This window comes from Gastrolobium bilobum, unplaced genomic scaffold (assembly GCF_033153095.1).
Source record: "Gastrolobium bilobum isolate Gb01-03AN ecotype WA unplaced genomic scaffold, APGP_CSIRO_Gbil_v1 utg41735, whole genome shotgun sequence".
NCBI classification, from domain to species: Eukaryota; Viridiplantae; Streptophyta; class Magnoliopsida; order Fabales; family Fabaceae; genus Gastrolobium; species Gastrolobium bilobum.
In genome coordinates this window covers 14,774-158,952 of record NW_026895730.1, presented here as the reverse complement: position 1 = coordinate 158,952, position 144,179 = coordinate 14,774, and the positions used below count along the sequence as shown (strand labels likewise).

The following is a 144,179-nucleotide window of genomic DNA, read 5'->3' as shown; positions in this document are numbered from 1 at the left end:
AGAACCTAAAGTTCATGATAAAATTTCGTTTGGAATTTTTGCAATTGATCTTGAAAATCTTGGGGTTTTTAGAATTTTCTAACCATATGAATCTGAAATTTTGGGTTTAATTACATGAAAGTTTAGAAAATTTCTCCAATTTTTTTCAATCGATACATTGAGACCTTAAATTATTTTGGGTCTTTTGAGAAACAAGCTTTTAGTTATCTATTGACACGAAAATTGTTTGAAATCGTTTCCTATAATGAAAGAGTTTCATTCATGAATGTATTGTTACGAAATATAGGGTTCATATTATGAAAGTTTCAATCTTTCTTTAAATTGATATTGTTTTATTGATGTAAAACGAAAATTGGTTTGAGGGTTTTAGTTCCCCTGTTAATTTTCCACTGTTTTATGTTGTTTTTAATACAATAATCACACGTCTTTGTGTCAAGAAAAACCGCGACCCATAGCTTGAAAAATCACTCTTTAAACTTCCAAAATTTCTCAAAAATGACTCAAAATATGTTATTTTTGAGATAGATTATATTAAAATCCCGTTGGTTTGTTGTTACTGGGTTGTTTTGTGATGAAAAGCGCTCAAAAGTATGTTTTTTTTTTGTTTTGACGAAGATCCCATGGCGAATCCCAATTTCGAGCAATCAACCTGCCAAAGGAAGAAGAAAACACTGCAATAGAAGAATCTCAAGAAATCCATACCAATAGAAAATCCATTAAAATCATCAGATTTTTGAATACCACGAGATTGTGATTCTATTGTTTAAAATCTTGATTGAATTCCAACGAATTTAGACGAATTATAAAATAATCCTTTAAAATCTTAATCGAATATCACATGACTTTTTTTCAATCCATTAAAATCCTAATCGAATACCAACAGATTTTTTTGTCAAAAAACAATCCATTAAAATCCTTTGAAATCTCAATCCAATACACCCCCTTAATATACTTAACAATTTTCCATGAGGAAAGTAGTGGAAAATATTGAATACTGATTTTCTCACTTATCAAGTTCAAAATTCAAATTTAAAAAATTCAAATTGTAAATATTAAATATTTTTTCATCCAATAAACATAATAATAAATATTATTAATATGTTTAACAATTTTACATAAAAGAAGTAGTGGAAAACATGCATAGAAGGCTGCGCACATTCTCCAAGTAATAGATTTGCACGTTCTCCATCTAATAGATTCGCACGTTCTCCGTGTACTAGATTGATAGGTTTGGCCATGCCAAACATATCATTGCTATTAAAATATAAAACTATAAAAACACAAATAATAGGTAAGACTATGTAGAAAAACAACTTGAGAAGATAAATAAGATAAAAAGATAATAAATATGGGTTCGCTTTTTTTGGCCATGCCAAACATATCATTGCTATTAAAATATAAAACTATAAAAACACAAATAATGGGTAAGACTATGTAGAAGAACAACTTGAGAAGATAAATAAGATAAAAACATAATAAATATGGGTTCGCTTTTTCTGCAGTTACTGCAGATAAGTTATCTGCGGTAAGCCCAATACAACGTCGTTTTGGGACGGAAATCATGGTGTATTTATAATTTTAATTTATTTCAGGGTTATAATAGTCTTTATATTTATAATTTTTTAAGATTTCAATATCAAAACGACGTCGTTTTGGGAATAATTGCAGATAACTTATCTGCATTATCTGCAGAAACATTTTTTCCAATAAATATATGCACAGAAGGTAGATTACCAATGAAAAATATGCAGTAATCCATATCCTATTTATACACAAACTAATGAGATTTTTTGAACTTATTTTTTATATTAAAATAATCCTTGGTTCATTTGTAGATCGAAAAAATTAATTATTCCTAATAGACACAATAATAAATACTATTAATAGGCTCAACAATTTTCGATGCTAAAATTAATGGTATTATTAATAGGCTTAATGATTACCAATGCAAAAAGTAGTGGAATATTAATATAGCTATTTGGCTATTTGCACAATGTTAAACTCTTTTCCCACCTATATCATATTTAAAATTCGAATTTTGAAAAGTAGTGAGATATTAATGCAGATGTTTACTATCAATTAATGTTGAACTCTTTTCCCATTTATATAAAGTTTATATTTCGAATTTTTAAAAAGTTAGTAAAAGAGTGATAAACTTATTTGTTGTTGGCTTGGCTTATAATATGTTGATATTCCTCTCAATACAATATTTTTTTAATTTTCCAGAACCTTTTAACGTAATTGTGGTCTAGTAATGAAACATGTACCACGTAGCATGGGATCGCGATCTTATTCATTCAAGTCACATGGTTTAAGTCGTTAGATTAGTTTTATTATTATATGACCAAGTTTGGTTATTTATATCGTTATACCTCAGTGTGGGTTTTTCTTTTTGGAGAGAAAGAGTCACAAATAAAAATGTACTTGGTGTTATCCCAAAGAAGAAGAAGAATGTAATTGGTTATCTACTAAATATTATTATATTAGAATTTATCCTAATTTAATCATTTATTAATGAATACTTAATTTTTTATTGAATACGTTCAATTATTTAAAAATAAAAATATTAAACGGTTTTTGAGTTCCAAATTTGATAAATATTTTTTTCTTCTAAATCTGTACTTTAAGAAATTTCGTTAATAATTTAATTAATCCAAAGTTTTATACTTTTCTATTTTAAGTTTGATAGTTTATGTGGCGTTGATGATATTTACTGTTGTTTTTAAAGCACTATTTTTTTAATGCTATAAGAATTTATTTATTTTTGGGGGGAAATCATACCCTTATAACTTCAGTTCATTTTAATGTAACCACATCAACAACACTTTAGATATATGAATTTGATATTGTTAATCAAGACAATTACAATGTGAAGTTGAAATAATTATTATTTACTGGGTACAGAAAATAAGAACACTAAAACACAACACAATGACGAAACACTGTTTAACAAAATGTCAAATTCATATATGAGATGCAATCGTGAAATTTCTCCATGAGTTACACATTCCCTTTCAGTAGCAAAGCGCATCCATATACAACACGAAGAGTTAAAGCTTCAAGAGCTCATGTATTTTTTGTAGTGGGGAAAAAAGAAGACATAAAACCATCTTCGTCAGCGTCATTGCAATTCACCGAAGGTTTTAACAAAGACAAAGAGATAAGCAACAATTGCGCATTCATTGCAGATTCAACTATAAACACACTGGATTTGATATTCAAAAGGTACGTGTTCTTCAAGATATTGCTCCAAAAGATAACCCTATAGAAAAATGTAATCAAAAATATGTCATCAGAAATGTAATAACACCACGAAACCTCAATGTAACATCACGAAAACTCAATAACGTAACACACAAACAATTTCACAAACCCTTTTGAATTGATGCAAGCATAAATAAATTGAACCCTTCATAGTAGAGCAACAGAATCTCCCTCGAACAGCATGAAAGACGCTGAATACGTAAATAACCATTCACAGTAGCATGAAACCTTCCACCTATAAAACGAATAAATGAGAATTAGTATAAAAAATGAAAACGAATTCACAACGTTTGTTAATAAAAAAACTGAAAATGATACCAATAGAACAACCCCTATATACACGAACGAAGAAAAAACGCAGGCAAACCAAAAAAAGAAGCAACACTTCCCTATTTATACAAAAACTCAATTTGTTATTTGAGAAGCACCATTCAATGGAATAAAAGTCTTTCTTGAACACAGGGAAATGAATAAGCCCAATATTTTCCAAGGCAGAAGGTAGTGATTTTGTTGTATTCAAAAATTGAACTGCAATAAAAGCTGCACTATTTTTGTAACGCTCATCCACTTCAAGAATCAATAACTATCCCCACATACTAACACAACAAGACTTTTCAGTGTGTTTTTTCCTTACTAGCAAACTTCTTGGGAAAACTTTCCAGGAGGTCACCCATTCCAGAATTGCTCCAAGTCAAGCACGCTTAATTGTGGAGTTCTTTCGTTTCGGGCTACCGAAAAGAAGATGCATATTGTTAATATAGGTAGTATCAATTAATTCTTATAAGCTATCCCAAACTGTGCAGTCTCAAACCTGCACAGTCTTTGGAATTCCTCTCTTTCGGGTGTCAATTTGATTCATTCGTGCATGTAACCTCCCGCTGGAGACCTGTCAGGAGCCGCTCCTTGTCCATGCCTTTTCGCTCAGGCGATCACTCTCTGCCCTCGTCAGCGCTCGGGATGTTACAATTTTCATGAAAATGAATTAATCACAATTTTAATTTAAAATAATTTAAAATGTTTCTAAAAGAGGAAAAAATTTAAGTTTAAGTAGTGTGAACACAAAGTGGAGAATGCATGAGAAAGTGACACGTCATCAAACTTGCCAACAAATAATTTTACTTTAGAATATATATAGATTGTACCATAAGAGAGTCAAATGAGACACGTTATTACGTTACATTATAAAATAAAAATAATTTAGGAAATATATTTTTGAATTTTTTATAATAAATTATGAAATGAACTTAAATTTTCAGAAATTTATATTTTCTAAATTCAAATTCTACCTAGCATTTTCACATTTGTTCTACGCATTATATGTTCTAATATATCTTATGCATCACAGGACGTGTGATACGCATGACTTGAAATGTATGCTGTAGTATTATCAGCAAGAAAAAAGGTAAAGAATAGCGTGAGATGTATCCAAGATTCATTGCAAAAATTATCATATTATTTGCTTAATTATTTTGTGACACGTTAACAAAAAAACATTATATCATTTGCTTTTTTGAGATAATGTGATGTTTTTTTGTCTAAATATCATAAAATGAATCGGCAGATGCATTGAATTTAGTATATCTGATTCACTAAAAATTAATTCCCAAATAAAAGATTAAAATTCTGTCACGTAACAGATGGGCATAAATTGAGGTATGTCTCTTGACACTATTTTAAGATGTAATCTTTTATTTTCTCACACATTCTCTCCATTTGCCACATAGTGCAATCTTGATTATTCGTTTTAAATTTTGTGTATTATCTAAATTCTTAACCTTATATTTTATACATAAATTACATTAATTTGATATTATTATTTTGTTATTAAATCGATTAAGCCAAATAATAATTAAAAAAATAATAAATCATATTTATGTAATAGTATTTTAAAATCTCTAAAATTTCAAAAATATCATAATTATTGTCAATAATGACAACAAGATTATTATTTTTTATTTATTTCCCTATTTAGCAAATACACGAATCCAAATTAATTGAATTTGTTTTGGATAAACGGGAAAACAATCAATGGTTAAATTATTATTAATAATAATAAATTTGATGTTATTTAATTTTTTGGGATTCCAAGATTGCATCAGATAATAAAAATTATGTATGGTTTTAAATATTATTTAAATTAATAATTCTAATATTAATTTTGAATTTAATATTAATTTTTAATTTAATGTCAATTTTATTAATTTAATATCATTTGCATGAAATTTACTCAAATAAATTAAATATTTATTCACCTAAATCATTTATTCTAAAAATGACCAAAGATGAATAAGGTAATATTACATTTAAAGTTGGAGTTTCTGACAAGATCTTACGGTCAAATTTGATTAATGTGTGCTAGATTGGTAATTAATTTTCAGAATGTATTAGATTGCTACTTTTTTAAAGATTAGGACACTTTGATTAATCAACCCAAATTGAAATTATGAATTACAGAAAAAGGGAGAAAAAAATTTAAAAACTATAGGTTCATTGTTTTGGGATGAGGGATAAGGATCCATTATCTTTGGGCTCTGCCTTTTAGTAACGAGCAACTACTGAAACCATTTGGTCGTAGCCCATCAATTTCCATTACAATTTATTTTCTATTACCGTTATAACCGTCCATGCCCAAGGGCCCACAATAAATCAAACGGCCTAAGGGGGCATTTGATATGACAGATCTTTTTTTTACCGGGAAGAAAAGATTTCTGAAAATATGAAGGGGGAATTTTTTTGTCCGACAAGTTACAAAAAGATGTTTGGTAAGATAAAATTTTGTCAGAAATATTAAGTTAATTTTACAAATGTTATGTTTGGTTATTTATAAAATATTGATGGGAATCTTGACTAAATGACAAAAGTACCCTTATTTTTGAATTTTGAAATGACAAAATTGACATAAAAAAATTTGACACTGTTGTCCCTTATCTCAAGTAAGTTGTTCTTATTATTATTATTAGGAAAAATTTTACTTTCACCCACTGTGATTTGGATGTGTATCATTTAGCAGCCTGTGGTTGCACTATGTATCATCTAACCCCTTGAATGACTAAAATATCCTCATAATATAAAATATCAAAAATACCCTTAATAAACAAAATATTAAATTATAAATAAAATACTAAAATTATCCCTAATTAAAATTAAAACCCTAATACCCTTTCTTTATTCTTATTTTGCAGAGGAGGCGTATACGTAACGAGTAGAATAAACGAGCATGCTTTCTCCTTTTGATACACTTTGAGGTGCTTGGATTCTCTATTCTAATATAGTCTCTCACAGAAGAAGTCGTGCTTTCTACTTTTGTCGTACACTTTTTGGTATGCAAGCCCATATTCGGTTTTCTTTTTGTTTATTATATTTATTTTGTCACTTTTGTTTTGTTTCTCATTGTAAAGTGTTAATCTTCTATCTGATGTCATGTTTGCCTCTTATTTGTTTTATCATTTTTCTGTATTCGTCTCTCATTATCACTTTAAGCGAAATATAGTATACTATAAATAATTGTCTACAGCATAAGAATTTGAGACTTTGTTCTTGATTTTTTTCATTTTTTTCTTCCTGGAAGTAGTGCTCGGAGTCACTTATTAGGCCATTTGAGATGAATAGATGACTTTGCGAATTTTTCTTCATTTTATTTTTTATTTTTAAGCTGTTAAGTCTTTTGATGCTTATTTTCTTATTTTGTTAATGGTGAGATGTCAGAAGAGAGAGAGAGGCATTAAGCGAAATGGATATACGGGAATTAAGCGAAATGAATACGGAGGAATTTATGGAATTTGATCCTAATGTTGATGAATTGCAATCACTAGATGGAAGTGATTTTGATGAACAACTAAATGGGTCTGGATACCTTGATTTCACGACAAATACTAATATCAGCGATTCTAAAATAGAACTTGGGATGAAATTTGAAAATGCTGATGAATTTAGGAAAGCCTTGAGGGAATGAGCTATTTCAAAAGGATATGACTATGAGTTTGAGCATAATGAAAGAAAAAGAGTCACGGTTAAATGTAAGGAGCAACCTAGTCGGTGTCCATTTAGAGTGCATACATCATTAATTTCAGGGGAGCAGACATTTCAGATTAAAACTTTCAAGCCCGAGCACTCATGTCTTAGAAATTCTAAGAATTCTAAAATGAATTCAACATATCTTGCAGAGAAGCTTTTAGAAGATTTCAGAGCTAACCCAAAAGAGAGCATAAAAGGAATCCAAAGCAGAATTTTGAGGACCACGGGTTTTGAAGTTAGTACACAAAAAATTTGTAGGGCCAGAAAAGTTGCAATGAAAAAATACTTGGAGACCATTCGAATTAATTTTCCTTAATTCGAGCATATTGCGAGCTTATCTTACAAACAAATCCTGGCAATACAACTGTGCTTAAGTGTGAGCCCCAACCACTAATAATGAACAATGGTATAATAAAGGAGCTTCCTCCTAGGTTCCGACGCATATATGTTAGCTTCCATGCATGTAAAGTTGGGTTTATCGCAAGTTGTCGGCCTATCATTGTTCTTGATAGATGCTTCTTGAAATCTCACTTTGGAGGCCATTTACTAAGTGCAATTGGAAGGGACGGAGATGATGGCATGTTTCCTATTGCAATGGCTATTGTTGAGGCAGAAAACAGAGAAAGTTGGACATGGTTTATGTTCCAGCTTCTTAATGACATGTGTGGGGTAGATCCTACCAACATAGTATTTATTTCAGACATGCAAAAGGTAAGTCCACTTTTATTTTAATTAATATCACATATAATGCATTGCAATTTTATGCTTTATTTATAATTAATGCAGGGATTGGTCCAAACCTTTGAAGATTTATTACCATACACAGAACATAGATTTTGTTTGAAGCATTTGAATGAAAATTTCAAGAAGCATTGGAAAGGGAAGCATTACCAGGATATGCTTTGGCAAGCAGCACATGCAACTACCGTTTGTCAATTTGAAAAGGTTATGAAAAAGTTAGAAAAAACTGAAGATGGAAAAGCTTATCAATATTTAAAACGCCTCAAGCCTAGTTCTTGGACTAAATCGCATTTTAGTTTCAAAGCTAAGACTGATGTGTTAGTGAACAATATCAGTGAATGCTTCAATGCCTATATACTACAAGAGAGGGAGCTTCCAATAATCTCATTGATTGAAGGCATACAGACAAAATTGATGAAGCGATTATATATGAAGAAAACTGGTATGGAAGCATATGCTGATAAAATAACTCCAAACATAAAAAAACGCTTAGAGAGGATAAAGGCCAATTCAAGAGACTGTGTCCCAACACCAGCAGGTAGCAAAAAGTTTGAAGTAAAGTGTAAGGGGAAGAATGTCACGGTTGAGTTGGAGGCGAGGAGTTTCTCATGCAGATTATGGGGTTAACTGGTATTCCTTGTGTGCACGCAATATCAACAATTAGATATTGTAGAGAAGATCCAAAGGATTATGTTGATCAATTCTTCTCTAAGAATATGTACTTAAAGGCATATTCAGAAATGATAAACCCTATGCCTGACATTGAAGAAAGGCTAGGAAGCACAGATGCCAAAGCCGAATTCAATATGATCACAATGGGCTTTAGTGTGACCCTGGTTTTCCATGATGGGTGGACACAGACTCTTCTCTGGGTTATTAGCTAGATCCCCTCTCTAGTTTATTTATATTGGAGTTAAACTCCAAAAGCCATTATTCTCCCATCGCTGAGGCTGCCTTTATCGAAATAGGTGATAGAGAGGAAGATCTGGCATGTATTCCCTTCTTTCTTTTGACTTTGTGATGATTCAACAAGGTACGTACAATCCTAACTTTAATTTTATATTGTTTGGTATTTTATAATTATATACATAATTCAGGGTTAAAATATTTCTAACAATGATTTGTTTCATATTTAAAGAATATAAGAAATCTCACACAAAAAAACTCACTTTTAAATTTTTTTCATTGGAAATTTAAAAAGATAAATCATAAAAGTTATGAAACTAATTTTTTTTATATGAATCTCAAACAACTAAAAAAGAGATCAAAAGAATTATGGTGATCCTCAAGCCACATTTGCTCTCCATTTAAAGAAACATTGATGGCTAGAGAGTCTCCCATCGAATCGAACCACTCCAGATTTATCTTTTTTTACTCTCTCTTTTGTCTTTAGATTGAGAAATTTTACTAGTGCATAATAAATTTGGAATTTTGAAATAGTTTTCTGAAAAGGAATTTCATATTTTTTGCTAATATAGCATGAAGAGGTTGTTACTTGTTAGGCTTTTATTCAATAATTTTATTTTTGGAGCAGTCGATGTAAATTTTTACTGATTAAGGCTAGCAAATCTATACAAAATTTACTTTGCATAACCTCATGAGTTTTAATTAATTTAAATTTGAAATTACAAAATCTAGAGTAGAGTTTTTCCATATGAATTAACACGATCCAAACTGAATGGTGAAGTTTTGCATTAATTAGAAATTAACTAATTAAAAATTATAGAAATAGAAACATTCATAAATTTAATGTCTTAAAATATGATATTATTGTGTATTCACACAAAAAAAAAATTCATTTATTGTGATGTATTGTGGCTTACTCAATTTGATAATAATTTTCTCGTACTATGGTTTCGCATGTTACTTGTCGGAGTTGTCAGTAGTTGATTACCCAACTTTTATTAGAATCGACTACAATGGTTGATTGCTCTTATCGACTCAATTCATATCCTAACAATTTTATTATTAATAAGATTGAATAGAGATATTACAATTATATAATTTTGAGAGGATCAAGAGATAAGATTCTTATCCCCATCAATCAAGGCAGATTTCATATTAATTAAGAGATCTAAAAGGTCCAAGCCTATGAAGGTAATCGTTATAAACAAGAGGCTAAAGATCTCAAAGTACACACTTTTAACTTATTCATTATTACTGTTAACCATGTACATACACCCACGTCTTGACTATAAACTTATTATTTGTGCAGAGTGATTGGAGTATTGGCTATAAGTCAATCAAGATATCTAACTCTAAGATATATCTGAGCGCATACCCTTAAAATAATAGGAACGAACAACTACAATAAATCTTTAGTACATAAATGTACTAAACTTAGTATATTTGCCTATTCATTTTGCGATATTATCTAAAAAGTAAATAATATGATTTTTTTTGTTCACATGTTATAAAATAAGTAAATAAATACACTGAATTTTCGATTCATCTTATGCATTAATGATTTATTCCCAAACTTCCATCGGTCAATTATTTCAATATAAATCAGCACATATGCGACAGGATGTACTAAAATATACAAAACCACATGCTACCATGTTAAATGCTGCTTAATATTTGTTTGGACAAGCAATCATACTCAAACCTGCCCCTAAGTCGGTGTCATTTTCTTGATATCCAATTTACTAATTCTATAAAAAAAAAAAAATTATAATTATAATTGTCGACCCCACAAAACACAGAAACAAAAAGAAAAATAAAGACATAAAGAGTGATTACAATGTGTAGGCAAGATGAAGGCACATTGAAATCAAAATACCTTACAGTCACATGGGTTGCCTAAGATAGGATCTGATGGATTCCCTTTTCATTCCCCAGACTTCCATTATTTCTAATTCTTTGATCTGATCGACTATTCTCAATCCCCACAAGGATATCCATCAAACCATGTAGATTTGGCATTTAACATTCACCAATGTCAAATAATTGAGGGGCGATTTCGTCTTTTGATCTTGAGATCTTGGACCCAACCCACCTTCTCAGTGGTCGGAAGATCTACACGAACATGATCAGATTAAAAGCCATGTGTACTTTGGGATGAGGGTACAACGAGGTCATATTGGTCATTTAACTGTGGTGAAACAAACCAACTGCGACGAGATCACTTAATCAAAGTTCGAAGGGACAAAAAATGTTGGTCCATGTATCAAATTAGCAGAAAAAGACAAAAAATGTGAGAATATTTTAGTTAGTCTATTAAAATTTATAATATATGAATAACATACTCATACATTAATTAAATTTAAAATATTATATAATAACATTTAAATCAAATATCTACCATTAAATTTATTAATTTGAAAATGTAGGAAATCTTAGATTTATGCGGAAGCGGTTTAGGACCTAGTACATTGGTATTCTTACCGAATCATCCTTGTTTCACAATTACCTCTCGGTGCGCAGGTCTCGTGTAGAATCTTCCCTTGTAGGATTCCTCTTCACGAACAGCTCACCTCAGTGCCGCAGCACGAACAACCTCCTTGAAGGAGGACTGTGGCAGATCTTCCAAACTATATCTCGAGGAAGAAGGGGAAGTGTGTGGGCACTGATTAGATTCTGAGTTTGCCTCTTTCTCACAAAAAGACCTTGGAGGCTGATGACTTAAGAGGTACTATTTATATGGGTTCCAAGAAATCCTAGCTCATTGGGCTCTAGGTTCCTTGGGCTCTTCTCATACTAATAACCCATTTGGGCTTTAGTAAAAGAGCAAACCCAACAATCTCCCACTTGCTCTTTTGGATACAAACTTGAGTCGTAAAACCCAAGATCATGTAACCCATAAGTCATCATCTATCCGAAAAATACCCCATCCCTTGTCTCAAGCTAGCTTGGGGATCTACCATCTGTTATTAATCAAGGCTCCTGATAATCAACGAATGATTATCTAATTCGGTGCTACTCCACTAAAAGCCCGAACTTGAACTCCAAGATTAACAACACTTATAACATGAATATGCATCGCCCCTTTGTAGAATGTCTATAATTGATTGACAAGTTTTCTGTAACTCAATCAATTATTTATTCCCTTGACTATGATAGTTTCTCTGATGGATTACATGCACTGGCCAGTGTCTTTAATATCCAAGTACCGAAACATATCAAGGGGACATATCCTACAAATTCCATGTTGTTTATCTCATAAATACCGATAATCAAATAATCTCACTCCCAAAATACCGAGTTATTTGCCGTCAATAGATCGAACCTCACCCGTTGGTAAATCAAAGAATGAAAACTATTTGATTACCTATTTATAATAAACTCAGGATTAAGAGAAATCACATAACTATAGTTAACTGGAGATTTGATACCTTATGACAGAAAAAACAACCTTAATCAAATCTCTCCTTGATCCTTTCAATGTGAATGTTAATTCACACCAATATTTTACAATGATTCGAACAAAATCATTTCATAAAATATTGCAGCCTGAATAAAGTGTCCAACTTTATTTAACGGCTGTGACTCCATTCATCAATTGTGAGATCCTATGATCATGTCCCTCCATGAACGTATCCATATGATCATATACTCCACAATTTGATCCAGACCTTTATGTTTGTAAATAGTGCGCAAAATAAATAAATAAAACCTTATTTATGAGATTCAGAAAATGATTTTATTGTTTCATCGTCTTATTCCAAGAGCACAATAAAACCAATAACTCTCACTTGCTTAATGCAAGTCTGGGATCCTCCTAAGACCCAAATAAGTAACATGCCTCTCGAACACAAATTCAGGCAAACTCTTAGTAACTGGGTCTGCAAGATCCACCTCTAATGCTATCTGAGTTTAGTGAAAAACTCAGCTCGAGGTTGATTTTCTTGAGTCAATATCCACTTGAAATAACTGAATTTTTGAAAACTCAGCTTTTCAAGACTCCCACTAGAATATACCAGCATATAATCTCTCGTTCTCCAAAGATACTTGAGTACATGCTTAACAATAATCTAGTATTCCTCTAGGTTCAAAATGGTATTATCTCACTACTCCCACTGCGTGACAGATGTTTGGTTTAACGCCGAACATGATATGCGTGAGTCTACCTTTGCCAAAGCATAAGATATCTTGCTCATGCATTCTTCCTTCTTAGAAGTCTTTGGTCACTCCTTAGGAAGATGAATTCCATATCTGAGAATTATAATTCTTCTCTTAGAATTCTCATGTTGAATTTTGGCACGAGTTTTATCAATGTAAGTAGCCTGAGGTGATGCCAACAACTTATTCTTCCGGCCTCATAAGAGTTTTATACCAAGAATATAATTGGTTTCCCCAGTACTTCCATACCAAAACACTAACTTAGCCAACTCTTTATGCTTGATATTACCTCCACATTGTTTCTAATAAGGAGCATATCATCTACATAAAGTACCAGAAAAGCTACTGTCTTCCGTTGTATCCTTTACATACAAATACACATCATTCATCAAGGTTCTCTCAAAATCAAAATTTTGATAACCTGATCAAAACTGATGTTTCAAGACCTGGATGCTTGCTTAAGTCTATGAAATAGACTTTCACAACTTGCATACCGTGTGTTCCTACTCATTTGCTATAAACCCTTTTGGTTGTTGTATGTAGATATCCTGACATCCAACTCCCAAAATGAAATCTCATAATTGAGACTTATAGCAACTAAGAGAATCTGGATAGACTCAAGCATGGCGTCTGGCAAAAATTACCTCCAAGCTAGCTTTGAAGGTTTTCACCTTTCTGTACATCCTCTCTTTGCCTTTTATGTCCACATGCACCTTGTGGGTTTTACCCCTCTTGGTGTCTTTACTAGGACCGAACAGAGTTGAAATACAAGTATTTCATCTCATTGTTCATAGCCTGAGCAACACTTGATCAACAACATCTAGTGCATTATCGTAACTAGTAGGATCAATGTCACTCAACAAGAAACAACTTGAGAGTTAACAAGGTTCTCTCCCACTACGAATGTACTGCACTTGACCTTGTGTATTTATAGGTAAAACAAAGAGTGGGTCAAATGATGGATCTTCAATTTCTTGAGGATCCGCTTATCCTTGATATTGTTCCTTTACATGTGATACTAATATTTCTACTAGTTTTACTTATATATTATCATGTTGAATTTCCAATCATGGTTCTCTTGTTTGTTCACTTAGAGATATATCTATCCCCTCTTGAACAATCAAGGGAACAGTGGATGAAGCTTCTAGAGATTCTGGAAATTCTTGATCTGAGATAAATCTCATCAAGAATAACCTAACTTAAGAGCTTATAATTTCTTATCTAGTCCTCCTTTAAGAAAATCATGTGAGTGCTCACTTAGATTATCTTGTCCTTAAGACTAAATAAGAAATCATCCCTAGTTCTCTTAGGGTAGCCAAAAGATATGCACTCTTCCACACAAGATTCCATCTCATTTGACTGTTGTTGTAGGACGTGTGTCGTAGCACCCTAAATCCGAATATGGTTTGATCTGGGCTTGCACCCTTTCCATAATTCTTTAGGTGTCTTTACAACAAACTTTGATGGAATCAAGTTAAGAAGGTACATTTCCTTCTCTTAGGCATCTCCCTTGAACAACATTGACAAAGATGAATAACTGAACATGATCTTCACCAAGTCTAGAAATGTTTGATTTTTGCATACTGCAACTTCATTCAACTACTGCGTTCTTAGAGTTGACAGTTACAAAAACTATCCCCTCTTAAATCAGGTAAGACTTGAACTTACCAGACAGGTAGCCAACACTTTAGTCAGACCAAAGTGTTTTTGATTTGAACACCTACATGCTTTTCTGCCTCAGACTTAAACCTCTTGGAAATTTCCAGAAGCTTTAGACTTATAGCGCACTTGGTTCATCTGTCCCAATCCAGAGTAAACATTCATATAATGAAGTACTCATCACCTCTTATGGTCTGAACGCTAAGTGGTCCACATACTTTAGTATGTACCAGTTCTAGTTGAATAGTTACGCAAACCTTTTTGGCCCTTGTAGGATTGCTTGGCCACTTTACCTTCCAAATAGGACTAACATGTAGCTGTTAGTTAAAAGATTATTGAACTTTCAGTCCCTCTTTTAACTAAAATATGTTTCCTACTTGAGATAATATGACTCAATCACAAAGGCCAAAGTTATGTTTCATTTGAAACTTTTATTTCTTTGGTGAACGTTCTTGTTCATCATCCTTTCCATTCAACATAACAAATTTAAAAATGGTATAGGATATAGGTAATAAAGACTATTTAAACAATGTACCATAACAAAACAAGACGAAGATGAACTTCGAAATGTAACTGAGGAATCAATTGCATTGTCAAACCATGTTTTAACCAAAACAACTAACAAAAATTGAATTCCTCTTGAAATCCGGAACAAATAAACCGTCACTCAAAACCATAGTCGTATAAATAACTTGTCCTACTGCAAATGCAGACACAAGTGTCCATTTTCAAGCTTAAAATATCTATGTCCATTGCTGACAGGTATGCTATGTTTGAACTACTACAAAGAGTAACAAACATAATCAGTGATTCCTGAATCAATAATTCATTCACTGATCAGGCTTGATATGCCCATGTCAGGTTCTTTTCATCACCTCTGGACAATTTTTCTTTCAGTATCCCTTCAGTCTGCACTTGAAGAACTTGCCTTGCGGCTTCTTCATAGCAACTGGTCTGACAACTGATAACCAAGTCATTTTGTTCTTGTTACCACCCTTGGGTTTCCCTTTGGATTTAACAAGACTCTTAGCAAAACCTGCACCGACTGCATTCTGTCTAGCAGAGCTGCTAGACGCAGCAAACATGTCATTAAGAGTCTGAAGCATTTCTACTCCACTCTTAATCATGTACACTTGCTTCTGCAAGTATTTGAAAAGACTGACAATAATATAGCAGCGAACTACCATATCTGCCCTTTCCTAATCTGAGAAATGCATCTTAGTTTCCTAAGACGCATCCTCTGCAGGTTGCTATGGCCCTCGCATTGTCAGAACAAATTTTAGCTTCCATGTTTTAGAACAATATCAAAAAATTTGCTTTTCACTTATTCATAGTTGGTACCATCTAGAGGTTTTCGACTCAAAATCATTTCTAAGATATTTTCTGAAAAACATATTAAGCACACAATTACAAACAAATAATGCAATAAACAAACGAAGTGCAAGTAGATTCTCATAACTACTCTTGTTTATTGTTAACAATCCTTCAGTTTATCTTTACAAGGCTTACGATGGGCAAGTCACTTGTAAAAACCAAAATTGTTAATTGGGCCTTCAGTGCCATTGCCAGAGCCTCGATGGGAGGGTTAACAATTTTACCAAAGTTGAATGTAATTAACTATTGTTTAATTTCAAAATTATTCTTAGTGTCTAAGCATTGCCGACGATGGGCCGTACAATACTTTACTAAAATTTTGAAATTATTAAGATTTAATCTAGTGAAATCTGATTATCCTTATCCGATGGGGCTTCAGCGATAACCATTTCACTAATAAACATTTTTGTTTGAGAATTTTCATAAGCCCTGTCGAATTCATTGTTTAATTTCAGAATTATCTTTAATAACTTAGTATTATCGACGATGGGCCGTACAATACTTTATTAAAATTTTGAAATTATTAAGGCCCAATAAAATCCAATCATGCTTATCCGTTGGGGCCTCACATGATTATTTTATTTATAGGCCCACAATGCGCCTGGAGGTTAAATTAATTTCTTAATTTAAATCTCCTCCCATAGATATTTAAGTCCAATCTAATAAAATCCAATCATGCTTATTCGATGGGACTTCACATGATTATTTTATTAATGGCCCTATAATGCGCTTGAAGGTTAAATTAATCTCTTAATTTAAATCTCCTTCCATTCAACATAAGCAACATTTTCTAATTTCCAAGAATTATTTAATTTAGAGTATCCTTTGTTTGATTTCAAAAACTATATAAGTAAGAGCACCGAGAAACGTGCACTAAGCTTAACATAATTTTGAAAGCATTAAGGTCCTGAAATTCGGTCACTTTACGTCAGCGTGTGCTCCAAACAATCATGATACATGAATGTTGTATGCAGCGTGTGTTATTCCATGACAATTTCAGAAAACCCACAAATTACTCGCAAAATAAAAGAATTCTCTTACGAAATTTTCTCTAATTATTTTTCTAGATTTAAATCATCCAAATAGCTGACTTAATTATTAATCTAGATTGCAACAATCATAATAATTATCATTTATGAGGATAATTTGAAATCAAAATAATTTCCATAACGATTATTTGTCTTGATGTTAATTATCCAAAATTAATTAATTCAATTATTAATCTAGATTTTTAATAAAAATCATAATAATTATTAATTAATTTCTTAGGATAATTTAAAATCAAAATAATCCCATAATAACTATCATACTAGTCGCTGAAGACATAATAGCTATTATGCTCATGCAATCATACAAGTTATGCAACAATATGGCACCACATATTCTATATGGCATATTATCGCAATAAAGCATGTTATCAATCATATAATTTATACCAATCAATAAAAGCATTAAATAATAAATCATAATTACTTTAATCCATGGCCTTCCTATTTTAAAGAAAATAAAATAAAATAAAATAAAATAATACAACTTTGGAATTCGACTTTCGCCTAGCCCATAGTATCTGTCTCAAGCCCCTTTAGGGTTTCATGGGCCAAAAGCCCAAAGACCCAATCCTTTGGCGAGAAACCCTAGGACGCGAAAGAGGAACCCTAGCCGTCAGGTCTGCCACGCCGTCACCCGAAGTCAAATCAGGCTGAAACTCCAGGTTAAGGACCGCCACGTAGAGACGAGTGCACCGCCGCCTGAACCACCCAAAAAGGTGGCCGGACGCTCCCTCACTCTCCCATTCTTTTCCGGAGAGTGGCGGCCACTCTCATCCACTTGTGAAGGCGCGTGGAACCTCCGATGGCGGTGATCCACCGACCGTTGCGTTCGTCTTTCCGTCCTCTTTCCAACAATATATAGATCGCCCCATTCCGAGATCGGTAAGTCCTTGAAAAGTCTCCGACAGTGCTGACTGCGCATCTTCCTCGCGATTTCTCGATCTTGAACTTTTACAAAATATTGAAAAAATACACCGAAATTCCAAAAATAAACAAAAACAGCAAGGAGGAAACCTAATCATATGGGATTAGCCTCCTTGTTACAAATCGAGAAATACACGAGAGACCCTAACCATGGATTAAAGCATTTTTACCGATTAAAATTTAAACTTTTATGAAAATGAATTATAAAATACACATGCTAGATTCATACCATAATCCTAGAACCCTAGGTGCCACATTTCAAGAAGCAAAACTAATTACATGAATAGTGAAACTAGATTCACATACCAATGTACAGCCAAGGCTCTGATACCAATTGTAGGAAATCTTAGATTTATGCGGAAGCGGTTTAGGACCTAGTACATTGGTATGCTTACCGAATCATCCTTGTTTCACAATTACCTCTCGGTGCGCAGGTCTCGTGTAGAATCTTCCCTTGTTGAATTCCTCTTCACGAACAGCTCACCTCAGCGCCGCAGCACGAACAACCTCCTTGAAGGAGGACTGTGGCAGATCTTCCAAACTATATCTCGAGGAGGAAGGGGAAGTGTGTGGGCACTGATTAGATTCTGAGTTTGCATCTTTCTCACAAAAAGACCTTGGAGGCTGATGACTTAAGAGGTACTATTTATATGGGTTCCAAGAAATCCTAGCTCATTGGGCTCTAGGTTCCTTGGGCTCTTCTCATACTAATAACCCATTTGGGCTTTAGTAAAAGAGCAAACCCAACAGAAAATACCTAAGTGATCTCATCACTAGGGGTGAAACTGAGCCGGGCCGACCTACAGGGGCTTACGGCTCGGCCTATGTCAGGCTAAACCTGACCTAGTATATTTCGTAAAATAGGTCAGGTTTGGGCTATGAAAAAGTTTGTTTAATAAATAGGCTGTAGGACGACTTTCACAAAGCCTGGCTTATAAGCCTACATGCCGACCTATATTGTACTATTTGTTTTAAATAAAATAAAATAGAATAAGTATGCCTTAAAAAAATAAGATATATAAATTTAATCAATTGCAATTATTTATAACTCAATTATATTCGATTATATTTTAATAGAAATCTGACTTTATTTCTTGTGTAGGAGGAAACAATATCTCAACATGTTAGATTGCGTATATGAATATATTAAAAAGGTTTTTGGGAGAGCTTATACTTACTACAAGCATCATGATGTGTTTGTTGGATTCATGTAGTTATTTTAATTTACATAGTATGGATTTGTTCGTTGGAGCTGATGAAATAAATGTTATTTAGCTTGAGCATTTTGCTTTTGAAAGTAACTTAAATGCAGATTATAATGAATTTTGTTGTGATTCATGATTCTGTTTGGACGTTGAAATTGTGATTCTTGGTTTAGCAACAAAATTTGAATATTTTGTGAAGTTGATTTATGATTCTGGTTGGAAGTTAAAAATTAACCGACTAATGGGCTAAGACAGACCATTTGTTCTTTTATAAACGGATCAAGTCAGACTAACCGTTAGATATTAGGCTTGAGCCAAGCTAAATTGAATTTTTTTGACATAGGCTTGAACTTTTCAGAGCAAAGCTTGGCCCAGCCTAACCCAATTTCACCCCTCCTCATCACCGACAGTGTAAGTTCTGGATGGAAAGAGCATGTGGGTTTTAATTGCTTTGTCTCACCTTCCGCACAAAATCATCACCTGAAATTTGAAGCAACCGAATATTGCGTTCTCTCTTCTTTCTTTCTTTTTAATAAACCGGTGCAAATGCAAAACCAAGGTCTTGATAAATAACACGTGTCCATATATTTACCAGACCCAAAAAGATTCCTTTATTTCGACTATGGAAATTTTGCGGCTCAATTAATTACTTGCTTCGTCAAACCATTTTCCTCAATCTAATGCTATATATATTACTGCATTAATTTGGCAGCTAAATTATGTGTTGAATTTGAATTATTTTTAAGTAAATTACAGTAAAATTCTGAATATTATTTAATAATATGCGAATAACGTGTATGTATAACTATAATTATTTTTAATTTATGAAACATGTATATTATTATATTCTTCTATTTTCATTTTATTTATTATGTAAAAGTATATGATTCTAATAAAAATTAAAAACAGCCGCGAAGAGAAATTAGAAAAACAAAATCTGGTGTTACTAATGGACAAGCATTTAATGAGGCTTCATTATATAATATAAATGAACTACTTCTAAATATTAACGCTTGTCAGTTTGTTAGATTTGTTTGGCAATGTTAACATAATGTCTTCGGGACAAAGCTATTATCTCTTGCTGGAAAATGGAATCTTGATCCAATAGTTTAGGAATAATATAGTTAGGGATAGGATAGTACCAGTGGCATTAATGTAGTTTTAAGCCAAATTCAGTGGCCTTTTCGAGTAATGATTGGAATAAAACCGAGAGCTCGCACTGGGATCTCAACCATAAGTCACATAAATCTCTTTCCCTCTGTTTTGTGATTCACCAAAATGCAGAAGCTCAAACTGCTACTAGTGCTATTCCTCTCAACTTGCCACGCTGCTATGTCCTTCACAGATGGTAAGTTCTTATTAACTTCACTTTTATTATGCATGTCAATGCACGGATGTTTCGCTTTGAATCACTTTTCTTTATTCTTCTTCATCAACGTTAGAAGTTACCATCATATATATACTAATTATGTACTAGGATAAGGTCCAACTATTGAATGCATGTTTTTTAATCATCTTCAATGGTCACTAACAGAAACCGCGCGCTGGGACTGGCCTTTATTTTTTTTTGGTTAATAAAGTTTAAATTATATTAGACATTGGTGTTTCAATTTCAATTTTTTTGAATTTTTTTGAAAGGAATTACATGTCAACGAGATTTGAACTCACGCCTTTGTAGGATATGGACCAAACCTTTTGTACTTCAATAGCCAAAATTATGCAGGAGTTGCTCCAATTTTAAACTAAACCGTTTTAACAAGTTTGTTAATTATACATAATTCAGCACTGTTCCACTAAATAGTGACTTGCTTACGTTATGTATGCTTAATTTTGTTTACATATTTGTTTGTGATTATCGTTATCTTCCTCATAATATACTACGATGTTTTGCCTAAAATTCATAAATGAATTAATTACAGTAATATGTTATTCGGATTTTGAACTTTGCATATGACTCAACTTCAACCATGTGACATGGTAGTCGGTTTGTTCTGCATAGTCTGAATCCGCAACATTCCCCTTCTTCAGATCTCGAGGCATGCTATTATTGTTTTAACTCTAATATATATATAATATTTTTAACATGGCAGAATTTTCCTTCAAAATTACATTTTTTTAAATATGGGGACGGGGGCCTTATGGTCATTATGCTGGAAACTAAAACAATTGCCCGTAGTTAATAAATTCTTAGTTCAATCATACTCTTTATTAATCGTAAAAAAAAAACTACGTTGTGTCATGAATTAGATCAAGTCTCATATTTTCATATGGTACTCTAAACGTTGTTGTTTCGAAATTCAGAAAAAGGAAATCATTTCTGACTTACGTCGCATTTTTGTATTAAAATTTTTTATAGGGATAAATTATTGCACAGGATTAAAAAATGTCTCATTTTTATTTTTATTTTTATAATACTATAGTTAAAGTAATGCTGAGAGAGACAAACAAGAAATATAATGTGCCAATATTAAGATCCATTAAAAAAATATACCGTCAACTCCAAGGGATCTACAAGAACAACTTGGAAATCTCTTCACATGGCTTATACTGCATTTCATGTGCTCACAGCTTGCACACTAACATGTTCCTTATCATATTTAACAAAGAACAAAAAGTTATCTTAAAATTAAGAGAAAAAGAAGTATTATTTTAAAGGACACAAGCTTGTGTCGTTTTAGGTGATTTACATGAAGTATGACATTTGTGTAAATCTGAAAAGATACCTTTTTTTTTTTTTCTCTCCAGCCTCATCGCTGACGTGTAAAGTTAAAAAAAATATAATTTTTTAGATTTACACAAAATATGACCGGTTGTACTTTGTATAAGTCATTAAAAATTTATGTCATTTTAAATGACACACACTAAATCATAAAATTAAAAGAAATTAGTTGATTTATTTTTCTAGGGGTCATAGTTGATACAGAATCGACCCACCAAGTGTTTGTAAACTTTTCAGGTTTATTGCCCAATGGCGACTTCGAGCAAGGCCCAAAACCATCCCAATTGAAGGGCTCCGTGGTGACTGGCAATGATGCCATTCCCAATTGGACAATTTCGGGCTTCGTTGAATATATAAGATCAGGCCAGAAACAGGGTGACATGTTGTTGATTGTGCCTGAGGGTGCACATGCTATTAGGCTTGGTAATGAAGCTTCCATTAAGCAAAAGGTCAAGTTCATTAAGGGGTTGTTCTATTCCATCACGTTCAGTGCAGCTCGCACATGTGCACAAGAGGAGAAGCTCAACGTGTCTGTGGTGCCAACCACTGAGAAGAGTGATTGGGGAATCATACCCATTCAGACAATGTATGGTAGCAATGGTTTTGATTCTTTTGCTTGTGGGTTTCGAGCAGATTACCCAGAAGGAGAAATTGTGATCCATAACCCGGGTATGGAAGAGGATCCAGCTTGTGGCCCACTTATTGATTCTGTTGCCTTGAAGGTTTTGAACCCACCTAGAAGAACCAGAGGTGAACCCTTTTTTCCCTCCCTATGTGCACCTTTAGCTATGCTATATATATCATATATATAATATTATCAAGTAATGAATATTCTGCGTGCTTCACACCCATTTTTAAAATAAAATTAAAATTAAAAATAGTAATTTTTTTTTTTTTATAAAACTGAAAATAAGGATATGTAAGTTAGACTAAAAATAAGTTTAAATTTATTTATATTTAGGGATTAGTGTTTGTCCTTTTAAAAGACATAGAATTGTACCATTTTAAGTGACAGAATTGGATACACAATGAAAATCATGAGGACAGAAAATGAGATATTTTTTTAATTTAAAATTTAAAGAAAAAATACTAATTTTAACTAAAAAAACATCTTTTAAAAGGATAAATATTTTTCCCATATTTTTAAGTAAGAATAACACTGCCACTCTTAATTGTATGTTTGGTAATGAATTTTTTTTTATTATTAAAAAAGATTTCTCAAATTTTTTATCATGTCAACAAATGCACTAGTGAGAAATTAAATGAAAAAATATATATATATGTCATTCTTAAAAAATAATTAAAGGAAATACTAAGTTACTTTAAAGTAAATATAATTTAATTGAATTTACTTAGCGGGCATATAGTTCTAATTTCAATTCAAGTTTGATATTTTTCGTTCAGCTATTAAATTTGTGTATTTTATAATGTCGGTGCAGCGAATTTGTTGAAAAATGGAAACTTTGAAGAAGGTCCATATGTGTTCCCGAACGCTTCTTGGGGAGTTCTGATCCCATCCCATATTGAGGATGCCCATGGTCCTTTACCAGGATGGATAGTTGAGTCTTTAAAGGCTGTAAAGTACATTGATTCTGACCACTTCGCCGTGCCTGAGGGAAAAAGAGCTATAGAACTTGTTGCAGGTAAAGAGAGTGCCCTTGCACAAGTAGTCATCACTACAATTGGCAAAATTTATGACCTCACTTTCACTGTGGGTGATGCCAACAATGCATGTGAAGGTTCCATGGTAGTAGAAGCATTTGCTGGCATAGAAACTGTCCAAGTTCCATACCAATCCAAGGGCAAAGGAGGGTTTATTAGAGGCAAACTTCAGTTCAAGGCTATGTCAACACGTACTCGTATAAGGTTCCTGAGCACATTTTACACCATGAAGAATGATAACTCTGGCTCGCTTTGTGGACCCGTTATAGATGATGTAAAATTACTTAGCGTTCGTTATCCCAGACACATTTGATGATAGGATTGCATATCAAGTGCAATCAAAATGCATGTGGTTGATCTATTAGGTCGAGCATATATACCATAGGATTCTTGTAATAATATTAAGTTTAGTTGAGTGAGTTTGCCAAGTCTCATGTTTGTGTATCTATTTCTCCGTCAAATCAAAAGCAATGAGGATTGATAGTTCCTCTAATTAATACTATTTTAGCACTTATATAATGCATATGCACGAGATACCATTTGAGTTTCATATTTATGTAACTATCTTTCACATCTCATACCTTTATCATTTACAACACTAACAACATGTATAGATTTTCGAAATTTTAAGCAGCAACAAAACTAGATTAAAGTTTATAAGTTATATGATGAAATAGGCTAAGAAAATGGAGATAGAGATATTAACAGAATGTTGCAAATTTATAAATAAAACTTAGCCAGTACCAATCATACTTTCTCGAAGATAATTAAATAAGCGGATGCATATTGACAAAGATTAAAGGAGTCAAAATTTGTCCATATATTTGTAGAGTGCTTATCCATTATTACATTTTTTTTTCATAATTAGCAACTCATATGGATAAAGTTAATTCAATTATGACGACGAACCCAATTAATAGTATAGTTATTCATTAAATGATTATCTTTCTTATATAAACCTCCTGCTTTATTTTTATGAGGCACTAACAAAGATTGAATTATCATATACGTTAAACAATGGATTCTTCTTCTTGGATAAGGATTCTTTTATTGAGCATAACTCTTTTGGGTTCATGCTTTTCCATAGAGGTTAGTTATAAAGCAAATGCCCTCATTATTAACGAAGAAATACATCTTATATTTTCTAGTGCAATCCATTATCCAAGCATTATGGAGATGTGGCCTGACAGGATTCAAAAAGCTAAGGATGGAGGCCTTGATGCCATTAAGACTTACATATTTTGGAACTATCATGAACTTATTTGTCGTCGACATGATTTCTTAGGAAGTTTGGATTTTCTCATTTTTGTTTAAGCTAATCCAAGAGGCTTATTTTATGCTATTCTACGGATGAGTCCTTACGTTTGTGCCAAATGGAACTATGAAGGCTTCCCATTGTGACTGTACAATATGCCAGGGATTAAGTTGGGAACTGATTATCTAGTTTACAAGAATGAAATGCAAATTTTCACTACAAAGATTGTGAACATGACCAAACAAATGAAGTTATTTGCATCACAACTATAATAACCCTCACATATAGTTCTGGATTTAATCATTAATTAATGATTTTAATCATAATATTGAAGAATAATTATAAGAAAAGTAGAAGAAATAAAATAAAGTTACCTTCGATGAAAAAAGAGTTAAGATTACAGTTAAGGGAAAAATTGTGGGTAAAAAAATTACCCAAAAAGTGAAAGTAAAAATAGAAACATGACTAGAAAAATATTCTAGTACATTGGGTAAAGTTTAGTAACAAATAAAAGTGTGTAGATAGATAAGTTTATACCCGCTGGTATAGTAAACTCACTTAAATGACTCAAGTGAGTCACTATTCCTTTTTCTTCTCCGTTTTCCAGCGACGTCAACAGAGAAGGGGAGTGATAAAAGTGAGTTTTCGCTACCTAAATGTATCACATGTAGGAAGGCTCATACAAGCATGTGTTGGTACGAGCAAGGTGTATGTTTTAAATGTGACAAACCAAGTCACTACTAATGAGTGTTTAAAAAGGATCGAACAAGTTGCAAGTATGCAAGTTGTACCAATGCCTTAGGTTCGGGGTCGAGTGCACACAATAGAATCACTCAATACAGAGGATAATGTCAATCCAGTCAAGGGTATGAGTTTTAGAGACACTCATTTAATGTTGTTCACCAATAATGGTGATTACCTTGTGATTCCACTTTGTGGTGAAGTGTGAAATTGTTATTGCCTTTGTTGCTAAGGATGTTAAATGAAATAATATTCCTTCGTGGAAGGTTAATAGAAAAATAAGATGATAGGTTAATAGACCTAAGGGCAAACCTTCTAGGTTAGCTTGTCAACATGAGGTTAAGGTATTAAGATGTATGAATACTTAAGCACCACATGGATTGACCCTTGAAAAGGTTGTATTAAACATATATATGTATGTGTGTAGAGAAAGTACTAAGTTAAGATGTTAAATCGATAAACTTGATTATAGTTTTATCAATATAAGATTATGCTCTACGAAGATAAAAAGACGAATAGAGCAAAGTAATATAATGAAAGAACATGCTTTAGTCATGCACAAGGATGTGCGAGCCTTTAGAGACAATGGTATAAAACTATATACTGGTATAATAGGAATGAATAATTCACCTGCGTTAAGTTTATATAAAGTTCTATCTACGAGATGGATGTATTTGCTAGTGAGTGAGAAACTCTTTAGCCAGATTAATATGAAAATATGGGGTTTTCCTTTGGGGAAATAGTTTCTAAGAATAATGACTCTTGGAAGTACCCGAATAGACCCTACTTAAAAGAATTGATTTCTTTGAGTAAAACTAATGGATGTGCCAAAATAGAGAAAGAGAAATCCTGAGTAAGAAAGATGTGAACTTGGTATTATTAGTAAAAGAGCTAATATACCATGAAGTGTGGGTATAAAAATAAAGAGTTGTATACTTAGTGGAAGAGCTAAGGTACAATTAAAGTATAAAGTTGTATACTTAGTGGAAGAGCTAATATGCAATCATATATAAATAAGTGGCATAATTAGTGGAAGAGCTAATGTGCTATTGAATATGAAAATTGTATAATAATGAATAATCTAATTTATAATAGAACGAGAAAAATGTATACTTAGTGAAAGAGCTATGGTATCATTGAATTAGAAAAGTGTATACTTAGTGGAAGAGCTAATGTACAGTTAAGAATTGTAATTATGTTATTAGCGAAATAGCTAATATGCAATTGAAAATGAGCATATAGATTGTATGATTAGTAGAAAAACTAATGTAAACTTGAGAAATTATGTGATGTTTTTTATGAATATCCTTAGATCGATGTCAATAAAAGGCAAGGTGTTCTTTGGGTATCCATATGAAATATGAATTTAGGTGAAAAACCTAGATAGCCTATAGCTAATAGGTGTTAGATAGGGTGCCAATATCGAAAGAGAATTGGTAGTATATATATGAATTAAGATAGAAACGATGATTACAGTCACATATGTATATTTTGCATGCGAATTATATGAGACATGTAAACAAGGATTTCAGGTATGAAGAATGACATTGCTAAGTTTCGTGTGGGGTTTGCTGTAGAGAGAGTTATTCCTCCCCTAAGATTTTGAGTTTCATGGAAAATAGGGGTTTTGATGGAGCTTGAGGCCATATAAGCTTGAAGTAAGCTTTCCCCTTCATTCTTGGGTACATTGTGGTAAGAAATTACCTCTCTTTTCTTGTTTTCATGAAATTTTAAGAAAGTCAGATTTTGTGTTGAATCGTGCATAAAAATGTGAGGATTTTATGGATTGTGATGGTTGTTTATGGTATATTCATGTTGTAGAATTGATCCCAACGTGGTTTTGAGCGAATTTCACGGATTGGAATCCACATTGGCTTGAGTTGAAGATTTGTGGATTTTTTACATTGAGGTAAGTCATGGTATGGATAGTTAAAAAGTGATTTGGATATAGCTTCCTTTGTTAAATATGCTTAGGATTACTTTTTGATGAAAGACAAAAAAAGAAATCACTGTTTCGCTCACTATACAAAATCATGGTTTTTGACTATATGCCAATTTCAAAAATTAAATGGCATGAGTAGTTGGAGGGTGATTTGTAGGTGAGTCCCTTTGTTAAACATGCTTGGGATTGGTTCCCGTAAAACGAAAAATTATGAAATCGCCATTTAGAACACTTTGATAATTGGACTCAAAATCAAGTGTAGGGTCTTGTATGTGTAGTTTTAAAATTTAAATGTTGTAGACTAGTATATATATACTGATTGTCTTCACATATTTGGAATAGGCTATGATATTATGAGAGATTGTGGTTGTGACCCCTTGGATATAGGGAGTGCATTGGAGAACAGTGCTTGACAGGTAAGCCTTCGGTCCTTGGGGTTAATCCCCCGTTTGTTCCACCAAACTCCGAGGGAGGGTGGTAAATTGATATGGTATGTTGAAAATAAATTGTTATATGTTGCATGTATATGTATGTATGTTTGTGTGCCACACAAGACGATGTTTCCTTGTGTAAGGCATAAGACAGTATTTCCTTATGCATAATATGAGACGGTGTTTCCTCATACGGTATGTTGCAAGACGATGTTTCCTTGCGTAATGCATACTTGTTATATTCTCTGGCCAGTATGATTATATTATTGCACACTACATTGTCATACATTTTTTAATGCATGCATGGATTTTTATACTGTGTTTATACCTGAAGTGAGCTTAGGGGTGAATGAGCCCTCTAAGGGTCCCTAGTTTACTAAGGTAATTATATTATCTCACCCCGCATTATGGAGATTACTATTTCAAATACAGTAGCTGATGGTGTTGAGGCATCGCGCGACAAGAGGCCATAGGAGATATACTACCTGACATGATAGTATGATTTGATTGATATGCTGATATGTATTTGACGTGGTCCTATTTTGGATATGTACATATACCATGTTATTCTTCTGAGAGCATAGGAGATGTCTGTACGATGTTGATAGTTTTTCTATTTTGTTAGTTATGTCTGTACATGTATAGGTTACTTATTAATTATATCTCTTTTGGTTGGTTGATGTAATCATACAAGTAACTCTATGGATATTATTTTGAGACCTCTTATGTATGGGATAGCCTATGCCATGTATGGCTGAGTAATATGGTTTATGCCTGGATTATATTAAATTGTCAATCAGATTGAAATTATCATGGTGGAAAATCTCTGTAGTGGTCCAAAATATAGACGAAATTCTATCCGTTTTATTTTGGCCATGGAAGTGAAAAAGTTTGCAATATATAAGGAAAAAAGAAAATTTATTCAGTTAGCTTCAGCATTAATTAAGTTAAGCATGCTGCATTTATTATCATATGTATGTTAATACACCGGGTGCACACAAGGTGTTACAACAACGAGAACCCATTATTCTTGCTCAAATTAAGAACAAATATGGAAACAACATGTGGGGTTATAAACTATGTAGCACCGATACTGACACAGGACATGTGACACGATACGACACGACACTTCGACACGTTAATTCTAAAAAATGTTAGATTTCGACACGTTAGGACACGTTCCGATATTAAATAATATTTTTATTTTATGTAGTGTATATTATATTGAATATTCAATAATTTAACAAAAAATGAAACTAAACTTATAATATTCATAAATTTTGCAAAGAAACATAAGATATCCCAAATATTTATATTAAACTCAATAAAATGGTAATCGTAATCCAACGAATCTAATTGTTGGAACTAAAAACTCAACACAACGAAACCTTTGAACCTTTTTTTGAATTTCTATAACGCGTGTTGAAGTGTCGGGGAGTGTCGGACACGACACATCAGGATTTTTGAAGTGTCGGTGGTTCATAGGTTATAAATATGCATGGAAGGCATATATCAAATTGTGTGGACAAATGACTTTAGCTCAAAATATTTGTGTCTCATGGTTTATGTGTCAACAAAGTGATGCTCCCCAACCCATCATCAATACTTGCAATGGCTACAACTATGATTGGTTTTATAATAACCCAAACCTGTAAAATGTGAATTTAGAGAATGATTACAAGTTTAATTATGAATAAAACAAATTAATTAGATAAAAAGTCTAACTAAATGAAATAAAGTCACTTTTGGGCAAAAGTGCAATTAGTATAAGTTTTGGGATGAAAATAGTTCAATTAAGCAAACGTTACTCGAAACTTTTAAATAATGTAGTGAGATATCATAAGATGACTTTGGTGAAAGTTAAAATACTTTGAAAGGGATTAGATCATGAATTACATTCTAATTATCATGTGTTTTATTAAAACACTAGAATCTGCTACAACATTTTCACCTTAGAACAAAACCGCTACAGTAGTTCTGCATTTACCAAGGGTAAAACTCACTTAAGTGAAATTTTCCTCATTTTTCATTCATTTTTTGGTCATCCTCGTGGAACGGCAGTAACCCTCACCCGAAACAAGACCGCCTAACCGTCAGATGAGTTGATGAAGCACAATCTGAACCAATTAAATCACGAGTTGTGGATTGCAACTTATTGGCCGTTATATTTTAAGGAGATGACGAACTATGTAAAGCTCGTTGCAATCTTCAGTTAGATTAGAGTTGGCTGTTGGAAACCCCTCTACTACACAAAGCTAAGTCCAAGATCTCATTAGAACACATATTTAGGACTTAGGACAGTTATATAAAGGTGTATAGTTGATAACATTGCATGAGCTCAAGTCATTCATATCATTGCATAATCATAAAATCTTAAAAACATTGGTTTAATAAGTCAAAATTGCATCAAAAGGTTTTTAGCATGATTTGAGCGCATAAGCAGCCTTGCACAACCTAAATATACTTGTTCACACTCTTGAAAATCTATTTGAACTTGAAAGAATGCATCTTTAACACTAAAGGTTGAAATAGGACAATTTGAATGGTTTAATATGTCAAAATTTGTGTGGAATGGTATTTTCATTATTTGAATACTTAGAAACATTATCCATACTCAGTTACATGTGTTCAATGCATTAGAAGTCATTTTGTATGAGAAGAAATCAAGATTTCGTGCAAAAGAGTTGTTGCCATGAAATATTCGGATATGTCCTCGACAAATATCTGGATATGTACAGTGTCCAACGACTATAAATGGCTAGTTTTTGTTGGAGATGCCTTTACATATACTTGTAGCTACAATAATCAATGTTGGAAAAAAATATATCAATTGTTGAACCATTATTACTCATTCTAACTCATTATTGCTCATCAATTACATACTTTGACCATTACCATATACTTAAGCTCATCTTTGATTTAAAGCTATACACTTATTAGTTCTTCAATTTGTATGATATGTACTTTGAGAATACTTGGCCATTGTTAAACACCTCTATTTGATTTCCTGAATTGAGAGGGGAGTGAACCCTTTGAAATTGAGAGGTTAACAAATACCTTAGGAAATTTGGAGTGAAGTGTACAAGCATCCAAGAGCTCGAAGTCTTGGAAGATTGTAGTGGTTTGTCAAGCACACCCAAGCTTGATAATTAGTGAAAAAGATTGATCGAGCGACTTCGCTCTGAATGTAGGTCAAGATGGTGGTGACCAAACCAGAATACATCTTGTTTGTAATTTCTCTAACATTTAACTCTTTACATTTATCTTGAAATTGCATTATTAGATTGTGTTGACTTATTCATTAGCTTATATTTATTGATCACGCACTAGCACCTACACTTAGAATTTTCCTTGTTAAATAATTTAATTGAAGAAATATTCTTTAAAATATCAAAGGAGGCATTTTACGAAAAGATTTTATAAAACTCAATTCAACCCCTCTTGAGTATTGAAGCCATTTGTCTAACACAAAAGTCCTAAAATGTTCACGAAAAATTGAATTAGATGGTTCAAGAAAATGGGTGAAAGAGTTCCTTATACAAGTGCAAAAGATTTATCTTTTCAATTGCATGCTTTTGTTAGAGAGCAGTGGAGTACTCAATAAGTACTACATGTACCATGACAGAATCAACTTGGTCGAACATCATGAGGCCCATATATCATAACTTCTTATAATTATGATGCACCACTTGATGAGTAACAGAATTTGAATCAACTTGAATGGGGACATCTTAAGTAACTTCATGCAATGATAATATTAAGGGAAAAAATCCTCACTAATGGAACAAGGACTGAGGCAAGCTTTTGTTTCCTAAGCAATACAAACGCTAACAAAGATGCAAGTGTTAACTTATAACAAAATTGTAAATACTTTGTACTCGCTTGGTCCATGAGCATTCTTGATGGTTGCAACAAAGAAGTTTTCTATACCGTAAAAGTCAATAGTCAGACTTTAGTGATGGTGAAGAGGAGTCATGACACTTCTACTAAGCTCACTTGGGCTTGGACATTGAAGGCAAAAAAAGATACCATGTAAGGAAAACACAATCTCAAAGCACACCAACTTCTCGTGTAGAAGGAGCTAAGTTTAGATGCTTGTGACTACCTGTGGTACATGACTAGTGTTGATATCAATGACACTTCCAGTTGGAGGAATGCAACTCTTCGTGCGGACACCATGAGTCATACTCTTTATGGTTATAATGATAGGAAGTGAACTAGTCAAAAATGTAGATTTGGGGATGTTTTCTGGATAAGGTAAAGTATATCAATATAACAGTCACTAAAGAGAGAATAATACAAACTACAGTTCATGTATTTTATCGTTTAGGCCTGAGACAAGATGAGAATTTAGGAGTGAGATGGGCTCAATTTTGACTAATGAGAGGTGAATTTGGTAGAATTTTAATAAGGTGAGCAATTACTTCATTTTTGGATATGAAATAAATATGTGTATATGTATGTATAGCTATTACTTTGTTTTGGAATGACATTCCACATTATTTCGCAATTAATTGGGTTATCCTCATATAGATACGTTATTTGTTAAACAAAAGTTAAAGTTGAAGCACGTTGTGTAGATCATGATAAATCAATTTTACATAAAAGCTTGTAAAAAAGCTATAGTGTTTGAAAGTACTATAGCTAAATTGGTAATGAAATGTTGAAACAATTAACAATGTTGCCCATGGCGACTGTGGACAATGAAAATGAAGAATGGTCACATGTGGGTCATCATTAAATGTTAAATGGGTAGGAGACCATAGTTGTGTGAATCCATATTTTTCCCAAGACCACTAAATTCCGTATGTTTGTAATTTGTGAGACTTAAAGAGTTTTATATGTTTGTTATTGGAGACTTCCATACCACAACTAAATTCTGCAGTGTTGATGTGCAGGATAAGTCTCGCATAGTAAACATGTGTAATTGACTGCATTAATTTAGATAATTATTTCAAAAATAAATTAAATAATAAGATAGTAAAAAATTCAATGAAATGTATTGAAAAAAGTATTTAGAATGTGATATCATAATTTATTATGTAAAAAAAATACAAATATAATTTTGTTAAACCTTACATAAATATACTAATAAGTTGTATTATAAATATTTTTATAATTTTTTGATATATATTATTTTTATGAGATATGTTATTATGTCTATTTTTTTTATGCTTAGGTTGTCTAGTCATCTTCAATATTATTTGATCAGAATCTCAAGAGAATAAAGAAAGAGTGAAAGTTAATTGAAATTCTGATATAATAATATTAAAGATAAATAAATAAAAAGGTTTACCAAAAAAAATAAAAAAATAAAAAGCAAATAGAATACCGTATGCTTATTTTTATATCTCCGTTCCTAAGAATGTAAGATAGATAGTCATAGTAATTACTAAATATAGGTGATTAGTAATTTAGATGATTTGCACGTGCCACGGTCTTCCTCACGTGTTCATCGCCAGCCACACTACTCTTTAGTCTTTATTTCTGAACTTTGAAGAAAACTAAGAAGCTTTTCATTTCTCAATCTAAACGACGGTGTAAACGGCTGAGATCTAAAGCCCTAATCATAACCTAAAGAAAGAAAGCAATAACCATGTGGAGGAGACTCTTCTCTTCTTCTCACCTCAAATCCCTATCTTCAACGCTCTCTCATTCTCATCCCCGATCCGCCCTCCGATTCGCCCCCGCCGCCACCCCTTTCCTCGGCCGCCACGTCACCACTCAATCAGGTATCGTTTCCCCCTTTCCGATTTTTTCTTCTCCGATTCATAGGTCAATTCATTTTTCATTTTTGTTGTTGTTGTTGTTGTTACGACAGGTGCTTCGATCAAAAAGAGGGTTGAGGATGTTGTGCCAATTGCTACAGGGCACGAGCGTGAGGAGATTCAGGCTGAGCTTGAGGTTTCATCATCTCCACTCCTCATTGTTCTCGATCATTTTGTATTTTCCATTTTGCAATTTGAATGAAACAAATTCCAAATGCGAGTAATGCTATATATTATGAATCGAATTGATTTTTTTGTCATACTGGATGTACATGACAATAAAAAAAAATGAGATTGCCTTCTTCGTGACTGAAAGGTTTCGTGACTGAAAGGTTATGGGATCAAATCTGGGAAATAGTCTCTTTGCATAATTTGCAATTATGCAAGGGTAAGGCTGTGTACAAGTATTGTCTCCACCCCACACTCAATAGTCAGGTTTAACTAGAAGTGGTTTAAAGCGAATTGGAGCAGTGATAAAACTGTTCTTTTATGACTGAAAAGTCATGAGTTCGAATCTAGAAGACAACCTCTTTGCAATTATACAAGGGTAAGGCTGCCTAAAAGGATTTCCTCCATCCCACCCTCGCTAGTTGGGTTTAACCGGGAGTGGTTTTTATACATCCACTTTTTATAACTTATCGAAAGGGTGGATTGTGCATTTGAAGAAATTCCTTTGTGTTAAATAACACTACTCTTATGTATTGAGTAGGTACTAACATCTAATTTTTTTCGATGTTAGTCTGCTGATCATTTTTGCTGTATAGTAGGTACTTTTTGGCATTTAAAGGACGTTTCTAACATTATTTATTTATTTGTTTATTTTGGCTGATCTGTTTCATTTTGTTTAGGGAAAGGATATTCTTGAAATAGACCATCCCGAAGGTCCTTTCGGCACTAAGGTTAGTGTTGTTACTTATTTATAAAATGATATGCATGCAAAGATTTAGCTCATTTTATAGTTGAGCCATTTGTGTTGGAGCTCTTCCGTATTTGGGTGGGTTAGATTTTGCAAACTTGATTTTGAAGTGGGTTTGTAGTTGAATGATTTGTTTGGAAAAGTGATTTTGGCAAAACCAATGTTGTTTGGATTGTTGCTTGTTTCCAAGATGATGTGAAGGAAATGGTGAAAACAGATTTTTGTTAATTTCACATTTTCCTTCGCAAATTCTTGAAAATAGAAAACAAAGAGAAAATACAGTGGCAGTTTGTTAATTATTAGAGAAAACATGTTAACTGAAAATAAAAATAAAAATAAACTAAACACCACCTTAACTTTCTGTTTTTCACTTTTTATTTGACCAGCAGAGCTAGTTCATATTTCTTTCTTTCTTTATTCCCTTCTTCCTCTTTCTCTTTTTGTAAGTGGAAATATTAGTCTTAGTTTTATAATTTCTTTAGATTCACATTGCCCTAATATGTATAATGGTTTTGAAGTATGTTTGATGTTTCTGCTTTCATTGGTTTGTATTGGTTCATAGGAAGCACCAGCTGTTGTTAGGTCTTACTTTGACAGAAGGATAGTTGGATGCCCGGGAGATGAAGGCGGTAAGTGTTCCTTATCTTGCTTTATGAATCTGTGTGTTAAATACTAGAATTGATTATGTTATGACTTATGAGGTGAAAAACTTTTTTTTTTTCTGCAGAGGATGAGCATGATGTTGTCTGGTTTTGGCTGGAGAAAGGCAAGCCTTATGAATGTCCAGTGTGCTCACAGTATTTTGTGGTAAGTTGAGAATCACATTTAGATTTTTATTTTTACCATGATAGATTTGGAGTTAAATGTCAAGATATTTAAGTATGTACAAGTTTGCTTGCATTTGCCCTTAACTACTTACAAGGTATCAACTATCAAGGGCCACTGCTTGTTATGGACCGCACAGGGTTGATACTGCTCCTATAAAATCTGTGTTTGACATGCTTTGGGTTCCTTTCTAATATTTCCACAATCTAAATGCCTTGAATAGTTCAAAGTACAATTATCTGACCATGTATTGCAGTTATAACATGTTGCTGTTTCATGTGTTTATGTGATTCCTATTTTTGTAAGAATTGGCTTTCTAAATTACAGGAATTTGATTTGTTTGTCTTTTGCCAGTGTCACCACTCATCAATGCTTCAATGTATATCTGTGCTGGCATTATGTTTGATTTAGAGAAATCGTATAGTGTATGCCTACATCAAAAAGCATGCATAAAAAGTGCTTTAGAGAACCGTAATTCCTTGACAGGGTGGATATATAGCCCCTCCTTGTCGATATGGTTGCGAAGTTAGTGCAGTGCATAAATGTACTATAACTTGAAACTAATAGGAATGAGGAGAGTCGGAATAAACTTCGATGAAATTCATGTCACTATTTTAGAATTTTAGTTGAACAATAATTAAATTACTGTATTTGAACTAATTATATGGTTTTTCTTTACAGCTTGAAGTGGTGGGACCGGGCGGTGATCCTTATGGACATGGCGATCACGATCACCATTGATTGCATCCCGCAGCTTTCCTTTAGGAATAAAATTTGCGAAAGATGTAGAGACATTGTTTTACACTGGCGCCTTCCAAAATCCTGAGGCCTTGTTTTGTTTGTTTTTTATTGGGCTATATACCTTGAAAGTTTTGCCTTGCAACTTTAGAGATAGAAAGTTTCTGTGATTATTTAGACACATGCTGGTCATTTGCTCAGCTATCAAATCCTGTTAGGTTGTCATTTTTCACTGCCAAATAATTGATAGCAACACTAAGATTCTTTAACATTGCTTGAAGGTGTAGAATCTTCAGCTATTTTTTTTTTTTGGTAATCCATCTTCTTGATAGCAACACTAATCCACGGTCTTGCATTAGTTTGTTTTTGAAGGGAAAAAAAATAATTGTGTTGACAACTTCTTGATAATGTTCAAAAAAGAAAATTAAAAAAAAAAAAAAGGTTCAGACATACAGAAACACAATGTATAATCGAATTGAAATTTTTTTGGCAGATGAAGACAACGTAAACTGAGTTTATACGGGTTTTTGTACACATTAAATTATGAATTACGTCATTATATTTTCATTCTTTTTCAATTAAGATCATTTAAATTTTCTTTCCAGCATTTAACCTCCTAAATTTTTATGTGAATTGGAAATGTCAACTTTATGGATACAGTATATGATATAGATATTTATATATAGATATTTATTGTTTAATTTTCACTTGATTTTTTAATCACCAAATTCCTTTTGAAAAAATGTTTAGGAGAGTAAGTTTTAAAATGTTAAAATTAAGTGTTATGAAGAACAAATGGAAAAAATTCAATTTTAAAATATAGATTAGTAATGCAAGAAAAAGACCAACGTAGTAGGTTATATCTTTTTTTTAGGTACACAAGGCTATATCATTTTTTTTTTTTTTTTTGTAATAAAGAGGGGCAAAAGCCCCAAACAAAACAAAAATTACACGACGCGAGAACTTAAAAGATCTACAGAAGCATCCTGAAGAAGGAGCTCTAACAAAGGAGAAGGAGGAAAATGATAAACAATAAGATTATTATCATCCTCAAAATGCCTAGAAGCAAACCAGTGAGCACATCTGTTATTTTCTCGAAAGGTGTGGACCCAACGAACATCCCAATCTTCAGCAAGCCATTTGTGAATACGGGAAACAACCTGAGAGTTTCTGTGATTGTTGCTCCCTTCTTGGATAGTGCTAAGAGCAATTTCTGAGTCACATTCCAACTCCACTCTCCTAGCACCAGTACCCCAGGCCAACTCTAAACCTTTGAGGATACCCCAGAGTTCTGCATCAAGAGGATTACAGAAACCTAATCTGAAAGAGAAACCACCCAGAAAAGCACCATTGTGATCTCTAGCACCATCTGTGTTAATCTTCAACCGACCAGGTTCAGGACGACACCATTTAGTAGGTTGATGGACATTAGGGAAGCTGCCAAGAATGCTTCTATTCTTACCTCTAGCTTCAATTAAATGCGCAATAAAATCAGAAATGACACGCTTATCATTGCTTGGCCTTCGAAAACTATCATCATGAATATGATGATTACGCCAATTCCAAATATTCCAGCAAGTAGTATAGAAAACATCTCTCCAATCAACATGAATTTGATAATTCCAACCCTTACTCACATTTTTTATGAGCCAAGGCTGTAGGTCTAATGTGAAAAAATCGTTGGGGACCCTTCTACCAAACCAATCTATCCACAATCTTTTGGCTTGAGAACAATCTCTAAGGACATGAATAAGAGTTTCTTCACTGTTTGGACAGTTAATGCAAAAATTAGGACCCCCATTCCATTTGCATGTACGACTCCTAACTGGAAGCTTATTAAGAAAAGCCAGCCACATCATAGTCTTGATTCTTTCTGGACCCTTCCAGTCCCAAATCTTCTTCCAGGGAACATTCCTTTGAGCATGTTGAAAATTCATCAAGTTCAAGTAGGCAACCTTAACTAAGGAAGAGGACACATGATTCTGACTCCAAACTAACCTATCCTCAGTGTTATCTTCCAAAGCAACAGGAACGCAAAACACCTTAGAGATTAGCTCATCATTTAAGAATTGCTTCAAATATCGAACATCCCAGGTACCATGCTGAAAGATCTCAGCAATGGTTCTATGCAATTCCAGATCAGGAATATGATTAGGAGCTAAATTACAAAGATTATCATCCAGATTCAACCAATTATCCGCCCAGAATTTAATAGTCTCTCCATCACCCACCTCCCATCGAAGACCGGCTAAAAAACTGTTCCAACATTTAGAAAGGTCCCGCCAAAGTTTAGAATCATAAGGCTTAGAGCTTATCTCACGCCTCAAATCTTTACCTCTGCCATACTTGGCTCTCAAAATCTTAACCCAAAGTTCCTCCTTGTCAGTTAAGATTTTCCAGGCCAACTTATGAATATAAGCCTCATTTTGAGTACGCAATCTGATAATACCAAGACCTCCCATTTCCTTCGGCTTATACATTGTGTCCCAAGGCTATATCATTTTTACATAGGAGTGCATGTTGATAGTAAATCTGATTATATAGTCTCTAGCTGCTTAATTTTTTATGAATTTATAATATGTAATTAGCAATGTTTTGAAAATTAGATTTGTCATTGAACGTGATCGAATTGGTGATAAATAAATATATATTTTTAATAGTATATAATATATTAATTAATAAACTAACGAAAAATCATAAGAAACTAAGTTAAGCAAAATTTTAAATTACTTAAGAGTGCATGTTGATAGTAAATCCGGTTATATAGGGTGTGCATGACAACCTTCTCGGAATTATTTCTTTTTTAATTTCTGTTTCCGGGAACAGAAATGGATAGGAAATTCGTTTGATAAAATCGGTTTATTTTTTTGTTTTTGGGATAAACCGGTTTAATTTTTGGGCTGGGGAACAGAAAAAAGAATTAGAAAATTTCTGTTTTTTTGTTCCCAGACACAAAATGAGAAACGCTTATCTCTCTCAATCGCTCTCCACCTCTACCATCATCACCATAATATCGTACCACTAGTGTCGTCGTCACCACCCCTCACCACCACGATGTCACTGCAACCATTACCACCACCACCACTATCACTGTCACCGTCACCACCACCGTCACCACCACCATCACCAACATCGCAACCACTGCCGTCACCGTCACCATCGCCATCACACACCACTGCCACCACCACCACCACGACGCCATCACTACCATCACCACCACTGCCACCAACCACCACTACCATTGTCGCAGCCTCTACCGTCACCATCACCTCCCTCGTCGTCGTCGCCACTAACCACTACCACCATCGTCATCATTGCCTTCACCACCACTACCATCGTCACCATTACACCACCCCCGCCACTACCATCACCACGCCACCGCCACCACCGCCACCGCCACCATCACCACCATGATGCTTTCACAACCACCACCATCATGTCACTGCTACCATTGTTGCTGCCACCAACCACCATACCCACCACCATTGTCGCAGTCATTGTCGTCACCTCCACCACTACCATCGTCGTCGCCACCATTACCACCGCCATCGTCGCAGCCACTGCCGTCACAACCACCACCACTATCTTCATCATGTCACTGCCACCACCACTACCGTACCGCCGCCGCCACCACCACCACTACCGTACCACCGCCACCACCACCACCACCATGCCACCCGCCGCCACAACCACCACAACCACACCATATGGAAAGGAAAGTGATGATCTGAATTTTTTTATATTTAATAGGAATTATTTTTTATTACATTATTTGTTGTGTTATCAAAAACAATTCTCATTCTCGGAATAAAAATAAAACATGTTATCAAGCACATTTTTTTCTCAGAAATTGTTCCAAGGCACAGAAATAGAAAAGAAATAATTCTTTGCAGAAACAGTGCTAGGGAATAGAATGGTTGTCATGCACACCCATAGTCTCTAGCCGTTTAATTTTTGATGAATTGATAATAATATGTAAATTGTGATATTTCAAAAATTAGACCAGTCATTGAACCGTGGTTAAATTGGTCATACATAAATACATACTTTTAATATTATATAATATATTAATTAGTGATCAGGATAAACTGCAATACGCCCACCAAGGGTTAAAATTCAAAGATTACAGGCCCAAAACACATAAGGCCCAACAATGCGCGATATCCACATTACGCATAAAGAATCAGGGGGCGCGATGGCTTCATCGCGCTCAAACCGTCTTTAACATAACTTCAGAGTTAAGAAAGTGATCAATAACACAAATGAAGATTCACCGCGCCATAGAACCAATAAACAAAGGACAACTCCAGCTTGCCACCACTTTACCAAGATAGCTTGACATATTGAGATAAGGCCAGAAAGGCACCAGCTGAACCTGCAGCCCATAAACAGCCAATCAGAAGTTATACCGCCTACCAAAGGCGGCATCAGATTCACTATATAAACAAATGGTACACACCCAGGTATAACAATCTAATTCAGTAAGAATACAACATAAGCCTGACTGCGATACTGACTTGAGCGTTGGAGTGTCATTGTAGGTATCCTCCCCAGTCCGAGTCATTGCGCCAAAGGAGAATCATATCCATCCCACTACTATCAGCCATCAACAGTTCAAGAAGCAAACAATCCAACCCAAAAATCTTCTCTCATCAACCGTGTGTGATTATGCCCGATATATATTGGTCAGCCCACATAGTATTGATCTGATCAATTAATAAACTAACATGAAATAGAAATTTTTTAAATAATATTAAAGATTATATTATATGTCTTGTATAATAAAAAATCAATAATGAAAAGATAAATAATAATAGTCCACCGACAAATTTTTATTAAATAAGAAATAAACAAAATAAAAAGGGTACAAACTGATTTTCTGCAACGGATTTTCATATTAGTCTTGGATTAGTTTTTCACTAGACCTCTAATTATTCAAATTTGTAAGTTGTCGTAATCGATTCCGTTGTGATACTGGATCAATGGGTTTAATCAGTGAGTTATTGATTCAATCACATGAATTAAATAAAATACAATAAATATAAAATTAAAAGCATTTCAGCTAATAATTACAATTAGATTAGTAACAAGTACTATAAATTATAATTTACATAGTTTATGTTTGAATCTATTAAGAGTATTTTTCAAATATTTTGTCAAAAGATTTTCAAAACTAATTTTTAAAAAACTGATGCCGATATAATACCGGTTTGCCAGTTTCATACCCATTCAAATATATAATCGGTCTAATACGTAAACCAAATTGGTCAGGAATCCAGTTTATAAATCGGTGGAACTGATAGGGTCAATTTTTATAATACGGTTCCAAATAGAAAACCTAATCATTATTATTAAGCCGGCCGATCCATTTATTTTTTCTATCACTTTTTTTGGAGTTACCCAACCTTAATTATCTCTTTGAGACGAGTTGGCTCCCTCCGGTATCCCCATGTTCGACTCTTTGAGCCGGCTATGGGACTAATCTGGAGTGCGGGGAAACAGTGATGGCTAAAGGTTCAGCCCCCTCCCCAAGAATGCATTCAGCGGGAATCGAACACATATCCAACCCCACTAACTCAGAACACATACTAATTAATATGAAGAATGCCGCAAATAAAATGCAAATTTTACACGTACATTTTCTGGTGTTAATATTTCTTGAATTCATATTCTTAGCAAGGTTCATTCCTAATATATATGGAAAAATTGTGTATCATTTTAAATGATGTAAAGTTGTGTCATTTTAAGTAATAGAAAGAAATAGATAAAGGGGAGAGAGAGTGGACAAAAAAAAATAAAGGTGTGAATCTCACCCTTTGTGAGAGTGAAATGATACAAATTATATAATTTAAAATGAGAAACACTTTTCCCATTCACTTTTATGGGCTTTGACATCGATTATTATCCCAATTTCATGGGCCAAAAAATCCAAATGTTGGCCCAAATCTTTAACTGGATGGTCCAGATCCAAAAATGTTAATTTGAGTCTAGACAGTGACAAGGTGGCAAGCTAATTACACTGACCGTCCAATTAAGTAAAAATAAATAAATAAAAAAACTAGATTCTTGACCATGACATGGTTTTTTTTAAAAGTAAAAATAGAAAGGTTATTTTTTAAAAGGAAATACTACACTTATTTTACATAAGAGTAGTTCTTTTATGTTATAAAGAGAAGTCAGGTGAGACCTACTATTAAAGAAAAAAAAGGGATGAAATTTTTGAAATGAGAGAATATGAGATAACTATTTTACATAAAATAATTAAAGAAGTATTTTTTTTTTTAAAAAAAGTGGGACAAAGAAGAAACTGATGGATGGGGAGTGGACCGGAATTTAATTGATACCTAAACATAAATTGAGAAAATGCATATAACACATTTTCAATTTTTTTTTCCTTATCTTTTTACAGAAAAAGAAAAGAGATATTCGGGGTAAGGCCCACCAACTTCCCATCCGCCAAAGGAAGCTGAAAAAGCTTGCACTGAAAAATACTGAAATGACAAGTAAATATTCTTAGGAAGGTGTATCCCAAATGCTTTTGTCCTTTTGTGAGACCTTGAAATGGCATGTAAGCACACTGAAGTAATAAAATCTAAATCAAGACAATGGAATCAGAACATAATAGATTTAAAGCCTCACTCACGTCCCCATCTTACCAATAATGAAAAGGATATAGTTCTCACTTTCTTTTCAAATTGGAATTATGAGAACAAACAAATGAACATAATAAAGATGAAGGAAATTTTGGACGCGAAGCTTTACCAACCGTTATTCCTTTTGGATCATTTTTTTCTCTCGTAGATGTTTTACTTTACCTAGCATATTTTTTTCACAAAATGTTGAACTACTATCTTTTTGTTTATATTGAGTCTAAATCAATCTCACTTTGCACCCTTATGAAAGTGAATTCTCATTATGTTCCAGGAGCTACAATCAGGTTATGAAAGATGTTCAATTTCAAAGCCGTTGATGGATCCTTTATTATTCTCTTTAACAAAGAAGATGCTTATGTGGACATTGTAGGATTAATTGATCTGTTATTTCATTCATTCTTGTTGCTATTATTAACACTAACAGAGAGATCAGGGGATTTATCTATTGAAAAATTACCTTTTTAAAAAAATACATAAGAATTTCCTTTTTTAAAAAAAAAATTGAATTATGATTCTAAATAGTACCCAAAAGTATTATGGTTGATAATTTTTATAATTTAATAATGTAACATGTTAGAAATTTTCATTTATCTAGGCAATATTAATGAATTAGTTTTATGTTTTAAAATTAATCGGATTAATGAATATTCTAATTGTATTATGTTTCATCCGTCAAGAATCTATAAATACAACCTCCCTGGTGGTATTTTTGAATGACATTTTGGCATACAAATGGTTCACAAATCAAAATTCCAGAAAAATTAGATTCCCTGAAAAATTTTCTCAATCCCTCTACCAAACATGGATAAATAAGAATTCTAATATTAATTTCCTAAAATATAAAAAAAAAACCCTTTATCAAAAATGGATAAATAAGAATCCTAATAACAATTTTTCGAGAACCTCACAAAAATCCCTCTACCAAACGCTCCCTAATAAACTTAACTTCACAGGATGACATCATTTGAATCAAGGCTTACAAGAAATCTTCAAATGAACAAGGATGAGTTTTTATTTAAGAATTCTTTTATACAAATTATTTTTCATTTTATTTATGTATTTAGGTGTCCATTTTTTTAAAAAAAAAATGTAAGAAAAAGTCAAAATAAAACTTTTTTAAGCCAAATTTCTTTTAAAAAATAACTAAATGGCCAATTACTTTTTAAATTCAAATATGTCCTAATATCTAATTTTCTCTGACACCACCCTCGCCACCTCATCAGTTTTACCTCCACCATCATCACGGCCACTGTCATCTCACTATCACCGCAACCATTATGATTTCACATCACCACAACAAATATCCACCATAGTTCTACCATCACTACTTGTCATCACTGGTTCGTCAAACACCACCTTACCATCAAGATGAATTGCTCTTACATGTTTTTTATGATAATTTTATACATAAAATAAATTTTATTATTTTAACTTCTAAATAACTAATTTACTTAAAAGTACTTTTTATATATTATATATTTAAATGCAAAAATAATTTTGATTTCTGAAAAAAAAAAACTTTTAGAAAAATATTGCATAATTTTTTTTTTTATTGTCCATGCAAACGGACTCTGAACTACCGAGTTTAGCTAATACATTGTGAAAAGGAATTCTATTTACGTGACAGAAAAGTTCATTAACACGTTTTTCATTCTTGAATTGAAATAATTGACATTAATCTATATTTCCAAAAATAAAAATAAAAATTGACATAATCTAAATGGTTTTTGTTATCGCGTCTTCATAAACTCGAGAGAAAGAGTGCGACCACCAATAAATTTTAATTAAATTAGTATATACTCACGTAAGATAATCCAAATCATAACATTTAATGATTATCCGAGGACCAAGCATAAAGTGCAATATATCAAAGTGGCTTATCATTTGTATTTGACTTTTAATGATGAGCTCAAATTATTTTTCACTTTTTAAACAAGTTTTGTCTTGTAATTGTATTGGTCCCCCCAAACATCAAACAAAATTTTGAAATTTTCATAGCAATCAAAACCTCCTTTTGTATCTGAAGTAATAATTAGACAATATATACTTTTATTAAAAAACATCTTATTGATGAAGGAAGGTGCTAAAATGTCTTATTCCATCAATTGAGGATTTGAAAAAAAAAAAAAACAGTTTAAATGTTTTATATGTTTTCTTGAACCGATAAGTACTGCAAAACAAACAAGAAAACAAACAAAAACCTTCAGATCCTAAAATCCAAATGAAACATCTTATTCCTTCAAAAATTAATATATGATAGAACATGCATAAAGGCTCACTTAAGAGAATATTCCTTAATTAATATTATAGTAATGGATTAAGAACGGCTCCCCAATATTCTTAAGATGTCCAGAATTTCATTACTGTCTTATAATTTATTTATAAATAACGGGTTAAGTTAATAAGATATATATATATTCTAAATTTTCTCTCTTAATTGTTACTGTGCACACACCTTACCCTTTGATTATGTTGCTACTATAGTGTACAATGATCCGCTGATCTCTAAGGTATTTCTTCTATAAATGCCTGATAGAGGACCCACAGATCCAACAGTAACATAGTAGCCACCGGCTAGACATCTTTGTCACTACGACGAAACGATATATTATTTAAGAATTTAACTTTCTTAAAATAAGGAATTAATTTGAGAAAATGTGAAAGATTTCAAATTCTCAATTATTAAAGAGAGAATTAACAACATAGGTTCTAATAAATTCATACTTTATTACATATATGTTTATATTTAATTATATTAACATTTGTTAGTTTTTTATTTGATAGTTGAGATTCTTTACTTTTTTTCGTCAAGAGGGATAATTCACTCGCCTATCTTTATTTATTTATTTGGTAATCACTCGCTTATCTTTATTAATCTAATGTAGATTGGGTTTGTAAATAAAAAATATTAATGTATAAAAATAAATTAATATTATGCATACATCTTTTTTGATATTTACTCAATTTTTATTATTGAATAATAAATAATTTTGTTTTATTTTTGATATACTCGTACTATATATATTTCTTTCATCGAACCTTAGAATAGAATGATCCACACAATAGTACTATACCCAGCATTCGAAGTTGTGTCACATCAAAGAGAAATGCTAGACTTACAGGCATAATTAAACAAAATGTGGCCATATCAATATATTCAATATTTTGAGTTATTAAATCATCGGAAATATTATATTGACAAATTTTTTTTAATAAATTTATAAATTATATTAAATCTGACTGGTCATACACTCTTAATTAAAATTTGACCAGTTAGAATTAATGTAATTTGTAAATTTATAAAAAAAAAAAGTTTGTTAATATAATTCTTACCTTAAATCATATATAAATGTGAGCAAGTACATTTTAAATTAATTATATATTTTAAAAAGAATTTATTACTCTCATGTTGAGGGTATAGAAATTTTCTCCCGCAACAAGTAAATATAATATATATATATATATATATATATATATATATATATATATATAGATTTCCTTTCTTCTTTTATTTCATTAAAATATTAATTTTAGTTGTTGCAGGCAAGAATTCTCTTCCTACAATAAGAGTAATAAAACCCATTTAAAAATAAGGATATTTTTTTATCTATTGCAGGAGAAAAATATCTCCTCCTGTACACTCATAAAAAATCTCGCTAGTTATTATTATTTTTTTAACCGATGGGCCTCATATGTGTTTTTGTTTTTGTAGGAAAATTATAAATTTTTCGTGCAACAGGATAAATTCATAACCCTTAAAAACAAATTTGACAATGTAAAAAGAAATGGATTTCTATGAAAAGAAAACAAGTGTAGGAAAATTTAGCATCTTTTCGCACCAAGTTAAAGATGGTTTCAATACATAAATAAAACCCCTACTTGTTCTAGCATAGATTGAATTGTTTATTGTATGTATCCTCATCCGCAAATAAATCCTTACTTCCGAGTGAAGAAAGGGGAAGCTAGAAACAGACATGTTATGGTTCACAAATGTCTAGTCAATAGACGAGCACCTGCTTCTTTGCCCTGCATGATAGTAAAGCCTGGTACCACAAGCCTAATGTTTAAATTAAAAACTACTAATTAAGGAGGGGAAAGTTTTCAATTTGTGGAGGTATTAGTTAACTCTGGCAATAAAGTTTTTTATAGGTAATATAAGAACTTAGGATTAAATTCCACTTTCATTTGCTTGGAATCAAGTGATCCCTTCTCCTTTTTATGTATTGGGAGTGCGCATTGACTTGTGTTCTTAAACAAGTTTTATTATTATTATTATTATTATTATTAATGTGGGTAGTTATTGAAAAAAACTACTCTTGTGCTACATGTGATAACTTTTTCTCCTACACATCCTTCCATAACTGTGCCACCTTTTTCTTTTTCTTTTTCAGATGGTGGAGCCCACAAATTTATCTCTATGACATGAGATAATTTATCTCCTTAAATATGAGATTAATAAAACCCTAAGTTATTTATGAGTTCAAATTTGTATATTCTGTATAAACTACTTTTGGTCAGAGATGTTCATCAACCGATACAAACCGATTCAAATTGCAGTGATCGAACTGAAAAACTAATAACTGAATAAATTGAAAATCGAAAAATCAAAAAAACAAAAAAAACCCGCAAATTTTGATTAGATTGGATCGATTTTCGGTTTGGTTAATGAAAACCGATCAAATATATTAATTCTCATCTACCTACTTGGGCATTTCTCCAATCATAGCTTAAAAAATTTTAAACCCAAGACCCATTAACCCATAAACTAAACCCAAGAAAAAATCTAACCACATTCCATTGCTAAAATTTTATTTCTGCAGAGCTTCATATCTCATTGTCCAAAAAAAAAAACTATATTATCTTTTACTGATGCTTGTGTATTTAAAAAAAAAAACTTTACTACCAATATATACAAAAGATATATTATTTTTCCAATAATTATGAAACAAAATTTAGGCTTTTCAAAAAATCAAAAACCGATCCAAACTAAACCGAAAAAAATTAGATTGAATTGGATCGGATTTGAAAAAAAAAATCCAAACCGATTGGATGATTACATTATCAAACCAAAGGGATTAGATCAGATGTTTTTTGTTTCCAAAACTGATCCAATCCAGACCGCGAATATCCTTACTTTTGGTTAAAAAAAATAAATTCATTTTGAGTTCAGAAATTGTTAGCCTTTTTCTTCAAGCAAAGGAATATTTTGCTCAGTGTGCATGCCAGCTTACAGCAAAGGAGAGCTCTAAAATATTTGAAAATGGTCATACTCGAGTTGCACTATTTTGAAGTGTACACACTTTTTCAATTAGGTACTCAAATATGTTCCCTTTACTGTAAAGCTTTGTCTATTTGAGGCGCCTAATCTGCAAGATTACACCCACCACACAGTACTTTAATCTCCAATATGACAGGTAGTGCCAGTAGCATATCTTGTCTCCTCTTAAACAAACGCTCCTGCTTGTACTGATGTTATTTTATTTTTATTGTTTGGAAAAATTCTCTTCCTGTATTGAGTGTGGGGCTGGTAAGGTAAGGAGTTGACAAAAGAAAAAGTCGATCTAAGTTCTCCTTAGATGAGGGAAAATTCCACTGATTTTTGACTTTGGAGGGATATTAGATGCTCAACCATTAACTGGTCAACCAATTAGCATCTGCCATGTCAGCAACTTATTTGAAGTTTAAGTCAACCAGTTTAATATTGATAATACTTTCATTCTGAGCACTGTCTTATATGCAAGCTAACCCTAATATTTAACATCTTTTTATGCAATATATTTAGGGTAAACTTTTTCTTATGCTCCAGTAATTTTTTTTTCCTGCACTAACATAGTAAATTGTGCTTCTTTTTTTCTTTTTCTTTTTTATAAAATGATGGGCCATTTTTTTTAATTCAGCCGAAAGCTTAACATTTCTCTTACAAAGGAGAAAAGCAAATACTATATATTTATCCTAAGATATTCTTTACTGAACTCCCAAATTAATGCTACAATCAATTGTAACATTTCTTAATTTTGTTATCTAGATTTATGTAATAAAGAGGTTGAAAAGCAAAATACTTTTCGCTGATTTCCAAATAGAACCTCATCATTCATAAGGCTTATCTACTTTAAACAGACAATTTTTAAAGTATGGTATGTTTCCAGGGGAAAAATCTATTAGGAAAAAAAAAAATAGTGTCTTGAGTGAAAATTATAGGCATTCACCTTTTTTTCAAGTGGGGACTTGCTCATGTTATAGGGGATAAGTCACATGATAATTCTAACTTGAGAAGAAAGCACTGAACATGAAAGGTTTGATACATTAACAAGATGAAGAAGGAATCGCATATCATGAGAGTTTGACATTAGGCAAAAAAAAGATTGGTTCGTGAGTTCTTCAGGAGCTTTATTACATTCCAATATTGAGCATATTCAATTGGAATTGTTCACATTAGTCCAGACTCTCCATCAATGCAAGCATAGAACTTCAGAAAGAATGGTGCAAAACTATGAATCAGTTAGTGGGTATAAGGAAGGACAGATAGCATTTTAAGATTTTCCATGTAAGCTGCATGAAAGCTGCATATTATAGGGGAGCAAACATAGTGGTGCACAATGAATGTATTCATTGACCTATATACATAGTGGCTCTACCTCTCTCTATACCTCAAATTTTTATCTTGTTTAGCCTTGCATATATGCCAATGCCAGGTCCACTTTTCACTTTGCAATAAATTATATATTTGCTATATTACTGTGAGAATCAAAGGCTGCAAATATCTGCACAACTTGGAGACAGAGAAACAAGGAAAGCCATATAATCATAAACCTAATAAAAGAAGTTGACCGGTGGGATATATTCAAGTTGGAGTCCACTAAAGCCCTTTCTAACTGACAAAACAAAAGATATGCAGAAATCTGCTAATAATTTAGAAATGAGACAATCTCATTGAGATTTCATAAACAATGGCCTTGTGTCTGTTATGTTTCCTAAGATTCCTTTTGGTACAGGTCATGGCTTAAATTTTTTCTTTTTTTCTTCTAAAGAAATTACCTATGTTCTAAATACGTCAAGATTTTAGGATGTTATTTTTCTCCTAAATGTGTTAAAGAGAAGGTCTAGCTTTTGGACTGCTGTTTCTAATGTGTATAGACAACCACCAAAACTTTTGTTCAAGTGGGGTTTGAGCTACCAAGTTTAGTGGGAAGCAAGAAAGCAAAAGAGAGGAGGAAGGTTAGAATGAAAAGTTTAAATGCTTTTTCTTGTCAATTCTAACTTGAAATCCAGGTTAGTGAGTTTAATTGTTATCTGTTAAGAAACTATAAAAAGCAGGGGAAATTGGGAAAATACCAAGAAGCTAGGCTTCCTTTTCCAACTGGAATTCTTGGTTATTTCCATTTCGTCTTTGAGTAAGCAAAAATAGAAAAAACTTTAGTTTTGAGGTTAATGGGTATCCATCAATCATGCAGAAATTCATAAACAAATGATTGTGAAAAGATATTTTCATTTTACAAACTTAGGTTATTCTTTCTTGTTTTCAGTAATATTCCTCAGTGGTTGTTGTGGTTTGCTTTATTTTCTGGCCACTGTCCACAAGCATAGATTCTCTCTATGTGAGAGTCCAGAGCCCTCTCTCCTAGCTGTGCGGCTTAGGAATGGATGATTGTGCTCTTCTCTGCTTTGATTCTCTCTGCTCATAAAGGTTTTCTGCTTTTGTCTTTGTCTTTACCTCTCCTTTTCATGGATACCCCTTCTAGGCGGTAGAAGGCGCAGTCTATAGCTGGTGCACTCACTGTACAATACATACATGGCAATGCATATTCACACGTTTTATTCCAACTCCACCACACCCTTCTGGGTATAAAAGGGACATCACCATTCTGCATTTTTCTTCATTGCAGAACCTCTTCATAGTCATTGCAGTTGCAGTAGGTGGAGGGAGTGCTTTGAACATTTTTTTTCAAGCAGCAAAATGAGTCATGCACATTCTCACATGGGCTCTGGTTTGTTCTTTTGCTCCACTTGATAGTCCTTTATCCTTCCTTGCACCTTGCATGAATTTTTAGTCTTTAGATTGCTATCAATCAATTATAGGAACTTTTTCTTTCTATTTAATTGTTGTGTACGGCTACCGCATTTGAGAAGTCATGTGTGTTTTCCTCTAGCTTGTTGCATTGTTTAACTTCACTGCTGATTTTCTCGGTCCATTTGAAGGATTATCATTAGTTTTTCCTCATGTTTTGAAATCTGTCAGTTATCTTTAAACTTAAGATGTCATTAAGTAGTAGCTTTCTCACTCACAATTGCAGGTAGTAGAACTGCTCGAAGAACTTTTGAGTTTGGGAAGACACATGTAGTGAGGCCCAAGGGAAAACACCAAGCCACTATAGTTTGGCTGCATGGTCTTGGTGATAATGGTTTGAGGTATGGATGCCATCTCTTTAATATTGTTATATATATGCCATGCTAACATTGTCATAACTCATAACTATCAGTTATTCATTCTTCTACTGGTTCTGTATTGTACTTTTCCTTTGTGGATCCTTTCATTTCCTTCTTCCTTTCTACCTCGTATAACCTTTTGATGTTTTCTAAAAGTTACCTTTTTCTTTCCCCATTCTCTCTTTTTGCTTTTCATTTTTGCTCTGCCCTTTCTTGCTTTTGGATGGAGAAAGTTGAGGTAAGTGTAGACATTTTTGTTGACCAAAAAAAAAAAAAAAACTCTAAAACAGTTATGTTAACTTTTTGCAAACTCAATAATGTTTGGTTCTTTCCAAGCTCAAGCAGTTTATACCCTGGATCTAGGTTTCACTTCTTTCCAATCCAAAAATTTTGTCCTATTCTTGTTCTTTTTGTGTTTAGCCTCATTCTTTGCTTCAAGTACACAATCCGTACATGAAGGATGAAACTTTGGTGAGAAAGAATGAAGTGTATCGGAGGGATCCAAAATTGGGTTTTCCTGATGTTGAATTGTTTCCAGTATTGAACTTCTTTCTGTTTAGATTCTAAAGGGAATAAATTCTGTCGAAGAAAGTTTTAGTTTTAATTCTTGGAAGCCTGATTGAGAAGAGTATATACTAAATTCTCAACTGGGGGACCGCAAGCTCGCTTGTTTCACTACCCAAATGAACAACTAGACATGACTTTTGACAGAAGAATATATATTATATGAATAGAAGAAGCTGGTACAGTCTAGAAATATTCTTTATTATGTTTAGTGTGGTCACAGAAAATACCATTGAGTTTGAGCATTTCAGTGTATGGTTGAGTACTTTATGCTAGACAACTTTATCTAGGACACTGGTGGTTTCCTAAATTGATGTCAGATTTAGTGGCCAGAGAGATGTTTATCTGATTTTGAGTTTTGTTACGTTGCAGTTCATCTCAGCTCCTGGAATCCCTTCCGCTTCCAAATGTAAAAATATTTGTACCTTCAATCAGTTTAAGATTTTCTTAATTACTTCTCTAGATTAATATTATTCTCACTCCATAACTAAAATATTTTCTAACTTTTAAGATACTATAATATGATGTTTCTCGTGATGTTATATGATGCAGATAAAATGGATTTGCCCAACTGCTCCTACCCGTCCAGTGGCTATACTTGGTGGTTTTCCCTGCACTGCTTGTAATAATATCAAATCCTTCTTTGGTGCTACTCTTTTTAATTAAATCAGCACTATGTAAGCTGAAACTTTTACAGTCATACAAAATGAGTCTAACTTGCTAATTAAATATTAATCAGGGTTTGATGTGGGAGAACTTTCAGAAGATGGTCCAGATGATTGGGAGGGTTTAGATGCCTCAGCAGCACACATTGCTAACTTCTTGTCAACAGAGCCAGCTGATGGTACTTTTAAGGCTAAATAATAATAAATAATAAGACTTCAAAACTTTGCAACTCTACAAGGTCCCATGATATCATTTTATATATAGCGAAAAGTTCACCAATACCCCTGTGATTTGCTTCAGAATCACCTATGCCCCTGTGATTTTTTGTTTACCACATACGCTCCTGTAGTTTGTAAAAAGTAAAAAACCACAGGAGCATATATGATAAAAAACATACCCTTTTGCAAACTATAGGGACATATGTGATAAAAAAATACTATGATTCTGGGGCATTGTAAACTTTTCCTTTCTATATATTAGAACAATTTTTCTTCATCTATAACCCTCATTCAAGGGAGAAAAAAAGAAGAAGAAGATCAAACCCTTGGTTTAAACTATGTTACTTCATCTATTATTCTGGGCTTTGAAACGTATTCAATTGGGGTCTTTATGTAATTCATATCTTGAAGATTCATTGTATTGAAAAATTCATAATGTGACAGTGAAAGTTGGCATTGGAGGCTTCAGCATGGGTGCAGCAATAGCCCTGTACTCCGCAACTTGTTTTGCCATGGGAAGGTATGGAAATGGCATCCCATACCCTGTCAACTTAAGAGCAGTCGTTGGACTAAGTGGTTGGCTTCCAGGATCAAGGTATATTATAAGATTTTTTTTAGTCATTTTACTGAAAAACGAGGCTTTCTTGATATATTGTGAAAACAACATCCAGTGTTATTTTCCCAATAATCATTTGCCTTGCCAAAGTTTGTGGAGAAGTCTATATTATTGGTCTATGTAGTCTTGTACTAAAATGGTTGCCGCTGTGGTTTGAACCTGCTACTTGTAGGAGCTTAAGGAACAAGATAGAAGTGTCACATGAAGCAAGAAGGCGAGCTGCTTCATTACCTATTTTGCTGTGCCATGGAATCAGTACGTATCTATAAATCTTATATGCTGAAGTCATTACTTCTTTTATTTGAGAGGCATGTTTGTAAGTTAAAAACATTATTTTATTGCATAATATTCTAGCGTGCACTGAAGAAATTTCTAGCTGCTCTAAATATTTTCATTGGCACACATTTAAACTCAACTGTGTTATAACGCTACTTCAACAATCCAATGCACGTACATATTTTCCTGGAAATTTTTACCTCTACCTACAAGTAGATTTATGTTCCAAGGTTGCAAAATCCTTGGTACCACTTCAGGAGTATGTTGCCATATTGGAGTCCTTTGCTACTATCGCTATGCTTATACATGATTAAGCACCAAAGCATGGATATAATGCTATGGTTTACACTTCATATTAAATTTTCCAAAGAATTAGCTAAGCACACTTTCGGCATAGTGGTTAATTGAAGCCTACCTTTACCTCCAAAATTCATTTTGTAGGTGATGATGTAGTCCTCTGCAAATATGGAGAGAAATCTGCTCAATCTTTAAGTTCAGCAGGGTTTCGATATGTTGCATTCAAATCCTATGAGGGGTAACTTCTTTTCTAAACCAAAATAATCCCATTAATATCAATCACGTATCAGTTAAAACAATTGTCTCAATTTTCGGTTTGTCATGTGTGCAGGATTGGTCATTACACAGTTCCTAGAGAGATGTATGAGGTTTGCACCTGGCTTAGTTCAAGGCTGGGGCTAGAGGGATCCTCATAAATGTCATGACTATTATCAATCAGGCAATGCCTATAGAAGGTATGTGGAACAATAACAGCGAAGGAGAGGATGCACACGCACAAGTAGGTAGATCATGGAACAACGGTTCGTGGGGTATATATACATAAATAGGAAAATTAATTTTCTAGCTCCTTTTTGTCATGTTCCTGAGCAATAAAGATCTGGATGTGTTTTCTAAGTATTTCTCTCATTATATTATTGTAGAACCTAGTGACTGGGTCAGTTGTCCTATTGGAGAGATTTTTAGTTTTAAATATTGTAACAAAGCAGGGAACTTGACCTTGTTATTTATTTCTCAATTTCAATTTAAAAATTGTCAGAACCCAAAAATAATGTTTCTTATTTTAGTAAAAATATATCCAGGGCAATTATTAACCATATAGTATCACGTACAAAGGAAGAAGTCTTAAGATTACAATAATAGTTATACATAGTTTCGCTCAAGAGTAGAATTAAATTAGGTAACAAAATAAGCTCTGCCATTAATAAATTTAAGCAAATCACTTGAAACCACCATCAGTTCCAAATAGTTCAAACGAACCGGCATTTACACTTGGGCAAAACTGCTGTTGCGGCTACAAGCTGAGATAACTTTGTAGGAAGCGTTGGGCTTGGGACAGTCACTTAAAATGTCATTCACCAACTTGTGCAATCTAAACAGAGTTAGCACCCAAGTTATATGGACTCTTGGTTTTGCAATAAGTTAATCAACCCAACGGAATGATCTCATCCTCAAATAAACGTAGCAAACAAAAATTGCTTTTGAAAATTGGGGATTGATAATTTACAGATTGTCAAGTGTATTTGTATATATGTAACAAGAAGTGAATTTTGATAAAAATATTAGTTGGAATCCCGTTGCTACATCAGGAAGCATGATTCTATTCATCTGGATTTGTGGATTCAATTCATTAGCATGACTGAAATTGCAGAGTGAAATGACGTAGCGAAACAACACAAACTTGTCATTTTAAAAAATAAACAACAAACATAGGCCATTGAATTATTTTTCCTTGAGAAACATTTGTTTTGAAAAATTCCCATTTCCAAAGAAATACAGAGCCTAAAAATTGCAAGTTTTGTGAGTGAAATTATTATATTTTCTTTAAATAGTATCTGTAAATATGTAACCTAATAGTTATAAAAATATATACTACCATAAATGTTGTTTACAGAGCTGCAATCTCTTATTTAATCGACTAGTCAAAAATCTGATCGGCAATAATAACTACAAAAGTATGTATTTTTTTTTTTTTCTTTTTCAAAATTTATGTATCTCACTGGCATGCAAGTTTTAGTGAGTGTTGCTAATGAATAAACCGTGCTGGCTGGTTTTACCCATCTTTGCAATTTGCAAAGCCAAATAATAAAAAAGTTTTTTAACACAGAAAGCAGACACTATTGGGCAACATAGTTTGCTAGGTGGGAGGGAAATCAGGAAGGCTATCTGTTAGAAGTTTAGGAGGGCAGGTGGGGAATAAAAGATATAGAGAGAGAAAGGCACGAGTTAAGTAAGGTTTTAGGCCTTTGGCAGGAAGGTTTGCAGACCCTTAAGTTTTGCAGTATTCTATCATTTGTTTTCTGTTTTCTGTGTGAGTGTTTTGAACCTGTGGTTCTGATTACAGTAATTGAGGATTATCCCTATTTTCTGTAATAAAATAGCCAGGTTCCTATCACATTATTCCAAGTTCCAACTCCAGATGTATAAAAGTTCAGTCTCAACTCTTATTTCATGTACAACATATGAACATTAAAGCAAGGTACACGCACAAAAAAATCTTAATAGAAAGGAATACCTTAAAACATACAACTTTTTCTTTCTCAAATAACTTATTACTCTCCAGAAAAGCTTATACAAAGAAATCACATAATGTCATCTTTTAGCAAGAGAAATAGATTACATCGAATAAGGTTGTCTAAACTACCTTTTTCTCTTAAATATCATCACCTTAGTTGTGCATTTACTTCTTGGAGATAATATCTTTAAGCTTTTCCTTCAATTCACCAGTCTACAACAAAGTAAAATATTATTAAACAGGAGTACAAAATAATAAGTAAAAGTAAAAAAATATCAACTCTTGAAATGGAAATTAACCTGGTGCATATTAAGAATAATATCTGATCCACCAACAAAATCTCCCTTAATGAAAATTTGTGGAAATGTTGGCCAGTTACTGCAGATAAAAATCATGATAACATCACAAAAGTATACTTGCCTTATCTGTCTATTATTAATCTGTTTAAAGGAAAAAGTAATTAAACTTGGTAGTTGGCACCAATTACTAAGATCTCATAGTCATACCACTTTAAATGCAAAAGACAAGATGATATTTGAATCCTTTTTGCATAAGTTGCCATAACGAATGCACATATACCCACAACATGTGAAGGCATGTTTTGGCTGAATAATTTCCAGAGGATTTAACATGATTGTAGTTCAGATGCTTGGACAACAGAGGGTTTAAGTGAATAAATTCAACTGCAACAAGTTCACATAAAAAAAGGAAAAAAGAGGACAAATTTTGATCTTCAAATTCATGTTGATGATCTTCAGTTCATTGACAGTAACAATTAGAATTTTCAAATGGAATTTTGATTTCAATGTTTGGACAGCAGTAGAACAATAATTACTTTTAAGTTTAAATTTCTTGTCTTGCAATTCATAATATGGTTTCAACTACAATATTTGGATTCATACAATGCAATTTGAATTTTATTTATTTATTTTTGGTTTCATTTCATGTACGACTAATTTCAGTTATCATCGGCAATAAGCCTACATTTTATTTATTTCCATTCACTGAAAACTTTTCATTTATATTCATAAATGTCAATTTTGAAAATATTATTCTCCCAGTAAGCGCATTATTCTTATGAAGCAAGAGTAATAAAATCAGCAAGAAAAAACTAACCTGAAGGCTTTTACAGCACTTTTCAGCTCAGGATCCTCCAAAATGTTTCTAGCACTTAAGGGAACATCTGCAATAGCAACTTATAAAATTGTCATCCAGTAATGTAAATTCATATTTGTAATAAATTTCTGTAGACCATAGGTAAACTAAAAGAAAAAAAAAATCTTCAATTAGAAAAACTCTTGAAACTTAGAAGCATGATATGTAATCTGAGCAAATGTCATAATATAAGTCATCATAATTAAATTTCAGGCCAGCAGTCAAGGACAAACCAGTGTAATTAAAAATTATTATTGTCCCTTGGTGAAGATTAATCGAAATAGCAAGGCAAAGAATTCTAAAATAATTCCATCCAACATAATTAAACCAGAGAGCATGAGATTACAGAAACACAATAGCCACTATGATGCCAGCTGCCTTAAATGTAATTCTACATCCTTTCTGACTCTACACTTTTAAACTATAGGTACACAATTTTTGGAACATGGATAAAAGCAACACTTCTACAGTGAACAGACAAGTTCAGAAAATGCAATTTCTTGTATAGCTAAGGATGCAGCATAAAAAGCATTATTTACTTACCATATTGTGTTAAAACTCTAACTGCCAGAGAACTAAATCCACACTGTGGATAATCAGGCACACCTTTCATGTAAATCATAACAGGATTATCCTTGACATCCTGCACACATTTAAGCATAGTGAACCAAAGTTCAATTTCAAGTCACAGATTGCTTATGTCATTAAAACAAGAAATGATTGATATATTTTTTTAATGCACGAGATTCAATTAATATGCAATTTACCTTCCCAACAACATCTGACAAAGAAATGCCAGAACTCTCAAGTTTATTAGCTGGCTTGAAGTCATCATGTGTGTCGGGATCATTTGACACCGTGTTGAAGTATCTCATTCCATAATAACAGGAACCAGTTTGCTGCCAACACGTTAAAGGAAGACCAATACCATTACGATAGGAAAAGACAACTCACAGCTTGAAGAACATAAATTCAAGTCTTTTCAGTTATATAACTAATTCATAGAATAGGCAATGCAAATATGTAGTATGTACGGCCAACTTCTCCAAAATCAATGTGCCAATGTAGATATGCATATAACCAGTAATGCCAATCTAAACTCACTTAATAAGAAGATAAGACTAAAAGAGAAAAAGAGCAAGAACCGGAATTTTATTCAATTGAAAAAAAAATAAAGGAAAAAAAGAGAGGAAATAAAAAAGCCATATCTTACGAGAACATGAATGACACGAGAGTATGATTAAAACAAAATAAAAAGGGCGGTTTCACATATTCTCATTGTTCTATAGGACACAACAAGATCATAGCCGATTAATCTGAGAAGAAAGCAAAGCAATTTCTGCATTGTGACACAGCAACCCCCATGTTAACACTTAGCACTCACTTAATTCCAACTTCAATTATTCAACAAACCATAAGAAAAAAATAAAATAAAAAAATCCAACTTTACTCTAACACCCACCCCCAAAGGTTGAAAGGGGAAAAACGATAAAACAAAGGATGCCCATAAGTTAGTACAGAAAAAAGCATGCGACTTTATACAATTGAGATAAAGTGGTAACAGAAAAAAAACAAAACTTGCAGGAAATGAAGGGAAGGGTTTGTTTTGGGTTACATGTGTGGTGAGAGAACGAGCTGCGATTCCCTTGAAGAGTATTTTTGATAAGGATGTCGCCATGCCACTCAACTCTGCTTCAGCAATCAGCAGTTACCTGTGATTCTGTGAATGGGATTCCTGAGGAAGAAAAGGCAGCAAGCAATGTTGTTTGAGAACGCATACAACTATGAACACGTGCTTCAATTAGGGCGTTCGGTTTTTGATTGATGGATTCTGAGCGAGAAAGAGAGAGAAAACAAATTACCCCAACCGCAAATACATGTTTTATTTAAGGCAACGAGATATCGTGATTGCCAAATAATATTACGCCAGTTTATTTTTTTAATAGATTATTATTTATCGTGAATTAATAATTAATTAATAAATTTAATTTAAAATAATAATAATATTTGATTGATAAAAATTAACAATTAAAATATGATAATAAATTGATAGTAACATTATTTGATAATAACAATATCTTATCTCTTATTTAGTATCGCTTTGTCACGTGGAAGAATTCAGATTTGGAACTCTTATATAAAAAAGTGATCATGATCATATTTGATCACAATTATTTATTTAAAAATTATATATTTTTCTCTCTCTTATCTCATTATCAATAGTGATTGTGATTAAATAATATGATTATATGATCATTTTTTATGATTATATGATCATTTTTTTACATGAAAGAATCCAAATTCATAAGAATCTATAATTTATAAAAGTGAATTTTGTAATTATTTATTGGGATAGATCATTCTGTATACTTTTTTTTTTTATTTACTTTGCCTATTATTTTCTAACATTGTCATATTAGAATTTTAACTAATCTTTACTATTTTCTCTCTTTTACTTTTTATCATTTCTCTTTTCTCTTAATATTCTAATCTGATGATGTTAGAGAATAGTAGAAAAGTTGGCATAAAAAATATAGGTAAAATACTGTTCCGGATGGCTTAACCACATCCGAAGCCCAAAGGCCTTGTAACGTAGATGACCCAGTTTCACAGAGCCCCAAACAACCTGAGCCCAGTACCCCAAGTTATATACACGTCAGCCCTACCAGTTGGCCCTAGACGCATGCCCCAAGGCAGCTCGCCTCCCAAGGTAAGACACCAAAATGTCTTACCTTGGAACCTCATATGCTCTGCGGATCGCCCAGAGACCATAAGTGGAAACCGCCCTGCTGCCGCATGCTGACATCGCCCAAGAGCAGACCCTGCATCTCTGCAGCGCCAGGCGTGTCAGCTCCTCACAACGAATCCCAAGGAGCGTTGACCTCCAATACGTAAGCCCTAACGGATCAAACTCCTGGACTCCTATAAATACCACCCTTGGGCACAAGGGAAAGATCTACCTTTTATGTACTGTTATTATGCCCATTTACTTCTCAGTTATACACTTACTATCTGTCTGTCATTAATATCAGCTTGCTACCCCTTGAAATATTACCTCATAGCCTGGTCTTTACCTCAGCTAGAGGTATAATCCATATAGTGATATTACCCTCAAGGGTACATAGTGGGCTCGTTGTATCGAACGGTACATTGGCGCCGTCTGTGGGAAGCTATAAACTTCTATTCCTATTCTCCTACCACTAAATACGCCAAACACTTACCATTTGCAGACCAACATGGTAGTCACAACAAGACGAGCAGAACAAGTGCGAGCAGCCACTCCGGAAGGGCACGTGCGAACTATGCGCTCCAACTCCCCTCCTTCTATGCACTCAATCCCAGCTGGGCGAGAAGCGGCAGATGCTCTGCTTCCGGTGCTACAACCTGCAGACCCCCAGGCACCAGCGGAAGGTCTCAGAGCAACATTCCCGAATCATCAAGTTCCAATACAAGAAATGCAAGGAGAAAACTGGTTTGAAAACCAACCCCCACCCCCTGGTGTCCAATTTGGAATGCCTTTCCCAACCACCTGTCGTGTCCAACCGGCGCAAAGCCAACCCGTAGCACTATAGGGCATAACAAACCCCTGACAGATAGCCTACGCCTCACTCCTATTCCCCTTGGCTATAAGGGACCATCCAACATCGTCACGTACGTAGGTGACGCTGATCCGTTCGAATGGATACAAAAGTTTGAAGCGGCAATGACCCTTCATGGTGAAACAGACCTCCTGATGTGCAGAACCTTCCCAACGCTCTTGGGCGGAATAGCGTTAACTTGGTATACCACCTTACCAACGGGCAGTGTAGCATCCTGGGATGACCTGGCAAGGAAATTCCAGACCCATTTTGCCACTAGTCGCCCTGTGCCGAAGTCTGTCCATGCCTTGGAGAAAGTACGCCAGCAATCCGGGGAAACTCTTAGGTCATTTCTCGACCGTTTTGACAAAGAAGCCCTACAGGTACAAGGGCTAGACCCAAAGGTGCAGTTGCACATACTTTTATCTGGATTGCGTGAAGGAGCATTCGCCTACGAGCTTGCTCGTCGTGAGATTTTGGATCTTGAAGAAGTCAAGCGTAAAGCTCAAGAGTTTATGCGAATCGAAGAGTACAAAGGAAGTCGAACAAGCGACAGTCACCGCCAAGGAAACAGAGAGTTGAAGAATAGTGACCATGTTGAGGAACGTAGAAAGAGTCGCAAACCCGCCAAGTATGTCAGTCGCCAACAAGGGCGAGACATGGTTGGACGTCATACACATAGCGTCCTTCAGACCGAGTACAAGGAGGACCGCAAAGACAGCCCAAGGCGTCAGGGGAAATCGCGGGAAAATGTTGTATACTGCAAATTCCACCGCAGTAACGACCATAGTACTGAGGAGTGCAGACATCTGAAGGATGAAATCGATGAGATCATTAACAGAAGAGGTCAAAGAAACACCGGAAGCAGCTCCCGAATCCCAGGAAACAACAGGCGGTATCGAGAGCGTAGTTGGTCACCAGATCGAAGAAGGAGCACCCAGCCCAAGTATCAAACTCGTCGCGGGCGGGATCGCAGGGAGAGGTCTCCCCCAATCCGTAAGGCGCATGACAACCAGAGCAGTAGAGAAAGGCGTGACGGAGGAGACGAAGATTCAGCAGCCATAAAACATGGAGTGATAAATATGATCTCTGGAGGGCTGGGTGGCGGTGGAGTAACAGTTAATTCCAGAAAGAGACACTTGAAGTAGTGCCTAGCAGTGGCAGGAAAGACCATAAGCAAAACGAGCACAGATGCAGGTCAGGCCAAACCCAAAATCGTCTGGGACTTCAACGATTTGGGCGATATCCTACCTGGCCATGACGACCCATTGGTCATCCAAGCAATCATTGCCAACTGGAGCGTCAACCGCGTATTCGTGGATCATGGCAGTTCTGCTGACATTTTGTTTTTGCCTTGTCTTAAAGCTTTGGGTTTTACTGTCAATGACTTAACACCAGTGGCAGGTGAACTTGCAGGGTTTAACGGCACAACCACCAAACCTTTGGGATTGATAAACTTACGATTATCTATGGGAACGCCACCTACCTCAAAGTCAGCCGACATCCAATTCCTGGTGCTGGATACCCAATCAGCTTACAACGTAATTCTCGGCAGGCGAATGTTCGCCGCTTTCGAAGCAAATGTGTCGCACCCTCACTTGGCAATAAAGTTTGTGGCAAGAGACAATAAGGTGGCGACGGTAAGAGGCGATCAAACGGTAACAAGGAGCTGCTACAACATATCCATGAAACCAGCACCAAAAGTCACTTTGAAAGCCCAGCCAGCACCCCATATAGCGACAACCCAGGTAACAACTGATGCCCTCACTGGAAAGGGTAACGAACTTGACCAGTGTCTTCTTGTAGAGTTTGATGCACGGGACGACCCTCGGATGGAACATTCCAGGCCCATACCAGACGAACGGCGATAAGGACGGGACCTGCAGCCACCAGATGAACGATTGGAGGACCTCATAAACCTATCCTGGGAATGAGAGAAGGCTCGCGCCGATCCCCCTCAGAGGGGCAACCGCTAACCCTTCCGGCACGGTTACTAGTCCCAGAAGCTTCACCAGAATAGGGAACGACAGCCCCCAGGGCTCTTTCCGGCAGAAGGTCTAAAATCTCACTCTCACTGAAACCTAGCAACTCAGGTACCCTACCGTAGGGTAGAGAACTAACCCCAGGAACTAAAGGGGTAGGAGAGAGAATGCTACCGCCACTCCAAAGAAGGCGGTTGGCAAGATACCTACGCATAACAGGCCCTACCTCAATGCTGTCAAGTGAGTCAAACGCCTCATCAAACTCCTCCTCTTTAATAGTTCCTCTTAACCCAAGTAACTCCTCAGCCGACATCTCACTAAACTTAACCATAACTGAGGAAAGAAAGCAGAAGCAAGAAATAAAATACCACCCTTAAGAGAAAGGAGCGAAGAACAGCGTACTTGTAACTAAAGAGTTTCTGAAAGAAGGAAGAAAAAAAGGAGTCCTAACCACCAGAAGTCCTTACACAGAAACAACAGAACCAGAGAAGGTGCAGCAAGAAGTAAAACCTTAAAGCCCAATGGAAGTTGCGAAGATTAATGCAGGCGAAAAATGAGAAAGCTGAGTATGAACAACACCAGAGGTTGACGAAGGTTGCAGAGAAAGCTTATAAGATTTTGAAAGAAGTGAGTAAGAACAAGGTTAACGTTCTTATAAGAGAAGAAAGACTATTCATCAACGTACACGTGGAGGGTCAATCAAGGGTGACCGCCAGATCGTGACAACCGTCAAGCGACAAGTGGCCCTAATGGAGGACCCTAAGGTAATTTTGGGGAGACAAGACGAGGCTCACGTCGCAATTAATGCGCCGTACTGCGCAACGAAGGGTTTCGTGCAGTTATTACAACGGCGAAACTGCCATCATTACAACCCTTTGAAAATCGCAAAAGTTAACCGTCACTAACTGCCATCATTACAACCCTTTAAAAACTGTAAAAGTTAACCGTTACTTTTGAGTGTACAACCCATACCAAGTAACACGAACCAAGTATCCCATGGCACTCCCATGATTAAGGACGCCTCATCAACCGTGAGCTCATTCTGATAATTATCTGACGCCCAGAGAACAATCGTGACATCGAACCGGTCAGACAGCCTATTAACTGGCCATGACCTAGTTCAGCTGATGCCTCAAGGTTAGCCCTATAAACTGTCTCTCCTTGGTCAGGCGTTCATGACAACCTATCTTGGCACCAAGCAATGCTTGCTACCAAGCTGGGGGGCTCCTGTTCCGGATGGCTTAACCACATCCGAAGCCCAAGGGCCTTGTAACGTAGATGGCCCAGTTTCACAGAGCCCCAAACAGCCTGAGCCCAGTACCCCAAGTTATATACACGTCAGCCCTACCAGTTGGCCCTAGACGCATGCCCCAAGGCAGCTCGCCTCCCAAGGTAAGACACCAAAATGTCTTACCTTGGAACCCCATATGCTCTGCGGATCGCCCAGAGACCATAAGTGGAAACCGCCCTGCTACCGCATGCTGACATCGCCCAAGAGCAGACCCTGCATCGCTGCAGCGCCAGGCGTGTCAGCTCCTCACAACGAATCCCAAGGAGCGTTGACCTCCAATACGTAAGCCCTAACGGATCAAACTCCTGGACTCCTATAAATACCACCCTTGGGCACAAGGGAAAGATCTACCTTTTATGTACTGTTATTATGCCCATTTACTTCTCAGTTATACACTTACTATCTGTCTGTCATTAATATCAGCTTGCTACCCCTTAGAATATTACCTCCTAGCCTGGTCTTTACCTCAGCTAGAGGTATAATCCATATAGTAATATTACCCTCAAGGGTACATAGTGGGCTCGTTGTATCGAACGGTACAAATACCATATCTCTTATTTATTTTAATATTCTCTATTTCCTTATCATTATTGATGGTTAATTTTTTTTTTTTTGGTAAACATAGGTGTAAAATTTTAAATAAAACATGAAACGATCAATCTCAAATAAAATACTAAAATATATTTAAAAAATCTCAACTTATATAAAAAATAATTACAATTAATTTAAATATAATTTTAAAAGTATAAATTAAACATTATTTAAAGTATAACAAAGATATAAATAATTAATTTAGATTAATTAAATCTTAATTTAATTATTAGAGAGTTTATTATTTACTAAACTATCCTCGAACATATAAGAGACCTCTAGGGACAGAAAATGAAAAGAAACGTTGAAGGAAATATAAAAAAATATGAAATCTCATTCAAAAAATTATAAATAAATAATCAACTAAATTATGTTTACATGGCACATTAATTTTATTTAAAACAAAGTATATTTGATATGATAATTGATTTTTACGTAAATAATTTTTTTATTGACGTGTATATTAAGACGTGTAATAAACAATAAAATATAATTATAAATATTTAATGACATAAATTTAAAAATTATAATTTATAAGCAATTAAGATGAAATAATAAATATTATCTTTAATTTCTATTTTTTTTTTGCTTAGTGAACTTTAATTTCTAATTTGTATTTTTAAAACATGCGTGGATAAAAGTTATATTAATTTTAAGAATTTCCATCAATTTATAAATAAGTAAATTTATAAACCCTAAATTTAATAAATAAGTATAAATTTATAAATAAGTAAATAAAATTTCATAAATAAAACTGAAAATTATTTTTTTAATAAAATAAATGCAATAAAATGTATTTAATATTTTTAATTTTAATTTTTTAGTTTCTATGGTTTATCTAAAAAAAAAAATTTGAACCCTTAATCTAATTAGTGTTTGTCTTGTTATAAGAGATTTGTATCTACTTTTCCAATTTTATGGAGGCGAATATGATGTATAAGAGTGCTGGCATTTTTAGGTCCAATGGAGTACACCTCCCCCTAGCTGGATAAAGGTGAATATTGATGGATCGACTATACAGAATAGCCAGAGTGGTTGTGGTGGAGTGCTTAGAGATGAGACAGGTTGTTGGATAATGGGGTTTACAAGAAATTTGGGTGTGAGAAGTGTTGTTAAAGCTGAAGTACGAGGTATTCTTTTAGGCCTACAAATTGCCTGGGATAAGGGGTTTAGAAGAGTGATTCTTGAAGGTGATTCAAATGTGGCTATTCAACTTGTGAAGGAAGGATGCCTATCTAATCACCCTCTTGCTTTTCTGGCACAGAGAATTGATCAGTTTCTTGGCTACGAGTGGCAAAGTGAAGTTAGTCCATGTATATAGGAAGGGTAATGGAGTAGCTGACTATCTTGCAAGTTTAGCTCATAGCTTTGGGTGGAATACACATTTTTTTGATTGTCCTCTTGCTGGTTGTATATAATTACTTGGTAGAGACCACATGGGTATAACTTGGACTAGAATGGTCACAGATATGTAATTTCTCTTTATTTTCCTTGATATACAAAAAAAGAGATAATTTTATCTCTTATACACACAAAAATGTATGAGGCTCATTTTTTTTTTTTCTCTAAAAAAAAACTTCAATACACCTAAATCACCGAACTCAATAGTCCTTTTTACTAAAAAGGAAAATTATTTTTACCCATGCTTTTTTTATATTTTTTTAAGTCCTAAAGTTTTTGTCATTTTAGTAAAAGCATAACTGAGTTGCGTGTAATTTTTAATTTTTTTTTTATTTTTGTTAATAAATATGAGGCTCGTGACTAATTGAATCGCAATATAAAAATCAATCTTCTTGTCTTATGAAAAAAAAAAATCCTAAATTTTTATACGTGTATTTGATAAATTTAGCTCTAATAAAATGTTTACAGAGAATCGTTAATCCCATAAACCCTAAAACCCCAATTCTTCCGCACACTCTAATTTGTCTACTCTGCAAAAAGAAGAGATCAGAGAAGCAGTCTCCGTTGTCATCCTTTGTTTCTCTTTCAATGTAACAATCAACTTTCCTTATTTCTTTCCATTAATCTCGCGACTGCGATTCTGTTTATTTTTATTTTTTTGTAGTTCTTGCTTCTTACTCACTCCCTCACTCTGCTTTTGTACGAGTAATAATATTAGGCCACTATATTCAATTATTTCTAATTCCTTTTACATTCTCAAAATTTACCAAATCTCATACATGTTTTCCACTCCAACGGAGTTTCTTTGTTATGGATTTTCCATTGGAAGTAAAATACGTTAATTTTTTTTTTTTCTTGTCTTTTATAAGTAAAGTAATGTTTGTTCCTTACAAGTTCTTGAAATGTTTCATGCTCCTTCTGAATTGGAACTTGAAGCAGCTGCACCAATGGAACCCAAAAAAGCTAAGAAGAGACAAGCTACATCTGATCCTCATCTGCAAACCACAACAAACAAGCTGGATTTTGGTAAGAGTTATCCGATGCTGTGCCTTTCCATTTTCATTTTATTTTTTCTCTGTGTGCATATCAATTAGGTTTGCTACTACTTGAAAATTCGTTGAATGTTAAATCATGTGAAGATTTATTGATTGAGTAGATGAGTCCTATCACTATTTTGAGAAGTATTGGCTAAATGATGATTTTAATTCGCTATTTTAACAAATTTATTATATAACTGCAATATTCAAATATATTACCAATGTTATATTACCAATGTAGCGTGGAATTTCATAAGGGTGTGTTTGGTACAAGAGAAATTTTTTGATATCCGGTAATCATGATTAATGGGAATACAATAGAAATTAAGTTTACCCGGAATGTTACGAAAAAGGTGTTTGATTCGTCAAAATATTACCGGGAATATTGGGTAAAGATTACTGATTCCATGTTTGGTTTAGAACAAAATATGACTTGGAATATGAGGTTATTTTACAAAAATAACCCCAGACTATTTTTACTTTTGTAATTGATAGATTGAGTCTAGGTTTTGATGTGTTGGGGTATTTTTGTCTCAAAAATTATTGTTGTGCTTTCTCTTTACTTGGAATTCTGAATTACCATATTATTTTTAGTAATCTGAATAGTGACTTTTCTTTGTAAATCAAATTACTGGTAAACCTTAGATATCCGAGAACTGGGTTTTGTATCTTGTACCAAACATGGTAATATACCATTACCAAAGAAGATTTACCAGTAATCTCTCAAATACCCTTGTACCAAATACACCTAATAGTCTCGCATGGGAAGCATGCGGGACTAGCCTTACAAATGTTATCTGCGTGATTTTAAAAGAAAATAAGCACATTAAAATGGTTGTGAAGTATTGGTTGATGTTTTTTCGTATACTGGAATATTAGCTGTAGACCAAGGCGAGTTTGCAGATGGAACACTTCTCCATGATGATTTGAGTGAGCCAACAATGGGAGAGAAACTTGCTGGTCTCAGTTTGCTGGATGAGAAAAAATTCGGGAGTCATAAAGCGCAAGATTCTTCAGCTAAGCCTCCAAGTGCAGACTCAGTACATGTTTTGCTTGCGCAAGCATTACACGCTGATGATCGCGCCCTTCTACTAGATTGCTTGTATACGCAAGATGAGATGGTTCTTTTTCTACTGAACTATGTGTATGTTAGAATGGGAAGTTGCTTACTTTCCCAGTTTCTTGTATGATGTGCGTGATGGCTGATGTAGCTCCTTTAATCCTTTTGCAGGTTATTTCAAAGTCTATTGCACAGTTGAACCCATCAAACGTCCTCAAACTCCTACAATCTCTCATATACATTATTGAGTCTAGGTAACGCATTGAAATGATAATTGAAGCACTAATATTTAATAGGCCTAGTAGTGTTCTCATAGAACTTATAAATTATTTGTTTTAAGTAATTAAGTCTTAAATGGATTCAGTTCTGTTAATGCATGATTGGCCATTTCTTGATTTTAAATTCTAAGTTATTTGGAGAGGATTGTTTGAGACTATTCTCAGAATATTTACTGTATGGTATAATACACTTACTCCCAAAAATTGTGTGTGTTTCTTTTTTTTGTTTTTAATTTAACACGTTCATCCTGTTAGATATATATTGTTAACTTTTCCTCTTCTCCTCTCTGTGTGTGTGTTTTTTTATTTTTTATTTTTTATTCTTTTTGGGGTGGGGGGTGGAGGGTGGAGGGAGACACCATGTCAGATAAAAGATTAAAATGCACCAGCAGCACTCAAGTGATATTGAGAGTGAAAGAATAGGCAGAGAGATCTGGAATACAGCCAAAAGATGGTCTTCTGGTAACAACCAGAAAATTAGAAGAAAAAACTGGTCACTCCTTACTGCCTTAAAAAACCCCTTTATATAGGATATAGCCCCTAATTTTAAATAAATCCTAGTTATCTAAGATAAATTGAATACAGAGAGAGTGAGAGACAAAAAAGAAAAAATAAATAAGGCTGTTAAAGTAGCATCAACGATTCCCATCTACCGATTCTTGAACAGCCCAACATTTAATTATAATTGACATTGACCGTCTTTGTCCTGCATCGAATTTTTTGTTAACATTAAAATAACTTTTTAGTTGTCAGATTCTGCATCAATTCCTGATGGACTCTATATATACGGTATTCTCTCTTTCTATTTTAGGGGTGCAATTTTGACATGTGCTCTTCCATGGCTCAAGTGTCTACTTCTACAGCATGCAAGTGGGATAATGTCCCAGGAATCTTCATTACACGCTTTGAACTCTTTATACCAGGTGAGATCTGTTCTATCATCTTGATTTATGATGTAGTTTGACAAGCTCTCTGTATTTCAGTTGCTCAACCTGTGCCTTCTAATGTACCATAATATGTATTTCATATCTGTTGGATGTGCTTTAGAAAGGCATTTTAGCATCTCAATTTAGCTATAACAGAATCGAACTTATGCTTGGATATGGTACAATATGGCAAGGCATCTCCCATGCCATTTTAATGAATCAGTTGGAGTGTCAACACTAGATAAAAGCTGTATTGTTGGTAATCGATGAGAATATCACACAATAATTCTATATACTATCAGTATTTTGATGAGTACGAGTGCATCCTAGCTAGGCTTTGTCTCGTTGAGTAAATCATGAATTCTAACACACACTTTAAGCTTATTGCACCCATTACCATAGTGCTTTTCTTAATTGATTTTCTTGTTTTGTTTTGTGTAGCTCATTGAATCTAGAGTCTCCACTTTTAAATCTGCCGTTGTTCTGTCAAGCTGCTTAGACATTCTTTACACAAGGGTAAGGATTTTCCCCCCCGTTTAGATGTATTAGCAGAGTTTGGGATCAATTATTCATGGTTTCTTCTGAACAGGTTGTTGATGAAGAGGGAGACGAAAGTGAAACATTACCAGTTTCTTTTGAAATCTATGAGGATAAGGATGACAGTGGAGAAGAATCCGAGGCTTTGGAAACCGACCAAGATGGCACATATGAAGAACAATCTGATGAAGCATTTAATGGTGTTAGTGATATTGAAGAAATAGATGATATGATGAGCGATTGATCATGTGCACATGTTTTTTGTTCCTTCCATTACTGCCATAACAAGAAACCCCAGCTGGTTGGTTTAGCAGAGAATGGTGTCTGATGAAACCCAAAGTATCTTGAAGCACGAATGAAGAGGGCTGAGGATGCCATGGTAGTGAGGCTTTGAAAAAGTTTACACACAAACCATTACAATTTTGAGCAAGTTCAAGACCAGTGTATTGCACAGACTGCATAGTCATTCAGTTTTTGGAAATTTTAATCCTTTAACTACTGAAATGTATTAATCCTTATACTTATTACCATTTTAGCTTTATTATTACTGTTTGATTGGTTATTCTTTTGATCAATTTAAAATCAACGGCAGTTAATTTTTTTTTTTTTTTTTTTTTAGGCATTTTCAATTGATTCAATAGTGTAGCACCGATACCGACATGAGATACGGAATACGAGACATGATATGACACGATATGACACTTTGATATGTTAATTCTAAAAATTGTTAGATTTTGACATATTAGGACAAGTTTTGATATTAAATTATTTTTAATTTGTGTAATGTATATTATATTTAATACTCAATAATTTAAAAAAAAATAAAGTTAAACTTATAATATTCATTAATTTTGCAAAGAAAAATAAGATATCTCAAATTTTTATATTAAACTCAATAAAATGGTAATCGTAATCCAACGAATCTAATAGTTGAAAGTAAAAATGCAACACAATGCAATCTTTGAACTTTTTTTTGAGTCTCTACAACTCGTGTTGGAGTGTAGGAGAGTGTCGGACATGACATGTCAGGTTTTTGAAGTATTGGTGCTTCTTAGGCAAAAATAAATAATTAAGTATGTAAGAGTAATAAGCCTAAAATAATAGTAAGTATATTCATCTTTAATATTTTAATTTATTTTCAAATTATTTTATGTAGTAGTTCTAAATTATAGATGAGACAATATCATTGGAAATGTATTTGAGTATTGACTTCACTATTCGTGAGCCGCATAAAAGTAATGCACCTAAATAAAAAAACCAGTAAAGGGAAATTTTGGCACTAATTAAAGACTAAATCATAATTAGAACATAGTTGAAACTACAAAGTAGAAACAGTAGATAATAGTATATTCCCTCATTCAGAATGAAGCCCTGAGGTTGCATGCGAGACCTTTCCAAGTTTTATGTTGACCAAATTTGTTATTGGGAAAAGTGTTTTTTATTTTAAAAAAAAATAGACACAAAATAAATTTTTTGATTTAAATTTTAAATTAAAAAAAATCTATTTTTTCTCTCCTATCATTTTTTGTGTCTATCTCTCTTCTAAAATGACATAATTTATGTCATTAAAAATAATAAACACCGAACCCTTTATTTATAGTAATAAATGAATTTTGCAGTATTGGCACGTGTCCAACCACAGACACGTGTAAGGCAAGTGTCGGTCTAAAACTGGATTGTTATTTATAAGATTCAATGGAGGGAATGAGCCTGTGGAATTTGGCCACGTTATCTACTTTTCTTTTCCTAATTTTCTCATGTTTCCTCTTCCATTGTACAACTATACTAAAAGGGTTTTATATTTCTTATGTGATAGGAATAAAAAAAAAATTTATGCACACTCAATCAAAGTGAGACCCATTATGAGAGAGAAAAAAATAAACCAAAAAAGTAAAAACATGTGGATTGATGGGTGAGTAGGAATTTACCATCCTCTTATACAACATGAGAACTTCGTTACCCATAGTAAAATGATGATAAGACAATTGTTGCTATTTTTTTTACACCATTTTAGTTATATATTGATCATGTGCTTGCGAATGGACTACGTTGAAATCAAAAACTAAATATTATCTATGTTGTCTTGTGAAACAGTTATGAACTAGTGTACTCGGAAATAGTGACCTGGGAGTAATTCTAAAAGCTCTTAGATATCGAGTAAGTGGTGTAAAGCCAATGAACATGGTGAGGGTTTGAGAGTGGGTGCATGACTTTTTTTAGTTACGTTATAGGTTTACGAAGCACCGACATTTCAAGTGTTCTGTTCGATATTTTTTGACATTTTGACACTTTCTAACATTTCAACGCGCATTGCAAAAATTTAAAAAAGGTTCAAAGCTTGCGTTGCATTACGTTTTTAATTTTAAGTATTAGATTCGTTAGATTATTATTACCATTTTATTGAATTTAATATAAATATTTATGATATATTATGTTTCTTTGCAAAATTAATGAGTATTATAAGTTTAGCTTTATTTTTTATTAAATTATTAAATATTAAATATAATATATGCAATATAAATTAAAAATATTATTCAATATCAAAACGTGTCCTAACGTGTCAAAATCTAACATTTTTTAAAATTAATGTATTGAAGTATCGTGTCACGTGTCAGTATCGGCGCTACATAATTATAAGTAGTAAGAAATACTCTTTAATAAACCAGAAAAAAGAAGAAGAAAGATAATCCATTCAATAAAATAGTAAACATGGAAACCTAATTTGATGCATGACTTGACTTCAAGTGGTGCACCTTATATAAGCCAAGAATTTTTGCCACAGACAATCCATTAACCGAGACGTGAAGCAACTGCTGACGACATGAACCTTTGTGTAATATGCAAGCCCATATACTGTGGGAAGAATATTTGTCTTTTTAAATGATATAATTTGTGTTATTTCATCTTTATTTTTTTTTGTCCACTCTCTCTTCCGTGATTTATCTCTTTCTCTCACTTATAATGACACAATATTATATCCTTTAAAATAATATACATTTTTTTCTATATTTTATGTCAAAATTAAAAGCAAAAATCTGTCATTTGTGGAGTTGCATGCATGCTAATACATTGTTTAAAGCTAACTCATTCTGCTCCAGCTGTTTAGGTTGTGTGGAAGAAACATCAAAAACTGTCAAGCTTCGATGAAACGTCGCCAATTAACGGGGCCAGCGTCCAACGTTTCCTACACTAACACGGTATGCTTTCCTACATATTTTATAGGAAAAAGTATTTATTTTTTTAAATGATATAATTTATATTATTTCACTTTTATAAAAAACTAAGATCTACACCTTTATTTTTTTCAATGTTGAGAAAACCGGACTGGACTTGCCGGGTGACCCAAAATCTGGTGAACTAGTCATCTGACCGATCCGGTTAGCAATTTGGATCAGGCAAGTATCAGACCCGGTGCGCCCCAGCCGGTTTTGGTGAAAAACCGATGACCCGGCCTGGGTTTTTAAAAAAAATATTTAAAAAAAAAGTTTTCCAAAAAAAATCATAATTGACATATTTGAGTGATCTGTTACTTATTGACTTATATAAGTTATGTACCTGCAATACTAATATTATCCCAGTTATGTACTATGTAGGAAATTTTGATTTGATAGCTAGAGATGTCGTTTACCGAACCTGAAACACCAATATAATATACATTATGTGTTTGTTTGTTCCTTTATTGGACAATAATGTATAATTCATTATTTTTTATATGAAAAAAATTTATATTTATATTTATATTATATATTATTTTTTTCAGCTATTTGAATATATTTATAATTTTTTTAATATAAATTACAGATTTATATATAATCACCGGGTCATGCAATTCAACCAGTGACCCACTGGTTGAACCAATGACCCAGTGACTTGGTACCTTGACCGGGCCGGTTTTAATAACATTGATTTTTTTGTCAACTCTCTCTCCTCCTTTATCTATCTCTTTCTCTCTCTTAAAATAACACAATTTACATCCTTTAAGACGACACACATTTTTCCCTATATATATATATATATATATATATATATATATATAGGAGAATGATATTGTGACAACCAAGTTGTGTTACTACCAAGTGACTACCAATCAATCTCACCGTTAGATCGATTATGTTGATCCAACGGTTATATTTATTTCCATCTTTGTATGGTCATGATTCCCCATATTTAAAGTGAAAGAATTAAATATGGAAAATCATAACCATACAAAGGTGAAAATAAATATAAAGTATAATATATATGGTCAGGATCATTTTACACCAGTATAAGTTACACTCTCAATCTTGTCCATTGATCCTACTTATATCTTAGGGTTCAAATTTTTTAGTAATGTGAGTCATTAGATAGAAGTTGATCAATGATCAAGATTGAGTGTAAGATCTAACTCTTATACTGCTATAAGAATGTCATACCATATATATATAGGGTAAAGCTATCATCATGTAACATAATCTAAACAATTTTTCCTACTCAAACAAAAATGAATGTGAGTCCCATACATGTAATAAAAACAAAAAATGCTGGTGCAGAAACCAATGGGTCAGTAGGTAAAATTTTTTATATCATGTTACATAGTATTCATTTTCCCCATATATATATATATGAAAAATTAAAAATTCAGTCACTGGAAAGTCCAGTGCACTAAGTTCTCATGCAAGAACTTAGTGATATAAATATTATAATGGTATTCTTCAGGTGTTCTTCCGAGAGAACATAGTTATAAATTTTACTATAATTGTGTTCTCGCGGAAAAATTTAGTGCACTGGACCGAATTTTACATCCAGTCACTGTACACTCACTAAACCCAAATATATATATATATATATATATATATATATATATATATATATATATATCGGGAGAGATCTTTTGACTCCAGAGTAAGATTTACAAGTCTTACTCTTCATCTCAACCATTGATTTCCGTTCATCTAACAGTTATCTATAATAATTAATTAATTATTAATTTCAAATAAATAATAACCCTTAGATGGACGGAAATTAATGGTTGAAATGGAGAGTAAGACTTGTAAATCTTACTCTTGAGTCAAAAGATCTCTTCCCTATATATATATATATATATATATATATATATATATATATATATATATATATATATATATATATATTCAGACGTAGAGTAAAGTATATGCAAAATTTAGTTGTTTCTTATATGAAGTCATGTACTTACCTTAGTTATGTCTGTTACTTTTTCACTTAAGTTTCTTTGAGACTTCACTCGGAACATAAACATTACCATGCAATTTTCATAACCGCCCCATAGGGGAATATAATGTTTTTAGTTTTTTTTTTCATAGGTATTGTTAGAAAATAATATAAACAATTAAAAAGGTCCACATTCGATGACTTAAAATTTTGGGTTGAATTAATTCTTTAAAAGTGTTTTCACCTATTTAAATGAGGATAATTTTTTTGGTAAACACTCTGCTTACCAACTATATCATCACTTGTGGTTTTGTTTTTAGAGCTTTTTACAGCAACTTTAGTAATCTCCCAATAACCTTGTCAACAGAAATTTCTCGTAATCTTCCAGTTTATTTCATTTAATGACAGCATAAGTATTGTCTATGTAGGATAACCTTAATATTATCTAGTTGTAATGGCCTCAATACCTGTACCTCCAAAGAGGACGGTTGGCAAGATACCTACGCATAGCAGGCCCTACTTCAATGCTGTCAAGTGAGTCAAACGCCTCATCAAACTCCTCCTCTTTAATAGTTCCTCCTAACCCAAGTAACTCCTCAGCCGACATCTCACTAAACTTAACCATAACTGAGGAAAGGAAGCAGAAGCAAGAAATAAGATACCACCCTTAAGAGAAAGGAGCGAAGAACAGCGTACCTGTAACTAAAGAGTTTCTGAAAGAAGGAAGAAAAAAAGGAGTCCTAACCACCAGAAGTCCTTACACAGGAACAACAGAACCAGAGAAGGTGCAGCAAGAAGTAAAACCTTTAAGCCCAATGGAAGTTGCGAAGATTAACACAAGCGAAAAAGGAGGAAGTTGAGTATGAACAACACCAGAGGGTGACGAAGGTGGCAGAGAAAGTTTTTTAAATTTTGAAAGAAGTGAGTAAGAACAAGGATAACGTTCTTATAAGAGAAGAAAGACTATTCATCAACGTACACGTGGAGGGTCAATCAAGGGTGATCGCCAGATCGTGACAACCGTCAAGCGACAAGTGGCCCTAAAGGAGGACCCTAAGGTAATTTCGGGGAGACAAGACGAGGCTCACGTCGCAATTAATGCGCCGTACTGCGCAACGAAGGGTTTCGTGCAGTTATTGCAATGGCGAAACTGCCATCATTACAACCCTTCGAAAACCGCAAAAAAGTTAACCGTCACTAACTGCCATCATTACAACCCTTTGAAAACCGTAAAAGTTAACCGTTACTTTTGAGTGTACAACCCATACCAAGTGACACGAACCAGGCATCCCACGGCACTCCCACGAGTAAGAACGCCTCATTAACCGTGAGCTCATGCTGATAATTATATGACGCCCAGAGAACAATCGTGACATCAAACCGGTCAGACAACCTATTAACTGGCCATGACCTAGTTCAGCTGATGCCTCAAGGTTAGCCCTATAAACAGCCTCGCCTTGGTCAGGCGTTCATGACAACCTATCTTGGCACAAAGCAATGCTTGCTACCAAGCTGGGGGGCTCCTGTTCCGGATGGCTTAACCACACCTGAAGCCCAAGGGCCTTGTAACGCAGATGGCCCAGTTTCAGAGCCCCAAACAGCCCGAGCCCAGTACCCCAAGTTATATACACGTCAGCCCTACCAGTTGGCCCTAGATGCATGCCCCAAGGCAGCTCGCCTCCCAAGGTAAGACACCAAAATGTCTTACCTTGGAACCCCCATATGCTCTGTGGATCGCCCAGAGACCATAAGTGGAAACCGCCCTGCTGCCGCATGCTGACACCGCCCAAGAGCAGACCCTGCGTCGCGGCAGCGCCAGGCTTGTCAGCTCCTCACAACGAATCCCCAGGAGCGTTGACCTCCAATACGTAAGCCCTAACGGATTAAACTCCTGGACTCCTATAAATACCACCCTTGGGCACAAGGGAAAGATCCATCTTTTATGTACTGTTATTATGCCCATTTACTTCTCAGTTATACACTTACTATCTGTCTGTCATTAATATCATCTTGCTACCTCTTGAAATATTACCTCCTAGCCTGGTCTTTACCTCCGCTAAAGGTATCATCCATATAGCGACATTACCCCCAAAGGTACATAGTGGGCTTGTTGTATCGAACGAACGGTACAATACCATTATGAAATTTCCTTTTATAAGGCTTACTGTTGACAATAACAGTAATGTCAACCCATGTCCCCTTTTTTTTTTTTGGGTTCTTTCTAACATTCTCGGTGAGTGCTATCACGTACGTTAAGTTGCTATGCTGTGATATGTTGATATGTGCCAATTAAATGAAATTATTTTCTAATTCCAGTAGGATGAAAAAAATTATCTTATCCTATCAATGAAAACCAACAAAGTGAATGAATAGCTTATAGGTAGTTTTACATACATAAAATTATTTATAGGTAATAAATTTCATGATCTAAAATTTGCTTTTTTTGTAAATTGACTTTATTTTTTTAAGTAATAATTATTAATAAAAATAATTAATATATTATTATTAATAAAAAATTATTCATAATTTTTTAGTTATCCGTATAAGATATGATATATATTATCTGAAAAATATTTCTCTAATTAATGCAGATAAATTATCTGTATTTACTTCAAAAACGACGTCGTTTTGGGATTGAAAGATTATAAAATTATAATTATAAAGACTATAATAATCTTAAAATAAATTAAAATTATAAAAACATCATAATTTTTGTCCAAAACAATATCGTATTGGGCTTACTGCAGATAACCTATCTGCAGTAACTAACCGTGAGAAAAGCGAACCCATATATTATAGCTTAAGCCTTCACTAAAGGAAAGTTTTTTAAATACCAAACTTTTGTTTCGTCTTAAATTTAAATTCATTATATTTGTTAGTTGTCACTTTTGCAGCATCAAATTAAGACGAAGTGGACAACTCTACTAAAAACATAAAAACAAAATAAATACCATTTCCACAATATAAGATTAAAATATATAGCTGATCTAACGGTGATATATACAGCTGTTAGCTTGAGTAGAAGAAACAGCAAAATAAAAAAGATTGGATGAACACGCCTCTAAATAACAGGTCGATCGGTGGTATCTATCCTTCACGGTATGCTTTCCCATACCTATATTTTATCAATTTTATGCCTACATATTTTTTTATGTGTATTTTATCTATCACTCTTTATTATCATAAGATTAGAATCTTAAATTTGATTTAACGGTAGAGTGATAAATAAGATAAATATGAAAACAAAATAAGTAGAAAATTTATCCCATATATATATATATATTAACATTTCCCATTACGGATATAAAATTATTTTCAATAATCTCAAACAATATTATTTTAAATTTTGGAAAAAAATTAAGATATTTCAATAAAATAAAATTCATGATATAGGAGTAAAACAAATTTTTAAAATATCCTTATTTTTTTTTTCTAAACTCCGAGATAATATCATCTTGGATTTGCAATAAATAATTGTATCTTATATCACACAAGAAACATTTTTTCATATTATATATTATATATGTCTATAAATATGTATAACCCCAAATCCATCTATCTTCTTATAGCTTAATTCGTAAAAGCTCTTCTACTTCTGAATTTGCTTCCTTTTGGATTCAGCATTCTATCCACATGGCTTCTTCTCCACCCTCAGAAAGCAAAAAACTAGAGGGTATGCCATAATTATGTCTTATTTTCATTCCTTTTATTTTTGTTTCCTTTTTTTTATCCTTTGTAGCCATTATCTCTTCCATTTCCACTTTGATGTTCTTAAAATCAATGAACATGCAGTAGTAGTTGGTGATATTGGGGAGAAACCCATTCCACTTCATGAAAACGTTCTACAGAAGCATGCTGCATTCTTTGATTTGAATAAAGATGGTGTTATTTACCCATGGGAGACTTATAAAGGTTTTTCTATGTTTTTCCTTTCCTTTTTAATGTTATAAATTTTCCTTCATATATATACATGTATGCAGAAAAAAAAAAGCTGTTCTCTATTGTTAACAGTTTTTTAGTTTATCACATATATTGGTAACTTTTGATAAATTACAGGGCTGCGTGAAATCGGAAGTGGGGTCTTGTTGTCCACTGGTGTTGCTCTTTTCATCAATTTGGGTCTCAGTCAGAGCACTCGCCCTGTACCTCTCTTTCTCCTTTTATTCCTTTAAAACTTTTATTTTCTTACTTTTGTCTTTTGTAATTATTCAGTAAAATTTTATATAATTTAAGTTATTCATAAGATGTGGTAGCTCAGTTGGCGCATGGGAGCTGAGCAGGTGGGTAGAGAGCATGTGTTCGAATACTCCCAGTACCACATTTGGGAGGGGTTTAAAGCCTTAATCCTGGACTCGCCCCGAATCGAATTAGTTGCGAAGCGATGAACCGATTGAAATATTTCCAAAAAAATTATTCATAAGACCAAGTTACAATTTTACTTTAAGATAGAAAAAAAATATCAAAACAATATATTACTAGCTTCTCCGTCAAGCAAGATAATCTCTCGATTTTATTAGCATTTACATGACTTTCTTAAAGGTTGGTTTACCTATAGAAAATTACATTCGATGGTTACGTGACACATTTTAGGGTGATTGAAGTGAAAATGATGTTGCATAAATTATAAATTATTGCCGACCACTAAAATATCTTTCTTTTGTCCATATTGAAAAATCTTATCCACCGAAGGAAATTATGGAAATTAAATTGTTGACTTAAACAAATAACTAAAAACGAGAAGCACAAAAATTGTACACCTATGAAGCGCCCGACATTTTAAATAGAGTTCAAGGGTTACGTGGCTTGTATTTCGAGTTTCAACTAGTAGATTTATTAGATTACGATTACAATTTTATTGAGTTTAATATAAATATTTGAGATATCTTATGTTTCTTTGCAAAATTGATAAGTATTATAAGTTTAGCTTTATGTTTTTGTTAAATTATTGAATACTAAATATAATTGCTTATAAGTTTAATATACACCGTACACAAAATGAATAAGATCTGGCCATTGACTCATATACCGACTTATATATTGCTTTTAATTTCACCAAAAACCTCTAATGATATTCATATATGAGATCATAATTACGATAAATTTTCTTTACGAAATGAGTGGTGAAATTTTATCTTTTATAAAATGCAATTAACATGAACTTCTATAAAAAAAAAAAATGTATGTTTTCCCTGTTACCGCTAATTATCCTATTATTGTGGTGTAGGGAAAGTTTCCATCTCTACTTTTTCCAATTGAAGTTAAGAATATCCAACTCGCGAAACATGGCAGTGACACCGGAGTCTATGATACCGAAGGAAGGTAGTTGTTTACACATTCCATATAACTATATATTTATGTATTTCATTTAAGTACTTTAAAACTATTATTTGCTTTTCATTACCATTACCGTTACTTTACTAGCATACTTGTTCTAGGTTTGTTCCTTCAAAATTTGAAGAAATTTTCACCAAACATGCACATACACATCCAAATGCTTTAACATATGATGAGCTGAAGGAGATGTTAAAGGCAAACAGAGAGCCTAAAGATATAAAAGGAAGGTAGGTTTGTGATATCTATTATATGGAATCACATTCTTTACCACTATTAATTAATATTCTTTTCCCTGTGGAAAATTTATAACCATTAAAGTGTTGCAACCATTTGATGCACAGGATTGGTAGCATGGCTGAATGGAAACTCCTTTTCAAACTTGCCAAAGACAAGAGTGGCTTGCTGCAGAAAGAAACAATCCGAGGTGTTTATGATGGAAGCTTGTTTGAATTACTGAAAATACAACACTCCGCAGACAAAAAGAAGTAATTCAACCTTGATTTTATCATAGTTTATTTGTATAGAAAAATATGTAAAAACGCAGAAGTTGTTCAAGGTACCATAGTCGTTGATTGTTCAAGAATATATGTTCTTATTACATTCGAATTTCCAACTTTCTTTGTTTAAGATCATCAAGAATTTGTTTAAATGTATATTTCATCTATCATGTAATTTGGAATTTATCCAAAAAGTCTATGCATATAAAAATAAAATGAGAATTTCAAGATGACCTTTGAATTTCAAGAATGAGATTTCGATCTTAAAAAAATAATTTTAAAAAGACCTTTAACATTCATTATACCCTGATTAAAATTGAAAAAGAATAAACCAAATACCATAATATAAAAATCCGTCACTGCTATTTCTCTGTATTTACGAGTTTATTGGTACAATACAACAGAGTTGCCACTTCAACATTTGGATTTTTCTTTTTAAATCCAAATGAGGTGTTGTCACATGGCATTCTCCCCTCCTACTTTTGGATCACATAAAATGGAAAAGCTTATAAAAATAAGTTGATGCGTGATTGGTCAATAAACTCTCATCGCTTCTCATCCAAACACCACATATGAGAGATATCAAATGTAATCAGTCACTACTCACTTCAACTCCTTGCAAATTATCCTATACAATATAAATTTTAGCAAAATATTTTAAATTTGAAGCATTATAACATGTCAACAAGCATACAAGCTAAACTTAACTTTGACCCTGACCACATGGAGGCAACTTTCTGTGTTATGTCTTGTGCAATAATACTATTATCAGTGTTATGTGTGTTTGGAGTCTATTAGCAATTATCTTTGTAATCAGCTTGTAAATCACATTGTAAATTCAGGTGTGTCATTTTTAGGAATAAGGCATAAGAGAGTTTTATTGATATCCCTTACCAAAAGCAGGTTCCTAAATATGTCCTCAACTAGCTTTTGTCGTTAAGTTTCCGTTAATCTTCCATTAGGACTGAAAGAAGATTGCGTGAAAGACAACTATGCATGGGGCTTTGAAGGGACTCATGGAAAATCGTTTTCCTCACCTCTTCAGCAGAGGGACATCTTTTAAGGCTATCCCTTGCTTGTAACGTTGGAAAAGCTCCATATATAAGAGGGTAGCTTTATGGAAGTTTTTTTTTTTTTTTTCAAATGTAGCTTTTCAAAAAATAAAATAAAAAAACACACACAACAATATTCACAAGTTGGTCAGCCTCTCCTATGATATCCAAGTTCCTTATTCATGAAGGGAATCGATTCTATTTCTTCTGTTATTTGACAGGCCCTATAACTGGTGCTCACACACACACACAAATATATAGGCAAATATCTGAATATACCTCTATTCTATAACTGATTCTGCCAAGCCATTTTACAAGAGTTACATTGTGCTATTTATAAGCAATAGCAAATGATTAAGAGTGATAATGACTAACATAGAAAATCTAAAACATATTAATTGTCTACTAACAAATACCTAGGGACACACCTCTTCACCATAAACCTTTCATTTTCTGTTTTTCTTTTATTTAATTTAAAACTTATCCAACAAAACTCCCCCATAAGCTTTAAATTCTTCGACCATCCTTCATCCCAATCTTCTTCTTGAAATTTTCTAACAGCAACGTTGGCAACATCTATATGCTTACTCCTCTCATGGTTGACCGAGTTCTTTGCTAACTCGATTGCAGACCTATTGTCAACCCGGATCTCGGTTGGGTCGACTTGTTCTTGCTTTAGTTTACTCAATAGATTTCTCAGCCACATTGCGTGACAAACGCACCAAGATGCAACAACGTACTCGGCTTCGCATGTAGATAAAGTCACAATGGGTTCCTTCTTTGGCACCCACGTGAATGCCGTGTTTCCCATGAAAAACACATAGCCAGCCGTGCTCTTCCTGTCATCAACATCTCCACACCAATCGCTATCTGAATATCCCACCAGCTTGTACTTGTCTGACTTCGAATAATGAAGTCCTTGCGAGATTGTTCCTTGAACATATCTCAATATCCTCTTTGCCGCCTTCCAATGTGTGTAGCTCGAATCTTCCATGAACCGGCTTATAATCCCAACACTTAGACACAAGTCTGGCCTCGTACAAGTTAAATACCTCAAACATTCTACTAGACTCCGGTAATTACTCGGATCAACTTTTTCTCCTCCGTCATACTTCAAAAGTTTTAAGTCGGGTTTCATAGGAGTTGAAACCGGATTGCAATCTATCATTTTGAACCTCTTCAGGATATCTTTTGCATAACCTTCTTGAGATACGAAGATCCCGAATTTGTCTTGTCTGACTTCCAGACCAAGGAAGTACCTCATCAGATCGAGATCCGTCATCTCGAACTCTTTTGTCATTTTCTTCTTGAAGTCTTGTATCATCCCTTCATCATTTCCCAAGAGGATTAGATCATCAACATATAAAGCAACCAGTAAAATATTACCTTCTTTCTTCTTCACATACATGGCATGTTCATATGGACATTGCTCAAATCTGTCCTTCTTGAAATAAGAATCAATACGGGTATTCCAAGCTTGCGGTGCCTGCTTCAGCCCATACAAAGCCTTCTTCAGCCTTAACACTTTTCTTTCTTGTTCGACTTTCATGAAACCTGGAGGTTGTTCGAGATATACCTCCTCCTCAAGTACACCATTTAAGAACGCTGATTTCACATCCATCTGATAGATCAGCCATCTAAGCTGGGCTGCATGTGAGATCAACAACCTGATTGTCTCCATCCTCACCCATCCTCACTACGGGTGCAAACACCTCATCATAGTCTATTCCAGCTTTCTGCTTGTACCCCTTTGCTACTAGCCGGGCTTTGAATCGCTCAATCTCCCCTTTAGCATTCATCTTCTTCTTATATACCCACTTCACACCGATGGGCCGACTTCCTTTTGGTAGCTCGTCTAACTCCCATGTCTTATTCCGCTCAATAGCTTTTATCTCTTCTTCCATGGCAGATTGCCATTTTTCATTTCGGACAACTTCTTCAAAGCTTAAATCCTCAGAATCTGCTAAGAAGCAAACGAGATGTGCTTCGTTAGTTGAGTCATACAAGTCTTGCAAGCTTCTCATTCTCGGTTGTCTCTGCTCTTCTTCATCATCAGAGACTTCAGGATTTGTCGGGATATGGGTCGAAGGTTGTAATATCCCAGAAAAAATAGTAACAATAAAATTAATAATAATAATAATAATAATAGTGTGTACCCTTATGTATGGTGTTAAAGACATTGATTGCTAATAATGTGTCATAATTTGACTTTAAATTAATTAGTGGTGGTTTTAGTTGTAACGTTCAACAGTTATGGTTGGTTATCATTTAATTAGTAAATGCCATCAATTATTTTTATTTAATTTTGTAACCATTGATATATTAATAATAGTTAAAATAATTATGATGACAATTGATATTACTTGCAGTTTAAATAATTGAAATAAGTATGATGACTTTTGATATTACCGTAATGAATGTCTCAATTACAAAACTTCAGCTATAAATAGGGGCTTAGCCTAACCAAACAAATCACTTCCAATCCTCAGCATTTCTCCATTTCTCTTCTCCTCTTGTCCTCTACTTTCTCTCTTCTTACTTCAAATTTATTTTATTTTATTATTATTTTTCTTTGGTTACCAATCGTTTTCTTCCCCAAATCACTTTTCTTCCAGAAGGTAGCCAACACGGAGACCAAGTAATCCTAATCCCTAGGTATTTGTAGGTTATCTCTTTTATATGAAATTTGGGCATAATCCTTATATGTAATCCTAATCAATAGAGAGTCAAGGGTTAGCTTTATATGAATTTTTGATGTAATCTTGATGCTTAGGGCACTATAGTTGTGTTTTCTATTAAATTTATTAGATGTGATTCTAATCTTCATGGAATAATCAATTAATTTATTTGAAATTTATGTAATCCTAATCCCTAGTTACCTAGGTGCTCTTAGGTTAGTTTTATATGAAATTTGTTGGGTATAATCCTAATGCTTTAGAAATAATAGATTAACTTTTATAATAAATTTTGTCTAATGTTATCCTGATCCATAGTTTTAGATGAAATTTGGTATACGTAATCCTCTAGGTAATCGTAGGATAATTTTATATTAAATTTGTTAAATGTAATCTTAATCCTTGGGGAATTTTAGGATGCTTTCATATATTATATGTAACCCTTAGGGTATTTAAATTAAATTATTTTAACCTCTAGAAATTAATTGAATTAATTATTGGACTTTGGCTTTACTCTAATAGATGTGAATATTTGAATTCTGATTTGGAAAATTATGATATGATGATTGAATTTGGGTTTTACTCTTTGAATTATGATTTGGAAAATTATGATATGATGATCGGATTTGGGTTTTGCTCTGGTAGATGTTGAATATGAAAATTATTATATTATTGGATAATAGATTTGAAAATTATGATGGATTTGGAAATTATGATATTATTGAAAAATTGAATTTGGAAATTATACTCTTGATTAAATTGATGTGGAAATCATGAAAACTATTTGACAATTATGAGAATCGTGACAAGATTGAATTGATTGTGTGTGATTGTAATAAATAATAGTGGGAAGATAGCTTTTGGGATAGTACTGATGGGACGTAAATTCGTTCTCATCTAGGCCTATTTTGATGGCGAAATACCGCACGTTCCCTCATCTGATGCACAACTTCAGCATGAAAATAACTTATTTTACACATTTGTGATAAAAACACAGTGGGAAAACGTATGGTAACGTATTCCTTTAAAATATATTAAAAGGGGAACAGACTGAGACGCATTTAATGCACCTGCTCCACTCATTTAATGCCTCTGTACACTTTGCAGGTAACGTGGATTTAAAGTCTTCTAAAAGCAGAGGCGGTGCACCAACTGAGCAGCAGGAAACGTGAAGAGCATAGAATCAAGAGTTCTCATTGGCTGAAAAAGAAAGCAAGGCATGGGAAGGACTTCAAACAACGGCTAATCATCACCAAATCCTGTTCCATTCAGCAGTCTGCGCAATTTCCATACTCTGCTGCCACAATCCCGTCCCCTCATTCAAGCAACCAGCTCACAAGAATTTACAAGATTGTCACTCCTCTTCCATCTATAAATAGGACGACCCACACACAAAAACATCATCGAATCCTGGAGGGTTTAAAGTCCAAAAGGAAGAGATTACCTAGTAGTAGTAGTTAGTAGCTTAGTTTTATTTTAAGTTGTAACTGTAGTCAATTAACAACCCATCTTCTCTTCTATGTATCAACCCTTAAGACTCCTCACGAGCATCAGACCATCTTTCTCCATTTTTTGTTTCTTTTGTAAACTATCTTTTGAATTAATATAAGTGTTTTTCTCTTCGTTCCATTCGTTATCTCTTAACTGAATCTCGGGTCTATGGGATTTCAGTTTGGAATATTTTTGTTTAAACTATCAGCCATGAGCTGAACTATCTGTGGAACAGATAAACTGTAAAACTCTTAAAGAACTGTTTTCGAAACTCTTGACTGAAGCTTTTTGGATTTCTTTGGCTAAGTAAGCTATATTCATTGTGTATCAATGGAAATTGAACACATACTGAGAAAGGAACTTCCTTAAGGAAGGGATTTCAGACAGCTTAGCCATTGGGGGAAGGTAGTGTCATGGCAAAAACACTACTGGTCACCTTAGGAATAAGGGGCCAACTCGTCCATTTTAAGGTTCTGTACTAAGCACCTGTTGGAGTCAAGGGAGCCATAGGAATATGGAAACTTGTGAGCCATCTAGTCCATGAGCTGAGGATTCATAGTTGGCAGATAAGAAACTGGGACAAAGCCAAAAAGTGCTAGGTCTTGAGCAGAGAAAACAGCTATTTAAGAATGGAGCAGTGAATCTGTTCCTTATGTTAAACTGTTTTAAAACCACCATCATGTTGTCTCTTGATTATAGTTATTTCTGTTTTAGTAGTTTTTACTTTATTTAATATTGTATCTATCAAGCTCCAATGATTACTATTTCACCTTCTTTTAAACAGGGAGGATCACATACACAACGCAGCGAGTAATTGTTTGCCATCAGATTGAACCTACTGTTCCTGAGGAACGTTGTCAAGACAGTAGAGAACGTTTGATCAGACAGTTCATTTACTAACTTTTCTTTACATTTTCATTCTTTATAAAATAGTGTAAGATAATAATTAGGATTATATCCTCGTGAGAACGATAAACTGGGCATTAATACTTCCTTTATTACTTGATGCGTACACTTGCGCACTTGAGTTGGAACTAAGGGAACGAATCTGTGTTCTTTAAGAACAGAGAAACGTCCCCTAGCAGAACTTGTATTTTTCCACCATCAGCAAACCACCCAACAAGTTTTTGGCGCCGTTGCCGGGGATAACAACACTAAATTTTGTTCTTATTTACTATTTTTAGTACATACTCTGTATATCTGACTTTACTTTTTATTTTTTTGTCATTAAATCTGCTGTACATATATAACTTGTGTTTATGGCTTATGAGTGAAGAGTTTGAAACAAATTCTAACCACTCAATTGAAGTACCTGAGTTTCTCTTTGATCCTGAACTATAACGTACACTTCATAGGAGAAGAAGAAACCTCAGGGAAGAAATTCTTGAAAACATGGCTGATCATAACAATAATGAAGATATTCCTCCTGAACAAAATTTCAGAACTTTGGCTGCTCCTTTCAGGAACAGACCAGACAGGGGAGTAATCCTCCCTCCTGTAGCACCTAATTTTGAACTGAAACCTATCATGTTTCACATGATTAGGGAAGCAGGGGTCTTCAAAAAATTCCCTGCGGAAGATCCTTACACACACCTCATCACATTCCAAGATATTTGTGATAATTTCAAAACTGAGGGTGTGACAGAAGGAAGCATGAGAATGAGGATGTTCCCTCACTCCTTGGTCTTAAAAGAAAAAACATGGATGAAAACTCTCACCCCTAGATCAATCCACACATGGGAAGAGCTCTCTAACAAATTCATAGAGAGGTTTCTCCCCATGTCTCGACAAGCTGATGTTAGAGCAGAAATCTCTAACTTCAGAATATTTTATGGAGAAAATCTCTATGAAGCATGGGAGAGATACAAGGACATCATAAGAAAATGTCCAAACCATGGGGTAGAGAGTTGGGGAGTATTACAATCTTTCTATAAGGGACTTGACCATACTTCTCAATCTCATTTAGATCTTGCTGCAGGAGGATATTTTTTTACAGGAACACTTGAATCAAGGTATGAAATCATAGAAGGAACTGCTGAAAGATGTCTCCAATGGCCAATAGACAGAGTGAATCCAGTAAGGAAACCAGGCATGCTAGAACTGGATAAACAAACTGCCATGGAAGCCTAGCTGGCATCACTCATGAATGAAGTGAAGAACCTGAAAGTCAACCAAGCAGCACCAAGGATGGAGGTCTTGCAACTAACAGCAGCTAAAACAGAACCATGCTCAGCCTGTGGTGACCTTCATGACTCAACAGACTGCCCATCCACTGCATTGGTGTGTTATGCAAAAAAATTTGGCAATAGGAACTTCACTAGAGACAATCAACAAGCAGGACACAATACCGATTCCGTTCCTGGAGGAATTATATCCAAAGATCAGAACCATAAACCCCAATGGAGGCCACCCATGAACCAAAGACCATTCAACACTCAACAGCAGTATTAGCAAGGCAACAGCAGTGGAACGTTTGGACCAAGGAGGAACAATTACGTTCCATTCCATAGAGATAACCAACGCATCAATAGCCTGGAAAATTATGTCAAGGAATATGTCACCAGGAATGATGCAGTGGTCAGGAACATTGAGTCCCATCTGGGACAGATTGCTGCCAATCTCCAAACAAGAACACCAGGATCACTACCAGGGGACACTGAGGTTCCCTCAACCACTTCTGAATCCACTTGAGAGGTAAGTACCTTGTCTAGCTAAGGACATTAAACTAAGCGCTGACTGGGAGGCAACCCAGTGGATACATTTGCTCTCTAACAAAGAGCAAAGTTTTGGGGTGGTTACTGTTAACCACATAGCTCCCAAAAAGGAGGGATCGTCTGATGTTCCACTCTAAAAAAAAAAGTCCAAATAAGGTACGTTCCGTTCCAGGAACGTAGTTTTGGGGTGGTCCCTGACCACACAACCCCAATTAAAAAAAAAAACCCCTCCTAGTTATCTTAGCTTAGTTTATATTCAGTACTGTTTATTTTAATTTCTTTCTGTTCCCTTGTAAATATTCTTTTTGCAATGAAAAAGACTTTTTGATCAAACTGTTTGGTACATACATTACAGTTATAGTATTAAGACTGCCCAATCTTTTTTGATTAACCAACATACATGAAACACAAAGTCATTGACTAATCATGCTTGCTCTTTCTTTGAGTACTTGAAATAGAAAAAGTGCAGGGAATTTAATCCTCAGATTTTTGAAGGAAGCTGATCTGTGTGAACCCAAGCTGGTAAGGAATGGAAAAAGGCTAAACACCCACTTTTGAGAGCATTCCTGAGGTGTAACCACAATGAAACTTCTCAACTTGCCTTGATGTTGTCAGTACTGCTGAAGAACAGATGAACTCCACTGCCAAGGATCAAACAGAACCACACATTCACCTTTACTCCATCATACCCCTCCTGGTCAACTAAAAAAGACAAGGAACAGACTCAAAAATGAACTAAAAGGACAGAAGAGAGAAAAGCAAAGAAAAAGGGGAACAACCATTCAAAAGAATTCAGAAAATATCAGAAAACCTTCCTCCAAAGGAGAAAAAAGGTACAAGAAAAGGTGTTCCCTAAAAAAGAAAAGGTCCAAGTTCAAAGGCACAAAAGCAAACGTTCCTTGACCCCACAAGTCAGACCACCATTCTTCCACATTTCCATACACTCACCCATCAAAGAACCTTGGAAAGGAAGACATTTCAAAAAAGAGTAAATTTGAAAAATTTTAAATATTAATTTTTTATTTAATAATTTTTTAATTTTTAACCAGTGTCTTAATAACATATATATGCAAAACCCACGATAAAAAACACAAAGATGACATGACTCTATTTTTGTTATTATAAAATTATATTATTATTAATTTAACAACATGTTGAAGAACATTAAAGACAAAGTAAGTTGACTTTTTTTTAACTTATAAAGCTTAATTGAATAACTAACATGAAGTCCTCCGTGACATTAATTAGGGGAAGGAATATTGCTGATGTTTTGGTAATGACGGCCGCAAACAGTGTTTTGGAAGAAATTTATTTCAAACCAAATCAGTTCTTTGGCCCATTCTAATCAAAATTAATAATTAAATAAATACTAGTCATAATAACATAAAATAAAAAGCTTTAAAAATGGCAGGTTGCAAAAAAGTGCTGCACAAGAACAATAAATTGAGAGATAGTCTTGGGAATAGAGATACATTTCAATATTGATATATATCAAATTAAAAGGCCCAATCACAAAACCAAGGGTTACGACCTAAAGCAAAATATCATTCTTAGCTAACAATATACTTCAACGTAATTATAAATTAAAAGTCACTATTCCATCCAAATTTTATAGACAGGAATCTAAGAAGCCAAAGAATGCAAAAGGAACGAAATTTGAACATGAAGTTTTTGAGACATGGAAACAGAAAGTTCAAGCAAATACCAGGTTCACGTTCTCATGCATCACACATGAAGAGAGTGCAAGCCGCACAATAAAACTACATAAATCCATTGCATGCCTGGTCCTCTTCTCGCTTTAACACCATTTTGCTTTCTCATCTTTTAAACACAAAGGACTAATGAATAAAGATGAAAAACAAACCAAACCAAACCAAACCAAACAAACAAGGCCATGACAGTACATGAAACTGCAAATTCATAAATAGGTATCATATATAAAGTTAAGAGAGTTTCATTACAAGCATGAGTGGTCCTTCTTTTAAAACTGTAGACACCCAAAATCAGGATCATCTCCTTAATTAACTTAACACTACGAGCTAACGTAAAAAGGAAAAAATTCCCATAAACTATATGGAGTCATCTAGGAAAAAGGAAAGGTCCACCAAGAACAGAGGATATGGATCTTTTCAAAACATATATATAGCTAGCTAGCTATCAAGTCATTAAACTAATAATTATCACCTTAACCAAAATTTTCCCACAACCAAAAATTTATGGAATCCGATCCATATAATCTCTATAATACTCCAATTTAGGGAAACTTTCACATTAAACAACTACAACTTTCAGGAGAATGAGACAAGGACTAGGATTGCCACATAATAAACCCAACTTAAAGTTACAAAATATCTAATATCGATTTCAATCCCATGTGAAAATAAAAATAAGACTTTAAGTATATATATTTCAAACAAGAAATCACCTCATGCAGACAAGGATGCTCATACTATATGACAGAGAAGAAGGGTTACCTGGATCCCAACACGGGATGAACGAGACACATGCCTTTTCTTATTATCCTTGTCTTTGTCTTTGTTCACTTTCGTGATTTTTCCAGCCACAAGTCCTAATTTTTTTTACAGGATGAAAGGTTGTCAAACTGGGATTGGAAACATCTATTTTTCTATGTATATTTTTCTTTAAAATAATAAAAAATCAAAAATTAAAATGTGAAGATACAGAGTAGTTAAGGTCCCGTCCCAGAATCCTCAGAGAAAGAGATATGAAGATATGAAGATACATTCGACCAAACTAAAATTATAAGATGTACATAAGAAGGGGAATGTCAAAGGGGAATGACAGTGAAAATGGTATCTTGACGGAAATGGTAGCTCACCGGCGGTGGGTAACAGTGGTTGTCACTAGCGGTGGGTAATGGTACCTCCCAGAATCCTCGTATGAAAGAGACGAAGTTCAATGCTTTCTCACTGGCGGTGGGTAACAGTGGCTCACTCGTGCTTCAATGCTTTCTTCACCCAAATGACCATGAGACGAAGTCAGAAAGGGATGAAGTGAGAAATGAAGTGGGAAAGCCCTAAACCAAGACTTTTGGGATCCCAATTGGTGGAAATTGCACAAATTTTGTGAGGGATAATTAAAATTTTGAGGAAATTGGTACAATTTAATAAAATTGGATGGTGACATTAGTTCCAACTCTTCCTTTAGTCAAATTGGTAAATTGTGTAGCAACATAGTTGGTCCAACTTGGAGGGCAAGTTTTCGATTCTTGCCTCCATATATTTTTACAATATTGTATCACTATTTTTAATGTATAATCTTATTATTGGATAAATATTTTTAATGTATAATCTTAATTATATATATCTTTAATGTATAATAATAATTGAAATTTTATTTAATTATAATATTAAGTATAATTTATTTTATTTACAATATTTATTAACATATCTTTTACTTATAATATATATTAAAATTTATAATATTTTTAATTTAAAACTTTCATTAGTTATGATATTATTTAACAAAATTAAATTCTATAATATTATTCATCAAAAATTTCATTTATAGTACTGATCATCATAATGAGTGTAACATTTGCTTAAATTATTTCAACACTATCCATATATTTTTATTTATTGTACAAGATAATTTGATCACGTATACTCATACGAAGAGAAAATAGAAATTAAGAATAAATTCATGTGTTAAATATCATTCTGTTTCCTCGTCACTGTATAAAGTTCTATTGAGAAACAAAAAACGAAGACCACTGCCCTTTCTGACTGTAGCTGCACGAATCCCTCTTTGCGAAATTCAATCGACAAACTGACCGTTAGATATAAAAGTATAATGGGTGTAACCCTTCCTAAAAATATTTTAGCACCATCCAACGGTGAATTTAAGATAAAACCTTCTCTCAATATTGCTGCCTCCAACAAGAAAAGCCACCGTCGGATATGAAGAATGATGAGTCGGGAAGCCAACAAAATCTCAGCTAGACTGAGCGGTAGATGAAGGATATCTCGTAGAATGATCAAAGATTGCTCCTTCCTCAATTCTCCTGCGAAGTTTTTGAAATTGTTCTCTCTCTATTTTCTCTTATAGTGACTGATATTCACACTCCCTTGTCTTCAAAATGCTATTCATGCACATTCAAAATGGCTGATGGACATCTTGAATTGGGAACCCTAGCTTTCTTTATTGGGGTGGACTTGACTTTTAATTAAGTGGTTAAAGCCCAACTACAAAGACCAATGCCCTTTTTGGTGGCACCGGAAGCATGTGTCACTTTTCATTTATTTGTACAGTGATGACGGCGAGGGTGGCTAGAACGAGTCTCATTCAAACATTTTTCTCTGCTTCTACCTTTTCAATCATTTGTACGCACCTTAAATTTTAATAGAGTCTTATCTTTCCAACGATTAACTCACATAGGCACTATTGTCACTACACACACTTAATGTTTGCCACAAGAGGATACGGCGACCCATTTAATGACTTTTTCTCATACGCATATTGCATCTTTTCTATATAGTCTTCTCCTAACTGTAATGACACCTTCCCAATTTATCCCCTTGTCCTTTTAAAATTTGATTTATATGTGTTTTTTGAATTTTGTGAGGGAATATCATCCCTCGCAATTTGCGAGGGAGTATATTCCCTCGCAATGAGGGAGTATATTCCCTCGCAAATTGCGAGGGAAATAGCGAGGGAAATTATGAAATTTCAGTTGCAATTTTTGATCCTACATTTTGCAATGGAACTTCCGTCGCCAACGTTTTCCGTCACTAGTTTCCGTCACAGAGTTATGATTTTTGCGAGGGATTTAATTCTCTAGCAAATTGCGACGGAACTGCAACGGATTCTGCGACGGTGTTGTAGTGAAGGGAATTTCGCCAATTTTCCGTCGCAAGTGTACTTCCCTTGCAAATTCCCTTGCAGTTTGTGAGGGAAATTTTCCCTCGCAAATTTCCCTCACTATTAGCGACTTTTCTAGTAGTGAAAGCTGAACCAGAAGCAATGTCTGAGATCTGATGAAGACAAAGATGAGATGATGAAGGTCCCGTACCAATCCGTCGTCGGAAGCTTGATGTATGCAATGGTTTGCACTAGACCCGACTTGGCGTATGCTGTTGGAACGGTAAGCCGATATATGTCAAACCCCGACAAAGATCACTGGGAAGCAGTGAAGTGGATCTTCAAGTACCTCCGAGGTACGGCCAATTTATGCCTCCGATTTGGAGAAGGTAAAGCCGAGTTGCAAGGCTACTCGGATTCTAATTTAGGGGGAGATTTCGACTCGAGGAAATCGACGACGAGATATATGATGAGATTTGCCAGAGGAGCTGTCTCTTGGCAATCAAGACTACAGAAATATGTTGCACTATCAACAAATGAGGCTGAGTACATTGCCACTACTGAGGCAAGCAAAAAGATGTTGTGGATGAAGAAGTTCTTCATGGAACTCGGCCATGATCAAGACAAGTACGAGTTGGGTTTTGACAATCAAAGCGCAATCCATCTTACGAAGAATTCGACCTATCACTCCCGCACTAAGCACATTGATGTGAGGTATCACTAGATCTGGGATGTGGTGGAAGGTGGAGAGCTCGAACTCGTCAAAGTGCACAATGACCAAAATTGGTCCGACATGATGACGAAGCCGGTTCCAACAAGAAAATTTGAAGACTGCTGTGAAGGAGCTGGGCTGATGCTAAAGCCGACGCATTGAAGTCGGAGGAGAGATTTGTTGGGCTTTCTCCTTCAATGCTAAGCCCAAGCCCATTGAAGGGTTTCCTAAAAACCCTAACCCTAGATCTCACCTCCTCTATATATTCATTAGTTGTGGGTGGAGGCTAGGTTAAGAGATTAGAGAGAAAATTTGAGGGAATTATTTGAGAGATTTGAGCAAAGCTATATGCTTTATATTTGAGAGATCTCTAGAGAGTTTGAGTGAAACATCTCTAGGGAGGTTTGATTATCACCATTGTTGGAAAGGTTGAGTTAACCACCACATTGGTGAGTTTGATTATTTGTAACCATTATCTTTATAGTGGATTTTGATCTGGACTAGGTCCCGTGGGTTTTTACTTCTTTATTGGAGAAGATTTTCCCACGTTAAAAATTGCTTGTGTTCTCTCTCTCTTCTTCTTCTCTCTCTCTCCTGTTTGCGTTTTGATTTTTCCGCTGCGCTGCCTGACATGGTGAAGTTCAGGCCGAGGTATTGCCGAGATCCGAGATCAGAATCTTGTTGATTGACTTCCGCACAAAGGTTGCTTAGCCGAGCTTGAGGGAACCGAGTTCCCAACAATCTTTGACCTCAATTCTCTATTGGTTTTCTCTCATTGGAAGTATTGAAAGAAACCTTATTGGAGATGCAGATTCAGCTTGCCGGAGATCTTGATGCTGACGGAGGCAGTATACAGAACATACACGGTGAGCTGCAGCTTGGCAAATCCAAAGCTGAACTTAGCTTCCTTTGTCACCACATCCATGGAGGAAGAATGCAACATGCTTGTTATGGAATCCATCAACAAGAACTACGTCAACATGGATAAGGACCTGTCCCCCTTGACCTTCATGCACTTTCTCCATTTTTTATCTTCCCATAACTATAACATTTTACCTGCATATATTGGACCAAATGAGTATACTTCACCATCATAAATTGATATAGACATACCATGGATACAATTTATGGTAGTTATAGCATTTGGCACCATTGATTCAAAGCACAAAAATGATTCGTTTAATTAGTAAGTGGTTACTTTTTGATATATAATGATATATTTTTTTTGGAGGTTATTGTTCTTGAGGTAGAAAAATGAATCATTCTTATTAATTATGTAAAACGATTACATAGTTCATATATATACAATCACTGGTTGAAGCTTAAAGGTTTACAACAAAATCCTAACTAACTAACAAACTGAGAACTAAATAAGTTATTCTTCATCTGTCGTGATTGGTTCCACGTGGCTTGATCCTGTGTGAGAAAGAGAAGTTAGTTTGATGAGTTGGTCCTGGATCAATTAGCTTTGGGCTTGAGTCAGATGGGCCTGACTCTGGTAAGACGCCCCCGCAAGCTGGACTGAGGAGATTGACGAGGCCCAGCTTGGAAATACCAAAAACGAACGTTGAGGAAGACAAAGATTTGGTGAAGATATCTGCGAGCTAATGAGCTGAGGACACAGGAAGAAGACGAAGCAGGCCAGAACAAATTTTGTCACGAGTAACATGACAATCGATGTCAATATGCTTGGAGCGTTCGTGGAACGTTGCATTGTGAGCAAGATACACAGCGAAGCGGTTGTCACAGTAAACAGAGGCAGTGTGCCATGGTAGACCAAGATCATGGAAAAGGTATTGGAACCATTGTAATTCGCAAGATAAGCTAGCTAGAGCTCTGTATTCTGCTTCTGAAGAAGAACGAGAAACAGTGGTTTGTTTCTTCGAACGCCAAGCAACCAGTGAATCACCTATGAAAACGCAGAAGCAAATAATAATTTGCGAGTAAGAGGGCAGCATGCCCAGTCAGAATCAGCAAAGGCTCGTATGCATAAGGAGCTATGTGAAGAATAGAAGAGCCCAGTAGCAGGAGCATTCTTCAAATACCGTAAAATACGGTGAGCAGCAGTAAGATGGTGATCACAAGGAGAAGCAACAAATTGACTCAAATAATGCACAACATATGCAATGTCTGGCTGGGTTGTGGTTAGATATAGTAACCTACCAATGAGGCGACGATAAATGGAGGCATCTGACAACGGAGGGCTTTACGCTTGAGTGGCAGATAAAGATGGAACTATTGGGGTAGCTACCGGTTTGGCAGCAAAGATGCCAGTATCCGTCAGTAATTCCAGTGCATATTTTCGTTGGTTGAGAAGTATGCCAGACTTTGAGCGAGCCACTTCTAAGCCAAGAAAATAACATAACTTGCCAAGATCCTTAATGCGAAAATGTTCATGAAGGAAGTCTTTAACCCGTTGAATTTCAGTCATAGAGTCACCTGAGAGTACCACATCATCAACATAAATGAGGAGTACTGTGAAGGAAGTGGCAATTCGAAGTGTAAACATGGAGTTATCTGCTTGAGCTTGAATATATCCCAAAGACAGAAGTGCAGAGGACAGCTTGGCATGCCATTGACGGCTGGCTTGTTGGAGCCCATACAACGATTTTTGGAGCTTGCAAACTAGATTTCCAGATGATAGACCAGGAAAAAGGTCCATGTATACCTCTTCATTGAGGTTTCCATGTAAAAATGCATTGTCAACGTCTAACTGCTCAAGGAACCAACTTTTGGCCGAAGCTATGACAAGCAATGTGCGTACATAAGTCAACTTTGCAACTGGTGAGAATATATCAAAATAATCCAGTCCTTCTTGCTGTGTGAAGCCCTTGGCAACCAAGTGTGCTTTGTATCTTTCGATGGACCCATTGGATTGATATTTGATTGTATAAATCCACTTGGATCCAATCGTTTGTTTGTTAGGAGGAAGTGGCACCATTACCCAAGTATTATTCAATTTTAAAGCATCCAATTCTTTTGTCATGGCTTGCTGCCAATGTTTGAACTTGGCAGCTTGTGTGTATATGTGTGGTTCAATATGAGAGAATGAGTTGAGACAAAAATGCTGATATGAGGGAGTGCAAGTATCATATGAAATAAAGTTGGATAAGGGGTACCTGGTGGGAAAAGTGGAATCACATAGAGTACTTTTGGTAGCCGTGGAAAGCCCAACATGATAATCAATAAGGCACCTTGGAGGAACTCGATCACGTGAAGAACGGCGAAGGTTGGCATGCATGATGACATCTGGCTGAGACGTGGCTTGATATGAGGATGTGGATTCATGCAGTGTATCAGTGGCAGGGGATGATGATTTAAAATTTGATGGTTGATGGGGTTCAGTGAGGACATGTAAGTGGTTTGGTGGTGGGTTGTTTATAGTGAGTGGAATAGGTGATGGGACATGAGTTGATCCCTGGATGGAGCTTGGGTTGACAACTGGTGTATTTGATGATAAGGAAGAAGGAGCACGCGGCTGTATATGTGGGTTAAAGATATCATAAAAAGGGTTGTTTGGGTGGTGTGGATCAGATGATTGTGATGGTGAGTCGTCTGATGTATGAGCTATATGAAAGGGAATATGTGATTCATAAAACATCACATTCCTTGAAATGAAAAACTCTCTGGAATTCAAATCATACAGGAGATAGCCTTTTGTTCCCTCTTTGAATCCTAAGAACACAGCCTTGCGAGCTCGAGGAGTGAATTTGGTGCGGTGAGACAATAGGGTGGAGGCATAACATAAACAACCATATACTTTGAGGTGTGTCAGCAATGGAAGCTTTCTATACAATTTCTGGTATGGTGTTTTATTGGCCAGAAGAAGGGAGCATAACAGATTGATAACATAAGCAGCATGAAGAATGGCATAACTCCAGAATGGAATTGGAAGATTAGCTTGAAACATGAAGGCACAGGCTACATTCAGCAAATGTTGGTGCTTGCGTTCAACCAAACCATTTTGCTGTGGGGTCTCAACACAACTGGTTTGGTGAATAATTCCTTTTTGCATATAGAATTCAGTCATAGCAAATTATATTCCATTGTCATTGCAGATGGATTTAATGGAAGCTTTAAATTGTGTCTCAGCAAATGTAACAAAATCATGAGTGTGCTGACGAGCATCACTTTTGTGTTTCATAAGAAATATCCATGTAAATCGGGAATAGTCATCAACCACAGTAAGAAAGAAACGATAACCATTTATTGAGGTAGTAGAGAATGGACCCCAGATATCAGTATGTGTCAAATCAAATATTCCATTGGTGTTAGTCTCACTGGAATTAAAAGGGAGCCTTCGCTGTTTTGCTAAGTGACACACATCACATGGATTTACATGTGTAGAGGGAATAAAAGGAAAATACAAAGACATATTATGTAAGACATTCTTTGAGAGGTGCCCCAATCTTCTATGCCATAAGACAGAATCTTCTGGACTGCTTGTGATAGCTCCACAACTGCTATCTGCTTTATTTGTGTGTTGGGACCCTTTATTGATTATCATGTACAAGCCATTTCTCCTTTCATCTGTACCAATCATCCTCTATGATGGGATCTGTTTGATGAAGCATAGTGCAGAATCAAAGGTGAGTGAACAGTTAAGGGTTGTGATGAGTTTTGATACAGAAATCAGATTGACATGAAATTGTGGGATATAGAGTGTGTCATGGAGAATTAAATCGGATGTTAAGTGAATGGTGCCTGAATAATGAGCATAAACTTGAGAACCACTTGGGAGAATTACTGAAAGAGGAGTAATAGCATGAATTGAAGCAAAAGCAGAAATAGAATGTGTAATGTGGTCTGTTGCACCTGTGTCCACAATCCATTGAGTATTTGGGCTACCTGATATGTCGTTTCTTTCTGCTGTGTTTATGCTGGAAACTTGGGCCATATTGCTCACATGATTTGTTGCAAGTGCAGTAAGAGGACCAGTAGGGGGAGACTGATGCAGAAGTTCCATCAATTGGTGATACTCACTTTCGGTCATGTGCATGTACGGTTCTGATTGTGAGGCAACCGAAACATCTTGATGGAAGTTGTTAGAATCTGTGCTTGCAGCATTTGTGTTGGAAGTTCTAGTGCTTGCGCGGTAGCTTGGTGGAAACCCATGTAGCTGATAACATGTCTCAATTGTATGATTGCTTCTGCCACAATGAGTGCATATGCGGTTAGGTTGAGATCTGCCTCCAAAACTTCGACCTTTTCCTCTGCCATTGAATGTGCCAGTAAATCGGCCTCCATTCTGGCCTCCATAACTAGGACCGTGCATGCCTCCATAACTAGGACCGTGTTGGCCTCCATAACTAGGACCTCCTCTTCGGTTTGTGACATTGAAAACTGATGACTGATTCGCATCAGGAACATGATTGTCCAATTTGAATTGCCTTTCTTCTTAGAAACAAGTGAAAAAGATCTATTGATATTTGGTAATAGACTTATCAGCATGATTTAAGACCTTACAAATGCAAATTGATCGGTTAATCCTCTCAAGAACCGTATAACTTGCTCTTGCTCTCGATACTCTCTCATTCTGGTGATTGCTCCACACACACATGGAACAACACAGATGCAATTAGGGAGAGGTTTGAGATTGTCTAACTCGTTCCAAACTGTTTTGAGGTGTGTATAATAATCAACAACAGATCTGTCTCCCTGATGCAATCGAAAAGCCTCTTCCATTAGATCTGAGATTCGAAACACATCTCCTTGAGAAAATCGTTCTTGTAAATCCAACCAGGTATCACGAGCAAGTTCTATCCATATGATTGATTTCACTATGGACGTTGATATGGATTTTTGAATCCACGCCATCACCATCGTATCACATCGTTGCCAAGCAGCAAACGTAGGTTTGTCTGGATTTGGTGGAGGAATGCTTCCATCGATGAAACCGAGCTTGTTTTTGGAAATTAAAGCCATTTTCATCCCTCGAGCCCATGAGTGATAGTTTTCACCATTTAAGAGTGGTGAAACCAAAACTAAAGCTGGACTTTCATTCGGATGCAAGAACAAAGGATTTGTTTGTGGATTAGGAACGGGAACAAGATCTGCCATGGAACTGATTGAAGAAGAAGCGAATCAGAAAAAAAAATCAGAAAAAAAGGAAGAGCGAACGAAAAAGGAAAAACTCTTCAAAGCAGAATACCAGAGCTCAATGAGAGCTCTGATACCATCTTGAGGTAGAAAAATGAATCATTCTTATTAATTATGTAAAACGATTACATAGTTCATATATATACAATCACTGGTTGAAGCTTAAAGGTTTAAAACAAAATCCTAACTAACTAACAAACTGAGAACTAAATCAGTTATTCTTCATCTGTCGTGATTGGTTCCACGTGGCTTGATCCTGTGTGAGAAAGAGAAGTTAGTTTGATGAGTTGATCCTGGATCAATTAGCTTTGGGCTTGAGTCAGATGGGCCTGACTCTGGTAAGAATTGTTGTCTTCTAATTGGAAAAACTAAGACCCAAAAAAAAGAGAAGAATTTTGCTTTTTGAATCTGTATATACTTTGGAAAATGAAAGTGATATTATTTTGAGTTTTATTAATGTTATGTTATATAACTTAAGTTTTGTTTCCAACACACACACAACAAAAGGGAGAGAGAAAGTGGAATAATGAAAGAGAAAGAAAAATATATAGACCACACCTCTTTAATGTGTGTGTAGGAAAGTGAAGTTGTATTATGTTACATGATAAACATAAAACTCTATTATTTTTGGTGTTTGACCCTCACTTATCTTCTTCTTCTTTTTATTAGTGTTGTACTTTTTTGCAAACAGAATCAATGTTTCAACGTGATAGCATATTTGTTCAATGCTGAAATTGGAAAAAAAATGGGACTGCAAATTGATAGCAGGAACTCTAGGTCATCCAAGGCCATAATGCTGGCAGGCCTTGCATTCAAGAAGAAGCTGTAGATCAAGCGCAAGGCTGAGTACATTAGGACAACCCCTATGATAAGCCCAACATAATCATATGGTTGCAAGCGGTGCCTCGTGTTCGCAGTTGACAACTCCGACATACTCTGTGGCAAAGTATGTTAGAATTTTTTTATAATTAGTGTAAGCTTCAATTAATGGTAGTTTTTATGGTTTTAATAAAATTGGACTAAGTCATGATGATTCATATAGTGATACAGTATAGAACCCATTTAATCAAGTGATTCTTTGGTTTGATCTTGTATATCTAGAGTGTGGCGTAACAATGTAAGTCTAACCCATAAATTTAGGATGGAAAAAAGATTAGGGTTAATAAGTTTGGTTAGGTTTTCTATGCATCACATTATGTTACAGCTTGTCACATTGACATTTGTGAACAGGAGTGATGTAAGACAATCTTGAGATATCAAGAATCATGTTTACAACAAGTAAGTCTAATTCTTTTGATGTTCAAATTTGATATAATCTTCTTTTTGTGATTTTTTACAACTTTGTTATAAAAATTGTATATGTTCAAAGGAAAATACTACTCTCATTTTACATGAAATAATTATTTCATTTTGTCTCACTTCGAAGATCGCACTCTTTTTTTTTTTTTTTAACGGTGAGCCCCACTTCGATTCAGTCTGTAGCACGAGAGAACTACTCTCATGCATTATGAGAGTAATATTCTCCATGTTCAAATTATTAAAAACTGTTACGGTAACTGAAGTTAAATACATATATTGTTAAGCTCGTTCCCATATAAACACGATTCACTGACACGAATTATCATTCCTATTTAAAGTAATATTTTTTTATCGTTATTATTATTATTGATAATTTAACATGTTAAATTTAAATCTCCAAAAAAAAAAAAAAGGTTAGATTTTGCTTTTATTATCTTTTAAAAAAGTCTGCCTTCTTTCCAGCGATGAGCCGGGCCAGATCCAAAATCAATAGTACTACTTCGGGCCAACTTAAAAATCTTTGTTGCTCTTGTTGCTTCTTATGTTCTTATTTTGGGCACAGAGAGCCTTGAGTAAATTTTACAAGTAATGATCACATAATGACTTTAATTTTGTGGCATATATTGTAAAAATCCGATTAGATAATTTGGACAGCTAAATCTTGTAAGTTACTATTTCAACACGTAGAAAGTAGACACTCCTCATTCCCACGATCAAGACAGACAAAAAGCAAAGTCTACATCCTCTAATGTACTGTGGGTTTTGCTGGGGGTGGAGGATAATTGTGGAAAAAAATATTTTAAAATCTTTGAACAGAAAAGAATTATGCTAATGGTTAGAATGCATTATTCAGAGGAAAATGATGTTTATAATGCATTATTCAAAGGAAAATGATGGATTTAATTTAACTTAACTAATTTTTAAGTTTCCCCAATTTGATATATTTTAGAGAAAAAGTTTACTAAAATATCATTATTTTCTTAATTATAAAAAAATCATCAAATGTCTTATTTGAAATCTAGTATAGATATAATTGTTAATAAAATAATTATTTCAAAAAATATATATTATAATTAACTGTTTTATTTAACTATTATTTTTTTCTTTTCTTGGTTTGTTTTGATGAGGAAGGAATATTATCATTTACCCATTGTATCTCTTTTCCTATTTATTTTTTTTGATTTTTCAAGATATCCTTGGCCGATAGCCGAAGACTAATCATTTCGAAACGGGAGATCAAATTAAGTGGATAAACTTCTCCCAACAAAGGGTGACATCATTCATCTCATATAGGGTGACATTATTTTTTTTTATTAATGTGTTCCTATTTGATCAATGTTTAATCAATATTACTTAATTTATTTGTTTATTTATTCGAGTAAGTGTTGGTGAGATAAGACAAATTGACATATAATTTAAGAAGGGATAGAATAATAAATTTTTTTTTTAAAATAAAGGCCAAATGGTCATAGAAAAATATATGGTTTGTATAATAGTATCAAAGCAATATTACTTTCAACATCTCTCACACTCTTTTACTTTTAATTTTTCTTGGGTTAAATCATTTCTGAGAACCTTGACAAATTAAGGGCATTTGACTAAGAAATATGGAATTGTGTGGAGTCTGTAATCTTTTTATGAGGGGCTTGTCATGTGGATTAAATTGGCAACCACCTGGCTACTTCCAACTAAATAAAGCTCAAAATCACCTAAGTTGATGTGTTGTATATATTTCATAAAGTGTGGTTCAATTGGCCAATTGTGTCTCATGACAAAACTCTTAAAATATATAATTTGGGATTGTGTGGTCTACCACCCATGTGAACAAATACAACTAATTCAAATTGGTGGAAACTTGTATGATCACGTAAAGAGAGAAATAGGTTCTAATTTGTTTTATTTGTCCGTGGATGCTTTAGAAGAAGAGAGAAAGGAATTAACAAAGGTAAAATTAACTAATAATCGGATCATTAATCGTCACATGTTTTAGTGTGGAGACTAATAATTTTCTTTGTCAAATAGTTAAAAATATAAAATTTACTGAAGAAAGAGAATAATAAATTTAACTTTTATAAATTTTTATGAAATACTCACACTATTATTAATTATTACGCAATTAATATTTTCTTTCACTTGTTAATATTAAGTTTAAAGTAAAAAAAAAAAACTGATATTAACTTTTTGGAGCAGGTTAAAAAAATTTAACACCTCGTGTGAATTTTTTTTTGCCATAATTTATTGAGAATTAATAATCAAATAATGATTTTGTCCTTAATTTTTTAAAACAACATATATATAAAATTAAAAAAAAAACTTTTTAAAGAAGATGAAAAAAGTAGACAGACAAACAAGTAATAAACAATTTTTGAAGTCTTAGAAATTAGGCTTTGTAGAAAGGTCATTAGAGTCCAAAGGAAATGATTGAAGTAAGTGCCCTTAATTCATGAACAAACATAAAGAATAAAACGAATCCATGTGATCTGCATGGCCAGTTTAATCTAAAAAATTAGGACCAGAAAAAAGGTCATATAGGCAAAAACCGCCCTATTGCTGTTATCATGGTCTTCGTCCCAATATTAAAGAATATTGCGAAATCTGCTAGTATTTTCAATGGAAAAAGTGTGTATTATTTTACAGAAAAATAATTTTGCAGTTACTGCAGATAAGTTATATGCATTTACTTTCAAAATAGTGTCATTTTGGGACTGAAAGATTAAAAAATTATAATTATAAAGACTATAATAACTCTGAAATAAATTAAAATTACAAAATACTATGATTTTCGCTCCAAAACGACGTCGTATAAGGCTTACTGCAGATAACACATCATTTTAAAAGATGTAAAGTTATGTCATTTTAAGTGAGAGAAATAAATAAATAAAGGAGGAGAGAGAGTTGACAGGAAAATATAAAAGTGTGGGTCCATCTCTTTGTGAGAGTAAAAATATAAAAGCGTAAAAGCGTTTGGAATATTGATAAAATCGTTTTGACAAAAAAAATCGTAAAAACATAAAATCATAGTGATAAATTGAGATTTTAATTAACAACTATGCTCACGGGAGCTGAACAGACGGAGATAAAAGCATGTATTCGATCCTCATCAGTATTATTTTTGGAAGAAATTTAAAGTCTTAATTCTAAATTCTGAACGAAATTGCCTTCTTTAAAAGATATCTGTGATTTATTTAAAAAACAAAATAAAAAATCCTTAGTGAAATTTTAGCTCGCGAACAAACATATTTGGCATGGAAAATGTCTATCTTATCTCGGGATCCAGAAAAACATACATTAAAAAGTGAGAATTGCTTCCCATGTGAATCCAAATGGGAAAAAAAACAATTTGATTGTGATAGGTGAAAGGTTGAATGGCATCTTGGTACATCTCAAACATATATGTGGGTAGAAGTCTGTGGCCATGACCACCTCAAAAAAGCAGATAGATTCCTATCGGTGAATATAAATCAATTGACAGAACAATTTTAGTCAGAAAATAAACTAGAAAATATGAACACATGTTATAGCGTTCATACATCACTTTCTGTCAACTTGAATATGTAGAAACTGATTGAGAATTGCATATAACAACAAAAATTGATATGTATTGTATGTAAGGATATTGTTAAATGTTAGATTAACTGTTTCTTTGGTAGAACCACAAATGTATCCTTCAAGGGGTATAAGGTCCTCTTAGTAGCAATGATATGAACTAAAACTCTATAAGAGCTTCTCATGTGCTATAAAAGAGGGGAATGGAGTGTAATGGCTATATTGGCTCCCTTAACAATTCTCAATAGACCCAAATTTTCAATTTAAACAATAAAACCTTCTTTTGAGTATTTGGAGAACCCACTAAGAGCCTGTTTGGATCTTCTCTCTTTTTTAAATTAAAAGCTACTTACAAATTAAAGCTAAAAGAATTAAAGTGCTTAAAAAAAGAAGCTAAAAGTTGTTTGTTAATTACATAAAAAATTTAGTTTAAAAGTTACTTAAAAGCACATATTTCAAGAAAATTATCTCTATCTCTATCTTTATATAACTCTTCATTTTTTTAAAAAAAAACACACAATTCAAGAAAAACATATAAGAGCTTAAAAACAAGCTCCTAGGAGCTTTTAGCTTTCAGTTTTTTTTCATTATAAAAAAAGAGTTTTTTTATTATAAGAGCTTTTTTCAAAACTTATTTGGCCTAACTTATGCTTATAAATAGCTTCTAACTTAAAAAAGGATTCAAACAGACATTAAAAACATGATTTAACGAAGTAGGCGTATAAATATTTTGATTCTAAAAATAAAAGATTTAACAACTTCAAATGGATAATAATCACACACATATAAATTCATTCTATTTTTATGTTTAATAAGTCAATAGCATGATAATTAACTTTCATTTAATTAAAAACAATTTCAAATAACAATTACAAATTTTGTTTTGTTTTCGTTAGTTTGCAATTTTAAATAACAATTATAAATGAAGTTGACAAAAAAAAAATTCTGTTTTCTAACTTTGAAAATATGTTTTCAATACAAAATTATCAAGCAAATTTTTTTGTTTTTTTTAATAAAACTCTTTTAAAAACAATTTTTTTAAACAGATTTTTTTTCTTCTTTTATTTTAAAAAACTGTTTTAAGAAAAAAATATCAAAACACAATAAAAAAAAAAAACTAAAGCTGACGTTAGGATAAGGGATAGCGCATTAAGCAAAGAAAAATTCTATGCATCCGCAAGTTTTCCCTCTCAAGAATAAAACAAGGGTTATGATCATATGTGGTTCAGTTGTAAGTTTATCAAACCACACTTGCGCAGTTTTGGCGATAGGAAAAGGATGCTTATACTTTCTTCTTTTTACACCTGTCGCCTTCACACCATAGACTATGGCAAATTTATACAATCAATTGTAGCGATTCTTCTTCTTCTACTTTTGGAGATTTCAATTGTAGCAATTCTTACCATAGATCCCAGCACCTTCGTTTATGAGTAATATTCAATAATTGTTAATTTTTTTATATAATGGTGACCCTAAGGTTTGAACTTATAACTTTATGCAAATTATCCAAATCTATCATTACTAAACCAATTCAAATGATTTAATAATTATTATTTTAAAGTGATAAGAAATTTATTTTCCTTAATTAAAAGTTTTGAGATACAGAAATAGAAATAGAAAAAATAATCTCAGAATAATTCACCCCAATAAATCCGACAGTTCAAATAATCAAATAGGTCGGTTTCCCATGCATGAACCGGTGAAAAAAATTTAAATAAAAAATAAAAACAAATCTTAACAATTACTTAAGTAGTGAAACTGACAATACAATGTACTAGTTATACAAACATTTCTTTTCTTTGATATCTTTTCATAATTTATATTTTTATTGAACAATAATCAACGGTCCAATCTTTGCGATGCATTTTTTATGTCGAGAAAACATAAAGTAAAATATCCTGCCATGTTCTCACATTTCCAGCCATAAAGGATAAAGAAAAGAAGATGCAATTATAATTAATTTTACATTGGAAAATAAAGTAAACAGAAAAGAAATCTAAGGATTCACAATTCCTTTTAATAGGAGACTTTGGTATTGAAAAATCACTTCTTGACTTGTGATCTAAATCTATACTAATTAAACGATATGGAAGGTCCAAAAAAAATAACAACCCAGCATAAGGCCTACACAGTAAAATAAATTTTGGTGCTACTGTTGCACCAAGATTTAGTGTATTTCATCAATAGAAGCATTACACATCATAGGAGAGAGAAAAAATTTGACAAAAAAAAAAGAAAATTTTAGTTGACATATAATATTTCTATTAATGAGATGTACTGAATCTTTGGTGCAACAATGACACTAAATATTTATTCCCTCCGGTCAACCTATTAAGAAATGTGTTAGAAATTACGTACACGTAATTCTGTAAAGCATAACTGAAACCCTATATAGCACAAGACTAGGACCAATGGTTGAATAATAAGGACACTCATTCACCTAAGCCTAGATGACATAACCCACCAAAAGGCATCCCGTATGGAAGGTTGGCTAAGAAAAGCCGTTTATTAAGTCCACCAATAAATAAACACATCAATCATAGCTCCATACAAGGGTGACATGATGAATGAACTAAGCGCCTGTTTGGATAAGTTTTTTTTTCTTTAAAAACTACTTTTTTTAAAGAAAAAACACTTTTCAAAAAAATCTATTTGGATATCTGCTTTTAAAAAAGCAGAAGTCGTAAAAAAAGTTAAAAATTTACTTTTTTCATAAGCTAAAAATTTTAGCTTCTAAAAAAAACATAAGTGAAAAGTAAAATATTTTTTTTCAAAAATCAAATATTTTTTAAAAATTTATGTAACTATAACTTTTATAAAAAAAATGCTTTTAAAATAAAGAAGTCATAAAAAAAACTTTTTTTACAAGTCAATACAAACGAGCCCTAATTCATGTTAATTACATACTGTAAAAAGGAAAACCTAAGTTGAGGTATGCTAAATCATTTTCTAATATACTTAAAGCTCGTTAATTAAATATTGATTTAAGTGAGGGGTGTCTTACAGATATTCATTCCCTCCTATTCTAGCCAAATCGCATAATAACAATATTGAAGAGCCTACCGATTGATATTATCCCTTAATTACAACAAAGTAGAAGTTCCCATTGAATCTATTTATTTGAACTAGATTCAATCATGTGTGATCAGATCCAACTTCTTGTATTCAGATCAAGTTCCAAATCAAGTCAAGTTAAAGATCCTATTTTTTGAGAATAAAGCTCTTCCCCATGTTTACCTTTTTATTTATAAAACTCAAATTCAAAACTTTTTAAAGGAAATCAAAATCCTTGTAACTCCAATCAATAAGTAACGGAGATAACTTTAGTTCAAATAATTAGATAAATAAAAATATTCACTGATATATTTAATTTGATACTTTCTGACATAATAGTAAACGTAAGTTAGTTAAGTAAAGACATTTAACTTTTACATGTAATAAACTATCTTGTAATAAGCTACTTGCAGAATTAATGATTATCCTCACAAATTAATATGGAATTTTTCAGTGTGCTTTATCTCTATTCACATACTTCATGAGAAACTTCATAGGAGGTCGTTTATTCTAGAATTGCTTAAAGTCAAGTACGTTTAACTATGAAGTTCTTAAATATGGGCTACCGAAAGAAGATACATCTTGTTAGTATAGATAGTACATATTAATTCCTTTAAGTCATCATCAACTGTACAGTCTCATACATAAACAGTTTCTAAATTCCTCTCATTCGAGTGTTAATTCAATTCATTTATATATATCTCTTGTTAGAAGCCTACCAAGAGCCTTCTATCATAACCCTTCTACCTTAGCGGATCTGGACTTCAAATATTGAAACTTTTGACTAATAGTACAGTCTAATCCACGTGGCAAAAAATTATATGCTTTGTTAGCGGCCAAAATGTTACATATCCCACATCAATTAATAAATATAAATGAGGCTAGGACCACAACTTAAAGAACTCAGGAAGTTGTATGCTCAATCACATGCGTACAAACATCAATTATCATCAATTAATTTATCATAGTTAATAATGCACTGCTAAGTCAACGTTCAGCAAATTTATTTAGGAAAAGGAGAAATGCTGACAACAAAGTAACCATATAAAATTTTGTGTATTAGGCTTTTCTCTTTTCTCTTTTACAAATTTTGTGTATTCTTGGTGTGTTCCCAGTTCCCTGACAGTGATATGTAAGGGAGAAAAAGAATACTAGTAATTTTCCACACATTAAAACTATAGAAAAAGGAAAATGCTGCTTCACCTGCAAGAACCTGACCTCAAAATATGATATTACCACAAATATTTTACTTTTGATAGGTCCCACAGCCTTTCCTTTCCCTTTCTTCTCTCCAATTACAAAAATAATTGACCTATATAATGTATATAACAGTTCGTTGCATGTGATATGGGAGCACGAAAGAATTTTTATTGTTTAAATCATACTTATTAAAACCGGACCGATCCGGTCGGATCGATCCGGGAACTAGTAAACTGGTCATATAACCGGTCTGATTGAAGTAACGGATCGGTCATGCATCAAAACCGCTACGACCCGTTCCGACTCGGTTGATTTTTATAAAAATCAGTGACCCGATCGGTTAACCGGTGACCCGACCCGGTCCTAAAAAAAAAATCCAATTTTTTTTTTCAAAAAAAAAAATCATAATAGACATATTTGAATATCTTTTTTACTTATTGACTTACATAAGTTATGTACCTACAACACTAATATTATCTCAGTTATGCATTCTGCAGAAAATTTTGATTTTATTTATAATTAGATATGTCATTTTCTGAATTTAAAGTCTCGTATCACGATTATTATATTTTTATTTGATCCTTTATTGGATAATAGTATCTGATTTATTATTTTTTATATTAAAATATTTGAAATTTTTATTATTTTTTTAGATATTTGAATATGTTTATAATTTTTTAATATAAATTATAAAATTGCATATAATTATCGGATCATGCGGTTGAACTAGTGACTCAGTGTTGAACCAGTGATCCACTGACCCAGTACATCGACCGGATCGATTTTAATAACGTTGGTTTAAATGGACCGTTTGGATGCCAGCAATGTTTGACTCGTCTGGTGAATTATTTTTAGGGATTTGCATTTGTTATTTAACATGACACAATAAACTTTTCTACACACATAACATTTTGTGGGGCCACACTTTTTCAAGAAAAAAGAAAAGAAAAAAAATTACGGCACGCAAAACGAATCTCTATAACATTACACAATCACTTTTATTACAACATAACTCTTATAAAATCCTTATTTTTATTCATAACAATGGTATGACTAATTACATTTAGATTTAGAGAATTTTAATTAATAAACAATTTAAAATTTTATAATAAATTCATTAAAATTAATAATTTACCTTAATATTAAAACATAAAGAATGTTCATTTATCTTAAACTTTTGTAATTAAAAAGAAACAGGCTGCAATTTATCAAAAAAAAGAAAAAGAAACAGGCTGCATAATAGTTGTACAACCCATTCGACTATATAGCAGGACTCAATTGAAAACCCGCTTCAATGTTGAACCGTATAAAGTATCCTCAAATTATTAAAAACTCGTACTGTGGTTTATGAAATTTTTTGTTAATATGAATAGGTTTGAAAATCTCACGTAATCAATGACATAGTCAACTGTGGAAAGAAGATATGGTAAAGGGACCAAGCAATATTTGTTGATGAGACCCGATTACATACCACGTGAAGTCTTCTGGATTAAGAGCTACTCTATATCCCTTTAAGGGTATAATATGTTTTTACGAAGGTGTTTAAAGAAGTAGTTTTATAGATCAAAGCTTCGAGTGAGTTACCGGTGGTGTTATTGCAAAAATTACTACAAATAGAGGGGTTATGGCTCTAAAATCCAATAGAGTAATAGCTCATAAAAATATTGAAAATCATGTGTCTTCTCTATTGGAGAGAAGGAGTTTATATATGGGGAATAAATATTTTCTAATGGTGATGAGAGAGAAAATATGAGTCAAATTGCTTGTCATTGTCATCACTATTGTAGTGAGGCTTGTCTCACCATTGTGGAAGTAGGATAGTGAATTGTGCATGGAGAAGGAAATCTCATGTGATGGAGATCATATGCTCACCTAAAGCGTATTACTTAGGACCGTTTGGATGAGTATTTTTTCAGCCAAAAGTTATTTTTTTTTCTCAAAAAAAAGTACTTTTATTTTAAAGTGCATTTAGATGCTGTTTTTAAAAATAAAAAACAGAAGTCATAAAAAAAGTCAAAAGTTTACTTTTTTCAGAAGCTAAAATTTTTAGCTTATCAAAAAAGCAAAAGTCAAAAGTTAATTTATTTTTTCAAAAAATAAATATTTTTTAAAAAATCTAAATAGTTTTAACTTTTATAAAAATCACTTTTAAAATAAGTAGGACATAAAAGTAACTTTTTTTTAAATGCAATCCAAACACACTCTTAATAGAGTCTTTGATGGACTTTTAGGCAACCGGCGGCTTAATAAATTGGGCTTGTGTAGGTAGGACGGAATAAGATGAACTGACTATGCATTTTCAATCAATTCATTTGTTTACTATGCATTTTCAATCAATTCATTTGTTGGAAAAGTGTGTCATTTTAAATGATGTAAAGTTGTGTCATTTTAAGAGAGACAAAGAGATAGATAAAGGAGGAGAGAGAGTAGACCAAAAAAATAAAGGTGTGAGTCCCACCTCTTTGTGAGAGTGAAATAACATAAGTTGTGTTATTTAAAAAGATAAATATTTTTCCCTTCATTTGTTTAAATGGGTTGATTGAATGAAACAACATCATAAAAATAATTTACATGAAACAATCATTTGAATAAAAATGTACAGACTATTTATAAGGATCAAATCTATTACCCCTGGCCATAGAACTAGAATTAGAAGCACTCACTCTCGTGGCAAAATAGTTTGAACTGAGAAAGTATATGAAACCAAATGCGATTTGGAACTCGCCATCAAGCTCACTACGGGAGGCAAGCTAACGCAAATCAAGACCAAAATTACTAAGTGAAAGGTATCAGATACATACAAAGAAAAAGAAAGAAATGAAACTTTGTGAATTGTATTGAATTGAATGAATGTACATTGAAGAGAACATATCCTTATATAGAAGGATAACTGTTATCTATAACAGAATATAAAACTGAATATAGTTAGCTAACAATTGACAGTTGTAACTGATTCAATCTGTTAGCTCTATCTCTATTACTCCATCATCCCCCCGTAAGCTAAGCAGTAGAGTGAGAAGAAACTCTTAAGCTTATTGCGAAATTCAGTAAACTTTAAGTTGGACACTGGATTGGTGAATCCGTCAGCTATTTGGTAAAGTGAAGGAATATGATGAATGAGAATTTCCTTGGTGAGTACCTTTTTCTGAACAAAGAACAAGTCTAGTTCAAAATGTTTGGTTTTGGAGTGAAATAAAGGGTTAGCAGATAGCATTACTGCACTAAGATTGTCACAGTAGAGTATGTGAGGTTTTGGAAGAGATACATGTAATTCAGATAGGAGTGAATGAAGCCAAGTAAGTTCAATGATTATGATTTATAGCGATTAAGAATTGTTACGGGATTTCGGATTTGGAGTGAGAAATAAAATAAGTGGTTAAAATGTGTTCACAAATGATGTTACCTTTAAAATGTTGCGTAGTTATATATAAGCCAAGTAACAGATCCTTTATATAAAAGGTTGCGTAGTTATGTTCTTCACTTTTTGAATTATGATTTATAGGATCTGTTCATTGTAATTCAGGTTGGGTTAAAATGTGTTCACAAATCATGCATAGCTATTCAGAATTGTTACGAGATTTCGGATTTCATTTGAATAAGTGATTGCATGGAAGTGGATCCTCTCATGTTAAATAAAACATGACATAGCTATGTAGAAAAATTATAACCATACAAAAGTAAATCAACGATAATAATTCTGTAACTACCCATTTAATATATTTTTTTCTCTATTCCCTTATCACCATTGACTCACCTTTATATGATTATGATTTCCCACATTATCAAATCATATATATATATATATATTGATACATATGTCATATATTGATACATATGATTATGACTAGCCCGTTGTTTCTTGGAGAGGAAATAGGTGGAACTCAGAGGTGTGCTAGAAGAGACTCTGGGGATAGAGGAGAAATTGTGGTATCATAAAGCCAGAACTGAATGGATCAAGGATGGAGACCGAAATACAAGGTATTATCATACTATTGCCATCTCAAAAAGGAGGAGGAATAGAGTGGAGGCCTTGAGGAATGAGAATGGTGTCTGGGTGAGAAATGAAGTTGGGCTGAAGAATCTGGTGTCTGAATTCTATAAGAAATTATTCAAGGAGTCTACTCCTCAGCGTCAGTGGGAGCCTTCTCCTGTTGGTTGGCCTTGCCTGGAGGAAGCTGATTTGAGAAGACTAAGTAGACCCATTGACAGAGGGGAGATTAAAAATGCATTTTTTTCAGCTTGGTAAGCATAAGGCCCCGGGTCCAGATGGTTTCCCTGCTGAGTTTTACCAGAGGAATTGGGGAGTGCTAGCTGAGAGAGTCAGTGAGGATATGGAGAGGATCTTTGAGAACATGAGCTTAATAAGGTACATTAATGAAACCCTCATTGTGCTTATTCCTAAGATTGAGAATCCAGAGAGCATTGGTCAGTTCAAGCCAATTTCACTGTGTAATGCACTCTACAAGGCAGTAACTAAGATCATTGTGAATAGATTGAAGCCTGTAATGAATAAACTGGTGTCTCCTTTTCAAACAAGCTTCGCTCCAGGGAGGAACATCCATGACAATGTTATCATTGCCCAGAAAATGACTCATGCAATGAATAGAATGAGAGGCAAAAAAGCTTTTATGGCAATCAAAATAGATCTGCTTAAAGCTTATGATCGCCTTAACTGGAGTTTTGTGGAAGCTGTGCTAGGGGAGGCAGGCATCCCTAGCAATCTGGTGAAGGTCATTAAGGAATGCATTACCTCGCCCACATTTCAAATTTTGTGGAAGGGTTCAAAGCTGGATAAATTCTCTACTACGAGGGGATTAGGCAAGGGGACCCTATTTCCCTTACCTGTTTGTCCTTTGTATGGATAAACTGTCCCATCTGATTGCTGAGGAGACCAAAAGGAGGAACTGGATAGCTATGAAGGCTGGAAGAGGAGGACCGCTTATATCTCATCTTATGTTTGTGGATGGCCTTGTTTTATTTGGAGAAGCATCTCTTGAGCAAATGAAGGTGATGCTGGACTGCCTAAATAGCTTTTGTAGCATGTCTGGACAAGCTGTTAGCATTGAAAAAACCATTATTTTTTTCCGAGGAATACTAGGCAGGACACCAAAGAAGAAATCATTCAAGCTAGTGGGTTTAGACAGGCTGATTCTCTTGGAAAATATTTAGGAGCTCAATTATACCACGACAAAGAAAGGAGAATGAAATTTGAGAGTGTAATCCTCAGAGTGAAACAACGGGTAGCAGGGTGGAAGAGCCAGCTTCTGTCCTTCGCTGGTAGACAACATTAGCTAAAGCAGTGATTAGTGTCATCCTTGCTTACCATATGCAGTATGACACTATACCTGTTTCCATTTGTAAGGAGGTGGCAAAATTACAGAGAGGATTTATTTGGGGGGATACTTCTCTTAAGAGGAAACCTCACTTGGTTAATTGGGAGGCTCTCTGCTACCCGAAGAACAATGGGGGCCTAGGTATTACTAACCTTCAGGCTCATAACAAAGCTTTTCTTTTCAAGATTGCATGGAAGATTTTGAACAACAAAGAAGATCTGTGGGTCAAGGTGCTGGTTGGAACATATGGTAGGAACAATGATTTGAGGAGAAGTACCAAGGCAGTTAGCTATGACTCCTCCTTATGGAAAGAAGTAGTGGCCATTTGGAAGGACTTCCTACAAACCTTACAATGGGATACAGGTAATGGTAGTGGTATCTTTTTTTGGCAGGACTCTTGGAATAATTTATCGAGTCCTTTAAGTGATCTCACTACTAGCCCGTTGAATCATGATGATCTCAGGATGAAAAGCTCAGAGCTAGTGGAGACAGAGTCAGGAGATTGGAATTTGGAGAGGTTAAGGGAGCTGTTGCAGGAAGATGTTGTTCAGCATATAAGGTCCTTCCTCCCACCTTCAGAAACTAGAGTTATAGACCAACTTATTCAGAAAAATAGCGCTGGTATGGGTAGAATGGTTAAGAATGCTTACAATAGTATCATGGGATTTGACAATCTGATGAGTGATCCTATTTGGGAAGTTATTTGGAAGTGGAAAGGTCCCTTTAGAATGAGAAGCTTTGTTTGGATTGTTTTGCAGGGTAGAATCCTAACAAAAGAGTTCACTGCCAAATGGGGGTGGCTGCCCTTTTGTCATATTTGTGGGACAAAGATAGAGGATACCCTCCATGTAATGAGGGATTGCAGGAATGCGAAATCTGTTTGGGAAGCTTGGCTGGCAGGTTGTGATAGGACTAATTTTTTCAGTTTAAATTCGAAAGAATGGACTAGGAAAAACTTACAAGGAGGTTGGAGGCATAACCAGGTGTTACATTGGAAAGATGTCTTCTTTGTAACAATCTGACATCTATGGATGTGGAGGAACTATGAAGTTCATGAGCCAAATTTTTCAAGACCTCTGGACCCCATCCAAGTCATTTCCAAGTATATCGTGGAAACTAGAAGATCGAGGGAGAATCAGAATATTAATCCCTTCCCCCATATGCAGATTGTGAATGAAGTGTGGAAAGCTCCTCCGAGTGGTTGGTGGAAGATGAACATTGATGGTGTTGTTGATATCAGCTCCAATATAGCTTCCTGTGAGGGGCTTATTAGAAATGATAAAGGAGAATGGATCTGTGGTTTTACCTATGGCATCGGTGCTTGTAACCCTCTGAAGGCAGAGCTTTGGGCTATATTCACAGGCTTAAAGGTGGCCTGGGAGAGGGGTGGTAGGAAGCTAATTGTGGAAGGAGACTCCACCTTGGCTAGAAGAGCTATAGAAGATGGGGAAGCCAATGGGAATGATGACCAGTTGGTGAAAGCTATCAGGAGTTGGAAGAATTTTGGTTGGGAATTAAAGTTCATTGCTGTCAGAAGAAAGGCCAACAGATGTGCAGACTTCCTTGCACATTACCTGTGTAATTTTGATAATGAGGTGTTCGTCCATAATAACCCCCCTGTGAGGATGGAATGGATGTTGGCTCAAGAATTTAGAGCTGCTAGTAGTTAGTTTCGTTTTTTGTTTTTTGGGCTAAAGCCCTTTTTTTCTACTAAAAAAAAAAAGAGAGTCCACTCTCTTGTTTGAATATTCTTTAATTTAATTTTTAAAATAAATACTAAAGTAGTAGGGGTCGAGCCTTATAATTATTATGAGAGTTTACTTTATGGGTTCTATTTTTCTCTTGTTATTAGAGATAATATATCCTATCATAGACACATGATGTGATAGGGTCCACCACCCATTAAAAAGGAAAAAAAGAAAAAGTGGTGGCACAACTTTCTATGTAAGAGTAGCATGAGATAGTTATCTCATATAAAATAAGACAATAATTTCTCATACTTTGTTTAATAAAACAAAGTTTTTCTACTGATAATATTATTTTCTATAATTATAAAAATAAAAATTATTTTTTTAAACTTTAAAATGATATTATTTTATAATTTGAGGAATTAAAAAAATATTTTAGAAATTTATTTATTTTTCCAAATGAATTTTCTCAAAACGTTAAAATGCCATTATCATGAAATTATAAGAAGAGTAAATACCCCTTTTCGTCCCTGACAATTTTCACGAAGCATATTTTAGTCCCGAACAATAAAAAAGGCTCATTTTAGTCCCTAATATTTGAAAAAAAAGGCCACGTTTGTCCTTCCGTTAGTTGGCATCTGACGGCCCAACTAACGGAGCACACGTGGACCGTTACTTTGCTGAGTCACCGTTAAGTATGCCAGCGTGGAAGTAATACGACGTCGTTTTATGTCTTCTTGGAGTTTTGGACAGCTGACTCTAGCATCGAAGGCCCTATTTGGTCCCTGACAAATTTATCGAGGCCCTATTTGGTCCTCAACACCACAAACCTTTCTCTATCTGCATGCACCTCAAGCTGCATTAAATGTCTTTTTCCCCAACTCTTTCTTCAATCAACATAGTTTTCTGCAAGTGAATTTTCCCCCATGTCAAAAGAAAATGAGCAATTTTCCACAAAGATTCTGCAAAGGGGTGTTGAGAACTCTGACCCAAATTCAGGCACTCTTAATTTCTCAGTTAAATTACGGCCTAAATCGCCAGATTTCCTTAGTTCAGTTAATCTAAAATATGTGAAATTCAGTTACGGCTACCTCATTAGCCATCGTTTGTATTTGTTGCTGGCACCACCTCTTCTTGCAACCTTGATTGCTCATATTGAAAAGTTCACTTGGAAAGATCTCTATGACAAACATGACCTCACTGAGGCTCTATTTATATCAGCACTTTTGTGCTTAATGCTATATTTTTATATTGAATCTACACCCCGGTCTACCTATTTGCTTGATTTTTCATGTTTTTTTTCCTTCAGATGTATACAAGGTAAACAACACTCTTTTGTTAACTATTTATCACTCTTCACATATTTAAGTGTGGATGAGATTTAAGTCTTCATTATTTGAGATTGTATAATTCTTTACCAATATGTTTAAGGAAATGTAAGCCTATTTATGTATATATATTCAATTTTTTGCATGCATTGAATGGGACGATTAAGGACAAGAGGTATCCATGGTGATGTTTGGGGCAATTAAAGACCTTCTTGCTGTCACAAAAGTAAAACCAAGGGAATATTAAACACCACCCCATCACTCTCATCAATGATAATAAACCAAAGGGAAGATAGTGAAGGGAGGAAGGGACTTTCTGTAAGCAAAGATGTCAGGTTGGAGGCCATGCATCAAAGGCCAATATTACCACATTAGGTCCACTAGTCCTACCAGTTTCAGAACAACTTCACTTCTTCACCAATTTGCTCTTCAAGAAAAAGAAAACAAAACCATACATTCCGAATTACAAGCTGGCTTTTGAGCATGTATGCATTCTGGCAACAAGTAAGAAAGTGTTGGATGAGATTCAGAAGAATTTGGAGCTCACAGAGGAGTACATGGAAGCATCAAGGAAGACATTGGAAAGATTTGGCAACACATCTAACAGCAGCATATGGTATGAACTGGCATACCTTGAGTTCAACTCAAGGATCAAGAGGGGTGATAGGGTTTGTCAGATAGCTTTTGGTGTTGGGTTCATGTGTAACAGTGTTGTTTGGAAAGCCCTCAGGAATGTTGGGAGACCCAAACAGAGTCCTTGGATTGAGGATGAGTGCTGCACCACCTAACTAGCAAAGAACCTTTTAGGGATTCTACATTTCCATATTATGAGCAATGGAAAAATGAAATCAATTAAATAAATAAAACATATAGAGAAAGGTTTGTGGTGTTAAGGATTAAATAGGGCCTCGATACATTTGTCAGGGATCAAATAGGGCCTCGATAAATTTGTCAGGGACCAAATAGGGCCTTCGATGCTAGGGTCAGCTGTCCAAAACTCCAAGAAGACATAAAACGACGTCGTATTAATTTCACGCTGACATATTTAACGGTGACTCAGCAAAGTAAAGGTCCACATGTGCTCCGTTAGTTGGGCCGTCAGATGCTAACTAACGGAAGGACAAACGTTGCCTTTTTTTTCAAATATTACTACAATGAGCTTTTTTTATTGTTCGGGACTAAAATGTGCCTCGTAAAAATTGCCAAAGACAAAAAGAGAAATTTACTCTTATAAGAAATAAAACTATTTTTAAAAATTTCATTTTTTCCCAAATCCCAACATGATCCCTTTTTCTCCGTCCTCTCTCTAGGTCCCCTTATAATAAATATCACGAGCCAAAGTCGTCACGTGTCGTACACACGTGCATAATTTTCACATGGGTGGCAGTACTAAATATCGCTGTCAGACACCGACGACAAGTGGGGACCAGTATGGTAGAGTGTGACCGCCGCGCACGTGGTCCTTTACCGGACCATCCGGTCACTCTACCGGTAACTCAACAACAAACAATCTTTGATAATTCATCATGGTTTCTTTTTGATTTTTTTAAGAAAAAATCTTAATGGTCAAGATATCATGAACCTCATGTGACATAGAAATAATACCCCATTAGATAATCTTCCTTTCTATGCTTTCTTTATTGTTCTGCACTTGGACCAAACTTTATTAGTATTATTATTATTCTTATTATTATATGGTGTTCTTGTCTTTGCTTATTGGGAGGAAGGGAGAAGGGCTGCTTCTATTTTGTTTGTGAAGGAAAACGATTCTTGGGTGGGAATTTGAGGTGGGTTTTGATTGGTTTGTGGGTTTTCTTCTGTTTTTGGTCTGAAATGGAGAGAGATTTCATGGGTCTTAGCTCAAAAGAATCATTATCTGGGGTGAAGGAGGAGATGAACAATGATATTGATGGGTGCAAAGACACAGGCATGTTTTCCTCCTCATTCTACTGTTGTACTTTTTTTGTATGATTCTCCACTTGAATGCTACTTTGCATATTTTGAGTGCTTTGAGCTATTTAGCTCTTTTTTTTTTTTCTTGCTTTCTGTTTTGGGCTCCAATTCTTTCTGTTTAGATTGCATGGCAGGTTGGGTTGAGGTAGAAAATTAAATATTTGAACCAGTTTATTAGATTTGCTTGGTTAATATGGTTATCCTGTATATAATTTTGTTTCTATGAGTGGTACAACTTTACTTCCGCTGCAGGCTATTTATTAGGTGGTTCATGTGTGATAGATGTCACTAGTGAAACTAGACAAGTTGTGACCCTTGTTTGGATATTTAAAGTTTTATACGTGTGTTTGTGTTTGTGTGTGTGTGTATGAAATTTGTGATTTGGGAAAAATAATATCCAGTTTTTGTTGATTTGGGTATTGCAATACCCACAGTGATGCTTCTGAACACAGATACATAGATTGATGCCAAGTTAAAAACCTTATAATCTCCCCCTCCCTTTTCCTCTTCCTTTCTTTTTAATACTTTGTTCTCAATTTGGTATGCCCTTTAAACTGGGGATGAAAATTTCAGGGATGAATTTATATGAAAATTTGCATATCAAATTCGTCTCTGAATTTTTTCATCCCTATATTTAAGGGTGGGGGTTGGTGTACCGGCGAACTGACCCTTAAGGTTTAATGGGCTATTAACTGAAGTATGAATATGAAGTTGTTCTAGCTTGTATTGATGGTTCCTTTGTGGGTTTGTGTAGGTTTCACAAAAGGTTCAGTGGTAAAATGGCCCTTCTTGAACAAAGTCTCTGCTCATCCGCATTTGATGTCTTTCAATGTTTCTCAAGATGATAAGACTAAAATGATGGGGTCTGATTCCATCACATCTGCTGGTTTGTTTGCCATCCCAAGTCTAGACAAGTTTGACTCTATTCATAAACGTGCTGCGGGTGAACTACAGGTTTGATAATACCCTTTTCTCTCAGTTTTTGTGCATTTGTTCAAAATTGTCCAGTTAGCACAAAATTCAGTTTATTAGACTTTAGATTCATTAAAGTGAAGTGATTAAACATATTCACACTTGACTGATAAGATGATTTTTCCTCCTGTGTGTTCAGATTGGTATTTTAATTTTCAGTCCAATCTGTGGTTTAAGAGGACAACCTTTTGTATAGAATCTAGTTCTGCTTATGATATTTAGTTATTTATACTAGTCTTTCTTTCTGGAATATGAACTCAACCTTTGCATTTGAACCTAGCGTTAGGATATTTTGCAACATCTCATGTTTGTTGTTCCAACATCCCTTTTATAAATTGGTTTCATCCCCTGGTCTTTTCCCCTTCCATTGATTGTTTGTTCTTACTATTTAGAAATCTTTCAATCATGACGGACAAGGTGGCATTCATTTTTCCCTGACTCCATATCCTGTACAACATGATGTGAATTATGTGAATCGTCCTCATGATGTGAAGATGGTTTCGGTTTCCAATCAAGCAATTTCAGTTTCCCTGGGACATCCATTCCTAAAGAATCATTTTGTTACTGTTGGCCAGAATATGAACGGTGCTAATGTGAAGCAACCATTGCTTGGGGGAATACCTGTTACAGCGCCTCATTCAGTTCTTCCCATCGTCGGTGCTGTTGCTGGAACAACTGAATCATGGTAATTTAAGTTTATGCTTTAACTTTTATTTAGAGAATTACTTGAGTGCAGTGAACAAACTTGTTTGTCTCTAATTTATATTATTTTGAAGTAACAGTGTGAAACCATCTGCACCTGCTCCTCAACTTACCATCTTCTATGCGGGAACTGTAAATGTCTTCCATGATATAACTCCTGAGAAGGTATCTTTCTCTTTTTATCATATTTCATCGCATCCATAATAAATTAATAAATGAATAAGGAAAAAGAGGAGCATACACGTCATGATTAAGCTTAAATTCGACCATCTTTCTTCAGGCACAAGCTATCATGTTGTTGGCTGGGAATGGCTTATCTGCAGGTTCTAACATGGCACAGTCCAAAGTTCAGGCACTCGGCACGAAGTTGGCAGCAGGTGATAGTATGCCTGTGAGTCAACCCATAAATGTTCCACCCTGCTCTGGTCTTTCAAGTCCTTTATCTGTTTCTTCACATACTGGTGCCCAATCAGGGAGTGGCTCAAGTTGCAATGAAGAATTTCTTGCAGCTAAAACATCTGGAGGTCCCATCAACTCTGTTAGCAAAGTGGAGACTCCAAAAGTAGTTAATGCAACCACCATGTTAACATCAGGTAATGGTGGCAAATAGTTTCTATTTCTAGCTACTTGATGTTTCTTTAGTTCTTCACATTCTTTTATTTGGGGATATTTGTCTGAAAATTATAGTGAATAAGGGTTGCAAGTGCTTGTATTTAATGATTTTAACAACCAGAAGATTTTCTACATGAGACTGAGATTTAGTGTTTTATGCAGCTGTGCCGCAGGCTCGAAAAGCATCCTTGGCTCGATTTTTGGAGAAGCGCAAGGAAAGGTTAGTTCTGAACATGGTTTCTGTTTGCTAACAAGCAGAATGATTATTATTTCTCTAAAACTTTCACACATAAGTTGAGATATTGAAGAGACTTGAAGATTTTGAGGTTTTCTTGATTGCAACTCATGCCTTTGACAAAAGTAGCATTAGATTCTGCTTTGTGTTTAAGATATCTAGTTTTACACATCTTCATCAAGATTGGATGAAAAAGTATGTCTGAGGCGTTTCTGTTCATGCAGGGTGATGAATTCAGCACCATATAACCTCAACAAGAAGTCTGAGGATGTTGCAATGCAGAATACAATGATTTCTAACATCTATGCAAGTACTGGTACTAATACGCTTTCAGCCAAGCAAGGATAGTAGTAACCCTTTCTTATAGGAGACTACTTCAGAGGGAGAAATATTTTGTTGTAACTTAATTAATGTTGTAAACTTATGATTTTATTCTTACTTGATCAAAACTTGTGCTGAGATTCTTAAGCATCAAACTACGTTCACTACATAGGTAGGGCTTTACCTTAATTATTTTTTGATGTAGGGCTTTACCTTATTACTCTAAAGTTGGTTGGATTTTAGCTTCCAACAATATAGCATTAGCAGACCACTTTTGTAACTATATCTGACAATTTGTTACATTGTGGTAATTAAAAGCAAATTTAGATATTTATATTTTAGTTTATAGTTTTTACTTTCTTTTCTGATACATTTATTACATCATTAATTTTTCATTCAACTCATACTATACCATCTCTTACCCTGGTTTTCATGTGTTGTGCTTTCTCGAACAAAACTTTGGTGGAACATTGGGTATTTTATTGTTTTACATTTGGAAAAAATTTAACATTTTTGAAAAAAATAAAATAAAATTCTCACCAAATTGAAAGAAATTTCAAATGTGAAAAAAGGGAGTACTCACTTGGGTTTTCTCATTCCACCAAAGTTTTGTTCCTCCCTCGTCCATAAAGAGGTTGCACTAAAGTGATTCCCTTCTACATCGAGACTTGATACAAAGAATAAATTTGAAATTCTGGTGCACAAAACTATCCAATTTGCGGTTTAAGCATTAATTGTATATAGTTTTACTCTTATATTTTGTATAAAGAGGATGTTTTTTTCATTCGTTACAAAGAATGAAAATTAATATAAATTTTTAATTTAATTTATTCATATTAAAAAACATTAATGTGTTTTAACTTTCATTAAATAAAAACATATTAGATATGATTTATATTTAACATTTAGATGATAATTCTTATTGGCCTGATGCAGAAAATATCAGGATACAGAGAATATAGTGAAATATTGTTGTACATAGCTCATATTAGATAAATTTGTGTCTTCATTCTTTCTTCCTTTCTATGTGTTTTGCAATTTTGTGTGTAATTGTTTGGTCGCAACTAAACACCTTTAATTTAAAGAAACAACAAAAAGAAGTAGTCTAGCGACAAAGATAAAAAAAATAAAAAAAATAAAAACAACTATGATTAATAAAATCTTGAAAAATAATTATAAAAAATAAAAGAAGAACCTTAGATATAAACAGAATGATAAATGGCATTACACGTCAACTAATGGCAGACACGAGTGTCTCAAATGACAGGTTTCACAAGCATCATACACAACATTCACGTGGAAACAGAAAAAAAATCAAAGATAATAATGGATTATTAACAAGTGGTTGTCCTTTAAGAGTTTTGAGTGGTTCTAATTGAAGTCGTGACCCTCCGCACTTACACTTTGCCTATTTTTAACATAAAGTCACGCATGAAAAGTTGATAATTTTGGTGGTACCAAAGAATTGAAAACAATTCAAAGTCATGACGAAAAGATAGCTAGGTACAAGAAAAATCTACTTGCCATATGGTATGGTGCAACCATCAATCACGTTTTCAACGAAGGTCGAATATAATAGACATGGCGTGCTTTTTTGTCAATGCTCCAACCAACCAAAGTAGTATTTTGCTTTGAGGTGATATTTCGTTTTCAAGACATGTGATCTTGTTTATTATTTTCACATTCTTTTACTATTTGTTTTTTTTTTTTACTTTTTTGCAAAGAGTTGTATATAATCTAACAATTTTATTACTATATTCTTTTAACATTCATCTCTATTATTATTATTATTATTATTTTATTGCGTTTCTAATTACTTTAAGTGATATTTATATAATTATATCAGTCAAACACGGGAGATTGGGTAAGACCTAAGAATGTAGGCTCAACAGAAGGGTCCATAACAAGATTCCTAATAGGGCCCAAGGCAGGGAAAATGTTTTAGTGCTCCCTTCTATTCTGAGGACGACATGTGGATTATTTTATTTTATTTTTTCTTTTCTTTTTTTCTTCTGATTTTGATTGATTCGGACTACTGAGTTTATGGTGTCGGAGACCACAAAAATTATTCTCCTAAAATAGGAGATATTGGATAGAAAAAGAAAAATTAAGATAATGGAGTATTTGTGAGAATTGAACTGGTTGCTTTTGTTCTTTGTTTTTTTTTGTTTTTATTATTATTATTATTATCCATCTGTTTATTGATTATTTGATTAGATCAATTTGAGCTGGGTAGGATCATATAAATAACAAAAATTTTCTTACTAAATTTTAACACAAAATTTTAACACAACTGTAATCCCAAAAATTTAAACTCGAGAATACTAATTATGATAGAACAACTACTTACCAATTGATCCACGTATTTAATGATTTTGTTCTCTGATTTTCTTTTCTTTACTAATTGAGCTGCTAACATGGAATTAATATGATTATCATATTTTTAGTAGAATTGGTTTATTTTGTTAGTAAGTTACCTACTAATTTTTAACCATTACGTAACATATTATTTAATCATTTTATAGTTTTCTTTGATAGCCTGATGATCAATAAACAATATCATTAGGGATTGAGTTACATTTTGATAAAGAACCTAATAACCGTCGAAACCAAAAATAGAAAAAAATAAAATAAGAATTAAGCATTTAGAATTATAAGAACAGTATTAATCATTCGGTTTTTTTTACCAAAAAATAAAATAAAAATTATTCAATGAAATAATAATTTCGTGCTCCAAGAAGAGCTGAAGCATGGACGATGATTTTGAAAATCAATTTATGACAAGTTAGTAGCAGCTAAATTCAAATGTTCAAAATATTTTAGAATTAATATTTTTCATGTTATAGGAGATAAAATTTTATCTCCTATACACATAAAAGTGTGGGAGATTTTATTTTCTCTCTTCTGTTCACATGGGTCCCACGCATTTTTATATATGCGTATATGATAAAATTATCTTCTATTATATAAGAAACAATAATCTCAATATTTTACATAAAAAAAACCTGTTTTTTATTTTAAAGGACTCAAGTTTAATCTATTGCTTTTTGGCCCCTATAACCTCAATAGGATGAGAAAGTCGAAGAGATTTTCACTATCGTGGAATCAACCCTTCACCCACCATGATATATGATTGCTGCACTTGTCTGGAGGAACCAGTAGCCTTTAATTATTCCTTGCTGGCAACACTTTCATTAAGGAGATAAAGAAATCACTTGCTTGCTAGTTTCATACTCAGTTAATCAGTTCAATTGTTTGATATGTGCAAGTTTTGAACTCCAACTTCTAACTTAAATATTACATTCATATGAGCGCTCAATCGAATGTAGCAGGTTGGAGGCCATTTAACCATTCATCATATCTAAACCAACAATTTAGGCCGGTTGATCAAAACTTAAGGTGTCCAATTCGAACACTATCGAACTCTTAATAAAAATAATTTTTCTGACATGGATTCAGTCGAAAGGTTGACCTATTTGAGATAATTAAATTATGGGTTAGATGGTTTGTTTAGTGAAAATCCTGAATTTTAAGTCAAGAGTAAATACTCAAATTGGTCCCTGACAAAATACTCGGTATCCATTTTAGTTCCTAACAAAAATAAACTAGCTGAAAAGTCCCCAACAAAGACGAACATGTCCCACGCTAGTCCTTCTGTTAATTCAAAACTGACGGTGTCACCGACAGTGCTGATGTGTAACGTTAATGGACATGCTGACTGCCACGTTGGAGGTGGAACGACGTCGTCTAGAGAAAGGAGATCCATGTTGCTCAAAATCAATTCACTAAACCCACTACTGGTTTCTCCAAAGCGCGATAATTCTGGCAACATCAAGTACAAACTAAGCGACATCGAACCACAGAGCATGCAAAACAGAAAGGTATGTAAAATATATGTATTAGGAATTATGAACTGTCTAAATGCAGAATACAAATATGAAGCTCTCAAAGCACCCATACAAAGTACAGACCATAGTTCCAGATAAAGGAACAAGCGCAATGAATTTTCCAGGTTGATAAACAGATATGTCGTCTCACAAATTTAAACATCTCACTCCTCATGCTCTCGGCATAAGCAGCAAGTTGAGGGGCTTCTGATCTGAATATATATTATCAAAATACAAGGCCCAAACTAAAAGTCTTTACTACTAAGAAAGCTCATAGTCAATAAAGGCTGCAAAACCCACCTCATCAAGCTGCACAATATTTATGACAGCAAAGACGCCTATATAACAGCAAGTTCATGACAGCCAGCAAGCTCCTTAATATTAATGGTCTTATGACAGCAAACTCCTCAACATTAAACAAGGCAGCCATATTACTTTGCTTCCAAGACAAAGCAAACTTGATCACTAAGTAAAATCACCAGGCTGCTCATTTCTCTACTATAAATACATATGTATCACCAGGCAAACTTGATCACTAAATACATATGTATCAACACTAAGGTACTCATCTTCTCCTACATAATTGAAACCTGCTTGAACCATGACTGACTTGAGCGTCGGAGTGTCTTGCAGGTACACCCCCCATCTCGTTCCATTGAAGAGTCATGGGTTAAAGCTGCTCCAACTGCAAGATCCTCTGGCCCAAGACGGTTCCAGGACATTTGTGTAGAGGAAGATCACATGATCGGCTCAGTTGTAAAACCGGTTCTGATTATTGGCGCCGCCGTCTGTGGGAAGATATGTAAGGAGCTTGATATATATATATATATATATATATATATATATATATATATAGTTTGCACCGTTAGTTATATATTGATATATAGGTTGCACCGTTAGTTATATATTGATATATATAAACTTGGGAAGAAATGTATATGGAGCGAGATGCTATATACATATACATAAACTTACGAAGATTGAAGAAGAAGAATGGATTAATAGGCGCTACCAAAAATCCATGATTGAAGGATTGCTTTGGTCACAAGTGCATCGAAGATTTTACGTAGACCCTTAGGGAGCTTGATAAGAATGATGAAGCAAAGGAGCAATTTGCAAAGTATATATAAGTATATATGATAATATTGAGAATCATATTCAGGTCCGCTCCTATAGGTGTTTTTTAGCATGATACAATCAAACATTGGCGTTACCCTGTTTGGCACTATGGAAAAACTTTCTAGAAATTTCCACCAGAAATATTGTACTGGACTAAAAATATCTCATCAGTGATGGCGCTATTGATGGTGGTTACTATGGCGCAAAATATTTTTATAAGGACGTGTCATATCGAATTAGTATCAACCAAGATGGCGCTTTTGGCATGATGCTATACAAAATATACGTGGGAACTCATATATTCCAAACGAAGTGGTGGGACCTTACTAAAGTTAATCCATTTATTATCACAACTAGCGGCGTTAGCACTAAGCTGTAAGAAAATTGATGCAGAGTTATTATGATTAGTTATATTGGGAATAACTTATTAGTTACTAACTTGTTAGTTAATTCTGTTATTATAGTTAGCCTTGCAGTTAGTTGATATAGATTAGAAGTTAGTCAATTCTGTTGACAGTAACTGATATAAATATATAAGTACTCATTGTAAACAAATTCATTCAGTTCAGTATTCTTTCTAATAAAGTTTTCTTCCTTCTTGAGTTGTGTTGTTATGCAACTGATATGGTATCAGAGCTCTTCTTGAGTTCTTGTATTTCATAGCTGTTTTTCCTTTCTTTTCATTCTTTTCTTGTTCGATTCTATTCACCCAGATCCAAGATTTCAATCATGGATACAGCAACCCAGAACTCACGTCAATTACCAAAATATTTGACAAATCCTTCTCATACACATTACCTACATCCCAATGAAAATCCATTCCTGGTTCTTGTATCACCAATATTCGATGGAAAGAACTATCATTCTTGGAGCAGAGCCATGAAAATGGCATTGAAATCGAAAAACAAATTGGGTTTTATCGATGAATCAATTGTCATTCCTCAAGAAACAGATCCCAATTTTGCTGCATGGGATCGATGTAACATCATGGTACTTTCTTGGCTTCATCATTCCATTGCAAATTCGATTGTCCAGTCAATTGTTTGTGTTGAACAAGCTTCTGAAGTATGGAAAGATCTTCAAGAAAGATTCTCCCAATCAGATGCATTTCGTATTGCTGATCTCCAAGAAGAACTATTTCGAATGTGCCAAGGTGAGTGCACAGTTTCTCAATACTTTACAAAACTTAAAGCAATATGGGATGAACTAGATGGTATGCAACCACTTCCTAAGTGCAACTGTAATCCAACATGTGTTTGTGGAAATTTGATGCAAAAACAAGCTCGCACCAATCGGGAAAAGGATCATGTAATCCGATTCTTGAGGGGTTTAAATGAGCAATTTTCTAATGTTAGATCACAAGTGATGATCATGGATCCACTACCCAATGTGAACAAAGCCTTTTCTTTAATTGTCCAACAAGAAAGGCAGATATCCGCTGATACTAACGCTGATGTTAAAGTCTTTCTAAACACTCATGAACAAGAAAAGCCCAACTTCCCTCGTGCTGGTACTGGACAGAAGTACAGCAATGACCAAAGCTTCAATCGTGGGTCTCACAAAGAGGTAGAGGTCGTTCCAATTATGGGCGAGGTAGATCAAATTCTGGAAAGGTATGCACCTATTGTGGAAGATTTAATCATACAGTTGAAACTTGCTTTGAGAAGCATGGCTACCCACCTGGTTATAAAACCAGTTTTCCAAGAAAGGTCAACATGGCCTCTCATGATGAATATGATTCCTTCAATTTCACACCAGAAGAAACAAACACTGCAGCAGATAACAGTGATCAATTCCATCTTACCAAAGAGCAGTATCACAATCTAATTGGCATGATCAAAGACACACAACAAGAATCTCCACACAGCTCCAATTTGGTTCAGGTTAACTCAAGTTCCTTGACTCCAGGTAATCTCTCTTTTCAATGGATCCTTGATACTGGTGCTACTGATCATATCAGTCACCAAAGTTCTTTGTTTTCCTCCCTTCGAAATATTAAACCTATATCCATCAAGCTACCAGATGGGAATCAAGTCACTGCTACTCAAACAGGAAACATTTATTTGTCCTCTTTTCTCACATTATACAATGTATTGTTTGTTGCCAATTTCCATGTGAATCTCATATCCATTGCCAAATTAGCTCATGATTCATGTTGTCATGTAGTTTTTCACTCACTGAAATGTTCCATTTTGCATAACAATACCTTGAAGATGATTGGTTCAGCTAAACAGGAACATGGACTCTTTATCATGAATTCCAGTAAAGATTCTTCTAAGTATTGTTGTACTCATACTTCTCAATCATCCAAGTTATGGCATCTTCGGCTTGGCCATTGTTCCAAAACTGTATTACACAATATGTCTATATTTTTTCCTTCTATATCATGTACAAATGATTCTGATCCTTGTGATATATGTCAATTCTCCAAACAAAAGAAATTGCCTTTCTCATCTAGTGTAACTGAATCTTCCAATCCTTTCACCATTATACATGCTGACATATGGGGTCCATATACCATCACATCAATACATGGACATCGATATTTCCTTACACTAGTGGATGATCATTCCCGTTTCACATGGATGATACCAATGAAAACAAAATCTGAAACACGAAAACATATATGTAACTTCACTGCCCTTGTTCAAACACAGTTTCACAAAATAATTCAAACATTTCAAACAGATAATGGCATTGAGTTTGCCATGAATGGTTTCTTCAAAACCAAAGGAATTCAACATCAAACCTCTTGTGTTGAATGTCCCCAACAAAATGGTATTGTGGAACGCAAACACCAACACATATTAAATGTTGTTCGAGCCCTCCTATTTCAGTCTCACATTCCTAAAACATATTGGTGTTACTGTGTTACTCATGTTGTCCACATCATTAATAGATTAACCACTCCATCCTTAAACAATAAAACTCCATATGAATGTTTATATGGCATTCCTCCTAATTTCAATCATTTAAAAGTGTTTGGCTCACTTTGCTTTGCTTCCACTTTAACTCAACAACGCACCAAATTTGATTCCCGTGCCAGAAAATGTGTCTTCCTTGGATATAAAGAAGGTACAAAAGGGTATCTTGCCCTTGATCTACATACAAACGAAATAATTGTCTCTAGAAATGTTAAATTCTTTGAAGACCATTTTCCTTTTGCACATGCACCTTCAGAGCAATATACTACACACTCGATTCTTCCTTCAGTAACCTTAAATTTCAGTGATGAGAACTTAATTCCATCTGTTGAAGCACCAATCCCTTTAAAATCTGCAATTCTTCCAACAGTTAACCCCTCCACTATAAATGATCCCTTACCAATTCGCAGATCAGATCAAACCAGATCTGCTCCTCAATACTTAGCAGAATTTCATTGTGGATTATCCAGTTTAGCTGACAACAATACATCATCAGGTATATCTTCTGTAAACCCATATCCTCTATCAGATTTTCTTTCTTATGACAAATGCTCTCACACTTATACCACCTTTTGCACTAACCTGTTGACCACGACTGAACCAAAGAATTACAAACAAGCTGCTTCCATTCCTTGCTGGCAAGATGCCATGACGGCTGAACTTCAAGCCTTGAAAAAGAACAATACATGGAAGCTGACTGAACTTCCACCTGACAAACAATCGATAGGCTGCAAATGGGTGTACAATATCAAAAGGAAACCTGATGGATCAGTGGATCGTTACAAAGCAAGATTAGTTGCTAAAGGGTACACTCAATGTGAAGGGATTGACTACTTCCAAACTTTTTCTCCAGTCGTGAAAATGACAACAGTAAGGACACTTCTTGTTATAGCTATGACTCAAGGTTGGCATTTAGAACAACTTGATGTTGATAATGCCCTTCTTCATGGTGATCTTCATGAAGAGGTATATATGCAACTACCCCCTGGTCTTCATTGTCCCTCTACTTCCATGGTCTGGAAATTGGAGAAATCTCTTTATGGCTTGAAACAAGCTAGCCGTCAGTGAAATGCCAAATTGACTTCCACATTATGCCAGCTTGGCTACTCCCATTCTATGGCTGATTACTCCTTGTTCACCAAAAAGACTTCCTCAACTTTCACTGCATTATTGATCTATGTAGATGATCTTGTTCTCACTGGCAATGACATGACAGAAATCAACCATGTGAAGTCATCTCTACATAATCAATTTCGAATTAAATACTTGGGACAACTCAGATATTTTCTTGGCTTGGAAGTTGCTAGATCCAAACATGGGCTGATTCTTAACCAACAGAAATATGCTCTTGAATTGATAGCTGACTCTGGTATACTTGCAGCTAAACCAGTCTCCACTCCATTAACTCCATCTCACAAGCTCAGTCGAGATAAAGGCATCACATACTCTGATCCTCCTACTTATCGTCGATTAGTGGGCAGATTATTGTACCTCACCGCCACAAGGTCATATATTGCACACTCTGTCCAACAATTGAGCCAATTCATGGCTTTTTCTACACAAGATCACTATACTGCAGCTTGCCATGTTCTTCGTTACCTCAAAGCTTCTCCTAGTAAAGGTCTTTTTTTTCCTACAGTAAATTCTCTTTCTTTAACTGGATTTGCTGACAGTGATTGGGCTTGTTGCCCAGATACTAGGAAATCTGTTACTGGTATGTGTATTCTCCTTGGATCATCACTCATCAGCTGGCGTTCCAAGAAACAAAACACAGTTTCTCGGTCTTCATCTGAGGCAGAATATCGTGCATTAGCTAATTTGACTTGTGAAATTCAATGGCTTGCTTATTTGTTTCAAGATCTTGGTATTCTTTTGCCTCAACCAGTTTCGGTTTATTGAGACAATCAATCCGCAGTCTACCTTGCTCATAATCCCAGCTTTCATGAGCGTAGCAAACACATTGACATTGATTGTCATATCACAAGAGAAAAGATCAACAATGGTCTTCTGAAACTGCTTCCTATCACTTCCCAACCCCAGCTTGCTGATGTCTTCACGAAGTCTCTGCATCCAACTCCTTTTCGGGAAAACATTTCCAAGTTGGGATTGGTTGATATCACACTCCCAACTTGAGGGGGGATATTGGGAATAACTTATTAGTTACTAACTTGTTATTTAATTCTGTTATTATAGTTAGCCTTGCAGTTAGTTGATATAGATTAGAAGTTAGTTAATTCTGTTGACAGTAACTGATATAAATATATCAGTACTCATTGTAAACAAATTCATTCAGTTCAGTATTCTTTCTAATAAAGTTTTCTTCCTTCTTGAGTTGTGTTGTTATGCAACTGATAAGTTATGGGTTAAGATCATGAGCTGAACTCGCTTCACATGGTTAGCTCCAAGTTGTTAATGACTTTACTTAAACAAATCCCTTTATGGTACTCCTAGCACATACTGCGATATTTGACAAGTTTTGTGTTGGATAAATGACAAAAGGGGTGTTTGATCTCTCACTTTTCAGCACTATAGATGCTGAAAGATAATTTCTTTGACTTTTCCATCGCATGGTTCCTGAAATTATTTGGAATATGCGTTCGTCTATATGCTCTGTGAAGAAACATGAAGTTTGATACGATATAAAGTGAAAATTACCTCGATATTTAATCAGTATGCGAGATGAAAGAGCCACCAAAAAGTTATCATAGAACTATGAAATCAGTTGACCGATGTCACCGTCATATAGCATGCTTTCTTATCTAGCGATATGTAATCATATGGCATGATCGTTCTATTTATTCTCAGTGCCACCTTTAGGGACCTTAAACATTGGGCTTGTCAGCATATTGCTATACTATTCCAAGATATAGAAGCATTGATTGGGAAAAACACCATTTTAAAGCTTTTGGAGAAAAGAATTGTCCGGTTAAAGCTGATTGGATAAGTTTCTACAAAGTAATGCAGTCAAACATGTCGCCTATGCTGACGGGACTAGTCCTGTCACTGATACTGACGGGACTCGTGCCACGTCAGCGCCACGTAGGCAATCCAATTACCGTAAATCTTCCGAAGACCATAACTTGTGACTCGGATATCCAAATCAGATGATTTGTTTTTTGATTTCACATAACTTTTCGAGATCTACGCAATGATACCTCATTTGACATATTTTATCTCCCACAAACATAGTTTAAATTTGTAACAATTGTATCACAATCACAAGAGTGTTTATCTATTAGACTATGTTTGTGGGAGATAAAATATATCAAATGAGGTGTCATTGCGTAGATCTTGAAAAGTTATGTGAAATAAAAAAATCATCTGATTTGGATACCCGAGTCACAAGTTATGACCTTCCGAAGCTTTACGGTAATTGGACTGCCTACGTGGTGCTGACGTGGCACGAGACCCGTCAGTATCAGTGACGGGACTAGTCTCGTCAGCATAGGTGACATGTTTGACTGCATTACTTTGGAAAAACTTATCCAATCAGCTTTAACCGGGCAATTCTTTTGTCCAAAAACTTTAAAATGGTGCTTTAGCCAGCATTGATTACGTTAGGATGTTTAATTATTAAACCAAAGGTGGTACTTAGGGTGAATATAAGCCAATATTGGACCAAATACTAGAGAATTGATTGCTTGGTTTTTGACATATTTTAAGGATCTTGCGCAATGGACATGCAATATGTTTTTCACAAGATATATATATATATATATATCTTTATAAAGGGGTTCACAAGAATTTGTGGGAAAGGTTTATAGCAAATAGATAAACCAGTATGAAACCCTTGAGCACTTCGATCTTACATAAAAAAACATGAGATGATTTTTCTTAGGTGACCTAAGGTAGCTGCGCATGATGCAATATGACTATCAAATATTGCGCGCGATGTAGTTTTACCTCATGGTATAGCCATCCTTCTGGACCTGAATATTTTATACTTTGGTTCTTAGCAATTCTATGAAGGTTATTGTTATAAAGAAATTCCAAAGGTTCATTGAAAGAGTATTTTATAGAGTTGGAAGGTCCCATATGTCGCAAAAGAATTTGTAGGATGAATATTTTTTACAGAAGTTGCCTTTAGGGTTATATAGAAGCAACGTGGAAGGATAGTCTTATCCTACTCCCAAAAAATTGCAGGAACTCAAGACTGATAACTGGCAAAGACAAAAATCTCGTATGAAACACAGATAAACTTAAAAAGTTACACGCGGTATCAGCAAAGTTATAATTCTGAAATGGATTACTGCTGATCTTGATTACAATTATGATCTTAATGATATGATGTTATTATTCTGTGAGATCTGAGTAAATTGCAGGTTTCATCAAACAAGAGACATATGAACCTTGTCTACAACCTGCTACAAGCACCTATAGCTCTTAAGCTTAGGTTTGAATGAAGGGAAGATAATAAAACTTCCTCCAAATGAAAAAGGATCCTCTAAAAGGACCCTCCAAATGAAAAGGATCTTCCAAAAGGACCCTCCAAATAAAAGGATTCTCTAAAATGACCCTCCAAATGAAAAGGATCCTCCAAATAAAATGATCCTCCAAAAGGACCCTCCCAATGAAAGGATCCTCCAAATCATCCAAGCTCCAGCGCGATGAAGAAAACGAAAGGAAGCTAATAAAATTTCCTCTAAATACAAAGGAAGGAAAAGCCCTAAACTGGTTAAGTTTTCCTCCAAAGCACGATAATTCTGCCAACATCAAGTACAAACTAAGCGACATCGAACCACAAAGCATGCAAAACAGAAAGGTATGCAAAATATATGTATTAGGAATTATGAACTGTCTAAATGCAGAATACAAATATGAAGTTCTCAAAGCACCCATACAAAGTACAGACCAAAGTTCCAGATAAAGGAACAAGCGCAATGAATTTTCCAGGTTGATAAACAGATATGTTGTCTCGCAAATTTAAACATCTCACTCCTCATGCTCTCAGCATAAGCAGCAAACTGGGGGGCTTCTGATCTAGATATATATTATCAAAATACAAGGCCCAAACTAAAAGCCTTTACTACTAAGAAAGCTCGTAGTCAATGAAGGCTGCAAAGCCCACCTCATCAAGCTGCACAATATTTATGATAGCAAAGACACCTCTATAACATCAAGCTCATGACAGCCAGCAAACTCCTTAAAATTAATGATCTTATAACAGCAAGCTCATCAACATTAAACATGGCAGCCCTATTACTATGCCTCCAAGACAAAGCAAACCTGATCACTAAGTAAAATCACCAGGCTGCTCATTTCTCTACTATAAATACATATGTATCAACACTAAGGTACTCATCTTCTCCTACATAATTGAAACCTGCTTGAACCATAACTGACTTGAGCGTCGGAGTGTCTTGCAGGTACACCCCTCATCTCGTTCCATTGAAGACCCATGGGTTAAAGCTGCTCCAACTGCAAGATGCTCTGGCCCAAGACGGTTTCAGGATATTTGTGTAGAGGAAGATCACATGATCGGCCCAGTTGTAAAACCGGTTCTGATCAAATATACTTTAACGAGAATACCCATATCTAATGTAAAATGTAGCAGTTCAAATAATTTAAACTCTCAGATTGATTTCAAATAGTATTATTAACAGTCGGGATGTAATGCAGCTTGAATGAATACAACAGTATTGTTTGGTAGGAGAAAAATATTTATACTTGCAAAATTGATTTTTTACTATATTCATATAAAAGTGAATAAATCCTATTATAAAGAAAAGATAAAGAAAAAAATAATAATACAATTCACTTACATTTATATGAGTATGACATAAAAAATTCTTATAGCAATAATAGAAATTAAATTCTTTATTTAAAAATTATTATGAAGGTTTAATAATTAGTTATAATTAAAAACAATAATTTTAAAATAAATATTTGCCTAACCAGGAAAAAATAGTAATGTTCAATGATTGTAACCATCCCCTTATCGGTCTACACATGATAAGCCGGTATTCAATGATGTTGACTAAAGTGGAATTAATGGGAACAGTAATTAATGTACCATACAATGGTAACTTTTTTACTAACATGTCATGCGAACAATGTTATTTGTCAATATGCCCATCAAAGTTCGCTGATGTGATATATTTGTGATGGCCACCTAGTTCGGTATAGTAGGCATTGAACTAGGTGGCATTAATTGCCACCTGTTGTGCCCATCTACAAAGACACATGTCAATCGTAAAGAATTTATCTATCATCATCAATTTACATAAATTAAACACATCATCAATTTATCTGTCTATATGAATGCACATGTATACATATATACCAAATTTTTCACTGTCAATCATATACACGATTTAACCATCATCCTTAATGGACTTTAACGGAACACAAAGACGGAGGAAAACTTCTAACCAAGAGCTTACCTGTCAATGCTTTTATGTCACTCTTACTTGGTATATAAGTAATTTTTTCAAAATTCACAGTATCCTGACTTGGAATCACCGTATTACCTGCTACATATTACAATACTTGTTTACTATCTCTTTTTGATAATTTCATGTTATACCACAAGCCGATTAAATACCCATATCCAGACCTATATTTACATAATATAAAATTCAATTCATCTTATTACCAATTAAAGATTCATCATACTAATTTTATTTGAAACTTACTTCAAATTTATTTCCAAGTTCCATCGTTAAACAACTTGATTTTTAATCCACTAAACGACTAAATGGCCGAACCTATGTCACATAAATTCACATTTTTTTAAATCTTAATACCTATACTTTAAGTGACATTTAACCTTAATACAAACCAACAACACAAAACATCATTTAATTACACAAAACAGTCCAAAAAACTGAATTTTCATAACATGTACAGTATGCGCTATAAAATCCACGGAAAATCCATTTTAAATCCAATTGCTCTGAAATTTTTATATGTTAAACTAGACATGTGTGCCTTTAATTTGCAACAAACCCCCACTCAATTTGGAGTTTTACAGCTCTAGATATAAATTTTTGAAAACAGGACAGATTTAAGGTCTTTATTATCAATGAAAATAAACCATTTCCAATGACTCAAAATTAATCCAATCAATTCCATACTCATCAAATACCATGAATACATATAAAAATACAACATATACACATGATTTATCATCATACAAAGTCAGCCCCAATTTAAAAATCCTAAATCAAAATACATGAAATTAAGCTTAAGAAAAATAGTTAGTTACCTTAAACCACTCCTTTGTGCCTATTTCCTCAATTTTCCATCAACAAGACATGAAAACACCTCACTTTTCATGGATGGTAGCCATGAGGTCATAAGAAAAAGACGAGAAAAGTTGAACATGTGAAGCTCCTCTCAAAGATTAAAAGCCATGGTTATGTTGTACTAACTACAAGGATGATTTTCTCTCAAAGTATCTATGAATTTTGGTGCCTAGAAAAGCAAGCTCTCAAGCTCCCAAAGCTTCCATGGTGCTCACGGTTTGTAGAGAAGAAATATGCAAAAAAAAATTGCTCTTTAAAAAGAAAGAGAACTGACTTGCAAGTGTGTAGGAAAATCTAGTGCTCTTTGTTAATTTTCAAAGCTATTTTCTTTTGATTTGGTGGCTTCCTATTGGTCCACTTTCTTACACATTCTCTTCACTCATTTCCAACCACATGTGCGCTGATTTTAAGACTTCTAAGACAAGTAACTATACAACAATTTAACTAGTTAGTTTTTACAATAACTTAGTTATCTTTAATTCTATTGGCTAATTAATTCCATAATTTGTAACATTTTTAACGATTAATCTAAACATCATTAGATTAATATAAGGATACCTTGACTCAATGAAATTTATCACACAATTTAACTATGTCATCTAATTCAAGATTAAGACAAGTTTTGCTTACTTTTAAGTCAGTTTGACTTATCTCCATTCTTATTGGTTGATTTTCTTTAAACTTTGACCTATTTTTAATTATTAATATAATTATCATTAGATTAATCCAAGATCATATTGAAACCACCAAATTCTCTAAAGAATTTAATGATAACATCCAATTCAAGTTTTGACCACATTTAGTCTATTTTTCAAGTAATTCATGACTTTCTATATAATGACATATACATCCTGAATTCTTATACTATATGACTTGCTTGGCATGAAATATATCCCTCTGTATCTCATTATCTCAATTTCTTGATCAATGGATCATTACTTGACATAACTGATCACAATTTCTATAAACATCACTTGATATAATAAACTCTTGCTTGATTTCCTTATTTAACCTTACATGATAATTAGGGTTTTTATAGCGGCCGGAGACGCGTACATTCTACATACCAATGGGTGAGGTTACCATCATACTCGAGGGTGTACACCATCTTTGGGTTTGCCCACTGATTGTGAGGTTATCTGTGGGCACGTTGGAGGCCATCCATTTCGCCAGCTGATTACTGATTTGTTAGGAGTTCAGCCAAAGCGATAGCGAGATTTCCTTAAAAACCAGTTAAACATCCACTTTCTCCATATCGTTTTCAGGATTATGCGCAACATGCTGGCATAATTGTAGGCTGATTGAGATACACGCGCGCATTGATCATGCGCATCTTGGGGGGATGTTGCTTGTCAAGACCGCATCCAGCTTCATCCATGCCCGATATTTATTATTTCTTGATGATTTTAGTGGACAGGTACTTTCAATAGGGGATCGATTGTACTTGCAACCTTGTACAAGGAGTCATGCAAGGTGACAGATCGGCGATAATCCGATATGAGAGGGTGTGCTTGTTAGGAATGTGGCTTCCATACTCAAGAGAGGGGGTGAATTGAGTATTACAAAATTTTCGCAAAAGCCCCCTTCTAATTTCTAAATAATCATTTCAAGCAAACTTTGATATGTGGAAAGCTAATCAATACATTCAGACAATCCATAATATATCACAATTATAGAACTTATACTAGCACATACAAGATATCAAAGAAGCAATTAAAGTGCTAGAAATAAAGAGTTTAGAGAATTGCTAACACAATATATCCTAGTTCGGTCACCACCACTTGTGACCTACGTCTAGACTGAAGCCGCTCGATCAAATCTTTCACTAATGGTCAAGCTTCACGGGTGCTTGACAAACCTTTACAATCTTCCAAGATTTCGGGTTCTTGGATACCTTTCAATCTCCAAGTTTACGGGTACTTGATAACCTTACAATTCACTCCAAATTCACTTAGGTATTTGGCTACCTCTCAAATAATGGGTCTCACAACCCTTTCAACTCAAGAATACAAGAAGGGAAATATTAGGAAATGAATATACACTCTCAAAGTGTGGATATACAACTTGAAGCACTATGTGTATATGAACTTTCAAGATATGAGCTCAAATATGTTTGATCTTTGAAAGATATGAAAGAATATGCAAATGATAGTGTAGAAGCTCTCAAATCATCCTTAAGATGTGTAGGAATAGTGATCTCTTCGTTTTAGGGTCATAAGGAATGTGTTTATAGTGTTTCCATTGAAAACTAGCCGTTTATGACCGTTTTATGCATTCTGCCTAGTAAGTATTCGAATACTTTTCGTGTGGTATTCGAATACTTCATTTATAGCCGTTATAGGCCTTCTTCCCAGCAAGTATTCGAATACTTTTCGTGTGGTATTCGAATACTTAATAAGGTATTCGAATACTGAATCAGGTATTCGAATACTTTATTGACAGCAAGAACATTGTTTCGTATTTTGGGTATAACTTGAGTTATACTTGTCGGATTGATGTGATCTTGGTCTCGTTGGAAAGATAAAAGAAAGATCTACAAATTTTATGAAGAACATAAGATCCAAATCCATCATCTTAGATACTAAAAGTTGTATGGAAGGCAGCAGCAAAATTAAGCAACGGATTTTTGGTTCAAATGTGTTCTAGCTTGCTTCCAACCACTTTTTGTGAAAGATCTTGACTTGATAAATATGTTTTGAAGTTATAAAATGTGTCAAGGATCTTTTTCCCTGATTTTTCAAATTTCTTTCAAGTATATAAAGATTATGATTATGCAATTTGAAAAACACGTTTACTTTGAGAAAAACTTTGAGCTCATGCAATGCAATCTACCATATACCCTCACATATATTCTAAGTCCTAAAGATATATTCCAAATATGATTTTAGACTTAGCTTCATGTCTTGTGTCTTGGATCTTTTCTTGAACTTGATGCGTTGACTTGTTGAATATGACAATGCTTGACACTTTGTTGGTTTTGATCATTTTTCACCATGGTTATGATATTGAGCTTCTCTTAGATGTTGTTCATGGTTTGTTGTATTTGATCTTAGTGTTTCTTTTCTAATTATTCCTTGTTGCTTTTGATCCAATGATCTTGCCACTTTGATATGACATCACTCTTCTTGTGTGACTACATCATACATCTTCAATATCCACATTGGTTGATGTTTTTTGCTCTTGATCAAAGCTCTTCTCTTTTTGTTGTTGCCACTTTGTTATCATCAAAACATACCTTGTATCTACAATCTCCCCCTTTTTTATGATGACAAACTTAAAATTGAGAAAGGATTAGTATAACAAATATTCTCAAATAATGTATATCATACTCCCCCTCAATTTATGAATGGTTCCAAAACATTATAATTATGCAAGTTAAGCATTACAAACCAAGATATGTGTATATGGTGGAAGAATATAATTTTCTCAATTTTCATATTTTTCTCCCCCTTTGGCAACATCAAAAGGAATTAAATAGCTAAGGCATATAATAGAGCATCCAAATGATTCAAGTAAGTGCAAATATGCCATGGAAGTGGATTTAAATCTCGAAGTGCTCAATGTATCATAAATCTAACACAAATGATTCTTACAAGTCAAGATACCCAATATGGGCATATAATCCAAGTATATAGCCAAATTGCCATAATATCTAGGAAATAAAATCAATAAAGCAAGAGATATCAAGACAAATGATTGCTCTGATTTTTGCTAGCGTACAAGTATATGTGCAAATTGTGGGCATATGACTAGCATGACTTTGATAATAGCATACATAGGATTTGTAGACATGTATTAAGCAAGTGACTTTAATAGCATAAATCAATCGACATATCTACACAAATTTTTATAGCAATATCATGTCATATGCAAGCAAATAGAGAGATTAGGAGACTTAGCTAACTTATGGAGTTTTTTTTTTTTTTCAAATTAAACCTTTTTGAAGTATCTCCAATATTGTTATTCTCCATTCCTTTGTAAGCTCTTGGAGTTAGTCTCCATTCTCCATCACAAACGTTCTTTCTAGGCATAATAGAGCTAGTCTCTTTAAAAGCAAAAATTATTGACTCTGCCATTGTCATAATTGTTTTATAAGTCAAGTGATGGATATAACAAATAAATGCTAAGCTCCCCCTCAAATCATGCATACTAGTAAAATATAAGTCATATGATTACACATGCATGCATTAAGAGAAATGTATCCATTGTTGTGTATGATATAAAAGACACTTGAATCAAATAATTAATAACAACAAGATATAAGAATTTTCTTAAACAAAAAAGTTAAACTTTTTCTTTTTGAAACACAAAATAGATCAAATGAAGTATGTTTGCCAAAACCATAAAAGCACATTATCATAAATAAGAGCTTGGAAAAATGTACTTTCTCTTAATCCATTAAGTATAAACATTCTTAAACTTAATTCTCATTTCAAAAAGAATTTAAGAAAGATAAAGATTTTTTTCATTTAATAAAGCATATCCCTTGAGTGTAATCAAAAGAATATTGAAACATCTCTCATCTTTTTCTTATTAGTTAAAAAGCCTTGAAATAATATAGAGATTTTGAAGACTAAGACTCATCTTTTAAATTTTTAAATGTTCACATTTGTAAATCATTTCAAAATATTGATGTTTGAAACTTCCTTAAATTTTCTCTCAATATTTGATAGCACTTTCCAAAGCAAGTAGAGAGATTATTACATTTATATAATGTATACAAACATTTTTCCAATTTTCAAGATAACAAAAAGGTGAAGGATATTTTCAACATCTTGAAATAGTTTTCAAGGGTATAAGGTTTTCAAAAGATTCTCTCAAATGACATAAAAGGTTTTTATTTAATATCAAGTCAAAAGCTCATCTCATAACAAAAAGATTTTCATAAGAATTGTATCACTTAGAAGCAATATGATTATTGATTAAAGTTCCATCTTAATGAAATATTCTATTGGAATCAAAATATGTATATATTCAAACAAGTTTTACTCTTATATGCAATGACAAAATTCAAGAAACAAGATCTAATGATACATTTTTGCCATACCAATCATATTTCTCATGTAAGAAAGGAACAAGTATCATATCATCTTTACTATAGAATTCCATAAGAGTTAGGGATAGTGATACTTATCGAGATCAAATATGATGTGATGCTCCTTATTCATGGTGATCCTAGCCACTTGAGCTTTCTTCCTTTGAGTTTTTCATTTGTGAGTAAGTGAAGAGAGTCTCTTTTGGTGCTATTCATTCATCTCTTTCTTTGTCCACATATGCTTGACACTTCAATATTTGGTTGCCATATTTGATTACCAATTGTAGAATTAACTCTTAAAGCTTTTCAAATCAAAGGTTAGCAACAAATATCATTTAAGCACATCTCCAAGCATAAATTAGATTGATGAACAACATAAGCCATTTATCATATTCTTAACCACAAATATATATGCAAACATAAATGAAGCACATATTCACTTGAATCTTAAAATGTATATTTAAGCATAGTCAAAGCATGATTCAAGATTAGCAAGAAATATATGACCATCATTAAAATATATTGGGATATTTTGAAGCAAGTAATGATCATATAAGTCATGTTATTATAGATGGGCAATTTTAAACATAATCACATGTTAATCCAAAAGATACAACTTCTTTTCAAAAAACTAATACTTGAAAGATCATGGAATTAGCATTTTACACAGATTTTTCTTGTTTTAAGAGTATGGCATATGTCAAGCAATTAATACAAGAATATATTTAATTTCCTAATCTTCAAGTAAGCATGTGATACATTTAAGCACATAACAAAGAAGTCAAATCATTTTTGTGCATGTATAACTCCAAGTAAAAACAAGGATATACTCTAAAGGTCAAGCTCAAAAAGATTATCATGCTATTGTAACAAATACATGTGCCTACTAGCATATATAATAACATTAAGGGCATATTGCTAAAATAAAACAATCAATAGAATGTGTAAGCATATCAACTAAATCTCAAAGAATTCCCTAATTATTATGTATATAGCATTTAGAGCACAAAGAGGGATAAAAGTAACCGAATTTGAATTCTTTCAATTTAGAATATGGCTCCTTGAGATTATCATGAATATCCTTGTACTTTA

General features: G+C 34.0%; 11 protein-coding genes, 1 long non-coding RNA gene, 1 other non-coding gene and 2 pseudogenes across 18 annotated transcripts; 10 read left to right on the top strand and 5 right to left on the bottom strand.

The window, feature by feature from the left end:
* Positions 1-7,674: 7,674 nt before the first annotated feature.
* LOC133294860 (uncharacterized) lies at positions 7,675-8,646 on the top strand. The gene is made up of 2 exons (XM_061493617.1): positions 7,675-7,989; positions 8,065-8,646. Exons 1-2 carry the CDS (start codon positions 7,675-7,677, stop codon positions 8,644-8,646), a joined length of 897 nt encoding a protein of 298 aa, XP_061349601.1.
* Positions 8,647-20,544: 11,898 nt separating this feature from the next.
* LOC133294875 (BIIDXI-like protein At5g11420) lies at positions 20,545-23,830 on the top strand (annotated as a pseudogene).
* Positions 23,831-33,548: 9,718 nt separating this feature from the next.
* Positions 33,549-36,577, top strand: LOC133294868 (cytochrome c oxidase subunit 5b-2, mitochondrial-like). The gene is made up of 6 exons (XM_061493627.1): positions 33,549-33,773; positions 33,863-33,945; positions 34,658-34,708; positions 35,288-35,354; positions 35,453-35,532; positions 36,232-36,577. The coding sequence occupies exons 1-6, from the start codon at positions 33,638-33,640 to the stop codon at positions 36,289-36,291; spliced, it is 477 nt and encodes a 158-aa protein (XP_061349611.1). The 5' UTR covers positions 33,549-33,637; the 3' UTR covers positions 36,292-36,577.
* A 14,230-nt stretch (positions 36,578-50,807) lies between these two features.
* Positions 50,808-54,754, top strand: LOC133294772 (uncharacterized). Its single transcript, XM_061493527.1, has 9 exons — positions 50,808-50,926; positions 51,233-51,347; positions 52,302-52,338; positions 52,482-52,551; positions 52,669-52,773; positions 53,258-53,408; positions 53,602-53,684; positions 54,147-54,240; positions 54,334-54,754. The coding sequence occupies exons 1-9, from the start codon at positions 50,896-50,898 to the stop codon at positions 54,416-54,418; spliced, it is 771 nt and encodes a 256-aa protein (XP_061349511.1). The 5' UTR covers positions 50,808-50,895; the 3' UTR covers positions 54,419-54,754.
* A 1,417-nt stretch (positions 54,755-56,171) lies between these two features.
* LOC133294896 (monothiol glutaredoxin-S15, mitochondrial-like) lies at positions 56,172-59,253 on the bottom strand. Its single transcript, XM_061493663.1, has 6 exons — positions 59,006-59,253; positions 58,158-58,289; positions 57,934-58,033; positions 57,352-57,418; positions 56,535-56,613; positions 56,172-56,448 (listed from the first exon to the last, which is right to left on the bottom strand). The coding sequence occupies exons 1-6, from the start codon at positions 59,066-59,068 to the stop codon at positions 56,401-56,403; spliced, it is 489 nt and encodes a 162-aa protein (XP_061349647.1). The 5' UTR covers positions 59,069-59,253; the 3' UTR covers positions 56,172-56,400.
* A 1,840-nt stretch (positions 59,254-61,093) lies between these two features.
* Positions 61,094-62,839, top strand: LOC133294845 (uncharacterized). The gene is made up of 2 exons (XM_061493603.1): positions 61,094-62,069; positions 62,166-62,839. The coding sequence occupies exons 1-2, from the start codon at positions 61,094-61,096 to the stop codon at positions 62,837-62,839; spliced, it is 1,650 nt and encodes a 549-aa protein (XP_061349587.1).
* Positions 62,840-66,688: 3,849 nt separating this feature from the next.
* LOC133294905 (uncharacterized) lies at positions 66,689-70,584 on the top strand. Of its 2 annotated transcripts, none has more exons than XM_061493673.1 (7): positions 66,689-66,823; positions 67,173-67,259; positions 68,150-68,391; positions 68,502-68,584; positions 69,420-69,531; positions 69,976-70,050; positions 70,124-70,584. In XM_061493673.1, exons 2-7 carry the CDS (start codon positions 67,181-67,183, stop codon positions 70,313-70,315), a joined length of 783 nt encoding a protein of 260 aa, XP_061349657.1. In that variant the 5' UTR covers positions 66,689-66,823; positions 67,173-67,180; the 3' UTR covers positions 70,316-70,584. The 2 variants fall into 2 exon arrangements, with proteins under 2 accessions (XP_061349657.1, XP_061349666.1); XM_061493682.1 differs by having other exon boundaries at positions 66,699-66,823; positions 67,170-67,259.
* An 8,236-nt stretch (positions 70,585-78,820) lies between these two features.
* On the top strand, positions 78,821-81,108 carry LOC133294885 (probable peroxygenase 4). Of its 2 annotated transcripts, none has more exons than XM_061493644.1 (6): positions 78,821-78,910; positions 79,030-79,149; positions 79,294-79,379; positions 80,462-80,556; positions 80,673-80,798; positions 80,913-81,108. In XM_061493644.1, exons 1-6 carry the CDS (start codon positions 78,871-78,873, stop codon positions 81,058-81,060), a joined length of 615 nt encoding a protein of 204 aa, XP_061349628.1. In that variant the 5' UTR covers positions 78,821-78,870; the 3' UTR covers positions 81,061-81,108. The 2 variants fall into 2 exon arrangements, with proteins under 2 accessions (XP_061349628.1, XP_061349635.1); XM_061493651.1 differs by having other exon boundaries at positions 78,871-78,911; positions 79,079-79,149.
* A 249-nt stretch (positions 81,109-81,357) lies between these two features.
* On the bottom strand, positions 81,358-83,741 carry LOC133294839 (uncharacterized mitochondrial protein AtMg00810-like). The gene is made up of 2 exons (XM_061493597.1): positions 82,601-83,741; positions 81,358-81,374 (listed from the first exon to the last, which is right to left on the bottom strand). The coding sequence occupies exons 1-2, from the start codon at positions 83,739-83,741 to the stop codon at positions 81,358-81,360; spliced, it is 1,158 nt and encodes a 385-aa protein (XP_061349581.1).
* A 4,339-nt stretch (positions 83,742-88,080) lies between these two features.
* On the bottom strand, positions 88,081-88,187 carry LOC133294918 (small nucleolar RNA R71). The gene has a single exon (XR_009749266.1). It is a non-coding gene; the product is annotated as a small nucleolar RNA R71 (small nucleolar RNA).
* Positions 88,188-90,705: 2,518 nt separating this feature from the next.
* On the bottom strand, positions 90,706-91,990 carry LOC133294731 (uncharacterized). Its single transcript, XR_009749243.1, has 3 exons — positions 91,840-91,990; positions 91,475-91,569; positions 90,706-90,821 (listed from the first exon to the last, which is right to left on the bottom strand). It is a non-coding gene; the product is annotated as an uncharacterized LOC133294731 (long non-coding RNA).
* Positions 91,991-99,079: 7,089 nt separating this feature from the next.
* LOC133294823 (uncharacterized) lies at positions 99,080-100,593 on the bottom strand. Its single transcript, XM_061493581.1, has 2 exons — positions 100,000-100,593; positions 99,080-99,883 (listed from the first exon to the last, which is right to left on the bottom strand). The coding sequence occupies exons 1-2, from the start codon at positions 100,591-100,593 to the stop codon at positions 99,080-99,082; spliced, it is 1,398 nt and encodes a 465-aa protein (XP_061349565.1).
* A 17,085-nt stretch (positions 100,594-117,678) lies between these two features.
* Positions 117,679-118,868, top strand: LOC133294801 (3-ketoacyl-CoA synthase 10-like; annotated as a pseudogene).
* A 784-nt stretch (positions 118,869-119,652) lies between these two features.
* LOC133294747 (protein TIFY 6B-like) lies at positions 119,653-123,197 on the top strand. 4 transcript variants are annotated; one of them, XM_061493517.1, is made up of 7 exons: positions 119,653-120,007; positions 120,788-120,987; positions 121,581-121,690; positions 121,788-121,872; positions 121,988-122,300; positions 122,482-122,539; positions 122,779-123,197. In XM_061493517.1, exons 1-7 carry the CDS (start codon positions 119,914-119,916, stop codon positions 122,900-122,902), a joined length of 984 nt encoding a protein of 327 aa, XP_061349501.1. In that variant the 5' UTR covers positions 119,653-119,913; the 3' UTR covers positions 122,903-123,197. The 4 variants fall into 4 exon arrangements, with proteins under 4 accessions (XP_061349501.1, XP_061349493.1, XP_061349486.1 ...); XM_061493509.1 differs by having other exon boundaries at positions 121,782-121,872; XM_061493502.1 differs by having other exon boundaries at positions 121,398-121,690.
* An 8,724-nt stretch (positions 123,198-131,921) lies between these two features.
* Positions 131,922-132,704, top strand: LOC133294781 (uncharacterized mitochondrial protein AtMg00810-like). The gene has a single exon (XM_061493535.1). It carries the CDS (start codon positions 131,922-131,924, stop codon positions 132,702-132,704), a length of 783 nt encoding a protein of 260 aa, XP_061349519.1.
* The last annotated feature ends 11,475 nt before the right edge of the window (positions 132,705-144,179 follow it).

Excerpts from the sequence above, each read along its gene's own strand:
- LOC133294885 (XM_061493644.1), top strand. The coding sequence starts at position 78,871 with ATGGCTTCTTCTCCACCCTCAGAAAGCAAAAAACTAGAGG. Across the intron at positions 79,380-80,461 it reads TCAGTCAGAGCACTCGCCCT|GGAAAGTTTCCATCTCTACT; the intron begins GTACCTCTCTTT and ends ATTGTGGTGTAG. Across the intron at positions 80,557-80,672 it reads GTCTATGATACCGAAGGAAG|GTTTGTTCCTTCAAAATTTG; the intron begins GTAGTTGTTTAC and ends TACTTGTTCTAG.
- LOC133294772 (XM_061493527.1), top strand. The coding sequence starts at position 50,896 with ATGAGTCATGCACATTCTCACATGGGCTCTG. Across the intron at positions 51,348-52,301 it reads CTTGGTGATAATGGTTTGAG|TTCATCTCAGCTCCTGGAAT; the intron begins GTATGGATGCCA and ends GTTACGTTGCAG. Across the intron at positions 52,774-53,257 it reads GTCAACAGAGCCAGCTGATG|TGAAAGTTGGCATTGGAGGC; the intron begins GTACTTTTAAGG and ends ATAATGTGACAG.
- LOC133294823 (XM_061493581.1), bottom strand. The coding sequence starts at position 100,593 with ATGGCAGATCTTGTTCCCGTTCCTAATCCACAAACAAATCCTTTGTTC. Across the intron at positions 99,884-99,999 it reads TAACCGATCAATTTGCATTT|TCATCAGTTTTCAATGTCAC; the intron begins GTAAGGTCTTAA and ends GATGCGAATCAG.
- LOC133294860 (XM_061493617.1), top strand. The coding sequence starts at position 7,675 with ATGAACAATGGTATAATAAAGGAGCTTCCTCCTAGGTTCCGACGCATA. Across the intron at positions 7,990-8,064 it reads TTATTTCAGACATGCAAAAG|GGATTGGTCCAAACCTTTGA; the intron begins GTAAGTCCACTT and ends TAATTAATGCAG.
- LOC133294781 (XM_061493535.1), top strand. The coding sequence starts at position 131,922 with ATGGCTGATTACTCCTTGTTCACCAAAAAGACTTCCTCAACTTTCACT.
- LOC133294839 (XM_061493597.1), bottom strand. The coding sequence starts at position 83,741 with ATGGATGTGAAATCAGCGTTCTTAAATGGTGTACTTGAGGAGGAGGTA.
- LOC133294905 (XM_061493673.1), top strand. The coding sequence starts at position 67,181 with ATGGAACCCAAAAAAGCTAAGAAGAGACAAGCTACATCTGATCCTCAT. Across the intron at positions 67,260-68,149 it reads AACAAACAAGCTGGATTTTG|CTGTAGACCAAGGCGAGTTT; the intron begins GTAAGAGTTATC and ends CTGGAATATTAG. Across the intron at positions 68,585-69,419 it reads ATATACATTATTGAGTCTAG|GGGTGCAATTTTGACATGTG; the intron begins GTAACGCATTGA and ends TTTCTATTTTAG.
- LOC133294845 (XM_061493603.1), top strand. The coding sequence starts at position 61,094 with ATGACCCTTCATGGTGAAACAGACCTCCTGATGTGCAGAACCTTCCCA. Across the intron at positions 62,070-62,165 it reads TATGATCTCTGGAGGGCTGG|GTCAGGCCAAACCCAAAATC; the intron begins GTGGCGGTGGAG and ends GCACAGATGCAG.
- LOC133294868 (XM_061493627.1), top strand. The coding sequence starts at position 33,638 with ATGTGGAGGAGACTCTTCTCTTCTTCTCACCTCAAATCCCTATCTTCA. Across the intron at positions 35,355-35,452 it reads ATGCCCGGGAGATGAAGGCG|AGGATGAGCATGATGTTGTC; the intron begins GTAAGTGTTCCT and ends TTTTTTCTGCAG. Across the intron at positions 35,533-36,231 it reads TGTGCTCACAGTATTTTGTG|CTTGAAGTGGTGGGACCGGG; the intron begins GTAAGTTGAGAA and ends TTTTCTTTACAG.
- LOC133294896 (XM_061493663.1), bottom strand. The coding sequence starts at position 59,068 with ATGGCGACATCCTTATCAAAAATACTCTTCAAGGGAATCGCAGCTCGT. Across the intron at positions 58,290-59,005 it reads CTCGTTCTCTCACCACACAT|CAAACTGGTTCCTGTTATTA; the intron begins GTAACCCAAAAC and ends ACGTGTTGGCAG. Across the intron at positions 57,419-57,933 it reads TAGAGTTTTAACACAATATG|ATGTTCCCTTAAGTGCTAGA; the intron begins GTAAGTAAATAA and ends TTGCTATTGCAG.
- LOC133294747 (XM_061493493.1), top strand. The coding sequence starts at position 119,914 with ATGGAGAGAGATTTCATGGGTCTTAGCTCAAAAGAATCATTATCTGGG. Across the intron at positions 120,988-121,397 it reads GTGCTGCGGGTGAACTACAG|AAATCTTTCAATCATGACGG; the intron begins GTTTGATAATAC and ends CTTACTATTTAG. Across the intron at positions 121,691-121,781 it reads GCTGGAACAACTGAATCATG|TAACAGTGTGAAACCATCTG; the intron begins GTAATTTAAGTT and ends ATTATTTTGAAG.